Source organism: Sminthopsis crassicaudata, chromosome 3 (genome assembly GCF_048593235.1).
Source record: "Sminthopsis crassicaudata isolate SCR6 chromosome 3, ASM4859323v1, whole genome shotgun sequence".
NCBI classification, from domain to species: domain Eukaryota; kingdom Metazoa; phylum Chordata; class Mammalia; order Dasyuromorphia; family Dasyuridae; genus Sminthopsis; species Sminthopsis crassicaudata.
In genome coordinates, this window is record NC_133619.1 from 302,881,800 (window position 1) to 303,025,978 (window position 144,179).

At 35.7% G+C, this 144,179-nt stretch overlaps 3 protein-coding genes and 1 pseudogene across 10 annotated transcripts in view; 3 read left to right on the forward strand and 1 right to left on the reverse strand.

Moving 5' to 3' along the window:
• Positions 1–3,300, forward strand: part of LNP1 (leukemia NUP98 fusion partner 1) — a 23,527-nt gene extending 20,227 nt beyond the window's left edge. Inside the window, exons 2-3 of the mRNA XM_074297371.1 lie at positions 397–651; positions 2,850–3,300. Coding sequence (XP_074153472.1) covers positions 397–651; positions 2,850–3,029 — 435 coding nt within the window. The 3' untranslated portion in view covers positions 3,030–3,300. The remainder of the gene's footprint in view (positions 1–396; positions 652–2,849) is intronic.
• Positions 3,301–5,581: 2,281 nt separating this feature from the next.
• LOC141562044 (ADP-ribosylation factor 1 pseudogene) lies at positions 5,582–6,137 on the reverse strand (annotated as a pseudogene).
• A 20,152-nt stretch (positions 6,138–26,289) lies between these two features.
• On the forward strand, positions 26,290–109,201 carry TMEM45A (transmembrane protein 45A). 5 transcript variants are annotated; one of them, XM_074301020.1, is made up of 8 exons: positions 26,388–26,751; positions 39,643–39,738; positions 41,990–42,167; positions 80,958–81,168; positions 86,890–87,102; positions 90,780–90,964; positions 105,595–105,740; positions 107,566–108,594. In XM_074301020.1, exons 4-8 carry the CDS (start codon positions 80,979–80,981, stop codon positions 107,657–107,659), a joined length of 828 nt encoding a protein of 275 aa, XP_074157121.1. In that variant the 5' UTR covers positions 26,388–26,751; positions 39,643–39,738; positions 41,990–42,167; positions 80,958–80,978; the 3' UTR covers positions 107,660–108,594. The 5 variants fall into 5 exon arrangements, with proteins under 5 accessions (XP_074157119.1, XP_074157121.1, XP_074157116.1 ...); XM_074301015.1 differs by lacking the exons at positions 39,643–39,738; positions 41,990–42,167 and adding an exon at positions 108,897–109,201 and having other exon boundaries at positions 107,566–107,668; XM_074301016.1 differs by lacking the exon at positions 39,643–39,738.
• Positions 109,202–129,157: 19,956 nt separating this feature from the next.
• The window catches only part of LOC141561445 (uncharacterized), a 31,002-nt gene continuing 15,980 nt past the window's right edge, over positions 129,158–144,179 (forward strand). For 2 of the 4 annotated variants that reach the window (XM_074301024.1, XM_074301021.1), the window contains exons 1-2: positions 129,158–129,250; positions 130,490–130,539. Coding sequence is in view for 2 of the 4 variants with exons in the window: in XM_074301021.1 (XP_074157122.1) it covers positions 130,509–130,539 (31 nt within the window). In the remaining 2 variants the exon portion in view is untranslated. Of the gene's footprint in view, positions 129,251–129,620; positions 129,677–130,489; positions 130,540–144,179 lie in introns of all 4 variants that reach the window. The other 2 variants (XM_074301022.1, XM_074301023.1) reach the window with 2 other exon arrangements.

Consider the following 144,179-nt stretch of genomic DNA (forward strand, 5'->3'; position numbering starts at 1 on the left):
ATCAAATCTAGGGTGATATTTAATACTCATTTTTAAGTCCTTATCAAAACTCTCATTATTTAGACTTTTTATGGTGTTTATTAGGAAAATGTGCATTGGTGAACACGTAGCTTCACTCCCCAAAGCAAAAACTTGTTGGACTAGATTTTCCCTTTACCAAGGTTAATCTTGAGAAGCTGCTTATTCACATTCTACTAGTAAAGAAGAATAAAGGCTGAATGACAACTCTTGGATATCCAGCCTAATTCCTGAAACAACTTACCTATGCTTCCTCACTGTGGAATGAAATTCTTACTGAAATGTAAAATTGTTTCAGAGTGAATTTTGTTGAGCTGAAAGCCATTATAAATATTTTGCTTCTGTATTAATATAGGAAATTCTCTCTCCTTTCTTTAGACACAGATTGCTTCCCTTCCCATGTCCAGTGTTCATGGACCCTCCACAGTTCCAGTTTCTGTCCAACCCAGAAGGCATTCTCATGAGGACCATGGATTCCGAGGCCATCATCACATGAGGGCAGGCAAAATGTGCTCTCAGAGCAGTGCATTCCAGGGGCAAATGAAACCCAAAGGCAGATCACATTCCATCCAAGAATTTTCAGAACACTTTGAGCAGCAACTCTGCATTAGAACCAAAAGATCAGTGTCCTTAGTAAGTAAACAGGCATTATTTGATATTATTTGATAAGTGAACCTTATTCACTGAAAACTAGATCTAAGATCAACTTATTTCTGTTTACCATTGATTAGTAATGAGATTCTGAAAGAATGAATGAGAAAGCATTTATTAACTGCCACCTCTGTCTAAATATTAAATATTTATAGTAATTGATTATCTTGATGATTACAGGTTTTTAACAGTTGGATAGAAATTTAAGAATATCTTGAAAGACCAAACTTTGTCAACTAATGTCAGTCATTTTTAAAAAAAAAAATACACATAAGGCAAAGAAAATATAGATAGGATGAAAATTTTCATGTCAAGATAAAGTTATATAAAATTTTATATCACACGCCTAGTTCTTCTACTGTTAAGCGATTCCTTGGAAAATAATGATTGCTGGAATAAATAGCAATATTTTAGGCATTTTTTTGGCCCATTATCATCACACATAGTAAGCCTTCCACTAAGTATCTACTGGGTACTCCTCTACTATAATTGATTTGCTCATTTCTACTTTTTACAACATGAGCAGAGAAGAAAATTTGTTCCTCTCTGGGATTCAGTCCTAATAGTTAGCAGTCCATGTTAGATTTTGGCTGTTAATCCTTTTCTCTGTGTTTCTAAAATATTGATGCACAAAGTATTTAGGAACCATTGATTGGAGACTATTTAGGGAACAGCAGCAGTTCTAAGATGTTCCTGAATTACTTGAAGGAGATTAAAGAAATACAGAGGAGAGAAGATATAGGAGATAAGACATTCCCTTTGTGCATTTGCATGAATCTAAATTAATAATAATGTCAACAATTAATTATAATAATTAACTTATATTATTAATCAATAAAATTAACAAGAATGTCGATAATTAACTTTAATAATTAACAATAATGTTACTAATTACTCCATTACTCTTTTAACATTTCCTCAATGATGCAGGTTGCAATTGTTCATTCCTGCTAGTTCTGTGTAACTCTCATTCATCTCTTCTCAGAAGTTCACCTTAGGAAAATCTACTGAATATGCTGAAGGTGTTCTTTTAAATTATTTTTTGAACTACATAAATATCAGTGGAACACATTTTTCCCCCTAACAACATGACAACTTATAATTATTTTACATTTTTCCCCCTCATGAACTTGACAAACATTAAAGAACATAGATAATATCTTATACAATAAAGAATGGGAAAGAGGACTATATATAAAGAATGTGGCACATTTTAAGGTGTTTTGTTATTTCTATATGTTGAGATTGCACAAGAAAGAGAGCCTTGGGGGAATCGTTATATTGCTCCATAGTACTGACATTCAGAGGTTCACATTTCCTTATCAGAGAGGGGCCCAATCTTCTCTCTGCCATAACCTTCTCTCATGGATTCCCACCAATTATATTTTCACATAAGTGGATTGGTAGTTCTGCTACTATGGTACATTTCTCCTACCCCCAAGTTTCCTTTTATAATAATAATAGATATTATCAATATGTTGATTTAAAATTTGCAAGTCACTTTATAAGTATTATCTCATGTCTTTCTCCCAATAACCCAGGGAGGTAGGAACTATCTGTAAAATGGAGAAACTGAAGCATGTAGAAGGTAAAAGACTTGCCTAGAATCACACAGTTAGAAGGCATCTGAGAATAGATATAAACTCCAGGAATAGTAGTTTCTCCACTGCATCACCTAGTTGCCTGCATAATCTCTTTGGATCAGGCTACCCCCTCTCATGATATAACTGCATTGTCATCAGACTGTCCTTTGTACCTCACCTCTCTCTACTTGTCTGAATTTGTCCTAGGTGTCAGGATTGCTAAGTTCTAGTCAGAAAGAAAAGTAGGGTGAATTAGGTCGCATATGCACTGGGCTGACACATAACAAGCTCCCTTTCATTGCTTTAAGATATTTAATCATTGTTTTTTTCATATGTACCTAAATAACTATTATATAAATATGTAAATATATTTATATTATTTATATGTTGTGCAAATATATTATAAATAAATATTATAGAATAACTTTTATCTTAGTTTTAGGATGATTTATTATGAGAGCATTCAGATTTGGAGCCTGCTGAATAAGGGATGTTTTGTTTATTTTTTTTACCACGTCTGGTTGCAATGACAGGAGAAATGCCAAACATTGTCAGCTGTTGTGGTGACTTTATACCTCTCTGATCCTTCTTTTTCAGGAATCTGAGGATAGAAAGGAAAGAAAAGATAGAGAAAGCCTGAGAAGCAGGACAGAAGCCCATCAGAAAGCAAGGGAAAGGAGGAGATCAAAGGAAAAGGAAGAGGAAGAAACTAGCATGGCAACCCTGAGCAAAAAGATCCAGAGTAGTTCATTGTTTTCACATGATAACTATAAGTAAAGTAGATGAACCTTGTTTGATGAATATTTTGATTGAGGCTGGAGAGTAGTAGTATCTATAAAAGAAGGTAATTACATGGCATTCAGAGTTAGAGCCTGGAATAAAAACACAATAAACTAAAATCCTAGATGATTTTGTCCACATTTGTCATTCAACATGTTTTCCCTTTGATTTGTTAGTAATCTCCTTTGTTTCTCTTTCAGGAAGAAGGGTACCAATGTAATTTTAATAGAGTGGATTAATTCTTGAAAATAGAAATAAAGATATTTAAAGAACTACCAATACCATCTCCATTTAATTGTCTCTCTCGCTTCCTCTAATCCTAAATGAGAATCATGTGTATGATTTTAAAGCTGTATGCTTATTGCCTTATTTTTGCTTTAAAGATTAAATCCTGACATTTTTGGACTGTTCCTGGGTAAAATGAATACAGGATTGCAAATTTTAATCATGTTACAGGATGTGGGTTTGTGGGTCAAAAAATACACAACTGAAGGTATTTGGTGACATGGGAATGGTCTTGGAGAGTGTTTCTACTACCTGAGAAGAGAAAAGAGGAGTGATATTCAGTTTTCCTAAACTGAAAAGGAAGGATAAGCTGTTCTATAGAGAAGCCTGCTTAATCACTCAAGTGTCCCTTTGGTGTTTAGGGCAAACTTGATTAACTGATTAGCAAAATACATGGAAATAAATATATTTACTATCCCAAGGTCATATTGATCCCTGGCTTTCTCATTTAAGAGTGTAAATACTTCTTGGAAAAGACATAGCTGTAGGAGAAGGATGTCAGTTGCAGAGATCATCCAATGGAGGAGGAGAAGCAGTTATAGATGGAAAGGACAAATGCCAGGTGGAGTAGCATTGGTAGTGTGGTAAGGGGTCCCTAGTCAAAGCATAAGAGTTCATAATTCAAGCCAGTCCCTGCTACCCATTTTCCCATTATCTTCAAAGATAGAATGGCTGATGTCTCAGAACCCCTTCCAGACACTCAACTTTGTCCTGTGCTGACATGTATCAAACCCATTTTGTTTAGTCACCTTGAACCCACTTGTGTATCCACTGCCAACTTCCTAGTTGGCAAAAAATAAACATCATAAACTTTCAAGCTCTCTACCTCTACCCCTGAGGCTATGTGGAGGCAAGGTTTCACTGTTACCAATTCAAAAATTCAAAACCAACCAAAAAATCAACCAAATCAAAAGCAGAAAGTCTTCCTACAACACCAAACAAACCAGCTCTGAATTTTTCCTTGGAGATAAAGTTTAACAGCTCTGGCTTCTTCAGTGTTAATCAAATTACAAAAGAAAAAAAGTATAGGTTTTTTTAAATGGCAAATCTGACTCTTGTATTATGACAGGTACTAAAGAACATTTCATACAAATACAGTTAGAGACTAAGTATTCTAGAAGGGAATAATTCCCCTAACTCTCAATTTCAATATATTTTCTTTCAAATGTATCTTTGAAATATCTCCAACCAGGCCTTGGGGCTCACATAGGTTATGCTTATTGTAGAGAGGCTTCTGGAGTGGCTTCAAACAGAAGCACCACAACCAAAATTCAAAGATGTTTTTTGTTTTCAAAATATGTCAAAAAGCTCTTTTTAATGTTTATAACTGTATCCTTCTTAATAGCTACTTAAGTGTAATGGAGAAATAAGCACAGCCTGGCCTGAACTGCAGTATACTTTTAAACAGTTTATAATTGAACATCGAATCATCTCAATGTACAGCATGTTCTGAATTATAATATCAAGTTGTCTTTTTTTTTTAGAAGCATCCATATGAGTACAAATGCACTATAAAATACTTAAAGATCCAAAGGCATAGTATTTCTTGGATCTCTATTTTAATCATGCAAAATTTATCACTTGTTTTATTTTTATCATCATTTTATTTATCATCAAGTTTCAAAAGAGAAATTACAGTTAAAATGATCTGTTTTCAAGTTGTGACTACAAAACCTACACTAAGCATATTTTTAACTATTAAAAATACACTAAGTTCAGAATAAAAACCAACCACCAAAATGGATATTAAGGTAGATATCATAAGTTAGTAGGAATAGCATTTGGTTCTGCTATTCCATGTTAATTCCCAGTAGCCCGAGTGTCACTATATATAAAATACTTTTCTAGTACTAAACAGTAAGTCAATTTTTTTAAACAATAAAAAAAGCCAAATGATATTGCAGAGGAGTGCCAGAAGAGGATGAGAAAGAAAAGAGGGAGGAGTGTAAAGGGCTAGAACTGAGCAATGCACTTGGATGGTGAAGCACGTGAGACTAATTGCCAATTGGACGGTTCCCTATTAACTTGTTTAAGGTTGACCCTCCCCAGCTGTTCTGTGCTGACTTGATTGGTGGGACAAAGAGGGGGAAGTGACGTGTGTGGGAGGAGCAAGAGAAACTTGGGTGGTGGAACTCACGCTCACTTGCACTCGTGACCTGGCGTTGGAGGCGACGGTAAAGATCTAGAATAAAGACGTTTAGTGATCCTGACTCTTGCTGATTTCTGGAAAGATAGAGTTCCAGCAGAGGAGGAACATTTGTTTTTCATTTCTGGTTTTGGCATTGGTTGGACAACTAGAGTTCATAGAGCCCATCTCTACTATGGTGAGATGGGTGGCTTGAATGGATCAGTTTCTGTGATGAAGAGAATGCAGTCTACATTATCTGGGATTTCAACTGCATTCCGGCATAGAAAATATCTTGTTTGGAAGCAAACACTAATAAAATGGTATCTTTAAGCTCAACTTCTGCCAAAATTCTCATTAGTTCTTCTAGGGTCTCATTCATTCATTCTTTGTCTTTAGTCAACCATTAAAAATATTAACCCTTGTGTATTCTGGAAATAATGGTGCCATGGTGGTCCTGGCCACCTAAATGCCCCACTATGAAGCTAATGTTTTTTGTATTCTGTGGTTTCTACATTGAAACCTATAGTGGGAATAGTAGTTACTATTTCACCCAGCTTTAGTTTGTATAAGAGAGTTGTTTTTCCTGCAGGATTCAGACCAACAATTAGAATCTACATTTCTGTTTGGTTGAAGAATCCTTTGAAAAGGTAGCAAATATATTTCTCTTCTTCCAAGTGTGATGTGTTGAACATTAGTGAAAGAAACCTCCTCATTCATGTACTTCAGGCTTCAGCTCCTGACAGCAGCTATATCATTGCCAGGGCACTGATGCACGTACTGTCAATCTCATCCTTCCTGTCCTCTCCAGGAGATTGTGACCTCTATCACCTCTACTCTTTCTAATTTTCAATCTTTATCTAATGGCTCCTTCCTTGCTTCTTATTAACTTACCCATTTCTTCACAACTTAACAAATTCTCACTTTATCCTACTATCCTTGTAAACTATCATCATCTATCTTTCCTATCCTCAGCTAAAATTGTTGAAAAAGCTGTCTATACTCACAGCATGTCCACTTCTTTCATGTTTTTCTAAACTCTTTATAATCTGGTTAACATTAAATTCAAATTTCTCTCTAAAGTTACCAATGACTTAAGGATAAGATAAGGTTTTTGTTAAAATGCCATCACATTTTTCAATTAACACTAAAAGAATCAAAATTTTTAAATGTCTTGAAGGACCAAGCTGCTGTCAAATTTATGGAGTGCATTTTTTGGGCAGCAGTGAAATTCCCTTTTAGACCAAGATCTGAACTCTCTTCTCTCTGAGTCTTGAAATGTAACTCCTTCCTGGTTCTTCTTCTCTCTGGATGACCACCCTTTCTCCATCTCTTTGCTTTTTCTTCATCTGTATCATGCTACTGTTGATGTTCCCAAAACTCTGTCCTGGATCCTCATTTTATGATCATCAGCAGCAGCTATGGGCTTAGCATCTCTTAGGAATCTTAGGAATCACTCTCTCATCACATACTTCAAATGAGATCATAAGAAAAATTAAACCTATTAAAAACATATTAAATCAAAACAACTTTTCACATTGGCCAAGTCAAGAAAATATTTTCTCATTCTGCACTCTGAGTTCTGCTTCCCTCTACTGGGAGATGTGTGACATGTTACATTATCACTTCTCTGAAATTGTGTTTAGTCATCAAATTTGTCAGAGTTTAACAAATCATATTCCATAATGTTTTATGAATTATGAATTGTTTATCAAGTCTCCAATTTATAGGCAATTCCTTAGATCCCCATTTTTCCTAACTTAAAAAAGAGCTATAAAAATATTTTTATCCATCATTAGAGTTTGCTTAGGACTAATCCCTTCCTTAATCTATCTCCTTCTAATCTTCCCCAAGTATCCTCTTTCCCTCTTATCCTGATTGAGTGAAATATATTTTTGTACCCAATATTTCTCTCTCTCTTTGTCTCTCTATTTCCTATGTATGTTCTTCCTTCCTTTGACCAGGTCAGATGAGAGTGAAGTTCAAATATCAACCACTCATCCTTTTCTCATATGCACACTCTAATTATGTGAGTTCATTTCCCCTAACCTCTCTTTCCCTTCTATTCTAGTGCAATCCTTTTCCTCTTATACTTGCTCATTTTTAAAAATCATGTCTGACTTTTTGTGATTCTTGGATATTGGAGTCATTTGCCATTTCTTTTTCCAGCTCATTTTATAGATGATTAATTTGAGGCAAACAAGTTAAGTGATTTGCCCAGGATTGAACAACTAGTAAGTGCCTCACTAGTAAGAACTCACTAAGAAAAGTCTTCTTGGCTCTATGCCTGCCACTTTATCCATTGTATCACTTTATTGCCCTTTATAAAGAAGACATGTGCAGGATAAATGCAAAGTACTCTCAGAGAGAAGACCTTAAAATTAAAGAAGATGGGGAAGGGCTTCTTGTAGAAGGGAAGACCTTAGCTGAGATTTGAAGGAAGCTAGAGAAGCCAGGAGGCAGGAGATGAAACAGGAGAGAATTTCAGGCATGGGGTCAATTATTTGGAGTCTGAAGGTGGAATGTCTCATTCAAGGAACAGCATGGAGTCCAATGTGTTCTGGTTTATTTTCTGGAGGTCTCTGGGGCAGCCTTCTTTCAGTAGAATAATAACCTCGAGAATAGCCAAGTGTTAAAATTCAAATTCTTTATTGTCTCCTTGCCTGGGGCCTGGGCTAGCTTGGTAGGACAGGCCAGCCAGCACAGTGGTGTGAGATGGAGTGAATCTCTCTCCTTGGCTCCCTCCTCCAGTCCTCTGTCTTCTCTGAGTCTGATCCTGGTTGAATTTGTCTCAGCTTATATGCTCTGTTATAATTAGATCATTTTCAGTATACTGAGTATCAACCAATCATTATATCACTAGAGAACCATATTTGTTGTAAGATTAAATCAATGATACTGAACTAGAGAGCTCACATGCTAAACTAGATTACCATTGTATTATCAATTCCACTGAATTAGCACCTTGTAAGAATCCTTGTTTCAAGTACAGAGTTCTGGCCCATACTACTTCTTTAAGTGTCAAAGAATGGGAATTTGAGCTGGTGCCTCTGCAGAATGCAGAATGGCTAAACAAGTGAATGAAAATGGTGTGTTATTTTGTTGTAGGAAGTGATCAAGAGAATAGTTTCAGAGAGATCAGGGAAGACTTCCATGACCTGAAGCAAAGAAAGGTAAATAGAATTAGGAAAATATACAATAACAACAACATTAGAAAAGACAAACAACTTTTGAAAGACTTTGAGATTTTTAACAGTGTAATGACCAGGATCTCAGAGGACTAATGATGACATATACTACCCACCTCCTGATAGAGAAATAAAGGCTCAAAATACTGAATTCATCATACAAACTATACATTTGTACATTCACTATATGATTATGTATATATATATATATATTTATATATTTGTATTAAGAGTTTTATTTTTCTTTTATTCTCAATTGAGGGTAGTCATAGGAGGAGAGGAGGAAAGAAAGAAGGTGGATTTTTGCTGATAAAAATTGCAAAATATAATTAGAAAAAAAAAAGAATCTCATTAAGGCTAAAACAATTTGCCTTCACCAAGAAGGATATATTTTTGATACTTAAAAAAAAAAAAAAAGCTCCAGTATCTGCAAATAGAACTTCATTGGTATTACTTGCCCATCTGGTAATCTGCTTATATGTTGTCTGTCAAATTCAGTTCTGTCCCAGCAACCTAGCTTTGCAACTCTTGATGCCAACTTCTGAATCATCTGTTTATTATGACCATGCCTGCTCCATGACTTAGAGTGGAATTGCATCCAATATGGTGGTTAGATTCTAAAATTAGCTTCCAAGGTAAAAATTGTGCCACCCCAATCAGGACCATTTAGTTAGGGGGAGATCAGACCGCCCATAATTTCACAAGTTGAGATCAAGGCAGAATTGTCTTTTGGAGAGAGGCTAGCCTAACCTGATTTTTGTTTACAAGCAACAAAACGGATCTCCCAAGTTAAATTGATTAGTAAGGAAATATCCCAAGGGGTGGTTGAAAGGGAAGGATTTATCATACTATCATGTTGTGGATATAATATGTTATAATAACATGATAGCATCCTTCCCTTTCAAGCAAGTGTTTCAACCAATACTGAGTGGGAGAGACCACAATCTTGAGCAAATCAGTTCAGGCAGAAACTGACCATTATAAAAAGCAATATAGAATAAAGCCAGTTACATTCTAAAATCAGTAGAGTAGACAGCAAAAGTAATGTTAACCTTTATTTCTCACAGTAGGTAAAAGAAAGTTGGCAAGGCAGATCTGTAATTTCTGGATAAGGATTGGCTTTAAGGGGTGAGTCAGTAGGACTGGGATGCAAAATGATACTGAGTATGTGCTTTGGCCAGAAAAGGCTCCACTACCCAGTGCTTCAATGCTCCTTGTTGCCAGCAGTCTGCTGGAGAGTGGAGGAAGCATGACAAATTAGGGTGTGGGGTGCTAGATTCTCATCTCTCACCTTGAGCTTACTTGAAACAATATTTTCACTGGGTAGAAAGGTGACTAGACTTGCCCATACTATTTAATGTTTTATTTCTATGTATCTTATTAATCTCTCTCTCCCTTTCTGTCTTTGTCTCTCCCTCCTCCTCTTTCTTTCTTTCTTTTTTGCCTCTCTCCTCTGTCTTTCTTTTTGTATCTGTCTTTGTTGCACACCTATGAAATCTAGAGGACACTGACAATACTATTCTTTATCAGAAAAAATGAACTTGGCATCTAATTAGCAAGAATTATTAATTAAAATAAGAAGCTCTAGTAGTTTTCTCTAGATTGACCACATGATGCACAAACCAATACAATAAGCCAAACAATGGCCTTTTCTATATCCTAGGATTTCTGCCCCCCTAAGCACAAAAACTCATAGTTACAGTCTGGCCACTTAGTATTACTATTTTGGATTTTGGTCTACTTGGGAGCTGTCCATTTGTATAAGCAGTGGGAAAGGGTGGGTGATATGTCAGCCCCACCTACTGGCTGACCTCTGAATAGCTGCTATGCTCTCTTTTACTTCTCAGTACTAAATTATAGTTGCAAAGAAATTTATTCTGACAGTGGTGGGGCCTAGCAATAGGGCTATGACTCAGTCAGGCAATCTAGCCCAGGGCAACAATCTGGGTTGGAAGACAAAGGCTCATTGCTATTCTTATTAAGATAGAAATCTGCCTTACGTGCAGGAAAACTTGTTGCTTTTTGGTGATTTCTTTAGTCAACATTTATTAAGTACTGAATGTGTAATAAGCATTGTGCTAAGCTCTTTATCATCAAGACTGTGACTGATGTTTTTTAAAATTGATTTGTACAAGCATGATAAATGTGGAAATATGTTGAGAAGAATTACTCATGTTAAACCAATATATTGGATTAGTTGCTGTCTATGGAAGGGAGTGGGAGAGAGGGAAAAATATTTGGGACACAAAGTTTTGCAAGGGTGAATGTTGGAAACTATCTTTGCATATATTTTGAAAATAAAATGCTATTTAAAGCTTTTAAAAATTGATTTGTTTAAAAACATTATGCAAAGGAGAAGATACAGGCTTGGGATGGGGAGGAAAGACAGGTACAAAGTGTGATTATTATCACTCTCTACCTTGAAAATAAGGCATGGTTTTTATTGTGCTTGAAGAGCTTACTATATCATGAGTGAAATAAGATTTTTAACCACAATTACAGAGCAAGATAATATGAAATAACAAAGTGCTAAACTGTGAAGGAAGCACAGACAGCAAATGCAATAGAAGTAGTCATAAACTACAAGTGTTATATAAATAAATAAATCCAACAAAAATATTAAGCATCTAATATGTTCAAGATATTGTATCAGGTACAAGGGATGTAAGAGACAAAATATCTTATCAAGAACTCCACTGACTCACTGATGAATGCAGGAAAGATTTATTTTAAGATGAGTAGACCTACCTTTTTTTTTTATTATAACTTTTTATTGACAGAATATATATCTGGGTAATTTTTTTACATTATCCCTTGCACTCACTTCTGTTCCGACTTTTTCCTTCCACCCCCTTCCCTAAATGGCAAACAGTCTTTTACATGTTAAATATATTATAGTATATTCTAGATACAATATATGTGTGCAGAACTGAACAATTGTCTTGTTGCACAGAGAGAATTGGATCTAGGAGGTAGAAAATAACCTAGGAAGAAAAACAAAAATGCAAACAGTTTACACTCATTTCCCAGTGTCCCTTTTCTGGGTATGGCTGATTCTGTCCATCACTGATCAATTGGAACTGAATTAGATCTTCTCTTTGTTGAAGATATCCACTTCCATCAGAATACATCCTCATACAGCATTGTTGTTGAAATGTATAGTGATCTCCTGGTTCTGCTCATTTCACTTAGCATCAATTCATGTAAGTCTCTCCAGGCCTCTCTGTATTCATCCTGTTGGTCATTTCTTACAGAACAATAATATTCCATAACATTCATATATCATCATTTACTCAACCAGTCTCCAATTGATGGACATCCATTCATTTTCCAGCTTCTAGCCACTACAAAGAGGGGCTGCCACAAACATTCATGCACATACAGATCCCTTTCCCTTCTTTAAGATCTCTTTGGGATATAAGCCCAGTAGTAGCACTGCTGGATCAGTTTGATAACTTTTTGGGCATAATTCCAGATTGCTCTCCAGAATGGCTGGATTCTTTCACAACTCCACCAACAATGCATCAGTGTCCTAGTTTTCCCTCATCCCCTCCAACATTCATCATTATTTGTTCCTGTCATCTTAGCCAATCTGACAGGTGTGTAGTGGTATCTCAGAGTTGTCTTAATTTGCATTTCTCTGATCAGTAGTGATTTGGAACACTCTTTCATATGAGTGGAAATAGATTCAATTTCATCATCTGAAAATTGTTCATATCCTTTGACCATTATCAATTGGAGAATTGTTTGATTTCTTATAAATTAGAGTCAGTTCTCTATAAATTTTGGAAATGAGTAGATACCTTTGAAATTCCAAAGGCAGCATTTTATTTCCTATTACAAAGCACAAGTTCCTCCCTAGTTTCCCATTAATTGCATATTATAGAAGTTACAAACATGAATCTTCACCCCTCATGACATAGCTAGTCCCTGTCCCAAAGGAGCTTAGATTCTAAAAAGAAAAGGTAATAGAGGAGGGCTGGAGCAAAGAACAAAAGATTCTTTTCAAATCTCAGGTCACCACCCCTAATACAAAAATCAGTCTCTTCCCCCAAGGAGCTTACATTCTTTTTGGAGGAAGATAATTGACTCTTGATTATTCTTTGATATCCTTGTGGGTTTCTATTTTATAATTTGTTTAATTCCCCCCCCCCCTAGAGGCTGGGTTAAGTGACTTGCCCAGGGTCACACAGCTAGGAAGTGTTAAGTGTCTGAGATCAGATTTGAACTCAGGTCTTCCTGAATTCAAAGCTGGTGATCTATTCACTGCGCCACCTAGCTGCTCCTGTTTCACTTTTCAATTTAATTTTCCTAACTGTGAAAACCAAATATATGCCCATCCATTTTTCACAGGAATATAAAGATAAGATTCCTCCTCTCAAGGACTTTCCATTCTATTGGTAAATATTACATATAAGAAGATAAGTAAATATGATACTATGTGTGAGTTATTATTATTCAATATTTTGGATGCATAATATATGTATACATAGGAGAATACAACAATACCTTTTGTTGTAAGGAGGTCCTAGCATTTGGGAAGGCTATGTTTATGTGCATATGCTGTAGGTAATTCCTTTCTTCCTATATTATGCTCCATAAAGGCAGAGTGGGGCAGCTAGGGTGGTGCAATGGGTAGAGTGCTGGATCTGGAGGCAGGAAGACTTATTTTCCTAAGTTTAAATCTGCCCTCAAACACTTACTCTCTGTGTCATTTAAACCTATTTGTCTCAATTTCCTCATCTATAAAATGAGCTGAAGAAGGAAATGGTAAATCACTCCAGTATCTTTGCCAAGAAAATCCCAAATGGGTTCATGAAGATTTGGACACAACTGAGAAACAAAAGCATAACATTTTAGAGCTTGATGAAATCTTATAGATCATCTCTATTGTGATTTCATAATTGGAATACAAGTTCAAATTTTATACACTGGAATATATTTGACTCACAGTTTCTATTATTTAAAATGCTCTTTGAACAAGATGCTACTAGTATGTTGATAGTATGATTGACTCAGATTTGCATAAACTCTGATACCTTCTCAGATACCTTTGAAAGGGAATTGTTTGCATAAGACAATGATTATGAGATTTTCCAAGTTTAAACTGGGCAGTGGGTTCTAAATAGTTAATGTAATCAACAATTCTACTTTTCTGAGTGTCAGGTTTCAGAAAAATTATTGCAGACATCATTTCATGCACATCTACAGATTTTTTCTTTTCACTGTGTAGATCAGCTAGGTAGCACAGTCACATGTCACACCTGGAGTTAGGAAGACTTGAATTCAAATTCTACTTCAGATACTTTTGATTGCTACTCACTGTAATTAAGGGGAAATTGCTTAATTTCTCAGTTTCAGTTTCCTGGTTTGTAAAATGGGGATAATAATAGCACCTATTTCATAGGTTTGTTATGAGGATCTACTAAGATAATGTATAAAAAGCATTTTGAACATATTAAATAATCATAAAACATGGAAAAATCTCATAATCATTTTATACAAAATAGTCTTTTTCAAAATTCTCTAAATCACTAATGATCAGAGAAATGCAAATTAAGATGACTTTGAGGTACCGCTACACACCTCTCAGATTGGCTAAGATGACAGGAAAAGATGATGAATGTTGGAGGGGATTCGGGAAAAGTGGGACATTGATGCATTGTTGGTGGAGTTGTGAACTGATCCATCCATTCTGGAGAACAGTTTGGAAACATGCCCAAAGGGCTATAAAATTGTGCATACCCTTTGATCCAGCAGAGTCACTACAGGGCCTGTATCCCAAAGAGGTCATAAAAAAGGAAAAAGACCCATATGTGCAAAATTGTTTGTAACAGCCCTTTTTGTAGTGACAAGGAACTGGAAATGTGAGTGGATGCAGGATGATTACAGGGAGGTCTGGTGAGTCTTACATGAACTGATGCTAAGTGAAGTAAGTAGAACCAAGAAAACATTGTGCACAACAACCGCAAGATTATGTGATGATCAGTTCTGATGGACGTGGCTTTTTTCAGTGGTGAAGGGATTCAATGAAGTGAAGTTCCAATGGTCTTATGATGGAGAGAGCCATCTGCAACTGGAGAGAGGATTGTGAGGACTGAATGTGGATCACAAGAATAGTGTTTTCACCTTTTATGGTATTGTTTGCTTGATATTTTTCTTTTTTCTTTTTCATCTGCTTTTTTTTTTTTTTGTGTGTGCAACATGATAAATGGAAAATGTGTGGAAGAATTGTATATGCTTGACATATACTGGATTGCTCGCTGTCTGGGGGAAAGAATGGGGGAAAATGGGAGAAGAATTTGGAAAACCAGGTTTTGCAAGGGTGAATGTTTAAAGCTATCTTTGCTTGTCTTTTTGGGGAAAAAAAAAAGCTATTATTAAAAAAACCCCCACAAAATTTTCCTTTTCAGAGGTGTTTGAGAAGGTATCAGAGTTTATGCAAGTTTATGCAAATCGATCATTCTATCAATATACTAGTGGCATCTTGTTTAAAGGGCACTTTAAATAATAGAAACAGTGAGTCAATTATATTCCAGTGTGTACACGTATGACCTATATCAGATTGCTTGCTGTCTTGGGAAGAGGGGGGGTAAAGGAGTAGGGGAAGAAAAATTTGGAGTACAAAATCTTATAAAAATGAATTCTGGAAAGTATCTTTACATGTATTTGGAACAATAAAATACTATTGACAAATATATTATAATACATAAAATTTGAATTTCTATACCAGTAATGAGATTATAATTGATCTGTAAGGTTCCATCAAACTCTAAAATTCTATGTTTTTGTTGTTCAGTTATGTCCAACTTTTCATAACTATTTGGGGTTGTCTTGGCAATGAATTAAATAATTTTTACAAAAGAAACTGCAAACATCAAAGTGTTACATAAATGCCAGTTATTATTATGATTTTCTTCCACCACTAAGTTCTCCAAACATTATTTTGATTATGTCTTGAGTGAAAGAGAGAGGTTTCAGAGGGCCCCTATCAAGTCCACAGCAGGAACTGATTCTCAGTCACCATTTAATTCCCTGTAGCATTTTCTAGTCTCAGGTGCTCTAACAGCTAATGGGAATGGACTTCATCCTTCGGGGAATACATAAACACAGGATGTTTATTGCCTTCTGGTTGTCTTCTCCAGATGGGACTATACCTTCCGGACACAAGGAAGAGGAGGCACTTGTGGGTCCCAGCACACGGGGACCATGGGGTTTGACCATGTAATCGGTCTGTCTGCCTTCTTTCTTTGCTCCCATTCATTCTAAAGTGGCAGATTCATGAAGGCCCGATGGTGTCTCTGCTCCTATCTGATTTAACAGCTTAATTGAAACTCCAGGCAGTATGTAAACAGTGAGATTTCCCCCCTCAGTTCTAGCAGGTGCAGTTGCTCCCTCTCCTACCCCCACCCAATTAAATACTACTGCTGCTTTATGTTGGTAACACCCTCTGCAGAGGCATGTCTAGTCCATAACCTATCCTGTGTCTTGGTTCATGATCCAGTTTGCCCCTCTCAAATGAAGGGAAACACTGATGGATATGTTGAATTCACTTTATCAAGGAGAGGCAGTGTGTCACAGTGGAAAATGTGCTGGAGGGGAGTCAAATAACCCAAGTTTAAATACCTCCTCTGCTATGGTGATGGGCAGGTTTTCTGCCTCAATTTCTTCTTTTGTGAAAAAAAGGATTTGGAGTGAAGATTCTCAGGAAGCTGGTTCAAACCCAAACAGTCTTTCATTATCACTCTCCCCATACTCTGACACCCCACACCACCACCACCATTATCATCACTTACTTATTAAATATTTAGTATGTTCCAGGCATAGTTAAGGACTGAAGATATAAAGAAAGAAAAACATATTTACTTCTCTCATTTCCATTTTGGAGGAAGAGGAGGAGGAGGAGGAGGAGGAGGAGGAGGAGGCGGCGGCGGCAGTTGTGGTCTCTGATCTCTCTCTTTTCTTCCCTCTGCCTTCAATTTATCTCATTTCTAATGTTGAGGATTGACCTGCCCCTTCACCCAGATGTAGTCCCTAATACCTTTACATTGTGTATCTCACATGCATGCAAAAGACTCCCTCTGTCTCATAGAATGTCACTCTTCTTTAGAGATATAGTTGCTGCAGCAATGGCAAGATTGTGTAATGATCAATTCTGATGGGCATGTCTGTTTTTAACTTCAAGGTGATTCAGCCTTGTGGTGGAATCATTTGCATTGTGGGGATGTGAGTATGGATCATAACATAGTTTTTTTCTTTTAAAAAATTGTTTTGCTTGCATTTTGTTTTCTTTCTCATTTTTTCCCCCCTTTTTGATCTGATTTTTCTTATGCAGCATGACAGTTGTGAAGGTAGGTGTAGAGGAATTGCAGACTTTTGACATGTATTGGTTTGCTTGCCATCTGGGGCAGGGGGTGGAGGGAGAGTTAGGGAAAAACATTTGGACTATGGGGTTTTCCAAGGGTGGATAGCAAGAAGATAGGAGGGGGTGTGGTGCTTTCATCAGTATTGCTGATTGATGATAGAGGATTCATAAAAGAAAAGCAGATCTTAAAAGAATATAAGGCTAAGAAGATATTTGAGAAAGAGATCTGGACTTCTGGACTATGGGTTAAAATATAGGAATAATGGACTCATGGCCAGATTTGGAATGCATCCAACATGAGATGATAAAAATATTTCCCTAGGGTCTTATGAATTTTATTTAGGGCTTTAAACTGAAAGAAAGCAGGCAGGTCTAGTTATTATTATAATTAAAACTGACAAGTCTGGTAACAAAGGGAATACCAGGTACAATGTAAAAAAAACCCTAAAAAACGTAAATCACCAAAAGCAGTATCCAAGAACAGATATAATTGCTCACATGTGATCTACATCCCTAATTAGAAATTCTGATGTTCTCTTATCTGACTGATACTTTTAATCATTCTATCTGTTCTTATGTCCCACCCTTCCTAAACCTGTTTTTTGTGCACTTGAGCACCTCAGTGCCTTCATCATGGAGTATTTTCCCAGGTATTCATTACCCTAATTCTTATTTCACTATCCTCTTTCTCAAATCTCAACCCAACAGTTTTTTTTTTTCAACTTTACACAGTCCTCTGCCCTTGAATCCCTTGCCCCTCTGCACTGCTGTTCCTTTTCTCTTATCAAACATTAGCCTTAAATTACTTCTACTCTCCATCTCTTCTTTTCCTACTCGAAAGTCACTGAGTATAGCCGGAGGAAGTCTCGCAACCCTGCTAATTGGTCATCCATTTGAGTGTCCAATCTCAGCTGGGTTCTCTTTGTAGCAAGGCAGATTTTTTTGTCCCCTCTAATTGAATTTCTAACTCACTCCCCACAGTAGCTATTATAAACCTTGTCTTTCCTCCTCAAATTCTCTATCCAACTATGCCCTCCTCTGCCCACCCTTTCTCCCATTCTGCTGCCCTGGTGCACTCCTATATTACCTCAGGACTTTGTTTTTTAATTTACTGAAAAAAAATTGGGACCATTTGATATCAGTTTCTTCTTCCATTCTCCTCATCACAAAACCTTTTGCCATAATCCCTCATCATCTCTTCTTTTTCTTCAATCTGTAACAATGGAATGGTCCTTTTCTATGTCAAGACCACCTCTGCTGTACTTGATTCCATCACTTCCCATATTTTCTTGCATATTGCATACTGAATCATATCCCTTCTAGCTTATCTTTAACTTCTCATCAGCCAGTTCCTTCCCTACTACCTCCAAATATTGCCAAATGTCTTGATCTTTATAAAACCTTCTCTTAGAGCTCACCCTCTCCTCAATATCTCTCCTCCATCTCTCAGCCAAATTTCTTGAAAAATTTAGTTATTCTTAGTTACTGTCTTTACTTTCTTTCTCTTCATTCATTTATTCTTCAACTGTTTTCATTCTAGCTTCTAATTTCATTACTCAATTGAAATTGCTCTCTCCAAAGTTATCAGTGATACCTTAATTTCCAAATTGATGGTCTTTTTTCAGTCCTAATCCTTCTTGATGCATATGCTACATTTGACAATATTGACCATTCTCCTTTTGGATACTTTATCCACTCTTAGTTTCTGGTGATACTCCACTCTCCCAGTTTGCTTCCTTTCCATCTGACCACTCCTCACTTTATTTTGCTGGCTCATCATTTACATCATTTCCTATAATTTTGGATACTCCTCAAAGTTCTATCCTAGTTTTTTTTCCCTTTCTTCCTCTATATTTTCTTTTGGTAACGTCATCAGTTTCCATGGGTTTAACTCTCATTTCTACATAGGAAACCTCTAATTTTACATATAAAACATCAATATTTCCTCTGAGTTTCAGTGCCACATTAAACATTTCAAACTGGATATCCTGGAGATATTTTGAACTCAACAGTTTAAAATTAAACTCATCATTCTTCTTAACTTTCCTTTTTTCTTAATTTTTCTTTTTTTCTATCAAAATTATCACAGTACTTCCACTCTCACAGGTTTGTAATCTCAGTATAATTCTTGACTAATCAGTTGCCAAATTTTACTATTTCTACCTTCAAATCATTTCCTTTGTTGAACTTCTCTCTACCCACATAACTAACTTTTTGTTAGTTCTTATAGGTTATTGCAATAGCTTTATAATGGCAGTCCCTGCCTCAGTTCTCTTTTTTGCACCAGCCCATCCTATATACTATTATCAAAATTATTTTCCTTAAGCTCACTTAGCTGATCATGTGATTATGCTACTTAAATAAGTTTCTATGGTGACCTATTGCCTCTAGGAGCAAATATAATCTCTGTTCAACCTTTAAAGTCATATTCAACCTGGCTCCAACCTATCATTCCAGCTTCATTTCCTCCCACACTCTGTGATCCAGCCAATCTAGCCTTTTCTCTGTTTCTCCTTCTTGAAACTTCATCTCTAATCTCTAGGATCTTTGGTACCAGCAGACCCCCATGCTTGGAATTTATTGCCTCCTTAACTACTTTATCTCTGAACCAATAGAATCCTTCTTCCTTTGTAATGCAGCTTAAGCAGCATCTTCTGCATGAAGCTTTTCCTAACCTCAATAAATAATGCCCTTCTTCTCTAATTACCTTTTATTTAGCTATTTTTCATATATTTGTATTTATTCACTTCATAGTTCTCTTATGTATATTTTATAAATGTACTTGTGTCTCTCCTCCTTCCTCCATTAGCAGTAAAATTTATTTTTTTGAAGGTACAGATTATTTCACTCTTTGTACTTATCTTTGTATTTATATCAAACAGTTTAGAGAAGAGAAAGGGAGGATAGAATGCCTTATTATTTTGTAGGAATCAGTCTAAAAAGGGAGAATCTGAAAAATGAAAGACATGACATCAAAGAAATGATTCAATGAGGAAGAAAAAAGGGAATTTTCTAAAGAGAATGATGTGGATTTGAAGTGTTCTGACAGACCCTATGGAAGTCTGTAAATCCTAAAATATTTGTTAATTGCTGATGGTTGAAAATAGTCACTAATAAAACCCATGATTTCATATTTCAACATAAAATATATAAATGTGAATAATAAGCATAGTGACCTAGAGATACTAACATAAAGGAAAATCTGGCCTTGTATTGTTCATTGAGATTTTGTGGGATGAAATTCATTTTTTTATTAAAGCTTTTTATTTTCAAAACATATGCATAGATAATTTTCCACATTCACTCTTTAAAAACCTTGTGTTCCATTTTTTCTCCTTCCCTCCCTAGATATCAAGTCATTTATCAAACATGCACAATTCTTCTATATATATTTCTACAATGATCATGCTACACAAGAAAAATCAGATTAAAAAAGAAAAAAAAATGAGAAAGAAAACAAAATGTGAGCAAACTACAACAAAAATGTGAAAACACTATGTTGTGATCCACATTCAGTCCCCATAGACCTCTCTCTGGATGCAGGTGGCTTTCTCCAACATAAGACATTGGAACTGGTCTGAATCACCTTGCTGTTGAAGAGCCACTTCCATTAGAATTTATCATTGTATAATCTTGTTGCCATGTATAATGATCTCTTGGTTCTACTCACTTCACTCAGCATCAGTTCATGTAAGTCTCTCCAGGGCTTTCTGAAATTATTTTGTTTATTGTTTCTTATAGAACAATAATATTCCATTACATTAATATATCATGATTTATTTAGCCATTCCCCAAATAATGCGCATCCACTTAGTTTCCAGGTCCTTGCCACTACAAAAAAGGGCTTTTATAAACATTTTTGCACATTGTCCTTCTTCCCTTTTTATAATTTCTTTGGGATACAGGTCCTGGAGAGACACTGCTGGATCAAAGGGTATGCACAGTTTGATGACCCCTTGGGCATAGTTGGGATGAAACTCATTACTGATATTTGGGATAAAAAAATTAATTCCAATACTTCCTAGCTACATGATCTTGAGCAAATCATGTAACCTCTGCCTCAGTTTTTCTGTTCCTTTCATAGAACATTCCTTCTCACATCTCCATGTTTGTATTGACTGTTCTCCATGATGGAATTCTCTCCCTCTTTATTTTTTGCCTCTGGTTTCTTGGCTTTCTTTACAACTTCAGTTCAGATCCCATCTTCTATAAGAAGCCTTTCCTGGAAGACTTGCATGAACTGATGCTAAGTGAAGTGAGCAGAACCAAGAGAACATTGTACATAGCAACAAGAAAATTATGCGATGATCAAATGTGATGGATTTGTCTCTGTTCAACAATGAGATGATTCAATGCAATTCTAATAGACTTGTAATTGAAAGTGCCATCCACACCCATAGAATTATGAAGATTGAATGTGAATCAAAGCATAGTATTCTCACCTTTTGTTGTTGTTGTGGTTTATCAGTTTACTTTTTTCTTGTGGTTTTTTTTCCACCTTTTATTCTGATTTTTCCTATGCAGCATAATAAATATGGAAATATATTTAGAAGAATGGTACATTTTAACTAAAATTCTATTACTTGCTATCTATAGAAAGGGATGGGGAAGAGAGGGAGAAAAATTTGGAACACAAGGTTTTGCAAAGGTAGATGTTGAAAACTATCTTTGCATGTATTTGGGGAAAAAACCCATCAAATTAAAAAAAGAAAGAAATTTTAAAAATCTCTTTCCTGACTCCCTCAGTTTTCTAATGCCATTTCCTCTGAGATTAACTTCTATGTGCTCTGCACAGATTTTGTATGTATTTAGTTATTTATATGCTATCTGTGCATTAAAGGGGCAGCCCCTTTAGAGGAGGGCTTGTTTTGTTTTTCTTGCATTTATTAGTAGTGTCTAATTCTTGCTTGGCAGAGTTACTCTAGTGGTTTGACATTTCTTTCTCCAGGTCATTTTATAGATGAGGAAACTGAGGTTTCCTCAAATAGGGTTAAGTGACTTGCTTAGTGTCACACAGCTAGTAAGTGTCTGAGATCACATCTGAGTTCAGGGAGATCAGTCCTGACTCCAGTCTCCACACCATAGTAGGAAAAGTGGAGCTAACTGGAAATAGTTCTAAGTATATGTGTCAAATATTACCATGGAAGAAGTAATTAGAAAAGATTACTAAAGAATTGTGAAGAGACATTGGGAATTAGAGTTGCCTCTGAGTTCAAATGTTATCTTATTACCTGCATGAAGGGGCTAGTGAAAGGAAAAAGCATTTTAAAAGTATATACTATGTTTCAGACAAAGGGGGGGGGAGAGAGGAAGAGGAGGAAGAAGAGGAGGAGGAGGAGGAGGGAAGGAGGGAAAGAAGAAGGGATGGAGAGAGGGAGAGAGAGAGAGACAGACAGACACAAAAAGAAAAAAAGCAAGAGAGAGAGAAAGAGACACACAGAGAGTGACAAAGAGAGACAGATTGACACAGAGACAGAGACAGAGACACATAGAGAGAGAGAACACCCTTGAAGGAGAAAGTGGAAAATTTCTGGTCATCTATTTGGTCAAACATCTGGTCAACTATTTAGTCAACAGAGATGCAAGTTGGATCAAACACCAAATAGAAAACCAATTGTTCATCTTATGAACAATACAAAGGTTACATGAAAAGGAGACAGGCAACTTAAGCTTTGGGATCTGCAAAATTGGAAAGTAGGAGGTCTAGATAAGATGTGTAATTCTTGTCTTCAACAGTTTATAACAGTTTATAAAGGCATATGAATTATGAGAAGAACACTTTGCCATCTTCCTTTCTTATAGAAGTCTGATGCTATCCTTCTAAAAAAGAATTACAAATTTATTTAAAAATAAGTTTTTTTATTATTTACAAAAAATTTCCTAACATTTCTCCTTTTCCCCCTCTCAGAAAGCATTTCTATATAACAGATAATATTTTTATTTAATATTTTTTTTCTGATTACATACAAAAACAATTTTAACATTCTTTTTTTTTTTTTTTCCAAATTTTGAGTTCCAAATTTTCTTCCTCCCCCAATTGAGAAAGCAGGCGAACACATAATATTTTTAAAGACACTCTTTCCATCCAAAAGAAAGAAGATGAGAAAAAAGCCCTAGAAAAATTGATCAATACATTCTGGTACATAATAACTTTGAACATGGGTAAGTCATAACCTCTCATAGCCCCAAGCAGTTTTCTAATACAATAAGTTACAAATAGTGTTCAATTTGCAATAATAGAAAGAGTTTCTACATCAGAAGCTTCCAATATTAATGAAATCAAATACCAATGAATACCAATGCTGATATTAATAACTCATATGTGTATAGTGCTTCTATTCTTTTTCTTTTTTTACATGAAAAAATTTTAATGCAAAACATTTCCATAAAAATCATGTAGTGAAATAAAATATAGATCTCCCACCATAATAAAAAAAGCTTCAAGTCAAATAAAATTTAAAAAAATAGAAAAAGTATGATTAAATTTTATTCAAATACAATCATTTCTTCTCTGGGTAAGGATAGGATTTTTCATCATATGTCTTTCATAGTCGTTGTTGGTCATTGTATTGCTGAGAATAGCAAAGTCATTTACAACTGATCATCCCAGAACATTGATATTACTTTATACACAGTACATTTCACTTTGCTTGAGTTCATAGAGGACTTTCCAGGTTTTTTTTTTCTTTTTCCTGAGAGCATTTTGCTCATCACTTCCCACAGAATAATAATATTCTACCATAATCACATACTACAATTTCTTCAGCCATTTTTCAATTGATGGACATCCCCTCAATTTCCAATTCTGTGTCTTGAGAAGAAAGCTGCTACAAATATTTTTGTACTTATAGTTCCTTTCCCCTCTTTTAAAAATTGCTTTTGATATTTATGCCTAGTAGTGGCATTGTTAGGTCAAAGGATATGCATGAATTTATAGCCCCTTGGAAATAGATCATATCTTTTTATTTTTTTTTTTTTTATCAATTAGAGCATGGCTCTTACTTTTTGTAAATTTGACTCAGTTCTCTCTATGTTTGAGAAATAATACATGACATTTTCTTACCTATTATTCTAGCAACTGTATAAAAAAATCTTTGAAAGATAGCTAGAATTTGAATAAATAGGAGGAAAAAATCAACTCCAAGCAGAATGAATAGATTCATCAAAGATGGGAATGGTCATATAGTTCATTGAGCCAAATATTTTTATATGCATTTCCCATAATTCACATTCATTAATCCATTTGATGTTCAAAATATTCCTTTGGGATGCACAAGACAGCTATAATTATCTTGGTTTTCTAAATGAGGAAACTGAGTCTCAGAGACTTTTTGAAATTGTTAGGATCACAGGCTAATTAGAGCGGAGACTAAAACCTAGGTTTAGAATCAGGGAGTCCATTTTATAGGAACAATACTATAATTTGTGTGGGGCAACTGGCCAAATTATTTATGAAGGAATTTTGAGATATTATTATTGGTGGTGTTCGGTTATGATACATTGGTGTTACTGGAAAATTATGTTGGTTGGGACAATGTTGTATAGGGTATATTTGAATGATAATTAAACACAGATTTGTAAAAATAGTTCAGAGCTGCTAAAGTTGTAAACTCCTTTTGGGTGAGGCCTATATAAATTGTATACTTCTCAAGTGCAGTGTGCTACTTTTTGGTATCCTCCACAATGTTTCTAGCAAACTGCTATATTAAATAAGGCACTTAATAAATTTTGGCTCACCCTAAAGCTTACTTTTTAAAATTAAATCTTTTTATTTTCAAAATATATACATGGAGCAGCTAGGTGGCGCAGTGGATGGAGAACCAGCCTTGAATTCAGGAGGACCTGAGTTCAAATGTGATCTCAGACACTTAACACTGCCTATCTGTGTGACCCTGGACAAGTCACTTAACCCCAGCCTCAGGGAAAAAAGAAAAAAAATATACATGGATAATTTTCAACATTCACCCCTACAAAACCCTGTCTTCTCATTTTTCCCTTCCTTTCCCCCACCTCTTCCCCTAGATGGCAAATAATCATTTCCCCCCCATCATTCTATTTATCCATTATGCTTCTAATTTCTTATAGAACAACAATAACCAATTACTCTCAATTACTCTCATAATTAAAAATACATTTTATGGAAATTACTATGGCATTTGTGCCAGTGGGTAAGATCTTTATGATTATGGGTGAGTCCATGTCTTGGTCACAGCAGGAGAGATAGGGTGATTCTATGTGGTATGAATCTGAGCAGCAGAAAAACCAATCATCCAGATGTGAGATCATAGGACCTCAGCAGGGCGGTGACAGTGTCACATGAAGGAAGTAGTGAAGAGGAGATGCTTTGAAGGCAGAATAGACAGGACTTGGCAAGAGTTGGGACTGATTCTGGAGAGGGGAGGGAAGAGTTTAGTTTTGGGCGTGTTGTTTGATATCTACAGGACATCTAGTTAGGGATTCCATTAGGCAGTTGCGAGTGAGTTAGAAGGTAGTTCAGGGGTGTATAAGGAAGGGGTCGTTAAGTGGTTCAATGGATAGAGCGTTGGGCTAGGAATACCCATCTTCCTGAGTTCAAATCTGGCTTCGGACACTTACTAGTTGTGTGACTGGGAAAACAATTGTTTGCTTCAGTTTCCCATTCTATAAAACGAGCTGAACACGAAATAAGCGAAATAATACAGAGGGATAAGAGTCTCACTTCACCCACGTTAGCTTGGGAGCAAGATTCAGGAAAGGAGAGAAACCTTTAAGACGAACCATTCTTTAACTCCACCGAATTTCTCTCCTTGCGCCCCTTCCCCATAAACTTGGCCCCTCCAACCCGAAGGGCTGTGAGAAACGGGGTTCCCTGAGCACGTGGGCCCCAGCACTCTCCGTGCTAAGGACCCGGAGGACTTCTCCGTCTATGACTTACGCAGGAAAGCGGCCGGGGCCTTGGGTGAGAGGTGTTAGGGCTGCCTTGGGTGGTAAAGAGTGGAGAGATGGATGGCGGGGGTGCCGGCTATCCGCCTCTCGTCTCTGCCCAGGGGTGGTACTGAAAACATCCCGCCCCAACAAACTGGTTTGCAAACTTCCAAAGCTGCCTAACAGGATGTGTGAAGAAGTATCGGAGAGGGAGAAGCGTTTAAAGACTGGCGAGGTCTCACTTTCACCTCCGGCCGCTCCCCACCCGGGGCTGTCCCCCAGCCACATCCCCTCACCAGGGTCTCGGCGCCGCTTTCCCATTCCCATCCCGGCCCCGCCCCCCGCCCTGCTGTTCTGTGCCACATCACTGGTCTCTGTCTGTAGAGGGAGGCAGGAAAGACTGGGTCTAGCTGAGGGATGGAGACGGAGTGACGGGGGGAGTAGCCAATCAGAAAGCAGAGAACAGCGTAGCCACCAATGAGCTTGGGCCGCTGCCAGCCGCGGCAGCCCGAGTCCTGTCCAGGGGTGCGGGCAAATGAAGCACATCTGGACAGTTGCGCGACTCTGCTTGAGGCTTGTTCATTTCCCCTTAGTTAGTTTCCGACTTATTCAGCTTTCTCTCCTTCTGGCCGTTTAGTGGCGTTTTGACTTCCCCAAAGAAGAAACCCGAAGACCCAGATTCAAAACTTTTCCCAGAGAAATGGGACCAAGTACCTAAGCTAATTTTCTTGAGGTTTTTAGAGCAACCGGAACAAACAGCCCCATCAACCAAAGCCCACCTCTGGTCTGGTTTTAAATTGTCTATTGCAACCAAGTAGCGAAGACTGAGTCGTAAAGTAACTGACAAGCTAGGTAAGTTTTTTGGGGTGGGGTGGGGGGTGGGAGTTGTGTACTTTGGATACATTTTACGTCTAATGCTACATTTTAGTTATAAGTAGTGGCCGCTATATTCTCACTAGCGCTTTCCCTGGTTGATAAAGGGATGAAAAACTCTGCTTTGTGCCAGAAACTGCACAAACTTTCCCTTCTTCTTTCTGTTTCTTCTTATTTGCTTAGTATCCTTTCCCTGTCCCCCACTTCTACCCCAATCTACTCGGTACCCCCCCTCCATAATGAGAAGAAAAACCGACGTCTGACTAGTATTTTGCAGTAAATCAGTACTTTAAAAAAAACAAAAAACAGAGGATGGAGTTTTTTTCCACTTAATTCTACTTCTGTTTTCTTTTCTTTTCTTTTTTCTTTCTTTCTTTCTTTTTTTTTTTTTTTTTTTTTTTTTTTTTTTTTTTTTTTTTTTTTAAGGCTGTAATTTCCAGTACTTAGTGCAGTGCCTGCCCCATAGAAGGAACTTGGTAAATGTTTGTTGACTGACTCATTGATGTATTTCTTCTTGGAGAATTGAGGCAATTATATAAATAGCAGAATAGACAAGTTTTTTTGCTTTAATTATCTGGATAATCCCTGTTAAAGTGCTTTTAACTTTAATCATCTAAATAATTGCTGTGATTTCCTATTACATTTCAGTGTAGATACAACCTGAAGATTCCCCCTAGCTTGATGTTTCTTTTTGAATACATTCATACATTTAACAGAAGAAAGCACATACTATTCATCAATATCCTTTAAAAGGAAGTTTAAAGATGGGATGCTATAAGAATAATGATTAAACTTTACTTATAAATACTTATGGTTGCACATAACTCATAGTGAGCTATTTAGTATTTTCCTAATACTACATTTCCTGTCTGATTTGAACAAACTGAGGCCTACTCTCTTTAAGACACTTAGAATGATAGCTTTTTCTTTTCTTTTCTTTTTTTTGTTTGTAATATTCAGTTTCTTATATGGGATAGTTTTTGTTTAATAAGCTTAGAAGTCTGATTTGTAATTCCCGAGTGTAAATAAAGTAGGAAGGGATTTTTATATCTTGACAGCAAGTGTGTTTTTGTTAACCCTTCTCCCCCCAAAAAAGGTAGATTAAAAAAGAATGAATAACTGAGGTGAACATCATTGTCAGTTCAAGGAAGAGATGTCACTCATGATCCCTCCTCATCTGTCATTGTCACCTCGATATCCTTCCTGCCATTATATAATCATCACTGAAACCACCCTTTCCTTCCTTAGATTGCTGGATCCTTCTACTTTCTATTCTGTTTATTTGTCTGTTTATTTGTTTTCCCTCCTTTCCATCCTTAAATGAATTCAAGGCAGGGCTAGAAAGGAAAGGCTAGGCACTGATTCAGGCCATTGTACTATTTGTACTTTCTCCTGGAAGCTCCACCTAGTGACCTGTTCTCAAGACAAGTTGCCCAGTGTACTTTATGGAAACCTTTCACAAAATACCAGCCCTGAAAGGAACCTTGAAGATAAACTAATGGTTCAATTCCCCATCTGTCTATCTTCTGCTCCTCCCCATGTGTGACAAATGAAGATTGTGGAGTCCAGAAATTTGAATAAGGACACACACACACATGTCTAGAACTTAATTTAGTGGTGGTAAAGAAGTAGCTCCTCTTAGCCATGTTTGAAAGATTCACCTATTGATTTAATATTGCTTTTTCAGTTGTTTTAAAATACAATGTCCTTTAAATCTTTAAAATAAGTTTTTATTTTGAATTCTCTTGTATTTTTTCTAGTTGAGCTCATGGGGGAAGCTCCTTTTCTCCAACTTTCCCTACTTCTCATCAATCATTTAATAGAATTAATTAGCAAAGATATTTAGCATATCCAGCTTTTAAGAATGTTTTGGAAGCCCATTTTCTTTTATTTTTTCCCCCTCCTTCCCTTCCACCCCCTTCCCTAGATGGCAAGCAGTCTTTTATATGTTAAATATATTATAGTATATCCTAGATACAATATATGTGTGCAGAACTGAACAATTGTCTTATTGCACAGAGAATTGGATTTAGGAGGTAGAAAATAACCTGAGAAGAAAAACAAAAATGCAAACAGCTTACACTCATTTCCCAGTGTTCCTTCTCTGGATGTAGCTGATTCTGTCCATCATTGATCAATTGGAACTGAATTAGATCTTCTCTTTGTTGAAGATATCCACTTCCATCAGAATACATCCTCATACAGCATTGTTGTTGAAGTGTATAATGATCTCCTGGTTCTGCCCATTTTACTCAGCATCAGTTCATGTAAGTCTCTCTGGGCCTCTCTGTATTCATCCTGCTGGTCATTTCTTACAGAACAATAATATTCCATAATATTCACATACCACAATTTACTCAACCATTCTCCAATTGATGGGCATCTATTCATTTTCCAGTTTCTAGCCATTACAAAAAGGGCTGCCACAAACATTCCCTTTAGAAGCCCATTTTAGCTGGAGCACAGGATCTGTGGAAGGTAGTAATAGGAAACAAGATGGAACAGATAGGGTGGTGCCAGATTGTGGAAAACCTTGAAGATCAGGTAAAAGATTTTCAATTTAGCAAATTGTAGAGAGCCACTAAAGAGTTCTGAGTAGATGAATAATATGTGAAAAGGGGGATAATTATAATAACAATATTAATAGATAATAGCTAATATTTTTGTACTATCTACTATGTGCTAAACACTGTAACTAAGCACTTTACAACTATTATCTCATTTGATCCTTGAAACCACCTTGGGAGGTAGGTATTATTATTAACTCCCTTTTGCAGATAAACTGAGGTAAATAGAGGTTAAATGATTTGCCCATGGTAGTACAGCTAATAAGTATCTGAGGCTACATTTGAACTCAGGTCTTTCTGACTCCAGAATGCTCTATCCACTGAGCATTCCTCTCAATGCACAAAGAAGAATAATTTGGAAGAGGTTTGAAGGATAGATTGGAAGGGAAGAAAGCAAAGATTTTTATAATAGGCCAAACAGGCAATAATGAGATTCTGTACTAAGGTGATGGCAATGGTAACAGATCACAGGATGTATGTGAGAAGTAGAACTTGTAGGATGTGGTAAGTGGCTTTGTGAGGTGAGGAAAAAGGAAGATCTGGAACACTAGAGATAGTAAATAATGGTGCATAGACAGAAAAGAGTGAAATCAGGAGATTCAGATTCAGAGGGAAAGATAATGAGCCCATTCTTGGAGTTTTTGCTGAGCTTGAGGTACTAGGGCACTTAAGTAGCATTGTCCTATAGACCTTGAAGATTACAAGCTTGTAGATTTTAGAGCTAGACTAGAAATCCAAACCTAGGTTTCCAGTCTCTTAAGTCCAGCTCTCTTTCCTCAGTGCCAGATGTAGATCTAGAATTCAAAAGAGAGGTCAGAAGTGAGAGACTGATTTGGAAGCCAGCAGCAGTGACTCATTTTGTGGTTAACAACAGAATCAGTGGTCGTTTAATTAATTATTAGGTACTTACAGTGCAGTAGGCATGTAAATACATTTGTTTAGATAACTTTCTCTCTTATTTGGCACTCTCAGCTCATATCAAGGCTTTCCTTGTACACAGAAGCTGGTGGAGATAAGTTTTCCCCACCATCCTCTCTACCACCATCACTTCTCAGGCTTAGGCTCTTGAGTGATAGAGACCATTCTGGGTGATAACGTTTGGAAAATGAGCCTTCTTGGCTTCCTTGGAACAGTTATCTGCTCTTCTCATTAGCTTGATTGATTTCACCCTTCTGGCTAAATAGTAACTACAAGAAACCAAGTGGAACTCTTTGGGGAGGCAAGAAAATGAATAATCTACTTATTTCTGGTTTATAGGATCAAAGATTTAGAATTGGAAAGGACCTCAGAAATCATCTATTTCAATCCTCCACTCTCCCCTGTTACATATGAGGAGAAATGAAATGATTTGAGGAAAGCTGTTCAAAGCTAGGACCTCTTATTATAAATATGCATTTTTCTCTCTACCCACCCATTCATCATTTATTCAATAAATTAAACATCTGTTATGTTCAAGGGACTAATAATAAAAAGAAAAAAAAATAAACAGCCCTTACTCTCTAGGAGCTCACATTCTACTTTTGCAACTGATAATGTGAGGGAAAAATATGTGTGTGTATATATCCATAGCTCTACCAACAGTGTATTAATGTGCCTTTTTCTCTCTACAGCCTCTCTAATGTTTATTATTTTTCTTTTTATCAGCTTTGTCATTATGATGACTATGAAGTGATACCTCAGTGTAGTTGCTTTTCTTTCATATATGCAAAGTGGTAGAAGAATAGGAGAGAACCAGCAAGTTCATCAATTATGGTGAATCTTACAATTACAATTACAGTGAACCTTACAAGTATATAAGAAGCTGTATTCTTGGTTCTCAAAGAGCTTATCGTCAAGTATGATTTTACTTTATTATAACACTGAGTTTTCCTTCCTCCCAGTATTCAGATTTGACTCAACTTCTAGTGTTTATTTTGTGATTTAAATTTTTAATAATATCCTTTTATTTTCAAAATACTAACAAAGATAGTTTTCAGCATTGATCGTTGCAGAACCTTGTATTCCAGATTTTTCTCCCTCTCTTCCCCCCATCCTCCTCCCATAGACAACAAGTAGTATATAACAATATAGGTTAAATATGTGCAATTCTTTTAAACATATTCCTACATTTATCATGCTGCACAAGAAAAATCAAATCAAAGAGGGAAAAAATGAGAAAATAAAGCAAGCAAACAACAACAAAAAAGGTGAAAATATCATGTTGTGATCCACATTCAGTCCCCATAGTCCTCTATTTGCATGCGGATGGCTCTCTCCATCCCAAGTCTATTGTTTTGAATCACCTCATTCAAAAGAGCCATGTCCATTAGAATTGATCATCATATAATCTTCTTGTCACTGTGTACAATGTTCTTTTGGCTCTACTCATTTCACTCAGCATCAGTTCATGTAAGTCTTTTCAGGCTTTTATGAAATCATCATTTCTTATAAGAACAATAATATTCCGTAACATTCATATCCCATAATTTATTTAGCCCTTCCCCAACTGATGAGCATCCTCTCAGTTTCCAGTTCCTTGCCACTACAAAAAGGGCTGCCACAAACATTTTTGCACATGCGGGATACAGACTCAATAGAAACACTGTTGGACCAAAGGGTGTGTACAGTTTGATAGCCATTTGTTAAAAAAATCAAATTTTTTTTTGGGGGGGGTTAGGGTTATAAGTACAATAATGAATGAATTGGATGAGTAGATATCTTCTTCTCTTAGTATTTACATGATTCCCATAGTAGTATGAGATGAAATAACCAGGCTAACTTTAATGCTGAGTAATATTCTTGTAGAATGTATGGATCTAAGGCCAGCATTTATACTACTCCTTAATGGCCTGGAAGAATTAATTAGGCCACTGGAAACTGAGAGGTCACAAATCTGTGCATAGAAACCTGAGTGTGAGAAAATTTGGCTCCTCTTCTCTTTTAGGATTGAGCTACTAGATGGTGTCAGTGCACAGAGCGCCAGGCTTGGAGTCAGTAAAACTCATCTTTCTGAGTTCAAATGTTGACCTCCTCAGATACTTAGTAGTTGTATGACTCTGGGCAAGTCACTTAACTTTGACTGCCTCAGTTTCCTCATCTGTAAAATAAACTAGAGAAGGAAATGGCAAACCACTACAATATCACTGCCAAGAAAACCCCAAATGGGGTCATGAAATTGGATGCAACTGAACATCAACCCCTATAGGATTAAACAGTGGAGACATTTCTACCGGCCACATTGAAGAAGGTTCTATATTCCCCAAGACTATGATATTAACAGCCAGAGTGTTAAATGGGGGGACATCAAAACTCAAAGTTGATGAGCGGATAAGAGAGAATTCTGCCTAGGTATTTTGCATATTTTATTTAGTAATAAGTTTAAAAAAAAAGAAAATGGTATAAAACTGATCAGGATGAAAACTGATATATTTTTAAAAATTATTTATTTAATTATTTTTTTCAAAAATTTTATGCATAGGTGACTTTTCAGCATTGACAGTTGCAAAACCTTTTGTTTCAACTTTTCCCCTTTTTCCCCCTACCCCTTCCCCAGATGGCAGGTTGACCAATACATGTTAAATATGATGAAAACTGATATGACAAGTAATAGCTTAAAAGAATTCATAGGATCATAGAACCAGAGGTAAAAGGCATTTCAGATGCCATCTAGTTCAAACAAATAGGGAAACTGAGGTCCGTGGAGGTTATGTCACTGTTAGGAGCAGGATTTGAACTAATTTCTTCTTGTTACAGAGCCAGTGTTCCTTCTCCTGTACTAGATATTATGTTAATTTATATATATATGCATATATATATATATATATACATATACATTTTTAATTTTGGATGTGGGAAAATGGAGGGCAGTAGAAGAAAAAAAGATTTTCCAGAGCCAGTTGAGAGGATTGAGATCAATGTTTCTGGATAACTGCCTAACTTATAAGCCAACTTTTAGAAGGGGTCCTTTTGTTGCACCAGCTTTGATTTTTTTTTTTTAACCTCTTTGCAGTACTCGTCTTATGTGAAGCCATTTTAAGAGGCACTCTAGGTTCAGTGGCATAGAGGACAGATCTGGGAAGTGTAGAGATAATTTCTATTTATGGAATATTTTAATGGTTACAAAGTATTTTCCTCACAACACTTTGAAGTAGGCACTATAAGTGTCATTATCCCCAGTGTCTAGATGAGGAAGCTGAAGCCAATTGGGGTGAGAAATGACTAAATATTTGTTTTTGTCTCAGTCAAATTTCTTATCTTTTTGGCCAGGTTTGTTTCAGGCAGAGTGAGCCCTGTAGTATAGTCATTGGGTCAGTTGAGCTAGTTAATTTTTTAAAAATACAATTTTATTTTATTTTATTTTCAGTTCTGAATTCTCTTTCACTTTTCTCAAGAGATATTAATAGTAAGTTTATATTCCAAAGAGATTTTAAAAAAGATATACAAATATTTATAGCAGTTCTTTTCATCATTGCAAACACTTATAAAGTGTCTGCTATTACTGATAGTAAGCATTTATTGGGTGCCTGCTGCAACCAGTAGCAAGAATTTATTGAATGCCTGAAGCAATCAGCAGCAAGCATTTATTGGTGCCTGCTGTAATCATCATCAGCAAGCTTTTCTTGTGTTACTGGTGTAGGCTGCTGTGTTAGGAAGTAAAATGACTGATATGGCTTGACATTTGATGTTCTTCCAATTTGCCAGGTTGGGAACACATTTTGAATAATAGAGATGTTTCCCCAAATACATGTTGTTCTTTTAATAAGACAGTGCCCTTCCTTTGTCCCAATTCTATTCCTGTGATTTTTGTTAAGTACTTTGGGCCAAGGTCAGTAGCACTAGTACAGAGTGATTATCAGTATAAGAAGCTGCCCAAAGATCAATGAGAATGAGCACTGAGAAAAGATGGTTTGGGTTTGGCAACTAAGAGATCATTAGCAACTTTAAAGAAAGCAGTTTTGGTGGAATGATGATGTTGGAAGCCAGAATGTAAGAGGAAAAACAGTGGAGGCACTTTTGAGGAGTTTAACTCCAAAGGAGTAGAAAAGAAATAGGATGATGACAGGGATGGAAGGATCAAATAAGAAAGCTTTTTTTTTTTTTTTTTTCCCCCCTCCAGAATGGGGAAGACATTAGCATGTTTGTAAGCAGTAGGAAATGAGTCAATAGGCAAAGATTGAAAACTAGAGAAAAGGTGGGGATGACCGAGGAAGCAATATATTGGAGAAAATAGGGTGGAATGGGGTTTGAACAAGTAGAGAGATTAGCTTTGGTTAAGAGTAGAACTAGATCATCAAGTAAGCCCTGGGTGAAGGAGGAGATAGTGGCAGAAAGCATCTGAGGGATAAGACATGAGGAAGAGGGGAGAAGAGGGAATTCATGGTGAATAACTTTATTTTTTTCCCTGTGACATATGAGGTAAGGTTCTCCACTAAGAGAAAGCAAATAAAACATGGTTGGAATTTGTGTAAAACTGGGAATAAATGAAAATCATTGGAATAAGTATTTTAAGTATGAAATCTATTCTAAACTTTCTTTCTGTAATAAGATCAGGGTTGAAAACATGGTTGCCATATCTTTCTAATGCACTGATATTTCCTGTAGAGAATATTATTACTATTGTTTCCAATTGACCTGAGTATATGTTTCTTCTCCATCACTTTGTTTGCATTAGGAATGTGAGTGTGACTTGAAATGATCTAATATGGCATCTTTGCCTGTTTACTGTTGAATTCCATCCCTGGTCCATTCTATCACTCATTTTTGGCTTTGGGGCCCTCATGTGTCATGATTCTCTGACATTGCAGTTTAAATACTTTCCATGAAGCCATATATATACACCATATATATACATATATATACACCATCCTGAACAGGGGAGGACTGGGAGAAGGAGTTATGTCCTATCCTTAGACTGGAAACACAAGCTATGTCACTGCCTCTAATCTCTAAAAACACTCATGCATGGACTATCCTTATAGAATGTTACTTTTTGGAGAATGAAATTTTTATGAATTAAAAGTGTGGCTATTCATTCTCAGTTTGGATTGGAATACTCATTTCTGAATGCTTCAATTTGGTTTCCTGTATTTTTTTTTTTTTTTTTCTTCTTCTGAGGCGGGGGTTAAGTGACTTGCCCAGGGTCACACAGCTAGGAAGTGTTAAGTGTCAGATCAGATTTGAACTCGGGTCCTCCTGAATTCAGGGCTGGTGCTCTATCCACTGCGCCACCTAGCTGCCCCCTGGTTCCCTGTATTTTTATATATTCATCTGTAGCTATTGTGAATCCAGATTCTAGAATCAGGATTTCAAACTGGAAGAGATATTAAAGAAATCCCTTCATTTTATAGAGGAGAAAACTAAGATCCCAAAGGAAATATTCTAGTAGCCTTCAGACTTTTGGAATCACTTTGCAATTCATATTGTGAAGATGTGAAACAACTTGGAACATTTAGAAATCCTATGATTTAAAAAATGGATAGAGAGCAGCTCATGGAAGAAGGAATATTTTAGAGGAAGTGAAAACAGGCTACCTAGGAAGGGACAGGAAATGGTTTTTCCTCTTGTCACAGCCTCAGACTGCCCCATGACCACACTGTTGTGGTTAACAGAGGAATGTTCTCTCTCCTTCCCTCTCCCTCTCCCTCTCTTCCTTCTCTCTCTTTCTGTCTCTCTGTTTCTCTGTCTCTCTGTCTCTGTCTCTGTCTCTGTCTCTCTCTCTCTCTGTCTTTCTCTTTCTTTATCTCTCTCTCTCTCTCTGTCTCTTTGTCTCTCTGTGTTTCTCTCTCTTTCTCTCTATCTCGCTCTCTCTCCCTCTGGGTCTCTCTGTTTCTCTGTCTTTCTGTCTGTCTTTGTCTCTCTCTGTGTCTGTCTCTCTCTGTCTGTCTCTCTCTGTTTCTCTCTTTCTTTGTCTGTCTGTCTCTCTCTGTCTCTCCTCTCTCTCACTCTTTCTCTCTATCTCTCTCTTTTTCTCCTGTGTCTCTCTCTGTCTTTCTGTCTATCTCTGTCTCTCTGTGTCTCTCTGTTTCTGTTTCTCTGTCTGTCTCTCTCTGTCTCTGTCTCTCTTTTTCTCCTTTCTTCTTCCCTCCTCTTCCCACCTTTCTCCTTGTTTATGTCTCTCTCCTCCCAATTGTTCATCTATCTGTTGTAAATCTTAATCAAGGAAATTCTAAATTCCTCTAGCTATCAATAATTCCCCCCCCATCTCCCAACAATTTCTTAGGGAATGAAGAGCAGTTTAAAAGATAGTAATGGGATAGATGATCAAATGAGATGGATGTCACAAATTGTAATTTGGAAAGGTCACTCCTTTGGAATGAAATTGATGTTTGTGAAAACAGAAATATGTATAACAGTTTTTTTAATGCTTCAATTTGTATTCAGACAGCATCAGTTCTTTCTGTGGGGATGGATAACATTTTTCATTAGAAGTCCTTCAGCATTGTCGTAAATGATTGTATTGCTGTGAATAGCTGTCATTTGCAACTGATCATCTTGCAATGTTGCTGTTACTTTGTATACAGTACATGTCACTTTGCATCAGCTCATGCAAGTCTTTCCAGGTTTTTCTGAGAGCATCCTGTTCATGCTTTCTTATAGCACAACGATATTCTATTACAATTACATATCACAATTTGTTTATCCATTCCTCAATTGATGGGCATCCCCTCGATTTCCAATTCTTTGTCACCAGAAAAGAGTTGCTATAAATATTTTTGTATATATAGGTTCTTTTCCATTTTGTGTTTTATTTCTTTTGGGATGCAGGCCTAATAGTGGTGTTGCTAGGTCAAAGCATATATTCATAAAAATTATTAGGCACTTCCTCCCAGGGGTGTATGATATCTCTCAAAGTGTTTGCTTCTCGTTCTGAACCGTGCTGGCTTTTACTTTACCTCAATAGTTGGTTGTAATTTAGATCTGCATGTGCTTTTAAATACAGCTTGAGTAGATGATGGCAATTTATTTTAGAAGATATGGCAAACCTGAAAGATAGAACTGACTCATAAGAGATCTTGCAGAAACAAAAAGAAAGGGAATCTGAAAAGTTTCATAACTTTAATGAGGTATTTTGCTTTTAAAAGTCATAGACGATAATAACAACTTGCATTTATAGAGCACTTTAAGGTTTACAAAGCAATTTCCTATTTTATATATGAGGAAACTGAGAATAAGAGAAGTTGTTTGACTTGTCTAGAGTTGTCAGAGCCAGGATACATGTCTAAGTTTCTCCTAACTCCAAGTCTAACATCCTTTTTTGGGGGGAGGGTGGGAGAGAATTAGGGGTGTGTGTGTATATATATGTATATACATATACACATATATATTTATATATATGTGTATATGTATATACATATATATATGTATATATATATATACATATATATATTTTACCAAATACATGTAAAACAATTTTTAGTATTCACTTTAAATTTGTTTGATTTCCAAATTCTCTCCCCCTTTCTCTCCCCACTCCTCTATGTGATGGTATGTAATTTGATATGTTATATATGTACAATCATGTAAAACATTTATATTTTAGTCATATCATGAAAGAGAACACAGACTTCCACTAAAAATAAAGTGAAAAATTTGTGCTTTGATCTGCATTAAGACTACCTCTCTTCTTTCCCTGGAGGTGGATATAGCATTTTTCATCATGAGTCCTTTGTGATTGTCTTGGATTACCATTGTAGTTCTGAAAATATCTAAGTTATTCATAATTCTTCGTCATATAATATTGCTATTCTCCTTTCACTTTGTATCATTTCCTGCAACTCTTTCCAAGTTTTTCTGAAATCATCCTGTTCATCATTTCTTATAGTACAATAGTATTCCATCACAATCATATACTATAACTTGTTGAGCCATGCCCTAATTGATGGGCATTCTCTCAATTTCTAATTCTTTGCCACCATGAAAATAGATGCTATAAATACTTTTGTATAAATAGGTCCTTCCTTCTCCTCACTTTTAAAAAATCTCTTTAAGGATACAGATTTAGTAGTGGTATTGTTTGGTCAAAGAATATGCACAGATTTATAGCCTTTTGGACATAGTTCCAAATTGCTCTCCAGAATAGTTGGATCAATTCCAATTCCTTCAACAATGCATTATTATCCTAATTTTCCTACATCCCCTCCAACATTTATCTTTTCCCATTTCTGCAAGTATAACATTCTTGTAATTACACCATTCTGCCTTTCTAACAGAAATCATTATAGTATTCAGACTGGCCATTAAATTGAGGTTTCAGAAAAGGGGGACAAGAGAATTAGATAAGACCTTTTTCTGGAAAGAGAAATACTGTCCTGGGATCTAGATTGGACCCCAGTTATGTTCCCCTATGTGTCTGTGCTTTCTTTTAACATGTGTATAGAATCATTTCTTGTTCACTGGGCTATGCCGTAAGCTGCCTGAGGATATGGGTCATGGGATTGTGACTGTCTCACACAACAAGGTCAGAGACAGCTGTACTAGTTATTTCTCTTACAATACTTTATTGATGCTTTATTAAAAAAAATCCCAATGATTTTTCTAACCTTAGTAAAGCTCTCCCTTATAACAAAAAAGTACAAACAGACAGAATGTTATGTTCTTGACAATACCTTTTTGAGTCCATGTCCTCTTGGGAGTATGTATCAAAAACCATTAGACACTAGTATGACATGATTTTGACTTTTCCAAAAGAAACATCACTTTAGAAGGTATTATAATAATGGTGTAAAGCTTGGTGCAACAACTATAGCAAGTCAGCACTGAGAGGAATGGAGGGAATACCCTGGGCATTGCTTATAGCCCATCCCATATCTTCTCTTGCCAGGTTATGGCCTGAGCCCCTTTCCTATTTTGGAGATGACAGGAGAAAGAGACATTAGCCTTCCTTGAGAAGTGCCAGTTTGTCTTTTTGATTCAGCTTCCTACATTTACATCAGATTAGACTTTGGTGCTATTTAACATATGGAAATAGAAGAAGATTTTTAAAAGAAAAAAAAGGTTTAAATGAAGAGTTGCCAGATTGCTTGGCAAGGGCATTTTGAGCCCTAGTTAGGCCACAAGCATTCAAGAGGCTATGAAAGACCAGGCATGTCCTAAACACTGAGGACTATAAAACAAAACAAAAACCATTCCCTACCTCCAAGAATCTCATTGTTTATCAGGAGAGATAACAAGCTAACAACTATGTACAAGCAAAATACACAGAAGATAAAATTGAAGATGAGCTCAGAAGAAAGGCATTAGCATTAAGGCTTCTTGTAGAAGACAGGATTTTCACAGGAACTTGAAGAAATTTCTAGACTTTTTTCCTTTTTTTGAGAATCCATAGGCAGAGAAAATGCCTACTCTGGGGATGGAGCGTCGGATTTGAGGAATAGCAAGGAAGCTAGTACTATTGGATCTCAGACTACATGGGAATAATAAGGTAAAGAAGATTGGAAAAGTGGTTGTATGTGGGGCAGGTTATAAAGGGTCTTAAGTGCACCAAAAAGGATTTTATATTTAATCTGAGACATGATAGGGAGACAATGGAGTTTATGGAGTTAGTGTTGAAGAGGGGAAGTGACATGGTCAAACTTATGTTTTAGGAAAACCATTTTGGCAGCTGAATGGAGGATGATCTGAAATGGGGAGCAACTTGTAGCAGATAGACCAATTAGGTGGCTATTGAAGTAGACGAGGTTAATGGATAGATTGATATAGCTTAATGTTCAACTAAAAGAACAGAAAAGGAAGTGAATTCAGTCCAGAGAAAAACATTTTTGGGGTGATCTTGAGATAGTAAGATAGCACTGAGCCAGTGGAATGGTGAATTAGCTAACAATGTTAAGATGCTTATGGACAGCAATCCTAGGCTCCTGATGGCCCATGACACCCTTGGCCATTAATGGGTCTGGTTTTGGGATAATAAAAGGGAGTTCTACAGAATGTAGGAGTGAGTTAAAACTAATCTCAAGTGAGTGAGTCAGAGATGCTTAGTCCTCCAAGCTGTGGCTGTGTGAGGCTTTTGTGTAACTCTGTTTTCAGTAGGGTAGTCCTGGTCACTAGCTTGTTGCTTCAGGCTACAGGATCTCCATCTTTTTTTTTTTTTTTTTTAATAGTATTTTTTCCAATTACATATAAAGACAATTTTAAACATTCATTTAAAAAATTTTGAATTGGGAGCAGCTAGGTGGCACAGTGGATAGAGCACCAGCCTTGAATTCAGGAGGACCCGAGTTCAAATCTGGTCTCAGACACTTAACACTTCCTAGTTGTGTGACCCTGGGCAAGTCACTTAACCCCAGCCTCAAAAAAAAAAAAAATTTTTTTTGAATTCCAAATTTTCAATTTTCTGCCTTCTCTCCCTCTCCCCTCTCTAAGCAATTTGATATAGATTATATATGTGCAATGATGCAAAATATTTCCATATATTGTGTTATGTTGTGAAAGAAGCAGACCAAAAGGAAAAAAAATCACAAAAAGATAAAGAAAGTAAAAATAATGTGCTTTGATCTTCATTCAGACACCATCAATTGTTTTTCTGATTACAAATAGCATTTTTTCATTAAGAGCACTTTGGAATTGTCTTGGATCATTGTATTGCTAAGAGTTAAGACATTCATAATTGATCATTGCACAATGTTACTATTACTGTGTACTGTGTTCCTGTTTTTGCCCTCTTCACTTTGTATCAGTTCATATAAGTCTTTCTAGGTTTTTCTGAATTCACCTACTTGTCATTTCTTATGGCACAATAGTATTTTATCCATTTCATTCATATACCATAACTTGTTCAGTCATTCCCCAATCGATATACATCCTTTAATTTCCAGTTCTTTGCCACCACAAAGTGAGTGCTCTAAATATTTTTTTTTTTTTTTATAAATAGGTCCTTCTCTTTTTTAGGCTCTTCGAGATGATCTACTACTGACTTAGTAGTGGTAATGCTGGATCAGAGGGTATATAGAACCTCCATTTTGGCTATGTATCAGAGAAGTGAACTTCCTTAAGATGAGTCTATTTCCTTCCTTCTCTACCCCTCTACTAGCCTCTACTATCAAAAAAGAACCTTATTCCATAATCACCTCATTGACAGGAGTTGGAAGTTATCAAAATTCAGAGGAAGAGCTGGAATAAATCAGAACCAGCTTTTCTCATGACCCCAAGAATATTTACCCAAGAGACTTTGAAGAGATATGCTTTCTACCTCCAGGCAGAGATTATAGAAAAAGAAGGCAGCAGCAAAAGAACCAAGAATTTACTCATTTTTATAGTACCATGAAAATACAAAAGGGGTTTAATTTAAATAGCCCTTAGGGGAAGGGCAGGATAGAAGACTGGCCAAAACAAAAGTCATTGCAGAGCAGAGTTACTTCGAGCTAGATCTTACAGGTCTTTATATATGGAGAGGCAGTAGAGGCAGCAGTTTCAGAGCTTCTTGTACGGAGAATCCTTTACGGCACTGCATGTTTCCCTATCCCCAGGGGCAAGAGGCTCTAGGCCATGGGAGGAGGATATTGTTATCACTATCTTTTGAGGAAAGGTAGCTGATCTGTGGGGAGAGTAAGGCTACTGGTGCTACTAATAACCCTAATGAGGACCTAACTTTCTACCTATTGTTGTTCAATTCCTTATGACCATTATTTGTTTTTTTTTTTTTTTTTTTTTTTTTTTTTTTTTTTTTTTTTTTTTAGCAAAGACACTGGAGTGGTTTGCTATTTTCTTCTCCAGTTCATGGATGATGAGGAAATTGAGACAAACAGAATTAAGTAACTTGCCCAGGGTCACACAGTTGATAACTGCCCAAGATAAATCTTCCTGATTCCAGAGCTATCATTTTATCCACTGCCACCTAAGTGCTTGCTTCTACTTGTAAGTAGTTTGTAAAAGTATATTGAGCTAGAAACCTGCTTCTGATTATTCAGGCTCACCATTTTTCCTCAGTGGCAGAGCAAAGTGTGTTGGATGGAGGAAGAACAAGACAGTCAGATGAGATAATTACACAGGATCATGAATGTTAGGTCTATAAGAGATCCTAATAGTCATCTAATCTAAATCTCTTATTTTAGTAAAAGAAAGCAAAACAAAAAAAACCTCTATAAAAAATTTAATAACCAGCAAACAGAGCCCTGTTCTTTAGTATCACACCACTCTAGTAGTTTTGTATATATTAAAACTTTTCTCTTGCTTTGATCTTCTTGTGATAGATGTATAACACAAAATGATATTTCAGTAATTTCTTGCACTTATTTCATAGTAATGCATGTCTTTTCCAAATTTAAACTGATATGAATAATTTATACATATATGCATTTGTATGTATTACTGGTTGGTTGATAAGTTATCCTTTATTCTGGAAAAAGAACTAAATGACATCACTGTTAGAGTCAAATCATACTGTATCCAACTGTGGCTGATCAGACCAGTGTGAGTCTGTATGCTCTGCCATAGGTTGGGCACAAATGGTTCTCATAAACATTTGGGGTGTGTTGTTTGCTTGAGCATCTCACATTTCTTCTGAACTAATTCAGTTGTGTTTTGTTTATAGAACACGGCATCCTTTCTGATGAGGGCACATTATGCTGGGTGGTCTTGTGCCAGTGTCTCTCATGTTGTACAGTCAATTTTAAAGTTCTAAAGAGAAACCTTGAAAATGACTTTGTATCACCTTTTCTGCCCACCTTATGAGCACTTCCCCTCTGTGAGATCTTCATAAAACAATCTTTTTGGCAAGTGTTTTAGAACAATGGCATTAGAGCAATGATATATGCATGCATATATATATATATATAAATTTTTTTTAGTGGCCCTGTGATTTCACTGGTGTAGTTTCTGGGGAGGAACTCCTTCTATCAATATAGATTGGTACTTTACAATTTATTGTCTTAGAGAGTTACCTAGAACCCTGAAGAGGTTATTTTCTCAATTAAATGACTTGCTAAAGGTTACACAGCCAGTTACTGGCATTCCAGGACTTGAATTTAGGTCTTTCTGATTCACAGGTCAATATGGAGTTCCTTTCCTCTATATTAAAAAAAAATATCAACATCACCAATCCAATTAGAGTTTATTGTAATGTGTGATATGATATATGGCTCCAAACTCCCTTTTTTGTTGTTTATTCTCCACCTATCCAGTTTTCCCAATGTGATCCATTCCTTAGCATTCTTTAGAACAGCATATCTTTTCATTTTGCATATGAGGGAACTAAAGAAGCTGAGGTAGCCCAAAATTACCCTGCAAATTAATGGAAGAACTAGAAACCATATGTAAGTTTTCTTCATATTCTCCCACTCCCATTCTTCTCCTCACTCCTGCAGCTCCTAGGAGAGCATTTCGGGTCCAAGGGTCTGGTGACTTCCTTTGGATACTGTATTATGTTATGTATGTTCTAGAGGAAATATTTTTGCTTTGAAGTATCTGAGGGCACAGAAAACATTGAAGGGACAGGAATGATTAATAGGATAAATCCCTGACAATATCTTCTGAGCTCTTGCCTTTTCTCTTTTTTAAGAAATTAAAAAAAATGCTTTTCAATCAATCGACATTTCTTTTTTCCTTTTTAATTTAGTATTTTATTTATTTAAAAACAATTTTTAATATTCATTTTTATAAATTTGGTTCCAGATCCTCTCCCCTTCTTCCTCTCACCCTTCACCACCTATTGAAAATGTAAGCAATTCAATATATGTTATACATGTGTAGTCATGCAAAACATTTCCATAATAATCAAATCAACATTTATTAAAAAAATTGATTCTTCCACTTAAAAATTATTTTTAACATTCTTTCCTTTTTAAATTGTGAGCTTCAGATTCTCTCCCTTTATTCTACTCTGTCCTTTACTTACAGGAAAGGCAAGCAATATGATATCAGTTATACTTGTGAAATAATGTAAAACTTATTTCCATGTTAGCCACATTTAAAAAAATAAAGAGAAAAAATTATACTTTGATTTGAACTCAGATTCAACAGTTCTTTCTGTGGAGGTGGATAGCATTTTTTTCTTTATCATGACCCTTTGGACTTGTCTTGGATCATTGCATTGCTTAGAGTAGCCAAGTCTTTCACAGTTGATCATTATAATATTCTGTTTTTGTTGCTGTTTTGCCAGTCAGTCCTGTCCAACTCTTCATGATCCTTGTGGACCAACTGACAATAGGTTGTTTTCTTTTGCAAAGATACTGGAGTAGTTTGCCATTTCTTTCTCTGATCTACTAGATCCTTTTTTCAGGCAATCAGAGATTAAGTGACTTACCCAGGGTCATACAGCTAGTAAGTATTTAAGGCTCAATTTGAACTCACATCTTCCTGACTTCAGATGTGGTATTCTATTCACGGAACCATCAGCTGCTTCACAGACATTTCTGTTATTGTGAATAATGATCTTCCAGTTCTTTGCATCTCAGCTTGCATCAATTCATATAGGTCTTGCAATGTTTTTCTGAAATCACCCCGTGTGTCAATTTTTATAGAACAATTGTAATTCATCACAATCATATGCCACAACTTGTTTAGCTATGCCCCAAATGATGAGCATCACTTTGATTTTGAATTCTTTACCAGCATAAACATAGCTGCTATAAATATATTTGTATGTATATTTCCTTTTCCTTATTTTTTGGTCTCTTTGGGATAGAGACCTAGGAGTGGTATTGTTGGGTCACAGAGTATGCAGTTTTTCAAGTTGTTTTCCAGAATGGTTGGATGAGTTTGCATCTTTACTAACAGTTCATTAGAGTACCTAATTTTTTCCTTATTCCTTCCCTCCAGCATTGGTAACTTTTGATAAGTGTGAGGTGGTAAGTCAGAGTTGTTTTCATTTGCATTTCTCTGATCAGTAATGATTTAGAGCATTTTTTTCATGACTATAGACAGCTTTGATTTCTTCTGAAAATTGCCTGTTCATATCCTTTGACCATTTATCAATTGGGAATTGGCTTTTATTTCTATAAATTTAACTCAGTTCTGTAAGTAGTATATATTTGAGAAATGAAATCTTTGTCAGAGAAACTTGCTGTGATTTTTAAAAATATTACTCCCCTATCTATGGTACCTTTTAGCAACATGTAATTTCCTTAATTATTTCTTTTACTTTGGTCTATTTTTGTTTTTGCATTGTCTGAAATCGTGATTGCTACCTTTACCTTTTTAACTTAAGCTGAAATATATTAGATTCTGTTCTAGTCCTTTATTTTAACTGTATGTGTGTCTTTTTGTTTCAAGTGTGTCTCTTATAAACAATATATTTGTTGGATTCTGATTTCTTCTCCACTGTGCTATTTGCTTCTATTTTTTGGGTGAGCTTATCCCATTGTTATTCACAATTTCCATTCCTATTTACTTTCCCAAATAGGAATGTAAACACTTTAACTTTTTGGAGGGTTTTTTTTTTTTATTATTATTACTCTTTCATGTTTATCTTTTTATGCTTCTTTTGAGTTTTGTATTTGAATGCCATATTTTGTATGCAATTCTAGGCTTTTTATCAGGATTGCTTAAAAGTTCTCTACAACTAATTATGTATTTTTCTCTATTCTATTGCCTTCTGTTTCTTCTGGTCTTATTCTTATCTTATTTCTTGTCTTATTTCTTCTTATTTTTATTCTGTTTTTCCTCAAAAATCTATTTTTTTAAACTATTGCCTCCCTTAGCTTCTCTCCCTTCCCTTTATCATCCCTGGCTCTGCTTATTTCCTTGCTATTTACCTATTGGATAAGTTACATTTCTATACACAACTGAATATGCATATTTATTCTTTCTTCTTTGAAACAATTTAGATGACAGTGAGTTTCAAGTATTGCCTACCTTGCCTCCCCATTTTCTTCTCCACTCTAAAAGCTCTTCAAGTGTGCTTTTTTCATGTGAGAAAAAAAAAAATTTCCATTGTACTTCTCCCTTTCCCTTTTCTCAGTGCATCTCCCCCCCCTTTTTTTTGGGGGGGGAGTTTATTTCAGCATAATTCATTCATATTCATGCCCTCTATGTAAACTTCTTTTAACTACTCCCCAAATGATAAAATTCTTAGAAGTTACATGTATTATCTTCCATATAGGGATGTAAACAACATTTTTGCTTTTAACAGTTGATCAATACATAATCTTATTGCTATGTAAATGTTTTCTTGGTTTTGTTCATTTCACTTAGCATCAATTCTTGTAAGTCTTTCCAGGCTTTTCTGAAATCAGCCTGCTCAGCATTTCTTATAGAACAATAATATTCCATTATATTAATTTCAGGTATGTATTAATATACCATAACTTATTTAGCCATTCCCCAATGATGGGGATTCATTCAATTTCCAGTTCCTTGCCATTACAAAAAATGCTGCTGCAAATAGTTTTTGCACACATATGTCTTTTCTCCTCTTTTGTGATATCTTTGAAATATAGACCCAGTAGGGATATTGCTGAATCAAAGGGTATGCAGTTTGATAGCTCTTTGTGCATAGTTCCATATTGCTCTCCAGAATGGTTGGATCATTTAAAAACTTTACCAACAATGCATTAGTGTCCCAGTTTTCCTACATCCCCTTCAACAGTAATCATTATTTTTTCCTGTTAGCCAATCTGAGAGGTGTGAAGTGATACCTTAGAGATGTCTTAATTTGCATTTTTCTAATCAAAAGTGATTTAGAAGATTTTTTCATATGATTAAAAATGGCTTTAATTTCTTCATCTGAAAAATTTTCATATCCTTTGACCATTTATCAATTGGGGAATTAGTCCAATAATTCTTAAATTAGTTTTCCTGGATCTAGTTTCCAGATTAGTTGTTTTTCTGGTGAGATATTTCATTTTTCTTTCCATTTTATTACCTTTTTATATTGTTCTTGAGTCTTGCGTATGAGTCATATTTTCTATTCAGCTTTGTTCTTTTCATTCCACACTCCATTTTGTTGAATAGGTGATTCTTGTTTGTAATCCTAGCTCTTTTGCTCTCCAGAATATATATGCCAAGTCCTTCTAATCCTTTAATGTAGTGTTATCCTGACTGTGGGTCCATACTTGAAATGCTTCTTGGAGTATTTGCTCCTTACTTGGGAACTCTGGAATTTAACTATAGTATTCTTGGGGTTTTCATTTTGGGATCTCTTTCAGGAGCTGATTGGTAGATTCTTTCTGTTTCTGTTTTATCCTTTGGTTCTAGAATATTAAGGCAGTTTCCTCAATAATTTCTTGAAACATGATGCCTAAGTGCTCTCTTTGATCATGACTTTCAGATTGTCCAATTCTTAAATTATTTTTTCTAGGTCCGTTGATTTTTTGATGAGATATTTCACATTTTCTTCTACTTTTTAAATTCTTTTGACTTTGCTTTATTTTTTCTTGATGTCTCATGGAGTCATTAGCTTCCTCTTGTCCAATTCTAGTTTTTAAGGAATTATTTTCTTCATGGAACTTTATATCTGCTTTTCTTTTTGGCCTCTTCTTGTTTTTAAGGAGTCTTTTCTTCAGTGAATTTTTGTGCCTCCCTCCTTTTTTTTTTTTTTTAAACCATTAGGTAAATTATATTTTTAAAAGATTTTTCTTTATTATTTTTTGTGCCTCTTTTTTCTTTACTTATTAACTTTTTTTTCAATTACATATAAAGATAATTTTCAGTGTCCATCTTTGCATGATTTTGAGCTCCAACTTTTTCTTCCTTCTTTCCTTCCCTTTGCCCTCCTTAAGGCAGAAAGCAATCTAATATACATTATGTATATACATATTTCCACATAAGTTATGTTATGAAATAAGATTCAGAACAAAAAGGAAAAAACACAAGAAAGAAAAAACAAAAAACAACAAAAAAGAAAATGTTATGCTTCCATTTACATTCAGAGTTTATAGTTCTTTTTCTGGATATATTCAGCATTTTCTATCACAAGTTCATTTTGTTGCTGAGAAGATTTGTGACTCTTTTACCAAACTCTTAATTCCCTTTTGAAAATTTTCTTTAATCACTCATTTTTTTCCCCTTTTTCTCCTTTTATCACTCTTGTCTCCTTTAACTCTTGAAGGAATTCTTGTTTGGTTTGTGCCTAATTAGTATTTTTTCTTCTTTTTTTGAGGCTTTCATTGCAGCTGTTTTCATTCCCCCCTCCCCCCCCCCCCGAATTTATGTCTTGGTCTTCCCTGTAGTTTTATATGATCAGATTTTTTTTTCAATTGTTGTTTATTTTCCCAATCTATATTTTTAGCTTTTCTAAGTAATTATCTACCCCCTTTACTGTCTTAAACTGAAAGCTCCTGAAGTAATTGCTGCTTCATCAGCCTCTGTTGCTGCCAAGGCATGTGAAGGCTCCAAACATACCTCCATCAGGCCTTCTCTTACCTACCTCTTATATTTTCTTAGGTTGGAAAATTATCTCACCCTGACTTCTTGTTGGCTCTGCCACTCTAAAATTTAATTTGAGGCATTTTAAAGGTGTTTAAAGGGGAAAGTTCCCCTCTCTTTTCTTTTGAGTGTATCTTTGCCAGAGTCCTTTAGACATGAGGGAAGGGTCTTAAAGCACAGGACCTTCCATTCATTTCCAGTTGGGACTTTTTAATTTGGGCTCTGTGAATTTAATTTTTTTTAAATAATTATTTCAATATAATTGTTTTCTTTATAAAAATCTTTAAATTAAAAAAATACCTTTGTATTTAAAATATTATTCTGAGATAAGGTTCATACATTTTATCAGATTGCCAAAAGGATCTGTGACATAAAAAAGGTTAAATTAGAAGGTAGTCAGTGAGCTGACATGCATTTATTAAATATTTGCTATGTCCTAGGCACTGAGGATGCAAACAGAAGCAAAAAAAATCATGATCCCTGATCTTAAGGAGCTCACAGTCTAAGGGAAGGGACATCATGCAACAACTATATACAAACAAAATATATACAGGGTAAGTCAGAATGAAGGTCTCAACAGTGAGAAAAACCCAGAAAGGCTATTGCCGAAGGTGAGATTAGAGCTCAGTTGGTCTTATGGGTTTTGGGGGAAGGTAGATGGTGAAGCTGGAGAACTAACAATTAAAGGAAGTTATAGAAAAGCCAAATGGGAAATGAAAGAGGGGTATATCTTACAAGATTCACTAATTTTCCAAGGGAAACAAATTTATTTATTTTGCTTCATTTATACAAATGTTCTCTATGTTTTATGCTTAGTTTTAAGCTATATTCCTAGGCTGGTGAGTAGGAAGGCCCTATAAAAGTAGGCGGGGGGAGTCCATTCAGTCAATTTAAACTGGCAGTAGGTGGTTATGACAAAGCTACTGTTCTTTAACTTTTGAAACTCTAGCTAATTTAGCCCTTGGATCCCCACCCAGCAAGGCAAGACTGGGCTCAGTGAACTTTATACAAACTTTGTATAGAGACATATGATTTGTGTAAACATTGTACAGTGTTATGCAAGATAGGAAAAACCCATCCTTTTCTCTCCATCTGTACCTGGGCTAAGAATCAATAAGAGCTCTTTTCTTGTGCATTTAGAGGCTATAAGAGGTATGACCAGGCTTGAGAAATAGGACAGGGAGATGTAAAGGAGCATCACTCATATTGTGTAACAGCTTTCAGTTCCTTCAAGGACTAAATTTCAAATGAGTTGAACTTCAGGTGCCCTTTTTAGCCACCTCCTTATAGAGCTCCATCTTTGATTCTACATATGGCTGAGGAGGATGAAAATGTTTCAGGGCAACAGTACAGTCATGTGTTCACATGATCTGGGTGAACAGCCAAGGCTAAATTGCAGAAACTTCCAAAATGAAAGGCAGTTGAGGATCAAGGGGGCAGTTATGCACAATAAAATGAGGGGCAAAAACCATGTACTCCTTTCTTCCTTTATCTTTCCACTAACTGTAGAAGATGCAAGTCTTTTAAGTCAGTTGACTATCTGATAAAATAGTCTTTTCTTAACCCTGGAGAAGAATAAAAAAAAATACTTCCTTCACTTCTTAGCAGAGATGGAGGGCTTATATAGACAGATTATTTATTGCATGTACTGTAAGACACCATCAGTGATTAGTTTGCAGAACTGTTTCTCCTGCCCCATTTTTATTTTATTTTTTTTTTCTAAGGGAGAGCTTGTTGTATAGGGTAGGAAGGAGGGATTTATTTGGAAATGAAGGTAATGTAACAAAAGACATAGATAAAATTTTTTATAAAAAGGTCTTTCCATCTTCCTTTTTTCCAGTGTACTCAATTAACATGTAATCTTTTAAGGTAATTCTTAATGGCTTTTTTTTTTTCAAAGCAGTTCCTAAACTGGTTCATGATCCACATTTAAATCAGTGAGTCAGCCATGAGCTAATAATCATTGTAAAATAAACTGTTTCTTGAATGTAATATTTTCTTTTTTTCTACAATAATGAGGCATATTTTCATGTACTTAAAAGTATGCCCCATACCTGGTCAGATCTTGGTTCTTGCTTAAGAAATAATAGAAAACAATCCTTGATGGTAGAGTGAAAACAATTCAAGCAAAGTGTTAAGAGTTCTGTAACCTTTTATTGCATGCAAATATCTCTGTGACAGCCACACCTGAAAGGCTTAGAGGATGTCATTAAAAGATGCAATTTTTATTGTCTTTTTGATGCAATCATTATCACTCAGCCCTTGATGTTTTCCAATTTTTTGATGCCTCATACTATAGATATCCCAATATACAAGATTTTCCATACAACATGGGAGAGTACAGATTCACCAAGAAAAAGGTTCTCTCAGGTTACCCAACCTTCATACTATATTGCAATTTTGTAAAGAGATCTTTTCCTGGTTCTTATTCTCTAGCAAGTATGGCTCAATGCAGTGTATAGTTCTTTATTTGTAATATTTATTTAATATTTTATTTTTCCCAATTACATATAAAACCAATTTTTAACATGTACTTTCTAAATTTTTGATTTCCAAATTTTCTCCTTCCCTCTACTCCCCCCTCATTGAGAATACAAGCAATTTGATATAGATTATAAATATGGAATCATGCAAAACATATTTCCATATTAGTCATGTTGTGAAAAAAATAGGCCAATTTAAAACTCAAACAAACCAAATCCAGCAAAAAGAGAAAAAGAAAATATTAGAAAGTATGCTGAGATCTGCATTTAGACTCCAGTTTTTTCTCTGAACATGGATAACATTTTTCATTATACATACTTTGGAATTATCTTGGATCTTTGTATTCCTAAAAATAGCTAAGTCATTCATAGCTGATCAGTGTATAATATTGCTGTTAATTTGTACAATGTCCTCTTGGTTCTCCTCACTTCACTTTGCATCAACTTGTATGTGTCTTTCTGGGTTTTCCTGAAATCATCCTGCCCTTCATTTCTTATAGTACAAAAGTATATCATTATAATCATATACCATAACTTATTCAGCCATTCTTCAATCGATGGGCATACCCTCAATTTCCAACTCTTTGCTACCACAAAAAGAGCTGCTATAAATATTTCTATGTAAATAGGCCCTCTCCCTGCCTTTAAAAAAAATTCTCTTTGGTATATGAACTTAGTAGTAGTATTACCAGATCATTGGGAATACATGGTTTTATGTCCTTTTGGGCATAGTTCCAAATAGCTTTCTAGAATGTTTGAATCACCTCCTAACTCTACCAATGGTGTATTTGTGTCTCAATTTTTCCAGCTCCTCTCCAATGTTTGTCATTTTCCTTGTCTGTCATATTAACCAATCTGATAGGTGTGGGGGTGATATCTCAGAGTTATTTTAATTTATAATTTTCTAACCAATAATGATTTAGAGCATTTTTCATGATTATATGACTGTAGATATATTTGATTACTTCATTTGAAAACTCCCTTTTCATATCTTTTGACCATTTATCAATAGAGGAATGGCTCTTTTTAAAATAAATCTAACTCACTTCTCTATATATTTGAGAAGTGAGACCTTTATCTGAGAAGCTTGTTGTAAAAGTTATTATAACTATGTATTTTCCTTTATCATATTTCCCTCATTTATTCTTTTCTCTTTCTCCTTTTATCTTGTCCATATTCAAAAGTGTTTTGTTTTTGATTGTAACCTCTCCAAATCTGCCCTTCCTTTTATTAGTTTACATCCATCTCCTATTCCCTTCCTTTCCTACTTTCCTGTAGAGTAATATATTTTTATAACCAAATGATTGTGGATATTATAACTCTTTGAGCCAATTTCCCTGTTTGCAGCCCACCAGAAAGAGCACTGATGGTGGACTCTTGACTTGAACTCTGAATTCACTTTCTACCTTGAATATTTATTAGCTATATGAGCCTGAGAAAGTCATTTAACTGGCACCAGCCTCAGTTTTCTTACCTATAAAATAAGAATAATTTTATCTATTGCTCTTATTTCACTGGGCTGTTGTGAGGATCAAGTAAAAAAATGTCTGTTAAGTGCTTTGCAAACTATAAATAGTACCATAAATGCCATGTTATTATAATAATTGTTCTAATTGTACTAATAATACTTTTTTGGGTGGTGGTAGTAGTAGTAATCTCATTGGTATACCAGAGGCAAATCTTTCCATACACTTGAATAAACAACTGTGCTGCAATTTATATATAGTCCTAAAGAGTTATTAGAGGGAAGGCACTGACAGGTTGAGTCAATTGCCCAGGGGTATACAACCAGTCTATGTAATAAGGCAGATTTAAGGTCATACCTTACTGATTTTTGGCTGCCTTTCTTTTGTTATTTTTGTATTACCATTGTTTCTTGTGGTGGTTGTTATTTTTATTTATTTATTTATTTTGGTTTGGACTCTAATCCACATCTTCTGACTACATATTACATTCTCTTTCTTCTGTATCTTGCTTCCTGGTCCCAACCCTGTCCCTTCTTGCTATCTTCTGGATGGTCATTCAATGAAACGGTCAAATCAATTATACTTGCAAGATGCCCAGGCTTAGGATGATAATCAAATTAACATTATTTTGGCCACAATAGAGGGTGTGATAGTCTGCTGTCCTGTGGCTTTGGGTTAGATCCCTGTGATTCTGAGACCCAAGCTGTATGGGCTGCAGGCTCCTTTCTCTGCCTGCCTCTGCCCCCTATTAGTCCCCATCCTTCCCTAAGCCCATCTCTCTCTACGTTACCCTTCCATTGTTCTCTTTGATACTTCCATTCTGTTATTAATTCTTCTTCACATTAGTTCAGTGTCTTCCCGTTCTAGAAATTACTTTGTATATATTTTATATTTAAATATGTACCTATGTAGTTATGGAGGTTGGATAGAGGAACCAGAATTCCCTAAGACAATGTAGTTAGTGGCCTCTTAAATTTATGCAGCTTGGGAAAATTCATAGTTGCCCTGATCTAGTTATGGCTTTGCCTTCTAGTTTTGTGGCTTAGTCTTAAAATGCAGCCCACAATGGATTAAGAAGGATTCATTCTTATTGCTTCTGGAAGGGGAGGAAGGGGAAGTGGAGAAACAATGATTGGCTCAGCACTGCTGAAAGGGGCATTGCTGGTAGAGTTACCTTGGTCCCCTGTCTGGGACTTTTTTGCTATATGGCAATCTTGGTAAGCAGCTGCTTGCAATTGAAGAGTAGATACTTTAGCCTTGTATTGCCTTTATCAAGCCTGCTAGTTTATAGAAGGAGCAGTGCTGGATCTAGAGCCAGGAAGGCTTACTTTTGTGAGCTCAAATCTGACCTCAGACACTTACTTACTAACTGTGTGACCCTGGGCAAGTCACTTAATCTCAGTCTCCTCTTCTGTAAAATGAGCTGAAGAAGGAAATGGCAAACACTTCAGTATCTTTGCTAAGAAAATCTCTCCTCCTTTCCTCCCCAAATCCCAAAAGCCTGACACAAGGCACATTCCCAGGAGAATTGGGAATGGCTCAAGAATTGTTATCAAGGGATCAGCTGTTTTTAAGCATCAGACAAAGTCCTTGTTTGTGCCTAAGGACCTTAACAAGCCTATGGCTTTGTCTCTGCACCAAATGCAGGATCATATACAACACAGAGGGATACAGTCACATAAGAACATAGGAATAACAGACTTCTTAGGAATAACAGACTCACCCCAGAGCCATGAAGATGTGTCATCTACTTTTCTTACTCTTAATCTTTCTATTAATCTATTCCTTCCTTCCTTCCTTCCTTCCTTCCTTCCTTCCTTCCTTCCTTCCTTCCTTCCTTCCTTCCTTCCTTCCTTCCTTCCTTCCTTCCTTCCTTCCTTCCTTCCTTCCTATCCTTCCTTCCTATCCTTCCTTCCTTCCTTCCTTCCTTCCTTCCTTCCTTCCTTCCTTCCTTCCTTCCTTCCTTCCTTCCTTCCTTCCTTCCTTCCTTCCTATCCTTCCTTCCTTCCTTCCTTCCTTCCTTCCTTCCTTCCTTCCTTCCTTCCTATCCTTCCTTCCTTCCTTCCTTCCTTCCTTCCTTCCTTCCTTCCTTCCTTCCTTCCTTCCTTCCTTCCTTCCTTCCTTCCTTCCTTCCTTCCTTCCTTCCTTCCTTCCTATCCTTCCTTCCTTCCTTCCTTCCTATCCTTCCTTCCTATCCTTCCTTCCTTCCTTCCTTCCTTCCTTCCTTCCTATCCTTCCTTCCTATCCTTCCTTCCTATCCTTCCTTCCTTCCTTCCTTCCTTCTTTCTTTCCTTCCTTCCTTCCTTCCTTCCTTCCTTCCTTCCTTCCTTCCTTCCTTCCTTCCTTCCTTCCTTCCTTCCTTCCTTCCTTCCTTCCTTCCTTCCTTCCTTCCTTCCTTCCTTCCTTCCTTCCTTCCTTCCTTCCTTCCTTCCTTCCTTCCGTCTCTGTCTCTCTCCCACTCCCCTTTCCATTTCTCCCTCCTTCTTTCTTCTTCTTGCTCTTTCCCTCCTCCTCCTCATGCTCCTCCTTTCTCCTCTTCTTCTTCCTCCTTCTCTCTCCTCCTCCTCCTCCTCCTCCTCCTCTTCCTCCTCCTCCTCCTCCTCCTCCTCCTCCTCCTCTTAATTCTCCTTCCTTCTCCTCCTCCTCCTCTTCATTCTCCTTCTTTTCCTCCTCCTCTTCATTCTCCTCCTTTCCCTCCTCCTCTTCCTCCTCCTTCTTCTCCTTTTCCTTCTCCTCCTCCTCCTTCTCTTCCTTCTCCTCCTTCTCTTTCTCTTGCTTCTCCTCCTCCTCTTCCTTCTCCTCCTTCTCTTTCTCTTGCTTCTCCTCCTCCTCCTCCTCCTCCTCCAACTTTTAGTCCTCCTTCTCTTCCTCCTCCTCCTTTTCTTCTTCCTTTTCCTCCTCCTCCTCCTTCCCTTCCTTCTCCTTTTCCTTCTCCTTTTCCTCCTGTTTCTCCTCCTCCTCCTTTCTCCTCTTCTCTCCTCCTCCATCTCCTCCTTTTCTATCTCTTCTATTTTTTCTTTACAAATTCTAAGAACACAACTTAGTACTTCATCCTGAGAAGGCTTACTAGTCACTTGCTAAATGGAATCTGTATTGACTTCCTTACAATGAAGTTTGGCATAAATGAGCTCTCTGTGTGTCTATGAAATTCTTTTACATGTTAAAGTTCCATATCAATCAATCAATGAACTAGTATTTATTTAACTGTGTCAGATATTCTGCTAGGTACTGGGAAATACAAAGTACAAAGAATGAAACCACCCCTACTCACAATGAACTTGTGTTCTAATGGAGGAGAGAACAAGTATATATTAAAACATATACGACATAAATATGAAGTGAGCAAATATAAATATGTAAAAATTAGTTAATAACACAAGATAGTCTCTGGTAATTGGGGAAGATCAGGAAAGACTTCATGAAAACATAGGTGATGTTTGAGCTGCATCTTAAAAGTTATTTAATGTAAATATGTCATATTCATGAGACTCTATCCCTTCTTCAGGCACAGTCTTTAATCAGTTTTATAGATGTGTACCAGTAAACTCAAGGTGGATACAGAGAGAAAGTGTGTGAAGGTGGCAGGATAAATGGATTAGGCAATATCTACCATCCCAAAGGAGAAACTGTACCAGGAATGGCTAGTCAATAATATCTACTTTGTATGCAAAGGACAGTAAATGCTGATAAGCTGGAGGCATGATTCCAACAAAGCTAATTAATTGAATGCCAGATTAGTAGAGTCTTATGACAATAATTGGTGGGGTGCCTATTAGATGAGATACTATAAGTTGGGTGGAGACTGCTAGAAGTGATTGCAGCCCCTAGGGGGAAGAGAAGTGAGTGGGAAGGTGAAAAGTGATTTCTTTGGTGTTGTTACAAGACTGATGTTGTAATATGCTGGTCTTTCCAGATGATCTAGCAAGATTTGCCAGGAGTAGGAGCTACTCTCAGGCTCGTCTTCTATGACTGATGACTAATTTGTGGTGAATTTTGGCCAAAATCATATCTTGTGATGATGATAAAAAGCCTAGTTGGGTGTTGAATTTTTAATATGGTACATTTCTTCTCAGAGGTGCTTGTATGGGATGAGATTTCATCTAATGAATTTACCACATTTGAGGAAAGTTTTAAACATGCAACTAGAGACTAAGACTTAGTTTCAACCCCCTTCTCCGATATTCCTCTTGTTCTGTTCTGTACATTCTTTTCTCATAGAAGTCAAGAAGAGGTGAAGGTGTAGATAGGAGAGGAGTGGTCAGCAGGTTTGGATTACCTTGACAGTAATATGGCATTTCTAAGACAAATCTGCAGCTGTCAGACTGGTCCAGTAGAAGGAGGGGATAGCAGAGGCTTCTCATCCTCAGATACTGAGGCTCTTTGTCCATTGTACTTTTAGCATGTCACCCAATACTGGATAAAAGCTGAAATATTTTAGATTACTTTGATTCTAAGTTGGAGTGATAATCACTCCTTCCCAATGGCCATTTTAAATATACCATATTGACCTAGAAATGACTGTGACAAGATGGAACTTTGATGGATGATGGATACAGGTAAATAGACAAATGTGTATTTCTTAAATAATAAAATTTCGTTTAAACCTCTGTAGGTGCCTTTTGATGGGAGAAGGAAGGTGAAGATATGTCCATGCCTTCTTGGCTGAAACTACAATATGTTCAGCTGTTTACTGTTCCTGTCCAACACAGGTCCAGAAGGAAACAATGGAAAAGTTCTGTAGGGACAATGTATTGTAGGAATCCTCAAAAAATTGAAGGAAGATCTTTGTCTCCAACCTCCCTGGCTTAGAAATCCATTTTGTTTCCCAGACTGGAGTTATGAAGATAGATACTCAGGTGAACGTGTGAGATGTACTGAAGTAAGGAGGGGGTTGACTTGGATTCATAAAACTTGAATCCAAACTTTGAATCTATCACTTATTACCTTTGTTATCTTGCACAAGTCTACTCTTTCTTAGCCTTAATTTTTTTCAACTCTTCAGATAATGAAGTTGAACCAAATCAATTTGAAAATCCCTTGCATCTCCAAATCTATAGTTATAGGTTTTAAACATTTGTATCTTATGTTTTTATATATTTTTCCCATGTATCCTTCTTCCTAAGAATTAAAAAAAAAAAAAAAAGAAAAAAAGGCAATAACTTCATATGAACAGTCTCTGAGTGTTCTATTCTTTCTTGGAGTGTTGATATAGTGTATTTTTTTCTGACCTTCAAAGATGGGAAGGAGTTATATCTTCTCCCTTATTTAGCACAAAGATTCATGGGCATCATAATCATAACACTCATCTTTTTTGTTCTTTATTCATATTGTGACCATTGCTTATATTGTTTTCATATTTCTTTCTGCTTTATTCTGTATCAATTCATATAAATCTCTTTTTGAGCTCCATGATCACTGATATCTCCTCCAGTTCTACTATTCCATGATCTGTGTAGTCACTGGAGGGCCATTGTGAAAGAAGTTTCAATAAAAGATATGCCAAGATCAACCCTGATAGCTCTTTCACACAGGTCTAAAAAAACTCCAGACTGAGTTTTCAGAAAATCCAAGATAAAAAATCACTCTGAGTTATTTTTCCAACCCTGGTCAACAATGGAAGAGAGAGATAAGGATAGTGCATAAAGTTAAGAAGAAGTCTCAGATCCAACACCTGGGGGCCTGAATTATACCTGATGCAGGAATAGATTCCTACTGGCAGTTTTGTCATTCACGACCCAGTTCCAGGCTCAAGTCCAGAATCAGCTGAGGAGGGTACCTAGGCTAAGGGTGATTTTTTCAGGATGAGGAACAATTATATTCTTGAAACTGTGTACCAAGCAGAAAGCAAGTTCAGAAGTGAGGTAAGTATACGGCTCTGATTCCAGGAAAAAAGTAAGAGACTCAGTCCTAGCCTCCAACACAATTTGAAGTGTGCATTGAAATAGTGGGAGCAGGAATCATACCAAAGGAGAACCTGGAATTCTATCATTCTAAACTAGCAGAACTTTGTAGCTGATTAATAGTGACTGAATCCAGTAGCAGTCTTCTGAAACTCCAACTAGGGGCAAGCCCACAAGTGTATTGCTCAAATCCAAATCCACATCAGAAACTTGTAGAACTCAGAGAAGGGGGAGAATAATCAGACTTTTTACCCTAAATCAGACCACTTTGTGAGTACTTTAGGCTCCCAGTCTGATCTATCCTTGACATCCTGAAATAACGCAATATAATACTGCAATAAAACAGCAGCAGGACCTAATAGGACAAAACTTTTACCCAGAAATTCTCTCCAGCAGAGAGAGCTCTGCCATAATATCAAATCCAAAGTCAGGAAGTAGTTTGGAATAATGAACAAATAACCAAAAAAAAAAAAAAAAAAAATTCCACCATAAAAACTATTATGATGACAAGAAAGCTTAAAAAGCTAGAAGAAAAGATGGCTCCAAAGCATCTACAAGCAAAGCCTCAAAGGATTTCAGCAATAGATTAGACTGGGGGCCCAGAGCTTTCAGATCAAAGAAAAATATTGCCAGCAGTCAGAAGGAAAGAATTTGATACCAAAGAGCCATAATCAAGATCATTACTGATTTAGCAGCCATCCCTATAAAGGAGATGAGAGCTTGGAATACAGTATTTCAGAAGGCAAAGGATATGAATTTACAATCAAGAATAATTTACCCAGAAAAACTGAATATAATCCTAGGGGAGGATCCCTATAAAGGAGATGAGAGCTTGGAATACAGTATTTTAGAAGGCAAAGGATATGAATTTACAATCAAGAATAATTTACCCAGAAAAACTGAATATAATCCTAGGGGAGGAAAGGGATTTTGAATTAAATAGAGAAGAACTACGCATTCCTAATGAGAAGACCAGAACCTCATAGGAAATTTGAATTACAAATACAGGAAGCATGAGAAACAAAAAGGTAAACACAAGGACACAATCATAAGGGACTAAACAAGGATGAACTGTTTACATGCTAATATGAGGAGATGATGCTGGTATCTTCTCAGAACCCTATCATCATCTGGAGTAATAGAAGAAATTTAATTAGACAGAGAGCCTGGGAGTGGTTTTATTATGTTTTGATGAAGTTAAAGAAAGAATGTAAAGGGAAGGGAAGAAGAACACATTGGAGGGAAGGGAGTAAGAATGAGGAAGGATGGAAAAAATTATTTCACTTAATTGTAGTGAGCTAGTAGAATTCTATACAAACAAGGAAGAAGAGATGGGGAGAGCAGGCAACAATTGAACCCCACTTTCTATTTAGTTAGTCAAAGGAAGGAAGAATACATATAGTTGAATATAGAAATACATTACATCAAACAGGGAGTAGGGTTAAATGGGGAAGGATGATATCAATTAAAATAGATACATATTACATATATCACATAATACATGTATATATTATATAATATATGTATAGAGTTATGTTATGAAATATATACACATGATATAAATGTATATGTTATTATAAGTGTTACATAATATATATAGATATGTTCACATATACATGTATCTGTATATATACACAATACATACATGTATCTATGTGTATATTTGGACATGATCAGTGCAACAAATTATTTTATTTGACTATACATGCTTGTTACAGGGGTTTCATCTTTTTTGATTGAGCAGAGGAAGTAGAAAAGTAAAAAGATATTTTCATTGATTTAAGAAAATAATAAAATAATGAAGGAGTAGGGAGAAAGTGAGGAAGAGAGGGGGAGAGAGGAAAAGAAGGACATATATGGGAAGAGAATGGGGAAGGGAGAAAAAGAATGTTTATGAGTTAGAAAGTAATTAGAGGTATGATTAATTATGGTTAATCTCAGGATTAATACTGGTTTTGTGTTTCTGGGCAAGTTATTTAATCTTTCAATATTCTAGACAACTCTAATACTTGCAGTTATAGAACAGGTACTTATTTGCATTGGTTTGGAGTGAGTTTCCTCATCTGGGAGTTCCCTACATAAATTGAATCATAGATCTACTGCTAGTTACATATTTCCTAGTGTGGTAATATGTAGGATGGATAATGTAAGATAGGAGAAGTACCTGGAAGTGGGTAGAAAAATTAAGAGATGAGGTCATTCAGAAAACATTGCTGGTTTTCTAGGACTATATTTGCTTGTGGCAGCCTAGCTGTTCCATTTTCTCCTGCCTAGCACTCTAACTTGCTCCTCTTTCTATAATTTTCTGTGCCTAGAACTTTTAATGCCCTGTAAAATTTTGTAATTATCTCCTCTTGTAGAGGGTCACAGACAGTGGGGGGACTCTGGGTGAGATATAAGGCCCTTCAGCCCAGAGGGAACTTGCTGACAATGTCTGGTTTGGCTCCCCACCTGCCTTTGGTGTTCTCACCCTTCCTGAGAAGTCAGGGAGGGTGTAACCATCTGTGTTCTACTTGAAGCAAGGGATACTTAGAGTAAAAATCAATAGAAGGGTGCTTATAATTAGCATTGGCTCAGTGTGATGTGATGATATTATGTTTCTCTAGTTGGCACATGCTCAGTATGCTGTAATGATGTAATCATACCAAGGTATTTAAGGGCTGAGAGGACTTGAAATAAGAACTCCATCTTTGACCAGCCTAGTGGGTCTCCTGCCTTCTTCACTCCTCCACTAATGATGAGAACTAGATAACGGGTACCTAAATGAAATTAGGTTTAATTGAGGTGTGCAACCCCTTTGGATTCGGCGCAAGGATACAGAGTTAAGGGAGGTCTAGTAGCGGCGCAAGAGTCCTCTGTAAAGGAATTTACAGACCCGACAACCTAGATTGATAAAAGAGGTTTATTGTGGGGTTTGGAAGTAAGGGTAAAAGGTGTTAGGTAAAGAGAGGAAGACACCAGAGCCAGAGTGGTTCCAGTGGACAGAAATCCTTTGACATAGCAGACGTAAGGATGCCATGTTTGGGACCTCTGCAAAGAGAGGATTTCAGCTTGACTCTTTTATAATAAGGGGTTTTGGCTGCAAGCTGAAGGGGCTTGTGGGTCGAGTTCCAGGTTGGCTCTGGGCTGGGTTTCAGCTAGGATTAGAATTTGAATTGAATTCAATGGGTTTCTGGACTGAGCCAGATAACAAAGATGAAAACTGTTTGTATTTAGGGTGGAGTCCCCCTCCCTGAGGCAGAGTCCTAGGAGGTTTTCTTTTTTTTAAGAGTTTTGGGGTTTCCTCCTCAGTAAGATGAATGACTCGGCTGGTCCCGAGATCTTCCAGAGAGCTAGTCCAGATGGTATATTTTGGTGCCCCAGCATGGAGGCTCCAGAAAGCATAGTATATTTTGGCACCCTGATTTGGGGGCTTTAGAAAGCACACTCTTTTAATGATATCAGAGATGGAGTGTTTCTGGATCAGAGACAGAGTTTGCAGATAATTAATAATCAATTTATTGATTAGGCTGACCTATAGTCAATACATTGATGGTGAGTGATTTCTCTCAGTAATCAAAGATGACAAAGGAGTATCTGGAAGGTCTTAAATCCTCTTTCTTTCTTTCTTTTTTTTTTTTTGGCAAGGCATTTCAGGTCTAGTGACTTGCCCAGGGTCATGCTGCTATTAAATGTCAACTATTTCAGATCCTCCTGATTCCAGGGCTGGTGCTCTATACACTCCACCACCTAGCTATCCCTCTTAAATCTCTCCTGAAAGAGTACTCCCTCTAAGAAATGAAACTCAATCCTGATTGGTGAACATTTAATGATGAAGAGGACTAAAAGTGTTCATCTTTTCCTGCTGAGAATATGGTTTGATTATGAGACTCGGCCTAGACAGGGGAAGTCATTCCCATCTGGACTTCTCTAGTTTTTTCCTTCATGAGTTGGAGTTGCCCTAAACCCTGAAAGGGGATCAAGGACAGGGGCTTCCTCCCCCAGTAAATTCTTACCCCAGAAATTAGGTTGAGTTGAGTGAGATCTTGCCCAACCTGTTAATTAGCATGTGCCTGGGAACTAGTAATCTCATCACTCAGGCATGTTTGTCAGACTTAGGTTTTAACAGAAATAAAAGGGAAAGGGTGAATCATTCATTGATAATTAGTTATTTATATTATATAATTATAATTAATATATTAACAACTAACATAATGGCATAATAATTTCTTCATTTTGTTTTTGGACTCCATGATCAGTTTGGGGGAATCCTTTGCAGAATAATGTAATTGAAGGAAAGACTTAATTTCAGTCATAGGTTAAAGAAAACAAAAGATATATTTCTTTCTCATTCAAGTTCCCAAGGCCCTCTTAATCTTCTTCGCTGAGCTGCTCTAATGCTTAGAGTGACATGAGACACTGTCATTCTATTTGTTGAACTTCAAAGAGTTTGTGGAGGTTTAGTTGCTTGGAAATGCCAAGCTCAGAGAATGACCTCGTAAAGATCTATGCACTTCCTTCACTTGCCTTGGCCTGTAGACCATTTTGCTCAATACCTTAATAGCATCTCTGATTGTATCCCTGCTCCTCTGTTCTTTCCCACTCTGCTTTGGAAATGACAGGTGCTGCCTTAGGGTTTGTGTGTGTGTGTGGGAGAGGTACCGTCCTAGCTGTATTCTTCCCTTGTTATACCTGCTTCCCCTATCTGTGTGCCCACTGCTGACTTTCCCCCATCTCTTCTCTTAAATCTCAAGTTTTTCCTTGTGTGAATTAAAGTATTTCTAATAAGGGTCTTTTGCTTTTAGCCAGACTAATCATTCTATTAAATTCTTTTTAAACTTCAGGGAAACTGTAATGGACTGAGGGACTAGGCTATTATAGGAGTCCAGAAGGGAGATAACAAGGCTTTCATTGGGATGGTAGTAATAAGAATGGAAAGAAAAAAATGGAATCCACAGTGATCATAGCCCAGGTCCCACCTGAAGCAGCAAGGCAAAGTAGGTGGGGCTGCCCTTCTGCTTTCTGTGCATATCTCCCACCTTATATGTTGCCCTTTTTAATTTTGGAGTCTATTGTGAGATATGGGAGACACTGGCACAGGATCTCCCAGAATGGCATGTCCACATCAAATTGCAGAATTTCAGTCAAAGGAAATGTGAGATGCACAAATTTAGAAACTCTTCACTCTAAATGTTTATATGGACTATTCTGTACCTGAGATGTGATAGAACCTTCTGAGGTAATTTGGGTCTGATCAGACATAGACAAAAACACTGCACTTCCCTGATATAATGATGTCTTCAAGCACAAACCAACCATTTTGCCCTTATTACTTTTTGTCTTCACTGTTCTTTGAGTCTTAGGGTCTCCAGAGTTGGGATGTCCTTTGGAGAATTTCTAGTCCCCTCCTTTTGCTTAGCAGCAAAACATCTCTATCCAGCAAACATCAAGCCAACCTCCAGTTCTTTGTTCATATATTTTTAGCTTCAAGGAATGCTGTCTCATAAAGCAGTCCATTCTTTTTCTTGATAGTTCTTATTGTCAGACTTTTTTATTATACTGAGCTGAAATCTGTTTCTCGGCAACTTCATTGGTTCTGCTTCCTTTTGGGGGAAGAAAAACCCTCAAATTCTTGAAAACTGCAGTCGTCATTCAACCCAGTACTCAACACATTGTGCTTAAAAAAAGCTGTTTCATTCATTCATGATATTTCCCCTGAGTAGTTTCTTCTTCATATTAAACATCCCCACTCTTTTTTTTTTAAGTTTTATTTGACATGATTTCAAGCCTTTCCACATCTTCGTCTCTTACTCTGTCTGCTTTCTCACTGACACGTCTTAAAATGAACATACTGTTATAGTAGAACTGAATCTCTTATGTGATCCAACTAGCACAGGGAACAGTGGAACAGTGACATAGCTAGCTATGGGCAAATGCACGTTTCTGTGGGAGTTATGACATAGTTCCACTGTCTTTATTTTTTCTACAGTACATTACACTCACAGTTCTATTGCATTCCTGGAAGTTCCCAGGGGACTGGCTAGCATTTCAGAAGGTTAGTGTGGAATCTGGCAAGTGTTTAAATAAAAGCTTTCTTTATTAGACTCAGGGCCAATACGTGATTCACTCTGCTATGGTTGGCTTCAGTTAGAACATCATGGGTTGTTCCCCTGAAGCGTGCTGGATAGAATTTGCAGAATGTTTGAGTAGCCTGTAATTGGTTACCACACCAGCCATTCCTTGGTCTTTCTCTGCTATAGTTTGTTGGGGATGACTGAATACAAAATCTTACTGGAAAAAAAAAATTACTCTTGCTCTTATTAGGTCTTTCAGATGAGATAAATCATGATTTTTCTCTCATTAATAATCAATTATTGAATTAGAACCAGGATTTTTTCTCAGGAGCTGTAAGTTGTTCAGTCTCCGAAGGACATTGCTAATAATAAGACTGAATTAACTTTATCCTTAATTAAGTTCAGAGCCCTCCCAGGAAGGGACAGACCGTTATGCTCTACATAGGTATGGGTGGAAATAAATTCTTTGATTATATTGCTCAAGGCTGAGCAGTTTAGAAGTCAATGACATTATTGGCTACATTCTCCCAGCCTCTCATTAAAATAGATCTTCTCTCATTGTAATATTCATTCTCTCATTATTTGTTAACCAATCAGAGTTGATTGCCAACCTCAGGAATATCCACTCTTTGAGGGGCATATAAAACTTCGGGCCCATTACCATGATTCATCCTTGAAATTCCAGAGTGTCATTGATTCATTTTATTGATAATATGCTAGTACAGTAACAAAGTGATTAATTACCTAAAATTATGTCTTTCAAATTTTTTCAACATCACATGGGGAATATTTGCCATAGCCAGAGCTGTGAAACTAAACTGAGGAGTGCAAGACCAAGAATACATTTAAAAAGAAAACTCCTTTTTTGTTTTCCATTGTTGAATTCTGGTTACTGGTATCTTTCTTTCTTTCTTTTTTTTCTGGGGAGGGGGCAGTTTACTGGTATCTTTGGTTCAATGATCTGTATGATCTTGGATATCAGGAAATTCATTTAGTGTGCATACATTCCTAACACTTTGTGATGCAATGGGTAGAGTGAAGGAAGTTCTGGTTTCAGTTCTTACCTCTGGGCTTCACTAGTAGTGTGATCATAGGCAAATTACTTATCTACTAACAACCTTAGTCTCCTTAGTTTTTGGATCATCCATTCATCTTGGGCAGAAGTATATAGGAGGAGAAAGTTAAATTTACTTTGGATATCATTAAGAGTCCTTGACTTTCAACTTCTTTAAAAATTTTTTTTCTCCCCAATTATTTGTAAAAACAATTTTAAACATTAAAAAATAAAGTTTTGAGCTCCAAATTATGTTTTCTTCTCTTCCCTGAGATGGTAAGCAATCTGATCTGTTATACATGTGCAATCATGTAAAATATTTCCATATTAGTCATTTTTGTGAGAAAACTTGAACAAAAAAAGAAAGAAAATGAAAAATAGTATAATGTAGTCTGTATTCAAACAATATTAATTATTTCTCTGAAAGCAGATGTACACTTTATCATGAGTCCTTTGGGATTGTCTTGCATCCTTGGATTGTTGAAATGAGCTAAGTTGTTCACAATTCTTCATCATACAGTATTATTGTTGCTATATATGATATTCTCCTAGGTCTTCTCTACTTCACTTAGTATCAATTCATGTAAGTCTGTACAGGTTTTTCTGAAATTATCTTGCTTATCATTTCTTTCTTTTCCCCTTGAGGCAATTGGGGTTAAGTGACTTGCCCAGGGTCACACAGCTAAGAAGTGTTAAGTTTCTGAGACCAGATTTGAACTCGGGTCCTCCTGAATTCAAGGCTGGTGCTCTATCCACTGCACCACCTAGCACCGACTCTCTCTCTCTCTCTCTCTCTCTCTCTCTGTCTCTTTCTGTCTCTCTCTGTCTCTGTCTCTGTCTCTGTCTCTCTCTCTCTCCTCTCTCTCTCATTTCTTATTTCTTTCTTATTTCTGCAGAATATAACCAGCAGTAGTACTGCTGGAACAAAGGGTATGAATTATTTAAAAGCCCTTTGGTCATAGTTCCAAATTCTTCTCCAGAATAGCTGGATCAGTTCACAGCTCCATCAACAAAGAATTAGTGTCCCAGTTTTCCCACATCTCCAAGTTTTATCATTTTTCTTTTCTATCATATTAACCAATCTGATAGGTATGAGGTAGTATCTTGGAGTTGTTTCAATTTGCATTTTTCTAATCAATAATTATTTAGAGCATTTTTTTCATATGTCTATAGATAGCTATAGATTAGCTATAGATGTCTATAGATTTGGGAGATTTCTTAGCATCAGAGGAATGGAAGGAACATTTGAGATAAAAGTTTAGCAAGAGAACAAACGTTTTTAGTGAATGTGCTGCCCTGTAAAGATGGGATGCCTCAACCACTTATTACTGATAGGTAAGTTAGTTATAAACTCCACATGGGGGAGATTGAGATGAATATTGTTCTTGGAGGACTCTAAACCAAAGAGACCACTTGTGGCTCATATAAAGTCTGACTGACTCAAACAGTTCAGAAGCAAATATATCCAAGGAAGAAGACTTTGCATATTGCATCTCAAGAACTAAATATAGTCGTAGGTTGTCTGAATCATTCATAATCTCAGATTTTAAATGTCAGGACTATAAATCAGGACACTGAGGATCTGCTAGCACTGGAAGGTGCTGGTACCTAGCACTTAGTACAGGGTAGGTAGGTTAGTAGATCACAAAAAAAGCCAAGAGCATCTGGATGGGTGAGCAGCCAAACTGTATGATGTCCTAGAGAAAACTGGGAAACAGTTACTCCTTTGCTACCCATATTGCTTTTATTATTTTTCTCTCTTATACCTTCATTTGGCTTGTATCAGCATCATGCATGTGTTGTATAATTTGTTAACTATGCTTAAATTGCTGTGAGGAAACTAATATGGCCATTTTGCATTGCCTACCAATGGGCCTATGGGCCAAGATGAAGAAGATGATATGAAGAAGAACTAGGTTGAAGGAAGTCCCAAGTAAAGGTCATCTGTCTCCCTGACTTCCCCTTCTGTCCATCTGTCTATCCCTAAACACTATAATGTAATCTGCTATTTTGTTACCTAAGTGTTTAAAAAAAATGAATTTTGACCCAATCTCAGAGACCAGTGATAACCTAAAAGATAGAAACTTTAGGCAGAGAATCAAATCTCTGTCTAAGTGTTAGGAATTTTTCCTGAGGCTTTGGAATGATTGTAACTGAACTAAAAACTTTTCATTTAAAATAAACTTCCTGAAGCTGAATAGAAGGAAATGAAGTGGACCCCAGGGACCATCATATTATCTCCTACATGTAAAAAGAGCTAGTTATTATAATATGATGTTATACTTCAAACATGCATCTCATCTCTTACTGGTGAAGCCTTTCCATCTCACTTTCTTTGAGGAGCCTGGTCTCAGATACACCTAGACTGGATCTAGAAGTCACTCCTTGATCCTCTGACCATTGATGCTGGCTAGCCTGTAAAGCTGAGCAGGGTCTAAATTTTTGGTTTCTTGGATTTTGGTTTCCTGTCTGAGGGAGGAGTCATACCTGGTTGGCTCCTGATCTTTTAAACACCCAAGGTTGTTACCTCTAACATCTTTAGTTCAGCACAAAAGAACTCTAAAGCCAAAAAAGCCAGAGCCCATGGTCTCATGTTGGACTTGGGTGGAAAGAGTTACTGTATCTCTCCTTATAGCATTATTTTGAAAAATTCTATTCTGGAGAAGAGCTCTAGCCAAAAGAGAGAGGAAGAGGTGGAGGGATACTAAGATCTTTTGAAGATACTTCGATTTCCAGATCTGCAACTGCAGCCAGTTTAAGGAGCTATTGTCTACTCTGTAGTTATCAGACCAGAAGCCAGATACAGAATGTCTACACATGTTCAAAAGTCTTTCTAGAAGTACAGGAACTTCACGATTTATCTAGACATAATCTCCTCAACATCTCCCATTTGGGAAGTTGTATCAATGGCATTTTGGGCATGCTTATAGAGACTAAATTTATTGATTAATCCCATTAATTATACATTTTTAAAAAGGAAAAATTCATATTCTGAGTAACACTATCATTCCTTAGCCTTGAATGCAGTCACTAATATTAGTGTGATATCAATATTAATTATCTTAGGAGGTTTTGAAACCTTTTATGTTTGCAACTTTGGGTGCGTCATTTAAACTCACGGTCTTCAGTTTCCTCAGTAGTAAAATAACAGGTTTAGACTAGATGAACTCCAAGATCTTGTATAGCTTTAAATCTACCATCCTATGATAATACCTGAATCAATACTTTTCTTTACAACTTTCTTTACAGCAAGAAAATTGCATCACTGTATTGTCTTTCAGCAATTTCACATTATTATCTTTGCCTGGTGAATAACAGCCACTCATTCCTATGCCCATAAACACAACAGTAGCTTGTTTCATCAAGTTGTCTATATATATAATATTATTGTTATTATTCATATTTATAAAATTGTAATTGTTCTCTTGGTTCTGCTCACTTAGTTTACACAAGTCATCTTAGGTTGTTCTTATATCATCACCTTCATCATTTCTTACAGCACAATAGTGTTGTATCACTTTCATATATTATAATTTGTCCAGCCATTCTCTAGTTGATGGGTATTCTCTAAGTTTCCAATTCTTTTCCACCATGAAAAGAGTTGTTATAAATCTTTTTGTACACATAGAACCTTTTTTTCTTTCTTTGGTTGCTTTGTGGGCAAAGACCTTATAAGGGCCAGAAAGTATGCACATAAATAGTCTTTGGATCACAGTTCCAACTTGTTTTCTTGCTTGGCTAGGTCAGTTCATAATTCCTCCAATAGTGCATTAATATATTTGCTTACTCACATTTTCTCTAGCATTTAACATATTTCTTTTGAGGTCAGTTTTGCCAATTTCATAAGTTCCTCACTAAATTAGAAAAATGATGAACCATTGCACTTGCAAATATGTTCATACATTTCAGTGGCTCTGTCTTCTAACTTATATTGTAAGGTTCTGGAAAGCAGGTGCTATTCAATCTCTGGTATCCTCAAAAACCTAGATTTGTTTTTTCTGGGTAGTATCTATATCATTACTCACAGCAACAGACATCTTGGAGTAGGTCGGTCTGATTGATGGATCCACTGCTGAATGTTTTGCCTCCAGAAACTCCTTTACATCCTATCCCCAAGTTAGGGAAACTAGGTGTTACACTGGATAGAGCAGTAGGTCTGGAGTGAGGAAACCTTCAGTTCAAATCCTACCTTAGAGACTTAAGAGCTCTGTGACTCTGGCCAAATCACTTACTCTGTTTGTCTCAGTTTCCTTATTCATAAAATGAACCAGAGAAGAAATGGCAACCTACTCCATTATCTTTGCCAAGAAAACCTCAAATAAGGTCACGAAGAGGCAGACATGACTGAAACAACTTATCTATTATCTATTATCCATTAAACCAGGATAGTTTAGCCCTTTATGTAAAGCTGGATTCCCTCTTAGGAAAGAATTTTTTAAAAAATCATAATATCATTTATAATTATTTTGTTTTGTTATTTTTATTACCTCTACTCATCAATATTTGTGCAATCAGTCATCTGGCAGAGACACTTTCCAGGTCAGTCTGTGCTCTCGGCTTAATTTTCGGGATTAATGATTGTTGCTCAGAGTCTTACAGGGCTGAGTATGATTTATGATTTAAAGCTGAGTTTTGGCGCAGATAGTTTAGTCATAAATGGAACATGTTTCAAGGGTTGTGCTCTTAAGCACAACACTGGGACACATTCTGAAGAGTTATCTGTTAACTTCCTGTTTGAAAGATAGACTTCATTTCAGCCAAAGAGAAATCAGAGTTGATTATTTCAGAATTAGTGTTGGTTGTCTTTTGTTTTCGCTCCTTATCACTGGTGCTATTTCCAGCTCTTAGGAGGAGAAAAGCAGCAAGTTGAAGTGCACTTGGCAGGAAAAGTGAAGGTAAGATTTGACAAAGGAATTCTAACCTTTAAAAATGGTGAGGGCATAAATGATAAAATGGCCAGGGGCAGTAAGTGTAGAAAAATGAAGTAAGTGAAGGAGAAACCCCCTCCCTGAAAAAAACCCCAAATCCCAACCTCCTCCCCAAAAGATACTTATTTAAAATTGCATGTGCTTGTCTCATTTTGGTTTTGGATTGTATGCTAATAGAATAATGAATTACAAGGAACTGTCCAAAGTGTTTTGTTGTAGCAAGTGTTCATTGAATGAATACTACTTGTTGATAAAGTTCTATTTTTTTTTTTTTTCATTGTGAAGTTGTGGGGAGAGAGAAGAGGTTGAAGGTGGAGAGAAGGAACTTGTATCACTTAGCATTTGTCATAATGGAATTTGTTTTGTAATACAACTTGTGGTTGAGAGATTTGAATTTGTTACCAAGGGAGATAGTGTTGAAAGCAATGGGTATAAATTGTGGAGAGGAACATTTTGGCCTAGTCTAAGAGAATATTTTTGAACAATGAGAGCTGTCTAAAAGCAGAGTAGACTGCTTATAAAGGTAGTGGATTTTCTCCTAGAGGAAGTTTTTATGTGGAGATTGAATGACTAATTTTTAGATGATCTAGAATCTAGACCTTTTTTCTGCCAAGAGCCGTTTGAATAGTTATAACATCATTTGTGGGCCATACAAAATTGTCAGCTTATAAAACTCAATCAATGGGAGGTTGAAATACCTAGCTTTCAGTCCATCATGGCTTATAATTGCCTTAGCAAATGACCTTATAAATCTCCATTTCTGGTCTAGAGGGTAATTCTGTTAAATGAGAGAATAGATAAGTTAATTTTTTGGATCCTTTTTAACTCTGAAATTCTGTGAATCTCTTTTTTTCTAGAGATGGGACCTGAAACATTGAGATGGTTTAAATTCATCCCTGCCTTGTTAAGTGCTTGGCACATATTAGGTACTTAAAAGCTTGTCTCTTTCCATTGAAACGGGGATGGATTAAATGATCTATGGTTATGCAGAAGGGGCAATATTCAAAATCAGGTATTATCTATGCATTTACTAGTAAGAGGTAAAAAAAATCAATTCTCTTACTTGAATTAGAATTTATGGTTTTCTCCAAGATCTTGTTTAATTAATATAGATTTTTAAGTTATATTCCTTTAGACAATTCATATCAATGAGTGTGAAAGCTGAAACAAAGAATTGGTAGAAATCTCTAACTCTTAACTTACCTTTTCTCATTTTTTATTTTTGCAAAGCAGGTTAAGTGACTTGGCCAGGGTCACACATATAGGAAATGTTAAGTGTCTGAGATCATATTTGAACTCAGGTCCTTCTGACTTCAGGGCCAATACCCTACCTACTTCTCCATCTAGCTGCCCCTTTTTACTGATCATTAACCTCACTCCCAATATATTGTCTTTAACCAAAGTATCTCCATATGGTTCTAGTTTTTTTTTTTGTTTTTTTTTTTTAAACAATTAAAAAAAGCTACTGTGTGGGTGAACTAATTGCTGTTATTTTTAATTACTTGAAGTCAAGGTACAATATATTCTATTCAGTTCCTCTTAATTGTTGGCATTTTAACATACTTGCCCCTAGGAATGTATACTTATATAGATGTATGTGTATATGTATATGTACATGTCTATATTCTGGTTTATAAAGTTTGTATCTTTTGACTATCAGTCATTTGTGGGCCATACAAAATTGTCAGCTTATAAAACTCAATCAATGGGAGATTGAAATACCTAGCTTTCAGCCCATCATGGCTTATAATTGCCTTAGCAATTGGTCAATGGTTCTTATTCTTATAATCTTATAACTTTATATCAGTTCTTTATAGAGCTTGTAAATGAGACTTTTTATATTAAAAAAAAAACTAAAAAAACAAAAAAACCTCATTCTAAAGTTTTTTTTTTTTTCCCTGTTACCTGCTTGCTTTCCACTTCAGCTGACTTACCCTTTTTTACACACAAATTTCATCTGTCTTTCCTGTGCCTTTGTGTAGAAGTTGGAAATGTGCCACCTTTTCACAGCAGGCAAAACTCCCCAGTGTTATCAGAATCAAAATGGAGTTAGTCATATTAATATTGTTTTAGATGCATGTTTACATATATGTGTGTGTGTTTGTCTATGTCTGGGTATATGTGGTATATATACGTGTAAGTATATGTATATATATAGATATATGAATATACATGGGTATGTGGATATGCATGAATATATATAAAGGTATATATGTGTATATATACATATATCTGTGCTTTACTGTAGCCTGCTTGGGGAAAGTGGGGAGGAAATGAAAGGGGAGAAAAGAATAAAGTAAAAATTGCACAGCAGAGAAAAAAAAAAAGAATAACCTACAAATAAGCAAAGAAAAGATGGATACTTATGAATATATTTTTTCTATGATTATTTATGGTTTCTTGAAATGGAAATAAATTATTATATATTTTGAATTCTCCCTGATGTTTGGCTGGGAACATGACAATGTTTTGTTTTGTTTTTACTTTCCTTTTTTTTTTTTTTCTTTTTCTATTCTGTTTTTTCTTATTTTGTATTTAATTTAAAAATAATGTAAAAAAATGTTGAATTGGGTAATATTTAACAAAACAAACACACAATACAACTTTGACAAGTTTGACACAGCTGACTAGCCCAATTCTCTTATTTTAAGATGAAGAAGCTGAGGAAAGACTGTGAAGGGACCTGCCCAGACAAGAATAGGGTTTAAGAAGAGATTTTAGAAACTTAAATATTGTACAAATTATAGTAGCTTAAATTATATCTATGACCAAAGTAAAAAAAAAAATCCAAAAGAACATAATGATGATGATGATAGCTGCTATTTATATGGTCCTTTAAGGCTTGCATTTGTAATGATTTTTAAATTTTGTATTTTTATTTACATTTTTAAGTTCTGATGGTTATTAGATGTGGTGGCTCACCCTCTGCATTTAGTATGTTTCTTTTTCCACTCTTCTTTCAAAATAGCCTCTCTAAATACTTTCTTTATGGACAAAAATGCAAATAAAATGTGGAGAAAACAGTTTGGACATGGCTTTAGAAACTGTTGTCATCAAGAAAAAGGAGGTAAAAAAATCTCCCATTCTAAGGAAGCTGTTTTCAACTTTTTTTGGGGGGGGGCAAATAAAGTTTTGAGAATAGATTTGACTATGAGGCATCTGGGTAGAGCTCTGGAGTTGGAGGGAGGAAGACATTATATTCAAAATCATCTACAGGTACTAGCTTTATGATCTTGATTGAGCCAATTAATCTCTTGCAGCCACAGTTTTCTCATTTGTGAAATGGGGATGATAGACCTTCCAAATTTTTGTGTGTGTGTGTGTGAAAATCAAATGAAATAATTTGGCAAAACCTTAAAGTACCATATAAATCCTAGCTGCTACTATTATTATCAGTAAGAATGATATCTTGAGGGAAAAATTAAATGATATCAAACTTTCTAGGCAAGTGAAATCAATGGGCATTATTCTGAGGGTTTGATTATAGCTGAAATATTGTAAATAATTATATATGCCATAGATTCATAGATCTCCAGTGGAATAGGTTAAATTCACAAGATACAATAGTCAACGACTAGAGTATTCTAGAGCTTGATAAACCCAAAGATCCCAGTTTCTGGGAAAAAAACTCACTTTTTGACAAAAATTTCTGGGAAAATTGGAAATTAGTATGGTAGAAACTAGGCATTGACCTACACCTAATACCCTATACCAAGAAAGGATTGAAATGGGCTCATGATTTAGACATGTTTATTATCAATATCATTAGTAAATAAATAATATATGTTTAGTAATTCTAATATTTATTTAAATATAGATATAAGATATTATTGGGAAAGAGGAGGTATCGCTAGTTTGTTAATCTATTAACATTTAATGAACTGGAATGGAAACTTGAGCTGAATAATTACCTATTAACTTGTTAGTTCAAAATTATCAGAACATATCCCTAGATCACTACAGTGCTCAGAGGAAAAATTAAATATAGAAACCAGTCAAGTGGCAAGCTGGTTGATGTACAGTGTGAAGTGGAATTTCAGATCCCACATTACATTGCTACATGTAAATGTGTTTGGGGAGGGATCCTTTTAATTATGTTACACATTCATCTTAGTCATCAATAAAAATATGAAACAGAATAGGATCCCAGAACAAAACTCCATGGCACTCTATTAGAAATATATACCTAGATTGGGGCAAATCTATTCATTAATAGCCATATTTGGGTTCTCATTATTCAATAGGTGCTGGTTCTTTTTAGTCCATATCATTTTTATTTTGTATATAAGAAAAATGAAAAATTTTAGCAAAAGATTTGTTAAAGATAATCTATGTGTGGATTTTCCCTGATCTTGTAAACCTGTCAAAAAAAAAAAAAAAAAAAAGAAATGAAGGTATCATAAACCATTCTTTTAATATAGGTTTTAGCAGTTCAGAACTGTAGGCTATAAAATGTGAGAAAATCATGAATGATTATGAAATGAATCTTGTCAGTATGTAATTGCTTGTAGATACTCAGCAGGTATGCTGATGAGTCAGATAACATCTTAAGAAGGTGTATATATAAACAATCACCTACTCTTCTGTATGTTCCCTCTTTTTGTCCAGCTCGCTAACTTTATCAAGTTCTTTGTCACCCCTGGCCTGATTTATTGCAATAGGATCTTATGATTTCTCCTCTGTACCAGTCTATCTTTACATCCTGCTGAAAGATGTTATCTTCTTAATACATGGATCTGATAATCTTATATCACTTTTCAAAAACTGTCTATGGATTTCTAGTGTTTAAAAAGTGGATAAAGTTTAAATCCTTTAGGTTAGCATTCAGACCTTGTTACAATCTTGTTCTAACCTCTTTCCAACCTTATTTTTCAAGAGACTAATTTCAAATATTCCCTCAGATATTCACTACCTGACAGACATTGGAAAAGTTATTTACTCTCTTTGCCTTCATAACTCTGCCAAATTCACGGGATTGTTGGGGAGTGATCAAATTAGGTAATATATGCATAATGTTTTGCAAACCTTTTTTTTACTAACACTTCATATAATTAGTACTTCAGTCAAAAATAGACTACTCAACTGAACATGTCCTACATTTTCCCATTTCCAAGCTTTTATTAACTCCTTTGTCTCTATGGAAAGACACCTTTCAAAAAACAGCTCAAATCTCATCTTCTAATAAAGCCTTACCTGATCAATGCCATTGCAAGTTATCCTTCCCTTCTTGTTAACTCTGATGCAAACTCAAAGGCAATTCAACTCAGCAACTTTTATTAATTGTCTGTGGTAGACCAGATGGCTATCTGAATGGAAGCAAATTGATCAGCTCTTCCTTATGTCTATTATTTACTACTGTAAGTGCACGTTGGAGATATTGACAACCTCCAACCACCAGCAATCAGTGCATGAGGGATACTAATTTGGGCAAGATTCAGAACAGGGCTTCAAGGTCCCAAGCACTCTGTACTGGGAAGCTAGAATGGGCCCTGAAGACCATTCACTACCAGACTCAAAAATCCTGTAGACGTAGGTGTGAGTGTGAGGCTAATGCAGTAGGTAATTCTGGGTGAACTAGATAGAAATCAAGCAGGACCAACCATCTTACTCAAAGACATATAATAAGGTGGGACTTGGCCCTGGCATAAAGTATCAATTAGGGAACCAAAGGTAGAGAGATAAGTAAACTAAAGAAGATCTCAAGTAGTATAAGAAATTATTAAAGATCCAGAGCTCCTTCCCAAAACAGCTTTGAAGAAGAGTAATTATATAATTCTCTCTCTCTTTCTCTCTCTCTCTCTTTCTCTCTCTCTCTCTTTCTCTCTCTCTCTCTCTTTCTCTCTCTCTCTCTTTCTCTCTCTCTCTTTCTCTCTCCCTCTCTCTCTCTCTCTCTTTCTCTCTCTGTCTTTCTCTGTCTTTCTCTCTTCTCTCTCTCTCTCTCTCTCTCTCTCTCTCTCTCTCTCTCTCTCTCTCTCTCTCTGTCTCTCTCTTTCTCTATAGCAGAGACTCAAAAGAAATAAGTGGATTTTTTTTACAAGGACTTTATAAATACCTAGAAGATAAGAAGCAGCAGGGGGAAAATGAAATTAAAGCTTTTGAGAAGAGACTTGAAAGATGAATAAAGAGAAGAAAAAGTGGCAGACCTTACCCACTCTGAAAAGTAGAAAAGACAAAAAAGAAATCAATGACTCAATGAAACAGCAAGAAATACTACAACAAAATCAAAACATTAAAAAAAAAAGAAAGAACCCTAAAATAATCTGATTTTTTAAAAATGACCTGGAAAACATGTCAAGGAGAGATTATCTAAGCATCATTGCACTACTTGAAAACCACAATTAAAAAAGCCTGCAAAATATATTTCAAGAATTTCTAAATGAATACTTTTCCAACTCTTTTTGAACCAGAGGACAAAGTGACAAGAAAAAGAACCCACCAAACATCTTTTAACAGGAATCTTAAAAGTCCCAGGAACCCCTTAGCCAAAATCCAGACTTTCTACATCAAAGAAAAAAATAGTCTTAGTATCTAGAAAGGAGTTCATATACTAACAAACTCTAACCAGGATCATACAACATAGGGAAGTTTCTACCAAAAAAGAGATGTAGCAATATTGTACTCCATAGCACAAAAAAGATATAGGTTTGTAGTGCAATTTTACTTGCTTTTTCAAGTGGAGTAAAATCCTGTAGGAAAAAAAAAATGTGGACTTTTAATGGAGAGAGAACATTCAAGGATTTCTAAGGAAAAGACCAGATTTAAGTAGAAACTTTGAAATGCAAACACAGGAGTCAAGAAAAAATTAGAAAGGTAAATTTTTTGAGCATTTGGAAAATGTATGACAATGCCATTTTAGCATTGTAATAAGATAAAAAAGTGTTTCTTTAGAACCTTAATATCTATCAGATATGGTGGGAATTAAATAAGATAAAGGGCAGAGGAATCATTATGTTATAAAGGTCTTAAGAGAAAAGAAAGTAAAAAAAGAAATCATATATAGAAAGGAGAGATAAGGAGATGAAACTTGATATTTCTCATGATTATAGGGTATGATAAGAAGAATGTACAAATATGTAGAAAAGGATATAGGGAAAGGAATCAGATGAACTTCATTCTTATCTAAACTGGATAAAAGATAATTGACCACATACACATTTTAGTGTAGAAATACATCATATTCAACAGGGAAACAAATGGAAATAGGGAAGAGGAGGTTAAAAGGGAAAATAATATTGGGGAGAGAAGGGTCAGATGCAAAACAAACTTTCTGATTCTGAAGGGGGAAAAACAAGCAAGAAACTGGAATAAAGAGGGAGGTTCATTAGTTGTGGAATGACTAAATAAATTATAGTATAAGAATGGTATGGAATGCTGTGATACCACATGAAATCAGGATAGTGACAATTTTAAACAATCCTGAGAACCATGAACTGATGCAGAGTGAAATGAGCAGAACCAGAAGAACAATTCACACTAGCATAACATTGCAATGAAAAATAACTCTGAAAGACTTAGGACTGAATTGGTCAGTGCAATGGTTCAGAGGATTCCAGAAGATCTACCATGAAGCATGTTACCCACTTCGTAGGAGAGAAATGATGGACTCAAGGTTCAGAAAGAGACTTACATTTTTGGACATGGCCATTTCATAGATTCATTTTATTTGGTTATGTTTATTTTTAATGAGTTTTTTTTCTCTTAAGTTTTTTTTTTTTTTTATTAAGGAGTTTCAGAGGAAGAGTAAGGCAAACATTAGCAAAAGTGATGTAAAAAAAGAGGATCATTGAAACATTTCTAGAAATAAGCAAGACAACAGAAAGCAACTCAGAAAGATGTACAGGCAAGCCAAACAATTTTGAAGATAATGCATGAAGTTATGGACTTAAAAATTAGTAGTATGAAATGAAGGGTAATAGTTTCATGTGTAATTCTCTTTTTGTGATTTTATATATCATATACATATGTATATGTTATATACTCTTTTTGCTGTTTATTTTGGTATATATATTTTTAAAATATAGTTTATAAAGTATTGGGCATACAAAGATGAAAAATGAGCCTTCCTTTGCAGAACTTATAATTTAATTGTGGGGATGCAGCTTTTCCATAGATTTATTATGATACAAGTTAGAAATGGTAAACTATTCCAAAATCTTTACCAAGAAAACCCAAGAAGTTCATCTGACGTCCCCTTTCTTACCCTTTTCAGACACATCTGTACACTCTTCTTGTCATATCCTACAATTATGAGAAATATCAAGTTTCAACTTCTTATCTCTCCTTTCTATATGTGGGAGATTTTTACTTTCTTTTCTCTTAAAAAAATGAAGATTCAAATACAACTTTGACAATTGAACAACAACACACATAAATTGAAATCAGATACTTTCCAATGGAGGAAGAAGGAATTATGTATATATAACTGTGTGTGTGTGTGTGTATATATATATATATATATATATATATATATATATATATATATATGAAAATCTTCATGTCAAGCATGTATCAGAACTAAAAAAGAAAAGAATGAATCCAACAAAGATGTGAAAGAGTTCATTCCAAAATTGAGAAATGATGTCCACAAAAGCTAGGAGTAGAAAAGGACTGAATGAGATGAAAGAACATCTGATGATCTGATTTGGATAGAAATTCTTAGAATTTCTTTGAAAGAACACAGAATTTGGAATCAGATGGTCTGGATTTGAATTCTGTTTCTGCCACTTAAAACCTTTATCACTTTTTGCAAATCACATCCTTTTGGACCTCAATTTACTCATCTTATGGAAAGTTACTGAAGGTTTTTGAGGAGGAAAGTAACATGATAATAGTAATTATATTTCTTATATTTATTTTTCATTCTAATTTGAAGTCTAGAATTTTTGTCCTTAGCTTATCTTTTATTAGGTTATTAATATCTTGAGAATAAGGACAATGTTTTTGTGCCTAGCTTCTTGTTGTTGTTTTACATTTGCTAGCTAGGTGTTTAATGGATATTGTTACATAAATGAATAAAAAAATAATTTTCTTTGGTGGGTGTGGGAGAGAAATCACTATATGCAGAACACTTTGCAAAGTATGCAGGTGATGCAAGTGGAATAGAAAAATAGAATACAAATAGAATAGAAAAAGAAGGTAGTATTTTAGTTAAGAAGCTTTTGTCCTAATGTTGGGAGGATATTGGAATAGATAGGGATAGAACACCTGATCTCGAGTCAGGAAGACTCATCTTCTTGAGTTCAATTCTGATCTCAGACACTTACAAATTGTATGACCTTGAGCAAGTCATTTAACCCAGTTTGCCTCAGTTTCCTCATCTGTAAAATGTGTTGGAGAAGGAAATGGCAAACCACTTCAGTGTCTTTGCCAAGAAAACCCCAAACGGAGACACAAAGAGTTGGAAACACCTTAGACAACTGAACAATAGCACACATAAGAAGTTTCAGCTGTAAATCAGATGGAAAATCACAGTGGTTCCTGATAACATTACAATGATGAAAATTTATTATTGATCTTTGTTGCCTTCAAATGTTCAATGTCTTAATATAAAAGAAAAAACAATTATATTTCTGAAGAGTTTTTTCAAGGATTTATTAAATTTTTAAGTTAGGTATTTTGAGGAAAGGTTTTAGTATCAGAGGATGTGAGAGCTTAAAGGAACCTAAAGTCTTCTTGTCTGGTGGTGTCAAGCTCAAGTAGAAATGGGGACCATAAAACCATATATAAGGCTCCCCATGTACCTCATAGTGGCTCTTTGTTGTTTAGTCATTTCAGTTATATCTGACTCTGTGACCCCATTTGGAGTTTTCACGGCAAAGATAATAGAGTGGTTTGCCATTTCTGGGACTCCTAGAAGCAGCATATTTGACATTGTGGATCTAGTCTATACTCTTCATTTTATAGATGAGGAAACAGACTTCCAGAAATGTTAAAGATTTGAATCTATGTCTTCTGACCCCAAATCCAGTGCTTGACTTTGATCATATTTTACCTCAACGGGTTGTGATGAACAAAGTGTTTTGTTAATTGTAATGTACTATATAAATATGAGGTGATTTTCCCCTCCTCTTGAATGACCCAGTATGGTTTAGTTCCACCCAGAGTAAGAGTTACAAAATTCCTATGACACAATTTCAAAGCTCATTGGTCAGAGTAGGTGGCTTACTCAATCAACAAATGTTTATTAAGCATCCATTCTGTTAGGCATTGTGTTAAGTGCCATGACCCTTGAACTGTAGGTGATGTAGTCACAAAAAGTATTAATAAAAATGTGTACTTAAATCTTAAAAACAACAATAACTAATGGCTCACAAGAGTTCCATGGTAGTAAAATATTCTTCTGACAGGGAAACTCCCTGATTTTTATGAGCCACATGACCCAATTCACTCATCTTTTACAGTAATGGTTGATATCTGAAATCCTTCTAGAAATGTCTTATTGTTTTTCTTTTTCTCCTAGGTTCTGCTGTGCTAAAATACAATGGGAAGTTTCAGAGGTCATGCCCTCCCTGGGAGCTTTTTCCTTTTCTTTGGCTTTTGGTGGAGTGTGAAATACATAATGAAATATGTCTGCAAAAAAACCAAGAGGACCTGTTTCCTTGGATCCAGAGCAGGATTTCAACGTTTGGAAATTATTGAGGGCCTCATCAAAATCTCCATGTCTTTAATTGGTAAATTGATTATTTCTCCGATTCCCATTTTTTTCTAGATGTCCAGATTATGGATTGGATTCAAGAGAATGTGGATATGTTATTATTATTATTATTGTAAAAGGATTAGCATTTTCTCTTAATTGCTCATTCTTGGCATTGTGAAAACAAACTTTGAATGGCAAATTATAGTTTTTACTTGTTGCAGTTGAGTATGAAAGTTCAGATCATCCCTTCAGCTGTGAGATCTTCCACACCATCCCCCTTCCCTTCTCTTCCTCCCACTCTGTTCCCTCCACTCCCATAACTGATACATTCACAAACTAGACAAGTCAACTTATAAATTAAAGAACAGGGGCTGATTTGTATTGGAGGATGAATTGTCCTTATGTTAGAACTCCCTACACTGAAATTTGTAGTTAGGTGTAGCGACAAGCAGGAGACTTCTGATACTGATAGTTTCATCTATTTTCTGTTGATTGTTGTTTAATTCTAATTGTAATGCTGGAGAAACTGAGGCAAGATAGAGATTAGAGATTTTTTAATATTTTATTTGGATTTCTGAGAGGGAGAGATTTTCTGGGACCATAAGGATCCATTTTTGGTCCCAGGGCTGAATCAGGCTTTTGTCTCAAAGAATCCAGCAAGCAGCCAAGGTGAAGTTTCCATGAAATATATATACAAGTAGCTCTAAGCTTGGATAGACAAAGGCGGAGGGGGGTGGGGTGAGGGAGAGTGGGGGGGGGTCCAAACTCTGGTGAGTGGGAATTTCCAAGAAGGGGACCACCAATCTAGTTCTGACAAGTTGGGGGGTAGGACTATAAATTCTTGATAACTTAGGAGGAGTTAAGAGCTAGGAAGTCTGAACTCCCCCTTATCTTTGAGTTTATTTAGAGTAATCTTGAGTAACTTAGAGTAGCCAGCTCTAAGTTCTATCAGGCCTAATGATCAAGAGGATTACAACCAGGGGGATTGAGGCAAAACAATTCAAGGAACTGAGGCAGAACAATTTAGGGAAACTGAGTCAGGACAACAAAAGGGAAATGTGACACAACATAATGAGTTTAGTGGGTGACATTTTTAATATACAAATTCTCTGATACTCTTTTTTTTGGGACCTCACATTACTTTTCCATCAACTCATTGCGCTCTAACTGAAGTACCATCTGATGTATCACAGCAATATTATGAGAGAGGCAGAGCGGATTTTATTTACTGTATTTAGTTTGAAGATGAAGAAGCTAAATCCTAGAGAAGTGATCTGATCAATTTTGTAATATTACCTCTTTTTAATCCCATAAGAAAGCAAAAAAAAAAAAAAAAAAAAGCAAACCAAACCTCAAAACAAATTGTTAAAATGATCCACAAAATTAGGAGCTTTGTTTTTTAAAAAAAAAACAAAAAACAAACAAACCAATAACATAGATTAGACCATTAGTTAATTTGATTTTTTTAAAGAATGAAAAACCAGATTGCTGATATCATAAATGAAAAGGGTAAATTCATGAATGAAAAGAAAGTAAAAAAATCATTAGAAATCCTTTTGCTCAATTATTTGTTACAAAATTGATAAATGAAATTAATGACTACCTACAAATATAAAATACTCAGATACACAAAACAAGAGAGAGAAATTTTATTAAACGAATCTCAAAAAAAAAGAAAGAAGAATAAAAAGTCCTAAAGAAACTTTCAAAGGGAAAAACTCTAGGACTGGAAACATTTGCAGGTTATTTTATCAAATATTCATCAACCATAATTCTAATGTTACATATATTATTTATAAAAATGGGGGGAAGATTTTGTCAAACTTATTCTTTAAAACAAGTGTGGTCTTGATACCTAAACCAAGGAGAGAGAAATCAGAGAAAGAAAATACAATATTCAATACAATATTAACAAAGAAGTTGTAGCAATATATTAAAAATATTAAACACTGTGACCCATTTGGATTTATTCCAGGAATGCAAAGTTGGTTTAAAAAAAACTATAAACATGAAAATGAAAGACAAAATGGCCTTGAAGCTAGAAAAATCTGGTTAAGTCATATGTTCTCTTTACTGCTTTGGGTAATTCCTTAAGATTATAAATTGCAGGAAATGCGTTGACTTATATTAGTAGAAGCAATTTCCTTACCTACAATGAAATCAACAGGATTACTTAATACCCAAGTCCATATAAACATCATAGACCATATTAATAATAAAAATAAATTACATGATTATATCAATAGATTCAAGGCTTTTGATATAATGTAATATGTTGATTTATGCTTTAAAAAGCATTAAAAATTGAAATAAAATAACCATTTTAAAACAGTAAATATTATCTGCCTAAAACAAGGAACAAATTATTTGTAACAGAAAAATATTAAAACACATTATAAAAATGAAATTATGGATTTTCTTTCAACAAACACAAATCTTTTTTTCTATCTTTATCTTTTGTCTTATCTTTCATCTTTGTCCCCATTGAAAAAAAAGGAAAACAAAATTCTTATAGCAGATATGCATAGTCAAGTAAAATAAATTCCCATATCAGCCATATCCAAAAGATATTTCTTATTCTACACCCCAACTCCTTCATTTCTTGGTTAGGAAGTCCTTAGCAAGCTGCTTACTTAGTCATTGTGTTGATCAGGGTTCTTAAGTCTTTTAAAGTTATTTAACTTTACAATTATTATTATTATATAAAAACTGTTCTCCCAGCTCTTCTCATTTCACTCTATCAGTTCATACAAGTTTTCACGAGTTTCTACTAGAAGCTTTTCCTGTCAAATCAGAGTAAAGCCATGATTTTTTTATAATTATAATAATTTTTTGACAGTACATATGCATGGGTAATTTTTTTTTACAGCATTATCCCTTGTACTCACTTCTTTTCCGAATTTTCCCCACCCTCCCTCTACCCCCTCCCCTAGATGACAGGCAATCCCATACATGCTAAATGTGTTACAGTATATTCTAGATACAATATATGTGTGTAAAACCGAATTTCTTGTTGCATGGTAAGAATTGGATTCATAAGGTAAAAGTAACCTGGGTAGATAGACAATAGTTCAAACAGTTTATACTCAATTCCCAGTGTTCCTTCTCTGGGTGTAGCTGATTCTGTCCATCATTGATCAATTGGAGTTGAATTAGATCTTCTCTATGTTGAAGATATCCACTTCCATCAGAATACATCTTCATACAGTATCATTGTTGAAGTGTACAATGAATGATGTCTATTATTAACAATATTATTTGGTAAAGTTCTAGAAATGCAAATTATATGAATAAGACAAAAAAAAAAAGAAAATTGAGATAATAAAAATAGATCAGAAGAAACAAAATGATTACTTTTTATAGATGACTTGTTTATTTACTTAGAAAACCATAGAAATTCAACTAAAATTAATTGAAACAATTAATACTTTTAGATAAGTATAGGATATAAAATAAACCCTATCAGCTTTTCTCTATATTACCAGCATAACTCAAAATAAAGATAAAAAAAATCTGTATAATATAGTATAAAATACCTTTGAGTACACATACAAAGATTCTCATGGGAATCATATGAGTTCTAATTATATAATTCTTTTTAATAGAAAATATATATCTAAATTATGAGAGAGATATTAATTTTTCTCCATAGTTGAGGGCATATTAATATAATAAAAATGATAGTATCTAAATTAATTTATAGATTCATTGCTACATCAAACAATCAAAAGGTTATTTTTATAGTAGTAGAAAATATGCCAAAATTCATTTGGAGAAACAAAAGATTAATACTCTTCAGAGGAATAATGAAAAAATGTGAGAAGGAAGTGCCTACCAGTGCCAGATTTCAAGCTATGAGCTGACTATTTGATGACTAAATTTGTAGTCATCAAAACTGTTTGGAACTGCTTAGAAAATAGAGCTTTTTATCAGAGGAATAGGTACACATACTGAAGCAAACAAAATCCATTGGTTCAGAATTAAATAAACCCAAAGATACAAGTCACACACCCCCTTTGATCAAAACTGTTGGAAAGTAGTCCAGAAGTGATCTGGCAGATATTAGTTTTCAATCAACATTTCACATAATATATTAAGATAAGCTCCAAATAGATATATAATCTAGATGCAAAGATCAGATCATAAATAAATTAGAAGATCAAGGAGAAAAAAAAAACACTATTTTTTATATCAGTAAGGAGAGAGAACATAGGATGGAAAAAAGAAAAAAATTGCTTATTAAATGAAAAAAATTAACAACAAAAAGGGACATTTTCATATCTGGCCAAGAAATAGTCTAGTTTTGTGTGACTATACTTCTTGTGAAGAAGGACTTTTTGTGGGAGAGAGTTAGGATGCAGTAAAGGTCAGTGATAGTAATGCTAAAAAAGAAAGGAAGGAAAGAAAGCCTATGGATGAATTATTTTAAAAAACTAGAGAAAAGCTGAAGAAAATTCAGATGGGATACTGGACAGTGTTTGAATTATGTTAAATTTGGAATCTACACTAAATGCCAAAGTGTATATAGTGGAAATTAATAATTCCCTTTTCTGCTTTTTTCTGTGTGGAGAAATATTCAAATTTGTTGCTATTGATCAAATTCATAATCATAAACAAGGATTTTTTTTCAAAAAATATAAAAGCATTCTTGAGTTCTATATGCTTATCAGACTCAATAGCATCCAAGAGGAAAACATCTTTTATTTGCATTCATATAACTGATTGAGTCATCCCTGTTCTTTTATAGCTATCTTAGCTGAAGAAAACAAAACTCTCTGACCCATGCATCTGTAATGTGATTTCACCTTTTCCTCAGTAAAAGTTACCTTAAAGAAAAGTGCCCAGGAAAACAAAGTCAACCTCTATAGGGTTAATTTGGCAGAACAAAACTTATTTAGAGATGTCCAATACCATATTGTAATGATTAATTAACCTCTCAGGTTCCTTTCATATCTAAATCTATGCTTCTATAATGACTGATATTTATATTTGCAAAGTCCTAATGCATATAGGAATGGAGGAATTCCTTCTACCAATGCAGAATCCAACTGTCTTTAACTTAATGGAGCACATAAGTTTGAATCCCAGCTCTTCCATTACTTTTGTACCCCACTGCCTTGAGACTTGGAACCAAATCTTAAATGTGGACCTTAGTAATCATCCATCCAGTGACAAACTCAAATAGAAATGAAGCACACATTCTAAGGGTTCCTATAGGTCACATACTGACTTAGAAAACCACATATTAACATTATCTATGTCCTACTGTACTTTTATTTTGTTAAATATTTCCCAATTAATATTTTATTCTAGATAGCACTCTGAGCTGGTTGTGACTTCAATGACAGAGTCTGCTTATTTGACACTTCTAGTTTAGCATTGTAAAGATGAGGAAACTGTGAGAGACTAAATGCCTTATCCAAAGTCAGCAAGGTATATTCTCTTTCATCTTGGAACATTATTATTTGCTGGATGAAAAAGGAAACGTGGAGTCATCCTCATCATAACTTTGTAATCAAAAGAGCATGGATCCACACTCTTGGTTTTTAGAAATCAATTTAAAAGCTTTTCCTTCCTTTAATGGCAATGAGATGCCTAGAAGGGGAAATGCCAGTGAAGAACTATTGCCTTGTCCATCCCAAAGGGAAGAATTGATAAAGACAAGGTGTAGGACTTATGAATTGGTATCGCTTTATTATAGGCAAGGTCAAAGAAAGGACCTTTAATTTTTGTTTGTTTGTTTGCTCCCATGTAGGCATGACAGCAGAACAGTTTGTTACTGATGGACCCCACCTGAGCTTATACAATTATGAAGAGAAACACTGGAATCAACTCATGAGTTGGCAACACTCAACCATGTATTTCTTCTTTGGACTCTCTGGATTGGTCGACATCTTGTGCTTTACCACCCATGCACTGCCTGTTTCCTTAAGCAAGATGATGCTCTCAAATGCCTTCTTTGTGGAAGGTAAGCCTGAGAGGGTATTTTCCTTCATCCACCACTCATTATTAGGAATTATATACATATACATATGTGTATGTGTATGTGTGTGTGTGTGTATATGTGTGTGTGTGTATAGGTACCCATATGTATATGTGAGTATATACACTTATATGCAATCATACTTTAAAGATGGAAGAGCTCTCCAACTTCTTAATTTTATAGATAAGGAAATACTTTGCCCTCAAGGAGAGTTATAGTTGATTTCTCAGTGCATTCCTCAGTGCAGTCCTATAAGACAGGATGGCATTATTCAGTTCTACCTTTAGAGTTGGAGAGGGACCATATTTTTGTCTAATTCTCTCTTTTTATTTATGAGAAAATTGGCTCAGAGGTTACTTGTCCAAGGGCACATAGGGAGGAAGTAATCAAACCAGGATTTGAACTCATGTGTCCTGATTCCACATTTAACCTTCTTTTAATTGCTATTGGTTCTTAATAATAGCTTTTGATTTTCAAAATATATGCAAAGATAGTTTTCAATATTCACCCCTGAAAAACCTTGTGTTCCAAATTTTTTCCCTTCCTTCCCTTTACCCCTTCCCTAGACCACAAGTAATCCAATATATGTTAAACATGTGCAATTCTTTTTTTTTATTTTATTTATACATTTTGGACATTATATATGCATGAGTAATTTTTTATAACATTATCCCTTGTATTCATTTTTCCAAATTTTCCCCTCCCTCCCTCTACTCCCTCCCCTTGTGACAGGCAATCCCATATATTTTACATGTGTTACAATATAACCTAGATACAATATATGTGTGCAAATACCATTTTCTTGTTGCACGTTAAGTATTAGATTCCGAAGGTGTAAGTAACCTGGGTAGATAGACATTAGTTCTAACAGTTTACATTCACTTCCCAGTGTTCCTTCTCTGGATGTAGTAAACATGTGCAATTCTTCTATACATATTTCCATATTAATTGCTATTGCTTCTTTTTCGTTTTTTATTATTTTTTTGAAGTGCTGATGTTATCTTTTTTGTATCAATTTTTCCTGAAAGGCACATACCTATTCAATCATCCACCGGCAAACATCTATTAAACAACAACTTTGTGCTGTACAAAAAAAGATTAAAAATCAAACTTTTCTAATCCTGGGAGTTTCTGTTATATTAGGGTGAAGAAAACATGTACACATATAAGTGAACAAGAAATATTTATACACTGAACACATTTTGGGCAAGGAGGAGGAGGAGGAGGAATGTAAATGAAGGAAAATTAGGAAAATGCTTCATATACTAGGCAGCCCTTGAGCTTACCCCCTTGGCTGGGAGTTAGGGATTCTAAGAAATCCAGGTTAGGAAGGAGGTTTATACAAGCTTGAAGGGAAGGTGGAGAGCAGGCAGTCTGAACCAAGAATGCTGTATGTGCAATAGAAGTACAGTGTCAGTACCCATAGAACTCCTACTTTCTACAAAGGGGAGAAAAGTGGTTTTTTAAAAAATTACATGTTATCCTACACTACTATTGGAATATTGAAGTTCATCAGCAGATGCCTTTCTCAGTAATGTTTTCATTTACATTATTGCCATTGTTACATTACATTATTGCATTATTCTTTAGACTGCTCTACTTGATGTTCAAAGCCCTTCATAACCCAGCATCCTTCTATCTTTCCAGTCTTCTTACACTTTTTTCCCCAATCATGATCTCTGATCCAGTGGAATTGACCTCTTGGTTGTTTCGATTGCCTTAAATGCTCACTCTCCTCTTTATCTACTAGCTTTCCTGGCTTCCTTTAAGCTAAAATCCCATCTTCTTTAGGAAACCTTCCTCAAGTCCTTTTAATTCCAGTTCCTTCAGTCTGTTTCATTACTTTCTATTTATCCTAAATGGTCAGTTGGTAGTACCAGTGGCTAGAGTAATGAGCCTGGAATTAGAAAGACTCATCTTTGTGAGTTCCAATCCCCCCTCAGGTATTTGCTCCCTGTGTGATTCTGGGCAAGTCACTTAACCCTGCTTACCTCAGTTTCTTTTCTATAAAATGAGCTGAAGAAGGTAAACTGTTTTAGTATTTTTGCCAAGAAAGTCCCACATGGGGTCACAAAGAATTGGACATAACTGATATGACTAGACAACAACAATGTTTATCCTGGATTTAGCTTGCTTTGCATATATTTGTTTGCATGTTTTCTCCCCATCACATTGTAAACTCTTGGAGGGCAGGGACTATCTTTTTTCTATTCTTTTTTTTTATTTTTTTAAATTTTTTTATGAACTCAGTACCACTGTTTTCACTGAATTATGCTACCTTTCAGATTTATGCAAGCCTTCCCAGGTTCTCCTCAATTCATTATTGTCTATGAGACAAAAATATTCCCTTGCATTCATGTCATTTTTTTTTTTGCCATTTCCTTGTTGACATATACTCACTTTATCTCCAATTCTGGATACATTAAAAAACAAACAAAAACACAAAAACCCCACAAAAAACTCAAAGCCAAAACACAAAACCAAAAAATTAAACAAAAATAAAAACACTGAGAATAGTTTTGTACATATAGCATCTTTCTTCTTCCTCCTCTTTTCCCTCCTCTTTCTCCTCTTCTTCCTCCTCTTTTTCTTTTTCCTTCTCCTCTTCCTCTTTTCCCACCTCACTGAAAGTAATGAATCATGCATTTTTTCCATTTCTTTGAGAAACACCTGAAATTAATGTATCTGGAAGGTGGGGAAACTAATCTCATTTACCTTGGAATCTCCCCCAATCACCAAGCTTAGTTCTTTGCATGTGCTTGTGACTGGTTTGCTAACTATAGCACTTTAGTTTTGCCCTGATATTATTATTATTATTATGTCCATTTTTGGAGATGAATATGAAGATGAAAAAGACCTAATCAATAGTTATTACTCATAGCATCAAAGCTACAAGAGACCTTTTACTGGTGTGGGTATCAGTCTCTGTTAGTCTACTGAGCCTTGGAGGTTTTCTTTGATCTTGAATTTTAGAATTATAATTTTCTTCCATTATATAATTGAAAAGGGAAAGAATTTTCTTTTCTAGGTAAGATTTTTTTTTAAAATATAGGGAGTCAGAGTCAGCATTATGTGAAATCAAAGTGTGGTCAATGAACAATTTCTTGATGAGACAACATGGAAAAAAGAAAGAAAAAAAAAGCACCATTAGATTTTAAAAATCCAGTATGAATGATGTAGCAGTGGACTGGAAATATAACACACCAAGGTTGGATGGTGCATATGCGATGTCAAGCCTCAAAAATACTTAGGGATTACCTCTGGCAACTCCTAGTTCAGGTTCAACATATTTCAGGGCTGTTCTGTTTCTGTCATCTGACAATATCCAAAACTGGTTAAATGTGTATAAATTTACATGAGGTTGTGTATGTGTATATGAGAGTATCTGTAAGAGAGAGAAAGATACAGACATACATAATAGTAGCAAGAATGATAATGATGGTAATAATAACTGTCATTTATATTGTACTTTGAGGTCTGCAAAATGCTTTACACATGAGACTTAATTATCACAACAATCCTGTGAGATAAGCTCTCTGTCTCTCTATTTTTCTTTCTTTGTCTCTGTCTCTGTCACACACAACTAACTCCCTTGGTAGTAAAGCATTAACATGAGCTTTGGCTTCAATTCAAATGAGAAACATCTTTTTTTCATCCATCAGGTTTTATCTTTTATTTCCACACGCATGGCCGGGCAATGCTAGACATATACATCCATCAGCTGCTTTTCCTGTCCGTCATTGGTGCAGCAATCTGTATATTCATGGAATTCTTCTTCCGGAGCAACATAGTTCTAGAGCTCCTCCGATCAAGCTTTGTCTTGCTTCAAGGAAGCTGGTTTTGGCAGGTAAGCCAGTGCTTTTATTTACCAGAGGCAGTATTTGCATGTGGAAAAGGACGTCCTTAATGCACAGAGAAACAAACCCCTTGGGGAACCTTGCCAGGTCAAGAAGGAACCGCTTCCTGGGGATTTACAGAATTTCAGTTGGTATGTCCAAAGGGCTATAAAACTGTGCATACTCTTTGAACCAATAATGTCACTACTGGATCTGTGTCCCAAAAAGAGCATAAGAGAGGGAAAAACACCCTCATGTACAAAAATATTTGTAGCATATCTTTTGGTGGCAAGGAATTGGTGAGTGAATGGATATACATCAATTGAGGAATGACTGAATAAGTTAAGCTATTTGAATATAATGGAATGTTATTGTTCTATAAAAATGATGAGCAGGCTGAATTCCGAAAAGCCTGGAAAGACTTACATGAATTGATGCTGAGTGAAGTGAGCAGAACCAAGAGAACTTTGTACTCTGTAACAGCAAGATTATGTGATGAAAAACAGATTAGAGAAAAGAAAAACAGAAAAGGAAAACAAAACAAAGTAAAACATTGTTATATGCCTAGCAAAACATCAGGGAGGATTCAAAAGATATAACGATAAATTATCCATTCAAGAAAGGATATATAATGGTAGAAAAAATTATATTCATGAGCATCCATCTCTTCTTTACTTCTTTATCTCTGCTCTGAACTTTTCTTACTTTATTCTTTTTTTCCCTGTCATTTCCCTCTCCCAAGCAGGCTAGAGTTAAGTACAAATATATTTATATATACATATATAGATACATATACACATATACATACACATACACATTTTACACCCATCCACAGGCCTACACACATATAAAACATATCTATTTATAAACATACATACATAGAATAACATGCATACATATGACTCTATATATGTATATATACATTTACCCATATGTAAATATGTACCTAAAATAATGTTAGTATGACTGACATATAATGTAGATTTCTCTCTGTAATGACAGAGAAACTGAGGGAAGATTAGAGAGTTTTTAATATTTTATTTGAGAGGAAGAGATTGTGCTGGGGGCATGCTGCTACCAGGGCTGATGTCCAAAGCATCCAGCAGCTAATGGGTGCTTCCCATGAAGTATATATGCACGGGGCTCCAAGCTAACAGAGCATAGATTGAGGCAGAGTCAGAGTCAGAGCACTGAGAGCAGGAACAGACTATCAATCCTCTTCTGACGAGGTGGGGGGTAAGACCATAAATTCTTGATGACTTAGGAGGAGTTAGGAGCCAGGAAGTCTGAACTCCCCTTTATCTTGAGTTTACACATTGACAATTTATAACCTTAGAGTAAGTAGCCCTGAATTATATCAATCTTAATAAGCCAGAGGAATGGGGTTTGCAACTAAGGGGATTGAGGCAGAACAATTCAGGGAAACTGAGTCAGGACAATAAAAGGGAACTGAGGCACAACATCTCTTGATTGAATCTTTAAGTTTGACTTTAAGATCAATGATTACTAAATATAATTTTTTTCCTAATAAATTCTTTAAGATCAATGATTACTAAATATATATATTTTTTCTAATAAATTCTACTCCTGATTTCTGTTATGTTTGTGTGTATCTCTTCTTTCCTATCCCTGCTAACTCTTCTGCTTTAATTCTGTTCCTTAACTTGCCTTGCTGTTACTTAACCTTCCCCTACCAGGAATCCCCTCCTTGTCTTCTTCCTCCAATTTCTGCTTCCCCCTCCATCCATCCCTTTTCCCTTATTTATGAATTTTGGGGGGTGCTATATCCTTCATGGTATATATGTAGTATTGCCTATTTAATCTATTCTTGATCTGAGTGGCTTTTCAGAACCATGAGTCCTCTTCCCCCCAATTAGTGCCTCTGTGTCTATTCTTCCTCTTCATCTTATTTGTATAACATGATTCCTTTTTTACTAGGTAGTTTTGCTTTTTAGAGTCAGATCATACTTAACTCTGCCCCAATCTTTCTTTTAAGCTACCTAGTTGTTCCTGTCAATCTTAAACATTTCCATTTCCATGTTAAAAAAACATAATTTGTTTTAAGTTTCTTGAAATTCATATTGGCCCTTATATATTAAATTTTCTATTGAGTTCAAATTTTGTTGAATGTCCTGAAATCTGCAAGTTTATTGGATTCCATTTTTTTTTCATTCAATATTGTGGATAATTTTGTTGGATATAATATTTTTGGTTGCAGGCCTAGTTCTTTTGCTTACTGGTATATATGATTTACAGGTATATATGATGATTACTGCTATATATGATTTAGCTTCTGCTAAATAGTGTATAATTCTAATTGTAGCTCCAGCATATTTGAATTTTTTTTCCTAGTTAATTTCAAAATTTTCTCTTTGATCTGGAAGATTTTAAATTTGGCAATAGTATTCCTATGTGTTTTCCACAAAGGATTTCTTTGAGGTGGTGATTGCTGGATTTTTTCTATTTCTGCTTTTCCCTCATGATCCAGGACAGGTTTTTTGGATTATTTCTTGCATTACTGTGTCAAGGTTCTTTTTTTGGTCACAACTTTCAGACAGTTTATTATTCTTATATTTTCTTTCCTTGATCTGTTCTCCATATCTGTTGTTTTTCTTATAAAATGTTTCACATTCTGTTTTATTTTTTCATTTTTTATAATCTGTTTTGTTATTTGTCTTTTATAGCTTCACTGGCTTTTCCTTGCCCAATTCTAATTTTTAAAGAGTTATTTTCATCTTTAAGACTTTGTATCTCCTTTTCTAGTTGTTAACTCCCCCCCACCCCATAACTTTGTTTTTATTGGATGGTTTTTATTTTTTTATTTCTTTTTAGTTTTTCATTAATGACTCTCATTTGATTTTTATTTTTATTTTTTTTATTATATATATATATATATATATATATATATATATATATATATTTATAATATCCCTTGTATTCATTTTTCCAAATTACCCCCCCTCCCTCTATTCCCTCCCCCTGATGACAGGCAATCCCATACATTTTACATGTGTTACAATATAGTCTAGGTACAATACATGTGTGTGAATATAATTTTCTTGTTGCACAATAAACATTAGAATCCGAAGGTACATGCAACCTGGGCAGACAGATATTAGTGCTAACAATTTACATTCACTTCCCAGTGTTTCTTCTCTGGGTGTAGCTACCTCTGTCCATCATTGATCAACTGGAAGTGAGTTGGATCTTCTTTATGTTGAAGATTTCCACTTCCATCAGAATACATCCTCATACAGTATTGTTGTTGAAGTGTACAGCGATCTTCTGGTTCTGCTCATTTCACTCAGCATCAGTTGATTTAAGTCTCTCCAGGCCTCTCTGTATTCCTCCTGCTGGTCATTTCTTACAGAGCAATAATATTCCATAACCTTCATATACCACAATTTACCCAACCATTCTCCAACTGATGGACATCCATTCATCTTCCAGTTTCTAGCTACTACAAAAAGAGCTGCCACAAACATTTTGGCACATATATGTCTCTTTCCGCTCTTTAGTATTTCTTTGGGATATAATCCCAGTAGTAGCGCTGCTGGGTCAAAGGGTATGCACAGTTTGATAACTTTTTGGGCATAATTCCAGATTGCTCTCCAGAATGGCTGGATTCTTTCGCAACTCCACCAGCAATGTATTAGTGTCCCAATTTCCCCACATCCCCTCCAACATTTATCATTATTTGTACCTGTCATCTTAGCCAATCTGACAGGTGTGTAGTGGTATCTCAGAGTGGTCTTAATTTGCATTTCTCTGATCAGTAGTGATTTGGAACACTCTTTCATGTGAGTGGATATAGTTTCAATTTCTTCCTCTGAGAATTGTCTGTTCATATCCTTTGACCATTTATCAATTGGAGAATGGTTCGGTTTCTTATAAATTATGGTCAGTTCTCTATATATTTTGGAAATGAGACCTTTGTCAGAACCTTTGTTTTTAAAAATATTTTCCCAATTTGTTACTTCCCTTCTAATCTTGTTTGCATTAGTATTATTTGTACAGAAACTTTTTAGTTTGATGTAATCAAAATCTTCTATTTTGTGATCAATAATGATCTCTAGTTCTCCTCTGGTCATAAATTCCTTCCTCCTCCACAAGTCTGAGAGGTAGATTATCCTCTGTTCCTCTAATCTATTTATTATCTCCCTCTTTATGCCTAAATCATGGACCCATTTTGATCTTATCTTGGTATATGGTGTTAAGTGTGGATCCATATCTAATTTCTGCCATACTAATTTCCAGTTTTCCCAACAGTTTTTTCCGAATAATGAATTTTTATCCCTAATGTTGGTATCTTTGGGTTTGTCAAAGATTAGATTGCTATAGATGTACCCTTTTTTGTCCTTTGTATCTAATCTGTTCCACTGATCTACCGGTCTATTTCTTAGCCAATACCAAATGGTTTTGGTGACTGCTGCTATATAATATAGCTTTAGATCAGGTACACTTAGACCACCTTCCTCTGAGTTTTTTTTCATTAGTTCCCTTGCAATTCTTGACCTTTTATTCTTCCATATGAATTTTGTTGTTATTTTTTCTAGGTCATTAAAATAGTTTCTTGGGAGTCTGATTGGTATAGCACTAAATAAATAGATTAGTTTGGGGAGTTCATTTGATTTTTAAATTCTTTTTTGAATTCTATAAATTCTCTCTGGGTAGGGAGCCATTTCACATTACTTTTTTTTTCCCCCCCTGAGGCAATTGGGGTTAAGTGACTTGCCTAGGTCACACAGCTAGGAAGTGTTAAGTATCTGAGATCAAATTTGAACTCAGGTCCTCCTGACTTCAGGGCTGATGCTCTATCCACTGCATCATCTAGCTGCCCTGCCAGTTCATTTTTTTAAAATAAGAAGTATTAGAGTAAACTTCTCTAATTGTGGAGTGGGAGGATAGTGCCTCTAGCTTCATTTCAGCTCTCCCCTCTGTCTTGGGAACCGCAAACAAAGATCTTCCTCCTCCTGCAAATACTTCATTTTCCTTCTGCTTCTACACGCACCAAATGTGCTGATGCCTTCTTGTCCAGGGCCACATCTCAGTAGCACAGCTGGGTCTGACATTTCTAATCAGCAGATTCCCTCAGGTTTCCAAGACCCCTAACTCTGTCGGGAGTCTCATAGAGGTGAAAGTTTCTGTGATTCCTGCTGAGGCTTCAGCCAAACCCAGCTATCCCCGGAGGTTCTCACTTGGTGTTTGTGTGGAGCTAGCCTGAAATTTTTGCACTTTATACTGTTGAATGCCTGGCCTGGAGATTTTCTTGGGAAAGGTTGTGTCTGGAGGACTCTGTTCTGCCCAAAGTCTTTGATTTTCACCAGTTTGCATTCTTCCTGAGGCACAAATTTGTTCTGTTTGTGGGGGAAATATGGAGAGCTTGAAGTTTGCTGCTTTTACTCTGCCATCTTCCTAGAAATCTCCAATCCAAAACAATTCTAATAGACTTGGGGTAGAAAATGCCATCCATACCCAGAATTATGGAGACTGAATGCCGATGGAAGCATACTATTTTCACCTTTTTTTTTTGTTTGTTTGTTTGCATTTTCTTTCTCATGGTTTTTCCCTTTTGTCTGATTTTTCTTTCACAATATGACTGATATGGAAAATGAATTATACATATATAACTTAATTCAGACTGCTTACTGTCTTGGGGAGGAGAAAAAAAATTTGGAACCCAAAATCTTACAAAAGTGAATGTTGAAAACTATCAATATGTGTAATTGGAAAAGTAAAATTCTGTTGAAATTTTAAAAATAAAGTAGTTCCTATTTATAAGGAATCTTACAATCTAATAAAAGGATGAAAAAGTCCAGGTGATTATTTCTTTGTAATCTGAAAACCAATTTAGCTAACTTCAGAAAAGGTTTCTCATCGGACTGATCATTAGGTGACAAACTTTTCAAGTAGACAAACTTTTAAAAAGATTATTGATTTCTGTTGTTTTCATGTCATCTTCGTTTCAGAATACTGTTATTCTGTTATTCAGCGAAAACATTCTTATAACAAATATTTTTAAAAGCAATTGAGTCCTCATTATATAGTGAGGAGAGGTGAGCTCCTCACCTCTGTAAAGAGGTCTCTTGAAGACAATCTACTAAGTTGGAACAGAATTGAGATTTGTATAGAGTAAGTACTCATAATGACAAAATTAGAAACGATATAGATATGTGTATATAATAAAGAACACATTAATGATTAACATACCTACACATAAATACAGGGAGGTGGAAAAATGATACATAAATCTGAACTAATTATGGGAAGGGTTCCTGGAGTACATTCAATTTACAGAAATTACTGATATGGGCAGAAAGATGCTAACAAAAGTCAATTCACTGAAAACTTTATGGTTGAATTTCAGTTTGATGAGTGATAAAATAATAATTTCATAAGTAATAAGCAAGTGTGGGAGACTTTGGGAGCAGGTAGATATTACTGTTAAGTCAACAAGAAGAATGTGACAATTTGGACAGAAAAGTCTGTTATTGAGAGGCGGAGGAAGTAGAGACTGGGAAGAAAAATACTAGAGTTAGAGTTATTCTGAAGAAGAAAATCAGTCATTCAAATCTGTCACTAGTAAGCATTTATTAATTAAAACCAACAAAAAACCATCCCTGCCCTGAAGGAGTTTACATTCTTCTCAGTGGAGAAATGTACATGTATAATTACATATAAATTATATACAAAATAAATATGAGATAATTTTGGGGGGTGTGGGAGGTAGCAATAGAGCTGGACTTTGGAGGAAGTTAGAGAGAAAAAGATAAGAAGGCAGGAATGAATTGCTGTCCCAACTGGATAGTGTAGTAGATAGAGCACCAGTTCTATTTGGGAGATCCTAATTCAAATCAAGCCTCAGACACTTACAAGCTGTGTCACCTTGGGCAAGTAAATTTTAAGTCTTGCCTACCTCAATTTTTTCAACTGTAAAATGGGGATCATAATATCACCTATGTCCCAGAGTTGATATGAAGATCAAATGAAATAATAATTATAAAGCACTTATCATAGAACCAAGTATATGGTAAGCATTATATAAAGGTTAGCTATAATAATTATAGGAGGAGGAGGAAGAGAATTATTATTATTATTATAGGGGTTAGTAATAGCACCTACCTCCCTGTGAGGATCAAATGAAACAATATTTGTAAAGAGTTTAGCATAACACCTCGTACATACTAGGTGCTTAATAAATGCATATTCCCTTCCTTCCTCAGATAATTGAGTGTTGGTGAATTTTTTTCAGCTTAATTGGCAATGTGTCTTCATCAGGAAACAAGTACAGGAAATTTAGAGATGGAATATAATGTAAACAAATGTTGTACCAACTAAATGATTAAGTTTAGAAAAGAGTGAATACTGGACTAATTTAAGGCTTCTGCCAAAAAACAAAGGCAGAGTGAATCCTTTTGATGTTTATTATTAGTAAAAAGTAGTTTGACTTTAGATGCAACAGGAAAAATTTTCAGGCCTATTATGGATGTATTCACTTTTCTTATGCCATTCTTCATTCCTTTAAGTGATTTTTATTAACTTTAAAAGCAAATATTTTTATTGAGCCATAGTCTCATCTTCTTGCCAAAATGGATATAAACACTGTCCTGTTGTTCCTCTGCCCAATCCAAAAGTGTCCTGTAGTCCTGCCCCTCTCAGGCATGTGGTAGAAAAATTTATTGGCTATAAATAGTAATGCCAGTGTATTCTCTATTGGTAGAGGGAGTTTTTTCATCCAGTATTCCCTCTGCCAGTGAAGCCACAGGGCTGCCCTTTCCTCTCCCACATATGGATTACAGAAATTTTGTTTTCCTTAGTAGTAAGAATATAGACATTCTCCATTACAGCATTGGTTCCCTAGAAAGGATGATTATTTTTTCTTTTTTTTTTCTCTTCTCTCCTCTCCTCCCTTCCTTCCTTTCCTTCCTTCCTTCCTTTCTTCTTCCTCCTTCCTTTCTTTTTCTCTCCCTCCCTCTCCTTTTTTCTTTTCTTCCTTTTCTTTTCCTTTTCTCTTTTCTTTTCTTTTCCTTTTCTTTTTTCTTTTCTCTCTCTCTTTCTTTTTTTCTTTCTTTTTCTTTGTCTTATTTTTAGAAGTATCAGCATTTATTACAGTATTTTTGTTACTTGTTATGCTTGTCATATTCTTGTCATACTGTTATGCTTATTAATTGATTAATATGCTTCTTCAGGATAATTCCACTTCTTTCTTCATCCTCTATTCCCTCAATTTTCCCCACATTACAAAAATAGAGACAAATTCTAATAACTTCCTTAGATATATTACATTTCAAGCATATACATTTGAAATGGTCTTTTGGAATAAGACCTCTTGAATCAAAGCAGCAGAGAATATAGTAGAAACATAGCTTATAAATCTTAGAGTGTTATATAAATGCTAGCTATTATTATTCCATTTATAAATAATTGGGAATTGATTTTGGAAAATAGATTTAGGTCTATGTTGTTTCCTTTGGCAGGAAGAATACAATTCAATTGTATTTTCCTAAAGAAAAAAAGAAAGAACTTGCAATCTGCTTTCTTATAGAGAGCATGTCATTTGAATTTTGTAGAATGGCACAGGGACAAAGATGTCAAGATACTTGCTAATCTGTACCTTATCTTTGATTATAATGACTTTGCCTCCTACAGTTCCATGATTTTAAACTTATGGACATCTTTAAAATAAAGAGAAAAGAAAAGGGAGTTCTTTTAGCTTTTTTATTGTAGCTTTGTATTAGTACTGCCAATGGGAAGGAAATATCTACAAGACCATCGGTTCTATTAGCAGACTTAGAAAAGAACAGGTGAATCATATCTTCCTTTGACATATAAAGGATGCATTTAATTTAATTCAGTGAACATTGACCATCCACGTGCCAAAATGGAATTACAAAGATGAAAATGAAAAAGCTCCTCCCTCAAAAGAGTATTAAGATTATATTTGTTGAAGAGTCCCTATTTTCTGAAACTCTGCTGTTAGACCAAAGAGGAAATCTGAGATTGTTTTCAAGCATTAATGTTGTAACTTTTAATATTTTCTTTTCCTCTACAAATGTCTAGACTGGTTTCCTTTTTTACCTGATGACCAGAACAAATAATAACTTTGAAATATTTGAGGTCTTAAAAAATGCATTGCATAACCAGAACTAAAGGAAGCATGCACATTATCAGAAAAAGAAGGCCTCAGCTGCAGCTTTTCTGAAAATCCACCTATGAAAAAAATGTTCAGTTCCTGAAAATTTATTGTTGCTTAGTTGGTACACTTCCTCTTGAAGTATATGAATACTCTGTACCAGAAGCTTTATCTTTATTATGTGCTTGCCTTAGCATCTCTATTTTTCAAGATTCTTTTTAAGATACCTCAGTGTCTAGGGAGTTCATGGCTGTACTTGCAATCTTTACAGACAGTGGTACATTCACACACATAGGATTCAGAGGTTTAGAGATTATCTAGACCAGATGTTCTTAACCTTTTTGCATGTCCCAATTCCCTGCCTCTCCTGAATCATCCCATCTACCTCTGCTCTTACTGTAAAGGTATAGTGATGGTCAGTGATCCTTTTTTCACAATAGAGTTTTAAAATCAAGTAAATATATATTATATGTATATAGGACCTCAAAGAGATTTATGAATCAGGAGCCTGGGCCTCTGGGCAGAGGTATTTTGTCTGTGTATGTTTATGTGTTTGTGTGTGTGTGTGTGTGTGTGTGTGTGAGAGAGAGAGAGAGAGAGAGAGAGAGAGAGAGAGAGAGAGAGAGAGAGAGAGAGAGAGAGAGAGAAAGAGAGAGAGAAAAAGAGAGAGAGAGAGAGAGAGAGAGAGAGAGAGAGAGAGAGAGAGAGAGAGAGAGAGAGAGAGAGAGAGAGAGATTGGGGGAAGGTGGAGAGAGATTGACAGGAGGTGAAGATTTTCTATGAGCTCTTCCTTCTCCTTTCTTCTTCCTACCATTTGATCATATCCATTACCCTCCACAAAATACTCCAATAGGTCTCCATCATACATTATATATAAGTGGATAGGTCTGGGAAAGAAGTTGGTGGCAGACTGATGTCTATCTGATTTTCTTTATAAATAAACCTGAGATGCTATATCATGTCCCTTCTTGTTGTCCTCCTTCCTCCTTTCATAGAAGGTAGTATTAGGAGGCAGATTCTCATTTTTCAGATACCAAAGACTAAAAAGTTGGTGCTTTTGAAATGGGAGATATAGATTATTGTCCATCAGATGACTTTTCTTTTTTAAAATTTTATTCATTTTCAATTATTGAATATTTATTTATTTCCCTTTCATTTTTCCCTTAACCAATGAATTAAAAAAGGAGAGAAAGGAAAAGGAATACATAACCTTTTCATCATATAGGCATATTCAGGTGAAACAAATTCCCACACTGGTCACATTCAAAAAAGTGTTTTTCATTCTGCTTATTAGTTCATCATCTCTCTGTCATAGAAACTGTGTTCTTTACCATCAGTCCTCTGAAATCAGATTTCCCAACTTCTTATATGGAGTCATGGGAATTGAAATCACTTGCCTTATGTGATTTCCTATTAAGAGACTTCCGTCTCTTTTTAAATGATGGGTGTGTTGAATCATGGGATTGAAGCCTTCCAGCTGTTCTGCTTGGTGGTACAGGTTGATGTATTGCCTCATCAGAGTTGAGTTTCTCTGCCTTTCCTAAGCAGATACTTGATGTCATCTCTGTTACTAATTGGAATTAGAAGGATGAGGCCCTTAGATCTCTGTTAACTCCCTACCTCTGACACAAAGGTCTTTTCCTTCCTAGAATTATTGAGAAACACAGTCAATGGGCATAATGTCCTCTGTAAAACTAGAAAATATTTCTGATATTTTATTCCTTTTTAAAAACGTGGTTTCTATATTATCAATTTACAAATTAAAAACTTAAATAATTTACTGATTATTTTATCTCCATGATCCCAAATAACTGTATAGTTGAGGGTTTTTTGTTTGTTTTTGGTTTTTCCCCCACTAAAGTAGAAAAAAGGCCAAAGGCTAACAGTATGACTATGTCTATTAAAAGGTCTCTGTTGTTCACCATAATTGTCACCCTCTCAGAACTGCCATACATAAACAATCTTTGAGACTGCAATCTTAAATTCTACTTACAGTTCTAAGCTCTTATGTGTGTGTATGGGGCAATTAGGATTAAGTGACTTGCTCAGGGTCACACAGCTAGTAAGTGTTAAGTATCTGAGGCTGGATTTGAACTTAGCCCTCCTGACTGGAAGGCTGGCACTCTATTCCTTGCATCATCCAGCTGCCTTACTGAGCTCTTTGGATGTCCATGTTTTCAGGTAAGTCACTGAGAAAATTGTTTAGGTAATACAAGGGAGAGCACCCTATACTCTGACTTAACCATCTTAATTAGAATTTTTGGAGAACAACTGGATGAATGAATGTAGGTAAAGAGAGCACAAATAATGGGCGCAACAGCTAACAATGTAAATGGAAACAATGACAGCAAAACTAAATTTAGTGCTATGCAGTTATAAGGACTAAGAAAGGTGGTCACAGAGAAGAGATGAGGAAAAAAGAACCTTCCTTCCTCCTTGGCAGTAATGGGTAAAGAATGCTGCATCTCCTGTCAAACTTGATCTAACAATTTAGGGGTGTTTCCTGAACTTCTCTTTTTCTCTTTCTTATTTATTCCTTGTGACATGGAATGGCTCTCTGGGTTCAGGAGGGTGGAAGGACAAGTTAGAAAAAAGGTGACATAAGCATTGATTTAAAAATTTTAAAAAATAAAGTTAAAAAAGAATAAAGGGCAAAAAAGCTCAAGTAAAGATCTGATCAGTACTCTAGGGGGGTTGCTCATTAATTATCTAGACAATGATTTTTCATGGCTGTTTATTTTTAGATCATCCAGTTTAACCCCTTCTTTTTGTTGAAGAGGATGGCTTCCTCCTTAAGAGTCCCTGGGCTCACTCTTCTCTCCATTCATTATTTCCCTTAGAAACCTCACCTGTAGTTTAGCTTGTCTGTGTGACTGAAACCCCAAATTCCCAGGTCCATCCATGCCTGTCTTCCTTCAAGTTGGTCTTGCATTTTCAGCTCTCGATAAGCCATCTTCATTTGATTTTTTTTCCCACTTTCAACTCAGACTCAGTTCAGGATCCTAGGAATATAGATCTCTTTTATGGAAGAGACATCAAAGACCATCTATATTCTCCTCTAATTTTATAGAGAAGGAAATTGAGATCTAGGGGAGTTAAATGATTATCCAGTGTCACACATCCAAGGCTTCAAGGATGTGCTTTGATTGGGTCCTTCTATTCCAGGGTAAGAGTTCTTTTTCCTCCATCATGGCTGTCTATATCACATTGTGTAAAAATGAACTTATTTCCTCCCTCAGTTGGCTCACCTTGCTAATTTCCTGTTATTTGTTAAGTAGACTTAAACTTTAAAGTCATCCTTGATTCTTCCTCCATTTTTCCTATTACAATTTCCTCAGGAGGATTTCCCAAGAGAATGAGACAAACCAGTAATATATTAAACACTAGGCTTTTATTAAACTCATTGCTATAATTTTTTTAGTTTATTTTTATAATTTACTTAGAAAAAAATAGAAAAGATATTCAGAATCATGCCTGGAAACAAATGAGATATTAAAAAAAGATTTTGTCAGATTTGTAGCCACTTTTTGTAAGATGAAATAGAAGTAACAAAACCTCACATTCAGGAACAGATTAATCATCATTCTATTCCTGATTAAGAATGTTTCAGTAAATAATCTGAGTGTTTAAAAATAAGAAAATACATTTTTGAGCTTTCTTTTTTCTTATTTTTAAAATTACTAAAATTTTATGATAATATTTTAAAGTTTCCTTCCAAACCTTTAACTTTCCTGTTACTTGACTGGAATCAGGGAAAACTGAATTCAAATGCAATCTCAGAAACTTCCTAGCTCTGTGACCATCACATAATCACTCTGCCTCAGTCTCCTCAGCTGTAAAATAGAGATAATAATGGTACTTATTTCCCAAGGTTATTGCGAGATCAAATGCAATCATATTTGTAAAGCATGGAGCACCTTGTGCCTGGCATATAGGAAGCACTTGATAAATGCTTGTTTCCTTCCTTTCTCATTTATATAGCTATCACCTAATAAAGGTCCTTATTACTCCTCACTTGGACTATTATAGCAGCCTTCTCTCTCTGCCTTAATTCTCTACCTGCTCCAAACCTTCCTCTACTCTGCTGCCAAAATGATTTTCCTAAAGCACAGATCTGATTAGTTATTGTTGTTCAGTTATTATCAGTCTTGTCTGATTTTCTATATCTCCATTTTCTTAGCAACTAGAGGAGTTTGCCATCAGATGAGGAAACTTGAGTTATTAGGGATTAAGGGTCACACAGGATTATACTGCTAGTAAGTATCTGAGGCTGGATTTGAATTTGGGATTTCCTGATTGCAGGCTCAATGCTCTATCCACTGTGTCACCTACCTACCCCCAACTATGTTACTCCTTTCCAAAACAACTCTAGTAGCTCCTTAATATATACAGAATAAAATATCTAGTCTTCCATTTGGCATTTCAAGTCCTTCTTAATCTAGTTACTTACTACTTTTCCAGGCTTATATCTCACCCCCTTCCACATACTGCACCATTTGGCTTTCTTCTTTGGCCTGACTCCATTCTTTGCATTGTCTATACTTCATGCTCCTGAATGCTTTCCCCCTCTTACCTTTTTCTCTGTTTCCCTAGCTTCCTTCAAGACTTATCTCAAATCCTGCCCTTGGCAGAAGACCTTTCTCAGGCCTTCTCCTCCCTTTTTCCCAGTGCCTTCCCTTTTTGAATGCCTTCCATATTTACTGTGGGCATCTTGTATGTACATTTTTTTGATGGTGGTTGTCTCCCTATCAAAAAAATAAGCTTCTTGAGGGCAGGGACAATGATTTTTTTTTGTATTCCCAGTACTTAGCACAGGGCCTGGAATATAGTATGTACTTATCAAGTGCTTGTTGAAGTAATATTGTAATGAGAATCAACTGTGAAAGTCTTAGCAACCCTGATCAGTGCAGTGATCCAAGAAAATTCCAAAGGACTCATTTTGAAAAATGCTATCCACCTCCAGAGAGAGAAGTGATAAATTTGGAGTACAGATTGAAGCATATTTTCTCTTTTATTTTTCTTGTCCTTTTTTTGTCAATATGGCTAATATGGAAATATGTTTCCTAGGACTCCACATGTATAATGGATGTTATATTTCTTGCCTTCTATATATGTTTGGGTCAGAGGTTGGAGAAAATAAAGAGAATATGGAACTCAAAATTTAAATAAAAATGCTTGTTGCCTGACCTACAGACTTTATGAGCTGCAGTTTCTTTATGTGTAAAAAGAAATTTGTACATGATCTCTTCTGCTTTTTAATTGTAAATTCTGGGAAGTGTGAGAGGTATTGTGGTGCTGCCCCCTTACAGCACCAGCCTTTATTTATGTGTTTTAGGAAGCTGCAGGCCAAGTTACTAGGAAGAATAAAAGGCTCATTTTTGTAAAACTGTAGCTATCAAGGCCCCTGGAATGTATGTCTTGCCTTTAAGCCTGAAACTATACTTAAAACTTCACCATCCTTATTGTGTATCTCATGGCTTCTGTGATGATTATTGTTTTCCATTACAGATTGGCTTTATTTTGTATCCTCCTAATGGAAGCCCTGAATGGAATGAAGCGGATCATGGCAATATGCTGTTTCTGACCATGTGCTTTTGCTGGCATTATGCATTCACCTTTTTCATCCTGGGTGTGAATTATGCTTTTATCACCTGGTAAGTAAATCCCTAATTGATCATTAGAGATCAATTCTATAGATTCTGAGGTATATAGAAGCTTAATGGTACTGAACTCTGATTCATTCAGAGGGCTTTTGGCATTTAAAATAAAAGTCAAGGAAGAGGAAAGCTGACCCAATAGTTTTTGCAGACAATAATATTGCTGGTTAGAAAAGATAGAGCGGACTCATGGAAGCAAGCCTCTGGATGCCATGCTAAGGAGTTAGACTTTTTGGTAGGCAATAGGGAGCTAAGAAAGACCACAGTTATATGGGACCCAGAAATATAAGGAGAAGAGTTAATCCTACTCCTTTTTTCCTCTAAATGTTATTACTTGACTGAGCTATCAGTTAACAATCAATCAATCAATAAGCTTTTATTAAGTACTGACTGTGTGCCAGGCACTGGAGATATAAAAAAAGGCAAAAGTCAATGTTTGCACAAAATTCTCTGGCACATGATTACAGTTGATCTCTACACATTTCTATGAATTAATATAAATTTTACTATTCTCATTTTATAATGGGAAAATTGAACCTCAAAGAGATTAAATAATTTGCTTATGGTCATAGGGTCTTGAAGAATTAGAGAACTTTATATTAGGTGAGATTAATTTATACTTAGTGAAGTATTTTATTAGTAAAGTGCTTAGCATATTTTTGTTTTTGTTCAGGAGTTTCAGGCATATCCTACTCTTTATAACCTCATTTGGGGTTTTCTTGGCAAAAGTACAGGAGTGATTTGCCACTTCTTTTTCCAGCTTATTTTATAGATGAGAAAACTGAGGCAAATTGAGTTGTGACTTGCTTAGGATCATACAGCTAATAAGAGTGGGATTTGAACTCAGGATTTTAGGCTAGATGCTCTGTCTGGCACATAGTAGGTACTTAATCACTTGTTTATTGAATTGAATTGAAAAATTACAAAAATAAAATATTACACAAAAATAAGGCCTTATCTCATAAAAGCTAATATATGTTTTGTGCTATTAAATTGGAAAGAAGCTATTTGTTACTATAAATGTAAATAAAAGCCAATTATAAGAATTTTAACAAAGCTACTTGTATACAAAGACAGACAATATGGTAAGGTGCAAAGAAAACTTTACTAGGTGTTAGAAAAATTGAGTTTATGGCTCAGATCTCCCACTGATGACATCTTCCATCTTCACAATTACTGTATGACCTTAAGAGCACCATATTATATTTGGATCACCATCTAATGTCTCTGAGCCTCATTTTCTTGATATTGTAATAGGAGGAGGCTGGGCATAATGATGCCCAAAGTCTGTTCTAGCTCTACCAATCTTTCTGTATCCGTATGTATCTGTATCTGTATGTTATTTATATGTTTGTACTTATTCAGGAGATCAGGAAAGGAAAAAGGCTTGAAGTGGTCCCAAGGAATAGCTCCTACCTAGAGAGGCCAGGTTAGGCATTTAGGTAGAAATAATAATCGAAGTCATGGGAAAAGATGTGATCACCTGAGGAGGCAGGCAGCACAGAGAGACAAGAGGATCAATTAGAGACCACTTTAATGAAAGGGGGAAGAGAAGGAGGAGTAAGCCAGGAAGACCCAGAATTAGGTTAGAAAGACGGGTAATGAAATATGACCAGAAAGGCCAGGGAGCAAAAAGCTATCACAAAGGAGGAGGTGGAAAAATAAAAATGATTTTTCAACTGCATGCTATTTTGGATTCAGTTTGCAAAGTTAAGATTTTACTGTGTATTTAATTATCATTTTCCTTGATATATGATTCATAATTCCCCTAATTCAAACTTGTTTAGCTATGTCTAATAATGAACTATTTTTTTCTTCTCAGGTTAATTAGATCAAAAATTAAGAAGACCTTTCCTTCTGACATGAGATTGCTGAAAAATGTTGAAAGAGACCAAGAATCAGAAGAAGAAATATAATTTTATTAGGTATCCCTACTTTTACAGGTAGACTTCTTATCCTTAGGCTGATACCCACAGACATAGTTTATCTATGTTTGTGCTATTTTTCTTGTTCTTCCTTATGTGACTAGCCTTGTAAAGGGCAACCTCCAAGATAGTTTATCTTGTCCTTTTATACCACTGATCCTGTAAGGATCAGTCTCCTCATCATCATCTTCATCCATCATACTATATTCTCTCACCTTGCTAAAGAATCTACATGTGGTATTTTTTAGGCCCAGGTGTATATTTGGAGAATGGTTCACTTTGCACTTTAATCATGGAATTAGAGGATTGAGTGGGTTTCTCTGACAATTTAGTAGATCCTCCTAATGTTTGATGATGTACGTGAAAAAAGATGCAAGTTATTTTTCCTTGACATGGGCTTAGATTATCTGAGTTATAACTTTTAAATATTTCTAACTTATTAAACATAAGATTTAGAGGAAGCATGGTATAGTGGATTGTGCACTGACCTTGAAGCTGAGAAGATCTGGTTTTCTGTACCACCTTTTGCATATACTGGCAGTGTGACCTCGAACAAAGTCACTTAATCCCTAGGTGCCATAGGAAATTCTCTAAGGTTGTGATAGATAGTGCTTGGTAGAGAAGGAGCTTCCTTACCTGATAGTGTCCTATGCCAGTGAAATTACAGGTGGTCCAGGCACAATATGCTGTCTTAAACTCACAATTAACATGCCTTCATGCTAATGGGTAAATAAATGTGTTTCAGAGCAGAGGCTTTGCATCTTTCTTGCTATTGATCCTCCCAATTTCTTATCTGCCATAGCACTTGATCTGGATGTCTGTTGGTGGCAGACTGGACTCAACAGAGATAATATGACATTTCCAAATAACAACTGTACAGGCCGATATGTTTAAATTTATATATGTGATTAAAAATATTTAACCTACATGGTCTCTATTTTTATTTCTTTTCTTAAAGGTAGTCTTTATCTTTAAGCCAGTTGCATCAGAAAAGTGATCTGAAAGCAATCTGAGGGTGGATAAACCTTCCTTAGTCTGGTGCTAGAGCTGGACTGTATAAACTTGTGAAGGGTTAGGTAAGCAAGTTAATGAAGGAGAGATTTTACTTTTATTTAATCTTCACATTGCCATGATATTCAAGAAATGGAACCTTCACACCTCACGCCACTCCCCAAAGCATCACCTTGCCACGGAGATATTCTCTAATTCAGGTTTTCTTTCTGGTTAGATTGACCATAGGCTCAGAAATCCATTATGGTCAAGAGGAAAAATCTCATGGAGCACCTTGAAGATGTGAGCCCGGACCTAGAACCAACCTGGAAGGAGGGTTGATGATCAGAATGAGCAATGACTTCAGGGTCTTGGATTCTGATCCCAGCTGTGGTGCCATAGTTGGGTGATTCCTTTCTGAGCCTCAAGTCTCTGCTCCAGTGAATGGAGGGTGAACAGACCAGGGGTGGCCACTAGACCATACATAAGGATTCCTGTGGACTACATGTTGATTTAGAATGCCACGTATTAGCATTATGTTCTATTACATTTTTATTTATTTTTGTGAAATATTTCCCAGTTAGATTTTAATCTGATTCAACCTGTGCTCTTCATTTTTTGATACCTTAGGACTAATGCTCTCTAAGCTTCCTTCCAGCTTTGGAACTGATTGAAGCATGTGGTGTTCTCAGGAATTATTCCTGATTATTCTGTAGTGTTCTCTATTTGAGTCAATCAATCAATCAACATTTATTAAGTGTTTACTATATTCTAGGCACTGTGCTAAGTGCTGGGGATACAAAGGTAAAAGACAGTCCTTGTTCTCAAGGAATTCACAATTGAATAGGGAAGACAACATGTAAACAACTATGTACAAATAAGGTATATACAAAATAAATAGAAAAGAATGAGCAGGTAAGAAGGCCCTTGTGACTTAGGAGGGATTCAGAAAGAATACCAACAGAAGGTGGGATTTCAGCTGGGACCTAAAGAAAGTCAAGGAAGCCAGGAGGCAGTGATGAGGAAGGAGAACATTCCAGGCCTGGGTGGCAGCTGTGCCCCTGGATCTCAGAGAGTGTTGAGAGATGGGGAAGCATGCAAGGTATAAGGAGACTAGAGAGGTGTAGGTAATCAGGGTTGGGGTAGGCTGCACAGTTATGGGGGTTCTTAGCTTTACTTGAAGAACTCTAGTGAACAAGACTGGGGATGAGAGATTTAGGGATCAATCCAGCATATTGTGGAGAAAAGAAAGGAAAATTTCCTGGCAGAGGGAGCTGAGATGTACTTCTGAAGCCCAGGACTAGGAGGGATCCTTGTGCTGTGGACTCTTAAGTTCTGAATCAAATAATAAATTCAAACTCTGCTGCAGTAGTGATACTTGGTTAGCTTTTCAAAGAGAATATTTAATGAAATAATGATGAAAATTTTTTTCCAAATATATGCAAAGTCTTCAACATTAACCTTTGTAAAATCTTGTGTTTCAAACTTTTCTCCTTCCCCCTCCAGAGACAGCAAGCTATACAATATAGGTTAAACATGTATTATTAAGAGGTCGTTTCTGATGGTCCTTTGATCATCATAAGATGATAAGATTCAGGTAAGATCTGAAAGGATTTCTAAGAGTTGGAGGTCCACTCCCCTTCATTTATTGGTGAAGACATTGTTTTGCCATCTATTTACATTTTAGCTTTTTTTTTTTTTTTTTTTTAAATTTTTTTTTTATTTTATATATATATATATATATTTTATAATATTATCCCTTGTATTCATTTTTCCAAATTACCCCCCCTCCCTCTATTCCCTCCCCCCGACGACAGGCAATACCATACATTTTACATGTGTTACAATATAGTCTAGGTACAATACATGTGTGCGAATATCATTTTCTTGTTGCACAATAAACATTAGAATCCGAAGGTACATGCAACCTGGGCAGACAGATATTAGTGCTAACAATTTTCATTCCCCTCCCAGTGTTTTTTCTCTGGGTGCAGCTACCCCTGTCCATCATTGATCAACTGGAAGTGAGTTGGATCTTCTTTATGTTGAAGATTTCCACTTCCATCAGAATACATCCCCATACAGTATTGTTGTTGAAGTATACAGTGATCTTCTGGTTCTGCTCATTTCACTCAGCATCAGTTGATTTAAGTCTCTCCAGGCCTCTCTATATTCCTCCTGCTGGTCATTTCTTACCGAGCAATAATATTCCATAACCTTCATATACCACAATTTACCCAACCATTCTCCAACTGATGGACATCCATTCATCTTCCAGTTTCTAGCTACAACAAAAAGAGCTGCCACAAACATTTTGGCACATATATGTCTCTTTCCGCTCTTTAGTATTTCTTTGGGATATAATCCCAGTAGTAGCGCTGCTGGGTCAAAGGGTATGCACAGTTTGATAACTTTTTGGGCATAATTCCAGATTGCTCTCCAGAATGGCTGGATTCTTTCACAACTCCACCAGCAATGTATTAGTGTCCCAATTTCCCCACATCCCCTCCAACATTTGTCATTATTTGTTCCTGTCATCTTAGCCAATCTGACAGGTGTGTAGTGGTATCTCAGAGTGGTCTTAATTTGCATTTCTCTGATCAGTAGTGATTTGGAACACTCTTTCATGTGAGTGGATATAGTTTCAATTTCTTCCTCTGAGAATTGTCTGTTCATATCCTTTGACCATTTATCAATAGGAGAATGGTTCGGTTTCTTATAAATTAGGGTCAGTTCTCTATATATTTTGGAAATGAGACCTTTGTCAGAACCTTTGTTTTTAAAAATATTTTCCCAATTTGTTACTTCCCTTCTAATCTTGTTTGCATTAGTATTATTTGTACAGAAACTTTTTAGTTTGATGTAATCATAATCTTCTATTTTGTGATCAATAATGATCTCTAGTTCTCCTCTGGTCATAAATTCCTTCCTCCTCCACAAGTCTGAGAGGTAGATTATCCTCTGTTCCTCTAATCTATTTATTATCTCCCTCTTTATGCCTAAATCATGGACCCATTTTGATCTTATCTTGGTATATGGTGTTAAGTGTGGATCCATATCTAATTTCTGCCATACTAATTTCCAGTTTTCCCAACAGTTTTTTCCGAATAATGAATTTTTATCCCTAATGTTGGAATCTTTGGGTTTGTCAAAGATTAGATTGCTATAGATGTACCCTTTTTTGTCCTTTGTATCTAATCTGTTCCACTGATCTACCGGTCTATTTCTTAGCCAATACCAAATGGTTTTGGTGACTGCTGCTATATAATATAGCTTTAGATCAGGTACACTTAGACCACCTTCCTCTGAGTTTTTTTTCATTAGTTCCCTTGCAATTCTTGACCTTTTATTCTTCCATATGAATTTTTTTGTTATTTTTTCTAGGTCATTAAAATAGTTTCTTGGGAGTCTGATTGGTATAGCACTAAATAAATAGATTAGTTTGGGGAGTATTGTCATCTTTATTATATTCGTTCGGCCTATCCAAGAGCACTGAATGTCTTTCCAATTATTTAAATCTGATTTTATTTTTGTGGCAAGTGTTTTGTAATTTTTCTCATATAATTCCTGACTTTTCTTTGGTAGATGGATTCCCAAATATTTTATACTCTCAACATTTGTTTGGAATGGAATTTCTCTTTGTATCTCTTGCTGTTGCATTTTGTTAGTGATATATAAAAATGCCGAGGATTTATGTGGATTTATTTTGTATCCTGCCACTTTGCTGAAATTTTGAATTATTTCTAGTAGCTTTTTAGCAGAGTCTTTGGGGTTCTCTAAGTATACCATCATGTCATCTGCAAAAAGTGATAGTTTAATTTCCTCATTTCCTACTCTAATTCCTTGAATCTCTTTCTCGGCTCTTATTGCCGAGGCTAGCGTTTCTAGTACTATATTGAATAGTAATGGTGATAGTGGGCAACCTTGTTTCACTCCTGATCTTACTGGGAAAGGTTGCAGTTTATTTCTATTGCATATTATGCTTACTGACGGTCTTAAATATATACTCCTGATTATTCTAAGGAATAATCCATTTATTCCTATACTCTCAAGAGTTTTTAGTAGGAATGGATGTTGGATTTTGTCAACATTTTAGCTTTTTAAACGTAGTGACCGTAATCTTTATATGGACCATATTTATATGGTGCTCTGAGTGCTATATATTTCAATGATCTCATTTTAGCCTCACTAGCAGCAAAGGGTGAAAAACAGACTGGTACTATTCCTATTTTACAGATGAGGAAACTGAGTATCTGTGTCATACTTAAATTCACATAAGTAGTAAATGGTAGATCTGGGTTATGGACCAAGATCATTTGATTTTAAATCTGGTGTTCTTTCATCATCATCTGGTGAGAAAAGTATCTGAAGTTCCTGTGTGCCCCAAATGTTTGCTAATGGATTTATTGAGCATGCCATTACTCACTCAGTTTTTTGAAATGAATAAGATACAGATTGTCCTCACCTTTAGAGCAGACACTAATTTTTTAAATAGATTAAACATGTGTAATTCTTTTAAACATATTTCCATATTCATCATGCTCTGCAAGAAAAATCAGATCAAAATAAAAACCTTAAGAAAGAAAAAACAAATAGCAACAAAGGTGAAAATACTATGCTTTGATCTACATTCAGTCTCCATTCTCTCTTTGGATGCAGATGGCACTTTCCATCACAAGTCTATTGGAATTGGAGCAGGTTTTATTTGGAAAGCTCATTCAGACGTCTGTTGTTTAAAACTCAATGCCTTTTGTCTAAAAATGCCATAAATGATAGTAATATGGATAACATATTGTTGCTAAAATATTATAATTTTGAATGAAAAACAATAAGAAATAATGTTAAAAGTAATTGAACAAAATAGAAAAACAATAAAATTGTGTTAGAAAATGGTATATTATCTTGAATGCTAATGCTTGAGGATTTATCAGTGATAATGGTAACTTATTGATTCTTTAAGTTTTATGAAATGCTTTTCTTTTATAAAACCTTGTGAGGTAGATGATAGAGAAAGGGACTAAACTTGTGATTTCATTTTCTTAGGAAATTTCCAGATGAAGACTTTCCTTTACCTGTAAAAGTTTGTATCTTCTCTTCAACTTGAAAGTCTTAAGAACCTAGAGGCTAGAGCCTCTTCCCTTGAATTATGATGAAAAAGTCAGGGAGATGATATAGATTGTAAAGTTCAGTGAAGACATTTTTACTCGTTTTTGTATCTTCAATGATTGGATCATTGGGGGAACATAATAAGAGTTTAATAAATGATTATTGGCAGATTGACTGACCTTATTGGGAAAAGAAAGAAAAAAATTTATTTTCTCATTCTCCACCTCCCCCCCCAATTTGGTAGTCATGTCAGTAGGCATCTATCTGCTATGAACTAGGCTATATACTAAGCTCTGGGCATCCAAAGAAAGTCTAAAACAAAATAAAATCTCACTTACTCCCCCCCTTATTCTTAGGAGGTTCACAGTCTAGTGGGAGTGGGGCACAATGATTGCAACCAACTATATACAAACATAATATATACAGGATAAAGTGGAAATGATATTAGAGGGATATTCTTCCTCTTAATCATTTTCTTTTTTTTTTCATTGTGGGAGTGAGAATGGGAGAGGGCAGGGAACTTGTTCTAATGTAAGATGTATAAAAGTAACCACTTCTATTTAACTCTTTTCCAAAGCCTTGTTGTAAAATTGATTTCCTTTGTAACTTGGATCATTATAGAACATGACAAGTATCTCCCATCCCTAGCTTCACACAGCTCCTTTATATGTTTATTAAGTCACTCAAAGATCTCAAGCTAGAGACTCTGGTATGATGACAGTTCAAAATTCCATACCATAACTCAGACAAAGGTTTGGAGAATTCTAGCAACAGTAGCTGAAGAAAGAAGAAATCCCTTTTGAAGAAGCTAATTTTCAGTTGAAGATAGGAAGATGATAGCACAATGCAGTGGCAGCAGCAGTACATATTGGAAATGCCTATAAGGAAAGAGCCACACAATGTCACCAGAAGACACCGATGGCTTTGGGGCTTTGGAAGCATAACTTACTTTGGTGATATGTATTTCCTGGATACATATATTCCCTATTTATATTCCCTTCCCTATATTCCTCTGCTCATATTCCTTATGACTCTTTCACTGGTGGTGTGGTTCCTTGTGGCAGACTATGTTTGTGGGAAAGAGGGAAGATACTTTTTTTTTGTTTCTTATTTTGCAATGCTGTTTCATTAAACTTCCTTTAATCTGAATTAATGTGTCTTTTGATTGACCAGGAAAAAACAAATGCCTTGGTGGGGGTGAGTGAGCTATGCTTTTGAGTGAGTGTTCTTCCCTGTAATGTCCTGGTCTTACAGTGTGCCCATGTTTGGCAAGGAAAGAGGGATGCTGCATATTCATCAATATCCCTATTGCATCATTTTTACTTGTTACAGACATCTGTAGAATGGGGTTCATGAGGACTAGACGTTTCCAAACATTAGCTTTAGTCATTGATTTACATGGAGTTGTGGGAAGTTACGGGCTACCAATGCTGCTTTGGAGTAGAAGCTTTTGATGGACTGTTGGCTGTTTTAGTGTAAACAAAATATATGTTTGTTCATAGTAGAAAAGTGAAGAGGGAGAAAGAAGAAATCCAAAGGAGTGTTGAGTAATAAGTGCAAAGAAAAAAAAAAGTTTTATAAAAGTAAAGTTCTATATGAATATCTATCAAATATAATAAAGAATTTTGTAATCTTAAAGTGCTACATAAATGCTTTATTATTATTATCTGAGATAGCTTTCAATAAATGGGAAGCTGTTATTCTGCTCAGACAGGCTAAATAATGTTTTATTCATAACTAAAAGCCTAAAGCTTTTAATTTACAAAGAAATCAATTAGCAGCTAGGAAAAGAGACCCTACTTCACTGTTCTGACCTTTGAAGAATAAGGATAAATTTAAAAATGAATGTGATATAAAGACAAAAGAAATTTTAAAAAATAAGAATATAGATAAAATGAAATCGAAGCTACCCTATCCGGAGCTCCTTTGCCTTTCTTCCATGCCCAAGATGATCCCAGCGTCTTTCACCAAAGACTTCCCTCCTGCATTAAGTATTGTATCCTTGTCCAAAAGAGTGCTCCTGCCAGTGTCTTGAATTCTGTTCCTTCCCACTGCATAGATTCAGAGAATTAGAGATGGAAGACTTCAGAGGTCATTAAATCCAACTTCATATTTCCCAGATGAGGAAACTGAGGCCTGGGGAGGCTAATAACTTGCCCAAAGTCACACAATTTGTGTCTGAAGTAGGATTGGAATCTTAGGTCTCCTTGACTCCCACTCTAGTAACCTTGTCCTACTGATCATTGTCTCTCATGGCTTTTTCCCACTTCCTTACAGACATCCTCAGTTTTCCCCGATTCTAAAAAAGCTTTTCTCTAATCCTCCTCCATTAAGTCAATTTCTCATTTTTTGGGAGTAGTTATAAATTTTATTGGGATTGCCTTGGATCACTGAACCACTGAGAAAAAACAAGTCTGTCATAGTTGATCATTGTACAGCCTTGTTGTTGTCATGTGTATTTAATCTATTCCACTGTTCTGCCACTCTGTTTCTTATCTAGTACCATATGGTTTTGATGATTGCTGCTTTATAATAGAGTTTTGGTCTGGTACTGCTAGGCTTCCATCCTTTATATTCCCCCTCCCCCCATTAATTTCCTTGATATTCTTGATTTTTTGTTCTTCCAGATGAATTTTGTTGCTTTTTTCTAACTCTATAAAACATTTTTTCACAGTTTGATTGGTATGGCACCAGCCAAATAGACTAATTTAAGTAGAATTTTCATTTTAATTATATTTGTTCAGCCTATCCATGAGCAATTGATATTTTTTCCAGTTGTTTAGAACTGATTTTGTGTGAAAAGTGTTTTGTAATTGTGTTTATATAGTTCCTGGGTTTGTCTTGGCAGATAAAACACCCAAGTATTTTTATCATTGAAAAAGTAGTTCACAGTAAATATCTTTGACCTTTTCTTATCAGTCCTTCATTCCTTGATACCTTCCAATTTAATTTTTATCTCTTCTACTCTATTGAAACAGTGTAAGAATCATGAATGCCTTCTTTTTTGCCAAGCCCATTTTTCAGGTTCCACATCCTCCTCTTTGCAGCTTCTGTCACTATGGTCTCACTTCTTTTCTTCAATGCTTCTCTTTTCTTCACCCCCCCCTCCCCATTTTAATAGTATTTTATTTTTTCAAATAGATGAAAAGATAGTTTTCAACATTCACCTTTGCAAAACCTTGTATTCCAAATTTTTTTTCCCTTTCCTCTCCCCTTCCCCCTACTCAAGACAGCAAGTAATCCAATCTAGGTTAAACATTTCTTCTGAACATATTTCCATATTTGCCATGTTATGAAAAAAAATAGATCAAAAGGGTATAGAACACAAGGAAAAAAAAAACCAAGCAAACAACAACAAAGGTGAAAATGCTATTCTTTGATCCACCTTCAGTCTTCACAGTTCTCTCTCTGGATGGCACTTTCCAGCACAAATCCATTGAAATTGTTTTGAATCACCTCATTGTTGAAAAGAGCCAAATCCATCACAGTTGGTCATCACATATTCTTGTTACTGTGAGCATAATAATGGAAGGCTTGTGCTATTTAGGGGAGCTTCTTTGGTGGTGGTCTGCAGTAAGTAGTTGGAGGCCCCTGCTGATATTCATATTATGATCTGTTCCTACCATTATGCTCCCTTAGGGCAGCAAAACATGGAAAGGTATAAATACTGGTTACATGGGGAAGCTGCATTGCTCGCATTGCATGGGTAGTTATCTCCCCCTTGTGGGCTTGAGAGGAACTTTGTGAAGATAGAGATTTTTATCCCATTAAGATGTGGGCTCCTGAGTGGCAGGGATTTAAATTTTTTTTTTTTTTTTTTTTTGTAATGGGGAAGATATTTGTCTTTTCACTATAAGCTTTTTTATTTAAGCATAGAATTGAGTTACTTTCTATAATTTCTTTGTAAACTTTAAGACTAAATACAAAATAAGAGAGACAGAAAAGGAAAACAAAACAAAAATATTCAAAATTTGTAACAACAAATTTCCATTTCAAGAAAACATATATAATAATATATAATGATAGACATTATAGTCATGACTTTCCATCTTTTCTTTGCTTCTTTGTAGGTTATTCTGTATGTACACACACACACACACACAGACATAAATATATCTAGATACACACATATACCTACATGTGCACACACATGCACACACATTTCCACATATGTTGATATGCATCTAAAACAATATTAATATGGCTGACATGTCAATTTCTCTCTTGATTGAATCTTTGTTTTACTTAATCTGAGATCATTGATTACTAGACATATTTTTCCCCTAATAAATTCTACTCCAGATCCTTATTGTATTTGTGTAGATCTCTTTATTTCCTATCCCTGCTAACTCTTCTCCTTTAGTTCTACTCCTTTACTTATGTTGCTATTATTTAACCTCTCCTCACCCATGAATTCCTCTCTCATCTTCTCTCCCCCAACTTTTCCCTTTTTAGCGCTTTCCCATTAATTCATACATCTACATATCCTTTTATATCCCAATCCCCTTATTTTTTTAAAATAGATTTTAGAGGGTACTATACTCTTCAGAAGAGTATTATCTTTCAATCTATCTAACCCATCCCTGATTTAAGTATTCAGAACCATCAATCCTTTCCCCTCTCTAATGCTTCTGTGTTAGTTCTTCCTCGACACCTCATTTATATAGCATAATTTCTATTTTTACCTTTTCTTTGACAGTTTTGCTTTTTAAAGACAGATCATGCTCTGCCCCAATCTTTTTCTTTTCTTTTCTTTTTGTTGATAGGGAAGATATTTGTCTTTTCAAGAACCTTACACCATAAGCATTTGTTATTTAACTATTTGTAGAAATGAGTTATTTTCCATAATTTCTTACATCTCTTTGAGTCTGATAGACATTGGTGAGATATGTCAAGGGTACTAGTTAGTCAATAAACATTAATTAAGGGCCTTCTATGAGTCAGATACTGTGCTAAGTACTGAGGATACAATGATTCTGAAATCTATCTGTACTTTTGTGTCTGTCTCTCAAACAGAAGAATATATATACTGTGTGTCAGATACTTGCTTAGTACTGAGGATACAAAGAAAACTAAAAGTTAGTCCCTGCCCATGAGAAGATCACAAGTTAATGGCAAGAGACAACATGCAAACAATTACTATGTGCAAACAAGCTATCCACAGAATAAAATGGAAACAATTAACAAAGAGAACATACTAGCATTAAGAGGGATCAGGAAAGACTTACTAAAAGGTAGGATTTTAGACAGGTTTGAAAGAAGCCATGGAAACCAGGAGGCAGAGATGAAGAGGGAGAACATTTCAGGTATAGGGAGAACATTCCAGTGAAAGTGGCTCAGGAGATGGAGTAGTTTATCTGAGGAACAGTCGGGCCATTGGATATCAGAGTACCTGGTAGAATGTAGAGTAGAAAATGTAAGAAGACTGGAAAGACAGGGATGTGACCACGTTAGGATGCTAAACAGAGGCTTTTTTTTTTTTTTTTTTTTTTTTTTTTTTTGGATTCAGGATGTGATAGAGCGCCACAGGAGTTTATTGAGTGAGTAGGAGGGTAACATTACAGACCTTTGATTGTGACCCATATGTTGTCATCTGCCATTCACTATCCCTCCCTCCCTCCCTTCCTTCCTTCCTTCCTTCCTTCCTTCCTTCCTTCCTTCCTTCCTTCCTTCCTTCCTTCCTTCCTTCCTTCCTTCCTTCCTTCCTTTCCTTCCTTTCCCTTCTTCCTTTCCTTCCTTCCTTCCTTCCTTTTTCTTTCTTTGTTCTTTTTCTTTTCTTCTTGTTCTTGCTTTTGTTCTTGTTCTTGTTCTCGTTCTTCCTCCTCCTTTCTTCTCTTCTTCCTCCTTCTTTTCTTCCCCCTCCTCTTCTTTCTCTTCCTCCTCCTCTTCTTTCTCTTCTTCCTCCTCCTTCTCTTCTTCCTCTTCCTCTTCCCCATCCTCATTCTCTTCTTCCTCCTCCTTCTCTTCCTCCTCCTCTTCCTCTTATTCCTCCTCCTCTTTTTCCTCTTCTCTTCTTTTTACTCTTCCTCTTTTTACTTCACTTCCTCTTCCTCTGTCCCTCTCCCTCTCTCCCCCCTTCATGTATTGATTTCATCAATAGACAACAGCATTTCTTCAAAGACAAAGGTGAAGTAGGAAAAATGCTACATCTGAATTTAAAGGACTTTTGAGTTTAAATTCTGGGTCTTCCAGTTACAATTTATTGTGACCTTGGGAAAGTCACTTAGCTTTACCAGGCCTCAATTTTTTCAACTATAAAATGAGGGTGTTGGATAGGATGACTATGTGGTGGCCTTCTGTCTCCAAATCTATGAACTTCTGTGTTGAAACCACTGTGCTAAGTGAGTGATACAAAGACCAGAAAAAGAAACAGTCCCCATCTTGTGGAACTTAACATTTTACTTATGTTCATTACTTACATGCACATGCTTTGTGTATTCCCCTAATTACAATAGCTGTAAACCATAATTAACCTACATCTTTCCATCCTGTAAAGTACTTTTTGTAACCCATCTCCTCTCCCCCCCCCCCCAGGGGACCTGTGAATCTTCTCAGGGTCTTGCATGGATACTTGATTTTACATGAATACTAATGAGGCACTGGAGCTGTCTATTCCTTCCTACATAACAAGGAAAGACAATGGAACAAGCATTTTTTAGAGGCCCTACTTATGGGACCTACTTATGCTAGGTACAGTGTTAAGTGTTTTAAATATTATCTAATTTGATCCTCACAACAATCCTTCATATTCAGACTATCTGACTTTTTCTTCTTATTCTCAACTAGAAAGAGAATACATTGAGTCAAATCATCCCTTGAAGTATTTAAGGATGAAACCAGCAGGGTAACACTGGTTGAATACTAGAAAATGTTAATTAAACAGTTATTTTAGAAACATTTATTAAGTGTCGTATATGTAGCACTTGGTGCTAGGGATACAAATAAAAAGAAAAAAAAACAATTATTAAAAATGAAAAAAAAACCCAACTTTCATAAGGAATTTGTCAAAGTCTTTTTGCCATTCATAATAATGGGCCCCTGACATTAGAACCTAAAGATTACATTCTGCTTGAAAAGATTTTAAAATGGTGCTAAAGAAAACAAAGATGAAATTCTGAGAAGCCAAGTGAGCTGAGAGTCCACTTTATGGTTATTTGATCAAATTGGACTCCTTGGATCATCAAGTGAAAACTTGTGGCATTTTATCACAAGTCCTTAGGAATTATCATTGGCTATTGTGTTGGAGTTTTCAAGTTTTTTTATGGGCACGTGTGTACAGTGTGTAAATACATGCACATATACGTACATACAGATTATATATATATATATATATATATATATATATATATATATATATATATATATATTATAGACATTTTTAAAAAATCAATTAAGGTCTGCTTTCTGTCCCTCCCACTCTACTCTCCCTTTTCTTACTGAGAATTCACACATAAAAAACCCCCAAAGCCCGTCATACACATGTACGGTCAGTCAAAACAATTTCCACATCATTTATAATAATTGTTTTCGTTCTGCATTCCGAGAACTTTCCCTCTGTATCTGGAAATAGATGATGAGTTTCATCATTAGTCTTTTGGTATCCTGAAGAGTCATCATACTGGTAAGAGTTCAAATATTCCTACATATCTATATACCATAACTTGTTAATCCATTCTCCAATTTATGGGCATCTTCTCATATTTCAGTTCTTTAGGCATTATTACTTGTAATCTTTTGATACCTCCTCCATAATATTTTGGGCTAGGCTAATTAAATTACCCATTATCTGAGGAAGTATACCTTATGGACAAGGGGCTAACCACATCTACCAACTGCCACCAACTGTCACCTGAAGACAGATAAGTGAGTGACAAGATTGCTGAGAGAGAGGGGGTAACATTGCCAGCCAAGTCAAGGCAGCACCAACTCCCTTCAGACCTCAATGAAGATGAAAGACCTTAAGCCCAGGTGCTCTGGAACAGTTGTTTTTCTTCCTTCCCCCAAGAGAATCAGCTCTGCTTTCAGCCTGGGCCTCATGGCTATCTTGGAGGGATTCAATCACTTTAGGCAAGGGGCCTACGTTCCCCACCAACACCAATAACCATTAGCTAACTGCCACCAACTGCCAGGTAAGCCTTAATGTCCTGCCAAGGGTCACCCTCCAGGCCAACAACATCAGAAATAAATGAGATTTCCTTTCCACCCCCAGTAGAAATGGCATTACAGAAGAAGTATCACCATTTCCTTTGGTACAGCATCTTTCTATTTTCCAACTAAAATTTTCTATACATGTTCTCTTCCCAGTTTCTTGAAAACAGGGAGTGTCTTTTCTATTTGTATCCGCAGTGCTTGGCACAGAGTTTTGTGCTAAGAATTAAAGAAATGCCTTTGTATTCATTTCTTTCTTTCTTTCTTTCTTTCTTCCTTCCTTCCTTCCTTCCCTTTTCTTCTCTTTCCTTCTCTCTCCTTCCTTCTCTCTCCTTCCTTCCTTCCTTCCTTCTTTCCTTCCTTCCTTCCTTCCTTCCTTCCTTCCTTCCTTCCTTCCTTCCTTCCTTCCTTCCTTCCTTCCTTCCTTCCTTCCTTCCTGCCTTCCTGCCTTCCTTCCTTCCTTCCTTCCCTTTCCTTCCCTTTCCTTCCTTCTCTCTCCTTCCTTCCTTCCTTCCTTCCTTCCTTCCTTCCTTCCTTCCTTCCTTCCTTCCTTCCTTCCTTCCTTCCTTCCTTCCTTCCTTCTCTTTCCTTCTCTTTCCTTCCTTCTCTCTCCTTCCTTCCTTCCTTCCTTCCTTCCTTCCTTCCTTCCTTCCTTATCTCCTATTTCTCTCCCTTCCTCCTCTTAAATCTCTCCATCCTTTCCCCTTTCCTCCCCTCTCCTCTCCTTTCCTTCCTTCCATTTCTTCCTTTCCCAACCTAGATTTTCAGCATTCAAAGATGTTCTATGTCTGTTTACCATAGATTTAATGCTCTAAAAGCCCTTAATTAGCTGCAGAGATGGACTTGATTTGACATACAAAATAATTTAGTAGAAAAAAATTTTTTTTTTCCTTTCTCCCATAGGACTCAAGATGATCCTACAAGTATGGGGATTGTCTAATGTGCCCCAGTGAACCTAAGATATACCTCGGATTATTTAACCTCTTTGTGTTGTTATTTTATGCTCTCAGGTGAATTAGGATTGAGACAAGACAGACTAGGATGTGACTCTGGAAGACTCAGAGAGATGGAAGAATTGTCAGAGGTGCTGACACTGAGCCAGCCCAAAGGAGAGATCTCTTGGATCCATTTCAGCAGTGGAGACTGAAGTTGTGCCCTGAGGCAAAGGATTGATTGACTGTTCCATCAGCTGTAGAGAACCTTTGGAATGAATTCTTTGCAAATGAATAACTGAAGAAACAAATGAATGAATGGAATGTCTAGAAGCAGGTGGAATCATGTGTTGGCAAGGTTTCCTTCATGGATGCATGCTGCATATATATATATATATTCCAAGAGTCTCATGAATTTGGAATCTTTTAGCTTTGACAGTTAAATGTTCTGGCAGATCATATCTCATTCTGCATACTCACACTTTTTATTTTTTTTTAATAGAAGTATATGTGTTTTTTTTTATTAACAGTAAACATTTATTTAGCATGTAGAATCATATGTTGATTTTTTTTTTTTTTTGGACCTCTGATTTCATTGGCTTAGAGTGGGCTTTCCAATGGAAGGACCATCTTAACCAAAGTAATTCAGCACTTGCTTTGTAATTTAGAGTCTTAGTAAGTTTCTTGGGACACTGAGGTGTTTAAATGGCTTGCTTGGGGGGAAAGTGGGTTTCAGAAGCATGACTTCAAGTTCTCATCCTGACTCCAAAGCTGACTCTATTATGCTGCCTTTGGCTGCCTCTGATTGGGGAAATTGTAGCTCAAAGACAAATATTTGTATTTTTAATCAGAAGGGAATTAGCATAATCAGATATCTGCTTGGCAATAACAATTTAGCTTTAATAATTTCTAACATTAAGTCATACATACTATAGTTGAATGGAGAATACTTATGCAGAAGGGAGAGGAACAAGGCTAAGGTTCATGAGAGGAAGGAGACACACCCACAAATAGAATGTTGGTGTCATGTTTTGGGGGTAGTTTGTAGGGAAAGTACTTCTGGGAAGATGGGACAGAGGAATAAGAAAATCATGCCATGGGTCTATTCCGACTCCATTATGTTCAGAGCATTCCTAGTGAGAAGGAAAGAAATAAGAAAGTTTCTGAGTATCTCAGCACTCAGAAGAAAAAATGAAATTCCTCCAGGCACTCAAGGAGCATGGATTAAGTATTTTTTTAATTCCTCTCTAAGGAGAGGAAAGGAAAAATGACATATTAAATTGCCTTTAAGAAAGAAAGAAGCAGCAATAGCTAGGGAGAGAAAATGGGAAAAACCCCACATTCATAAAACCATTTTTCTCAAAACAGGATGCAATAATATCAAGGGAGTTAACAGAATTTACTTCTCTTTTATAGGTGTGTATATGAATATTCACTCACACACATATGTATATATAAAAGAAAAGGAGACATTATATATGTATATGTATATATATATATATATACATATACATATATAATGTCTCCTTTTCTTTTTTTAAACTTAACCAGTATTCTTTCATATCACTTTTAAAAATGAGGGGGGAAAATAACCCTTGCAACAAATAGGCTTCATTAAGCAAAACAAATTCCCTCAATGGCTTTGTGTTAAAATGTGTATACCTAATTTGCATTTTGAGTCTATATCCCTCTGTTAGGAAATGGGTAGAAGACTCCATCATTAGTCTTCTGGAATCTCTGTTTCTGAAATGGAAGAACATATATATTTCACCATCACTACTTAATCTGCAATGGAAGGAATTTATATAGTATTATTCTTTCCTCCAGCATGGGATAGAGACTGGACTTGTGATTTCATTGGTGTAGGGAACTTTCCATGAAGAAACTTCCCTTGGAGTAGCTGGATGGTAACGACAGAGAACTGGGCCTGGAATCAGGAAAACCTGAGTTCAAATCTTACTTCAGACACTCAATACTTCCTCTTCAAGGACCAGTATCATTCACTATAGAAGGTCAGGGGGTAGGATGGTACCTTAGGAAATTGATTTATTATAGATTGTATTCTGCTGAGTTTTGGCCTGTGAATCACAGAATCATTCTGCATTGCTTTTTTTTTTTTTTTTTTTTTGGAACTACTCTTAATATTTCTTTAATGCTGGATAAAGCTTGGTTCAAGAATTGTCAATTCATATACTATATCTTTATCCTAATCAAGCAGAGCCATGCATAGCTTAATGATTAGTCAAGTTGGTGTTGGGGTAATGGTGGGTACTACTCCTTCCTTTCAAAAGAAGAAAAACTTTTATTTTGGTTGTTTTTTCCCCTCCATAAAAGCTTGACCATATCTTTTTGTGGAGTAGTACTTCTCTATTACTTCCTATTTATCTACTTTAGACAGATTTACTATTCAGATATGGCAACAGAATCATTATTATAACTTCCATATGTCTTTTTTGTTTTCTAACCTAAGAAAGGAGAGATGATTAGCTATATACACAGCCACCAAGAAATGGTAAATATATAATGTCAAGAGAGGCCTATGAGACGTAAGTGTAATTATATGGATTAATTTCAAGCAAGTAGAGCTTTCCTTAATAGATGGAATATCATCCTTTATCAGGAAAGATTCAAAAGATGGTGATAAACCCTTATCAGATGCTGGAAATCCAAGATCTGGGTAAAGTGATAACTAAATAAGGTGACATTCCCCAAGCATTTATCTGGGCAGTCATTAGTTACCTGGGCCTCTGACAGTCTATATCTCTGCTGCTGTGGTCTCTGTAGTTAGCACAGTCAGGCTACTTGAATTTCTCCTTCATCTTTGTCCTCTCTCCACATTCCTTTCTTATTCCACTTGTTTTTTATGGAGTAGAAATTAACAAGATGCCATTTAGACTAAGAGTTTTAGGGTGTCTTTGAGGAGCACTCCAGTCAAACAACCTGATGGACTCCCAATGGGCTCAAATTCCTTAGTGTCACACAGAGAAGGCATGTTTGGGAGGGTATTGTTATGTGGAAGCCTGAAGTCCTAATGGCTTTGTGAGTTGCTTCTAGAATCTGTGAATTACATCATAACAGATTTAGACTCAGAAGGGATTTTAGAGGTGATCATTTTAGGTCAGCCTCACTTTGTACAAACACATGACTCAGAGAGGTTAAATGACTCTCCCAACCATAAGCTTGCCAAAGAAAAGGCAAAAAAAAAAAAAAAAGACAAAAGAAAGGAAAAGAGTTATTGAAGCATTTTTTAAATGCATAGAAAAAAAGGGAAAGTCAGAATGAAACAAACAGGACAGCTTTGAAATTTGCATGTGAGTTTGTTTTTACACTCAATCATATATAATGTATTTTTTTTAACAAGGAAAAGTACATTAGAAAAGTAGAAAAGTACATAATAGAAATTTACAGTTTCATGTAAAAACAAATACTGAACTTTCTATAGAAAGAGTTTATGGTAGAATCTAATGAGTGGAAAAGTAACCGGGAACAAATAGCATTTGATATAGCTTAAAAAGAGACTGTTGCTTAAAATTAACAGTCTCGGAAGCTATCTTTTATCTCTGAGTTTCTCGGTGCTGCCCTAGAGACAAGTTGTATGGTTCTGAATGTAAGAAGACAAAGATCAACTGGTGCTTTATGATGTCAGGGCATCCCCAGATTCTCTTTCAGGGACAGAAAAATCCAGTTCTTCTATAGCCATCTATAGAAGCTTATCTGTTTTCTCTTATTGTAAGACATAGTTCTCTGAGGAGAGAGTCTTTCTCTGTACTATATTACTCCTGATTATTTCGGGGTTTTTTTGAGACTTGGTCTCATAGTCTTCTACTAATGGGGGAATTTATAGTCATTCAGACCACAAGTTGGAATTGAACAGTCTGTTTCTTGATCTTAGGAGCATTTGAAAGATTTTTTTTTTATCTTCTCAGGGTTCTTATTGGTGAGTGGGCTAGTATGGGGCATGGTAGCATCTCTCTGACATGTGGGAAAAATCAGGATAGCCAGGGACAGTTAAGGGGATAAGACTGGGAAAGGCAAAGAGCTGAAAACATGTGCTCAGTCCTGAGAAAGCCTTTGAGTGCCAGTTCTTAGAGCTGCAAATCAGATCCTTTCTGATTTCTTCCTCAAGTCAGGCTCAGGGAGTCTCTAAATTGGATCTCTTCATTGGCAGGAAAGTGGAAAGAAAGCTTGGGAGGGTTTACAGAGAAAAAGGGCTATGTGCTTTAGATCAATGATTGCACGATATTATTAAGTGGCTTCAGTTTAACTTGAGAGGCTGCCCAAAACATTTTAAACAACTCATTAAAAAGCACATGTAGCTTTATGTACCTTGAGGATTTGAGGAATTGACTCAGACTGGATCACAAAATGAAACACGGATAAAGCAATCCATATTAGAGTTGTCCCTTACTGCTGTTCTCCATTACAATTTGTAATTGTAATTCATTTACAATTCATAAGTATTATAATTTCAATACTTATGGTAAATTCATAAAGTTTGACAAACATTTCTTGAAAACGACAAAGCAGAAAGTATATGAAAAATTGCTTTTGGAGCCTGTTTGATTTTCATAATCTTGGTTATTAGCTACATTATCCAGGAACTGTATCTTTGATTACTGCTAAGCAGCAGCAGAAGTAGCAGAACCCATTTTTGTCACATTTCATTCATAGAGGACTTTCTATTAGAACAGGGGTTTATAACCTATGGTGCATGGACTTATTTTATGAAATATTTTGATAACTATTTCAATACACTTGATTTCCTTCCTATGTATTTCATACTTTGAAAAACATTATTCTTGCACATGTTTAACTTAGATCACTTACTGTCTAGGAAGGGATAGGGAGAAACATTTGGAACACAAGGTTTGCAAAAGTGAATGTTGAAAACTATCTTTGCATGAATTTGGAAAAATAAAATACTATGAAAGTTTTCAATTCTAAAAATAGAAACATTGTTTTGAAAAAGAGTCTTAATATTTCACAGAATGACAAAGGAGTTCATGACACATGCAAAATTATGAAGCCCTTATTGCAAGTATTTAGACTAAAGAGAGTTGGTGGAAGACTTTTTCTTTTTACTTTGTCCTTTTACCCTGTATGTTTCTTGTATATAACCTAATTATTTACATGCTTTATTCCCAATTGGTGTGTAAGATTCTTGAGGGATAATTTTTCTTTTTTTTGTCTGTCTTTTGTATCCTCAATGCTCAGTATAGTGCCTGGCACTTTGTAAACATTTAATAAACACTTAATAAATGCTTGGTGATTGATTGACTCTTGGTCCCACAAACTCTCACAAATACAGGATGAATATAGGATAGGATCATCCATCAGTGTCATTATGGCTTTCCTATTGCTTTCTAAGCATTTAAAATTTTTTAATTGATGTCTTTTGTTTTTTATAGCATCATAGTTTCCCCCAATATTTCTTCTCCTCTCCTTCCCAGTAAGTCATTCTATATAAAAACAATGTTTTTAATATAAGAAAAAGAGGGAAAGAATCATAACAAATGGCCACCATTTGTGGCCATTTGAAGAAGTGATTTGGGCTTATCCTCTCATCTCTTTTTATTTATCATGTTTTTTTAATCAAAATTTTGATAGTCTATTTTTAGGGGGGGTATTAGTTGTTCTTTTGCATTGTTGTAGTCATTTTGTGTATTGTTTCTTTCTTGAAACACTTTTATAATTATAATCTGTGTTCCAGCTGGGTAAATTTTATATATTGATTCTTGAGTACTTTCCAGACAAGATCGTAATGGGGAAATTTCATTTTGGGCTGTTCCTACAGAATTTATTTTTCTGCAGACCTGTAAGTGCTATAGCATCTTTTCCTTATTCACAGGGAAATTTGGTTATAAGTTTGTCTATTTGTATAAAAATTAATTATTGAGTACCTACTTCTAGTTTTTCTAAACTTTTTTCTAAAACTTTTTCTTTTAAAAAATATGACAAGAGTAAGTTGTTTGGTTCTGTAGCAGATAAATTCTAAAAAAAAAAAGAGTGCTTTGACAAAGATTATAATGTAGAAACAATTTCAAGTAACAAGATGTCATGTTTTGTGATTGTCAAAAGAAATAAGTCATGTTGAAATGAATATAAGGTGATATAATTATTTGGAAAGGATAAAAAGGGTCATGTTTAATTAGATTCAGATTCATGTATTTTTTGTGATTCTAAAAGGAGAAAAAAAATAAGATAAAGGATAATTTTTAAACTTTTTTCCTTACCAAGTTGCTTCAAGTGTATAATAGACATTTGGTGCTCTGTGATGTCAAGATGACTTCAGTGCTCGTGGTTCTATTCAAGCAGTCATATGGTTGAAATGTCCTTGGGATGTAGTCCTCTAAGGGAGAGCCATTTTTAGAAGAGATTGATTTGTTAATTTTTTTTTTTAAATTTGGTTAGTTTCTACTGTGAACTTAATCTCTTGTCTCCACTAGTCAGAGAAATTTCTAAGCCACCAAGATCATTGGAAATTAGACTAAAACCATGTCCTGACTTTGGGACATTTGAAATCCCTTTGTTCTGTTCTTAGAATTCCTATCAGTGAGACACACTTTGCTGTGGGGTAAACTGTGAAATTATGGGATCATCAATATGACCCTGTAGAGAGGATAGATAGGGAGAAAAAAGCAGGATTTAGAGAAGTGAATTAGGGTAGCTAGGTGAACTAGTGAATAGAATATGAGTTTGGAGTCAAGAGGACCTGAGTTCAAATCTGACTTCAAGACATTTGACACTGACTAGCTATGTGACCCTGGGCAAGTCAGTTAACCCTGACTGCCTTGCCAAAAAAAAAAAAAAAAAAAAAGAAAGAAAAAAAAAAGTGTGGGCTGGATGATATAAATTATCATTTCTCTGCCCAAGTTTATGATAGTCCAGTTTGTTTCCAATTTCTTTAGTATCACAAAATATTCCATTCAGAATATTTTGAATTAGCTATTAAAATTCAAAAGCATATTAGAAGACTCTTTTAGGAGGAGGGAAGGTATACCTATTGGTGTGTATAACAAGTTTGTAGGAGAATTTGGCAAAGTTGAGTTTTAGACCTGGTCTTGGGCAACTTGTAAGTTATGGAAGCTGAGGAAAAAATGTTTTGTCAAGGAAATTTCACTGAAATCAATGAATGATTGTTGAAATTTCACCCCTATAGAATTTAATTCTTTTATATTTTTAGGCTTCAATTGGGATAAGGTAGTTCTTTATATTCTCATTTTATATCTTCATTGAAATGAGTTTGTCAGTACCTTTGACTGAGGTTTAATAAAGGCATTGAGGAGACTATGAGTAAGATGGATGCTGTAACCAAAACTGGAAAGGAAAGGAATAATTTGCTCCCATTTATTGATCAGATTCTATTGAGGCTAGTCCTGGGTTAAGGATATACTATATGTGCATACATACATACATATGTGTGTGTGTGTGTGTGTATATATATATATATATATATATATACATATATATATATATATGTGCATGTGTATTACATAACAATGATTCAGAATGAGGATAATAAGAAATGATTAAAAAGATAAGGAAGCTAAAAGAGCATTTAATTATTGATTAATAACATATATGGGAATAACTGGAACCAGACTTCCTCATTTTTTTTTGTGTGTTAATATATCATTTTATCAAGGAAATCCTTCAGTGGAAGAATGGTGAGAAAATACAAGATATTTCCAGAAGGTGAGAACTTTGGTTTTCTTAAATGGACCCCCCATCACCTGTTTCTTGGTTAGTGGTTCTCATTCCAGTCTGAGAATTTGCAAAACTGATATAGTTTAATGGAAAATCCTGGGTTCAAATTTGGCTTTTGACCCACCTGCATGATCTCAGCAATCACTGAATCTCCTTCCATGGCCTCAGTTTTGTCATGTGTAAGATGAGAGGAGTTGGACTAGATGGCCTCTGAACTACTTTTCAGCTTCACATCTCTGAACATTGATCTGAGAATCGGGACACCTGGGTTCTAGTCTTGTCCACTTTGGCCTTGGGCAAGCCATTTCTCTTTCCTTTTGCCTCAGCTTTCATCATTTATAAAATGGCAATATTTGCTGTTCTGCACTGTCTGGTGCTTGGCAAAATGTCAAACAGCACCATAATATAAATGTGTCCTATTTCCTTATTTATCCATTAGGGATGATAATAACTAAATGAGTTTACTAAGGAGACTAAATGAGGCAATATATGTAAAAACATTTTGAATACTTGTAAAGTCTGAAGGATCTACTGTCCTGACCATCCCTCTTCCTTCTGTCCCCTATTCCACAGTTCCCTTCCCATACTTACAACATACGTGTATTTTCTTAACCTCACTCACATGGTCTCTTTTTTATCAGCATCCCTGGTCCAGTTGCCTCCAAAAGATTTTTGTCAACAATCCAAGTTTGTGCTGTTACCATGTCCTCCTCATAGGATAGCACCATTGTGGGATCGAGGTCACCCATCCAGGGCTGAGCAGGGATCACTCAAACAGCAGGCCCTAACCACCAGATCATCACCCCTACCTTATCGGAGAGCTGCATCTGCACAGTTACCCTGCCCCAGTGAACACCAGTACCACCTCCATCACCACCTTCACCACAGATCAACAGAAATTCCATTATCTGATTTAAAGAATTACAAACCATCTTCATCCCCTAAACAAAATTCTAGTGCCTCAGTGTCACATATACCTTGCTCTTATTTCAAGGCAAGGTCAGATGCCATAATTGCTGAATCTCCTGATTCTGAAACTCTTCTGGACCCTGAACCCGATCCTGAAGATTCACTGAACCCTTGTTTTTGGGCACAGACTCCTTCAGTCATTGGCTACATTCCCAAGATTTTAAAGAGCCATGGCCATTCAGGGCTACCATATTTCAGCCATCAGCTTCCACCTTCATTTCTGTCTCTCCCTTTCCACCTATCTCCATCACCATCACCATCACCTATGTCTTCACTACCTCAGTCTTCTCCACCACTACAATCGTCACCCCCCCCAAAGCAGCCTCAGTCTCGGCTTCAGCCCCAACCTCAGTCTCCACCTTTATGTTTTCATTTACCTTTGCCTCGACCTGTACCTCCAAAGCCACTTCCATCTTTCACTGATCGGAGGGTCAAGAAACAGGCTAAGCTTCCTGCTCATGTAGAACGTAGGGCCAAGACAGCATCTATAATAACCTCATTGCACCCAATTTGTCCCCAAAGTGCCTCAGTTGTGCGAGGAAGATACCCTAATTACCAAGCTAAAGCCCCACCACTTCAAGGGCATCAAACGAAGACTTCTGCCCTTGTAGGATGTCTCCACCTACAACATAAAGGCAGGATTTTGTCACCTTCACCTGAACATCATTCTAGGCTCACAGCTTTGAAAACAACCAACTTGTCCAAGAACAAAACTTCCAAGGCATAAAATCCTGACCCTTTTCCTGAGGTTACAGCTACAATATTAGGATTCTTAGACCATGCTCACGGGATTCCAAATCAGACACAAGTGACAAAGATGCATAGAAGAGCAATCACTTCATGCTTCATCACTGCATCTTCGTTACTTCACAAATATTATATCAGGATCACAAATGCAGGTGTAGCATACTCCATCTACTGTGTTGTAGATAGGCACAGGTCATCTAATCATCTTGCCACCAGGCTAGAGCAGCAGCTATACCATCACCAGATTGAACCATGGAACCTTTAATTATTAGTATCCATGCCTGGACTACTGGGCCAAGGTTAACTTGACACTTTTCATAGTTTCAACTCGTAATGGGTAAGGCTCTGATTATAATGCCAACTATAAAACTGAGCCATAACAATACCCTGATTACCAAGTTGTACCTCAACTGACCATTGAACTGAAGTTTTCATGGAGTTCAACCACCAAGCCCTAATAACATCAATAGACTCGGGCATTTGGCTTGAAGCAGTTGCTATCCCAAAAGCTCAAGCCATAACATTAACTTGAGTCTGAATAGGGTTTTGAACAATGCAAGACTTTACTGAGTCTAGATAATGGGGCAAGGGACCCGATATTTTGATATCATCCTATTTTTTAATCTTATCACAACTCATTTGGACATAGGCCTGAGCTTGCTCTGGACACTAAAAATTGAGGCCATATAAACAATGGGGCTGGGAAATTGGGCAAAGAATTCCTTTTGTTTTGGTGACTGGAACAGTACTTTCACTGAGTCTCCCACATTAGATTCAGACTGGTTGGGACAATGACTCAGGTCATATCTCTATGAGGCTTGGATGGATTGGAGAGGCTATAGAGTCCCAATTGCCAGGGTACAGTGATACAGTGCCAGGACTACCCTGCCACACCTTTACTAGGTCCTAAACATTTGGACAAATTGCCACCAGAATTAGGCCAGCAAGCTGAGAGTATTCAGGATTCTGTCTCTGGATGTTGCCTCCACTAGATCCTGAGCATCAAGTTAAAGAGTCCTTTGAACTACCAATTCCCAGAAGACAGATTCACTGGATTACTGGAACAAGGCTGCATAGGGTCATTCCGGCCACAAAGCTCTGCCCTTCCCAGGTCAAGATTTAAATAAAGACCATGCCTAACACAAAATTTTCTGCACAGCAGACAAATATTTCTTCAGGCTTAAATGTACTCTAGTTCACATTTCCTCTGAATCATCAAGATATTTAATGGGTCTTGAGTATGAGGTTGGGTTGTATTGATATCAACAGACAAGATATACCTTTTATGGTCCTAAACTATTTAGTGCATTATATATATATGTATATAATTTGCTGAGGTGATTGGGGTTAAGTGACTTGCCTAGGGTCACACAGCTAGGAAGTGTTAAGTGTCTGAGACTAGATTTGAACCCAGGTCCTCCTGACTTCAGGGCTGGTGCTCTATCCACTGCGCCACCTAGCTGCCCCCTTAGTTTAACTTTTCTTGAGGGTTTTTATTTTTATTAGGGTGGGAGATCTTGATGTTGTTTTTTTTTTTGCTGAGACTGTTGGAGTTAAGTGACTTACCCAGGGTCACATAGCTAGGAAGTATTAAGTATCTGAGACAAGATTTGAATTCAGGGCTGGTACTACACCAAGTAACTGCCCCTAGTGCATGATTTTAATTTTTCTAGACCATTGGGAGAAATTGCCACCAAACCCAAAATTTCTTGATCTGTGTCCAACCCAGATACTAGAATATCTTGATCCTGCCCTGATAAGTGTTTTAATGCCTAGGCCACACTTCTAACATGTCTATGTGACTGGGAAGTAACCAGTTCTACATGATACCACAACATTCAACTCTATTCCCTGCCATTCTGTCTCTTCAAATTCTTGTCCCCTTATATCATATCCAAACAACCCATTGAAGAGACCCAATTCCTAAGTGTGAATCATCAAGTGACACTTCAGGTCTACCATGTTCCTTCTCATTCCATGCATTCACCTAGTCTTGATCATCAGACTATGGATATTTTGGAATCTTAATTGGCTAGATCACATTTTAGCCAGTTCTAAACCACTAAGATATATAATAATGTTCAGACTTAGACCCACAAGCTCCCAAAATCACTAGATAGTGCTACTTTGGTTTAGAGATCATCAGATTACATGACTTTACCCAGTCCTGAGATGCTATATTAGTTTTTAGTGTTCAGACCACACTTCTAATCTGAAATAGATGATTGGAAATGCATTTCAATGGGTCCTAGGATCAGATTCCTCAATACTTTATCCAAACCCCAAAAGACATATTGGATCAAAGTCAATTGACCACAATAGGTTTTGATGATTGGGCAAAAGCTTTGGAGGGCCAAACTTTTAACATGTTCAGCCATCAGATTGAAGTTCTAACAGATTGTTACAACCAAGCTGAGTCTTCATTGAATTCTTACCACTGAGATGAAGTTTTATCTTAATTTTTGACACTGGACTTATATTTTTGGAATTGCATTTATATCTCATATATCAGGGAGAGGGGTAGTGTGGTGTTGAAGTATTTCACTGTAACTCTATACTCTAGGAAAGGGAAAAAAATCTTAAGCAAATTCTCTTATGTCAAGATGAGGGAATGTAATACTCATCAGTCTAGTTAATGCATAGAATTGATTTTGATAGCCTGTTTAGGTTGTGTGTTTCTATGTTCAGGTAATGAAATGTCCTTGTAAAGAATAATTACTGCCATACTAATCCCTTTGCCCATCTCCGAGGAAGATATAGGGATAGAGTTTTCTCCAAACTTCCCAGATAAAGACCTTCATTTTTAGCTACCCAACCACCTATTAATAGTATGCTCAAATCTTCCCACCAATCTCTAATCTATCCTCCTTGAACTCAGATATCATGTACTCTGTGTCTGTAAGAGTTACTTGAATGGATATCACACGAAAGTACAGGGATAACTGTTAGTCATGGAGAGAAAAGATCTAAACATTACCAGCCACAGGCAAAAGACCCACAAAAAACAAAAGAATGGAAGCCCTCAGGAAGTATATATGTTTGGGGGTGGTACAAAAGAGTATGAAATGGGATTCCATATTTCAGATCTCTCCTAGAGAAATAGAAATTAAATGATGACCATCTTTTATCATTATTTGCATATTTCTTGTTATTTTATGTAGTTAAATAAGGATACATGGAACCTACTCATTCAATTCAGTTCAGAAATATTAAACACCTGCTATGTGCCAGGCACTGTGCTATGTGTTAGGGATACAATAAGAAAAAAGACAGTCCCTCACTAATATATTGCTTATGGAATTGTGAACTAACTAACCATTCTGGAGAGCAATTTGGAACAATGCTCAAAGGGTTATCAAATTGTGCATGCCTTTTGATCCAGCAGTGTTTCTACTGGGTTTATATCTCAAAGAGATCTTAAAGGAGGGAAAGGGACCCACATGTGCAAAAATGTTTATGGCAGCTCTTTTTGTAGGGGCAAGAAACTGGAAACTGAGTGGATGCCCATCAACTGGAGAATGGCTGAATAAGTTATGGAACAGGAATGTTATGGAATGTTATTGTTCTGTAAGAAATGATCAGCAGGATGATTTCAGAGGGACTTAAAGAGACTTACATGATGCTAAGTGAAATGAGTATAATCAGATCATTGTACATGGCAACAGCAAGATTATAGGATGATGAATTCTGGCTCTTTTTAACAATGAGATGATTCAGGCCAGTTCCAAAGATCTTGTGATGAGAGCCATCTACACATAGAGAGAGGACTGTGGGAACTGAGCATGGATGACAACATGGCATTTTCACTTCTTTTTTTGTTGTTTGCTTGAATTTTATTTTCTCATTTTTTTTCCTTTTTGATCTGATTTTTCTTGTGCAGCAAGATAATTGTATAAATATATATGCCTATATTAGATTTACACATTGTTTTTAACCAGTTTTAACATATATTGGATTACTTGCCATTGAGGAGAGGGGATGGAGGGAAGGAGGGAAAAAATGAGAACACAAGGTTTTGCAAGGATCAATATCGAAAAATTATCTTTGCATATATTTTGAAAATAAAAAGCTACAATAAAAATAATCAAAAGAAAAGAAAAAGAAAAAAGAAAAAGACAGTCCCTATGCTCAAGGAGATTCCAATCTAAAGGATGATGGCAATACACAAAAGGAAGCAGAAAAGAGAATAGTCAAGTTGGAATCAAGCAGAGTCTCTGATGGAAGAGGAGTTATCAAGAAAATTCTAAGTCCTCTGTATAGGAAAGTTTTTGGAAGAATATATTTTTCCACCACTCCCACTCTCCTATTAGAAGAAACTAAAGGGAGGAGAGGTGGCTAAGTAATAGCCAATTATGAATCAGTCATATGATTTATGTGATAAGGGAGAAAAATCTGCATGTTCTCCTCTTCTTATCTCATATTCATATAAATTACAGATTTTACTCAGACCTTAGTTTTAATAAAAGTCATAAATGTCTTATTAAATTTGCCAATGACACAAAGTGGGAGGGAATAACTGACACATAAAATGACACATAAAAATGACTAAAAACTATATTGAAAATCAAGAATATTTCACCAGAGCTAATAAGGTGAAATTAAATTGAGATAAGCATAAATCTAGGAAAAGAATGTGAATTCAAGTTCTGACTGAGTTATATGCTAGTTGTATGGCCATGAGCAGATCATTTAATCTCACAGTGTCTCAGGAAAACCAAAGACTAATTCACAGATGAGTTGCTGGTCTTTATCAATGAAGAAATTTCTACACCCAGAATATCTTTTTTTCTTCATTTAAAATTATTTTATTTTATTTTCAAATCATATACATAGATAGCTTTCAACATTTAGCCCTGCAAAACCCTGTGTTCCACACTTTTCTTTCTCTCTTCTTTCTCCCCAATTCCTCCCCCAGATGGCAAGTAATCCAATACATGTCAAACAGGTACAATTTCTTCACACATATTTCCACAATTATCATGCTACACAAGAAAAATCAGACCAAAAAAGGGAAAAAAGTGAGAAAACAAAATACAAGCAAAAAAATAACAAAAAGTGAAAATACTATATTGTGATCCTATAGTCCTATAGTCCTCTTTCTGGGTGAAATGGCTCTCCCCATCCCAAGACCATTGGAACTGGCCTGAATCACCTCACTGCTGAAAAGAGCCACGTTCATCAGTTGATCATTGTATAATCTTCTTGTTGCTGTGTACAATGTTCTTCTGGTTCAACTCACTTCACATTGCTTCAGTTCATATAAGTCTCTCCAGGCCTTTCTGAAACCATCCAACTGATTATTTCTTATAGAACAATAATATTCCATAACATTCATATATCACAACTTATTCAGCCATTCCCCAACTAATGAGCATTCACTCAATTTCCAATTCCTTGCCACTACAAAAAGGCTGTTATAAACATTTTTGCACATGTGGGTCCTTTTCCCTTTTTTTATGATCTTTTTGGAATACAATCCCAGTAGGGACACTGTTGGGTCAAAATACACCTAGAATTTCTAACACCATTGGAATCCCCTTCACTTTTCCTCTTGCAGCAGTGTTTGTAGTGATAGTAGAATCACAGTACTAGTCCTGTGATTCTGGGCCAGTAATTTAACCTTTTGTCTGCTTCACGTTCATCATCTGTAAAGTAGGGATAATAGCATCTATCTTCCAGGTTTGCTGTGAAGATCAAAGGAGATAATATTTATAAAGTGGATAGAGCATCAGCCCTGAATTCAGGAGGACTCCAGTTCAAATCTGGTCTCAGACACTTAACACTTCCTAGTTGTGTGACCCTGGGCAAGTCACTTAACCCCAGCCTCAGGGGGAAAAAAATTATTGTGGTAACAGAGATGGATACAACCAGATAATGCAGTGGTTGGAGTGCTGGACCTGGAATCAAGAAGACTCTTCTTCCTGGGTTCAAATCCAACCTCAGATACTTCTTAGCTATTTGACTCAGGGCAAGCCACTTCATCCTCTTTACCTCCATTCTTCCTCTGTAAAATGAGCTGGAGTAGTAAATGACACACCTCTCTAGTATCTTTGCCAAGAAAATCCCAAATGGAGTTACAAATAGTCAGGCATGACTTTTAAAAAAATGACTGAAGAACCACAAAGCAAAAATAGGAACCTCGAAAAAATGTATTAGAATTGGGCAGAGATCATACCTTGGCCCTTTCTTCCCTCAAATTTCAAACCACCCTGGATTTAATATATAATATGTAGTCGAATATATAACTATTGGAAGGCATTATCATAGTTATCTTCATTTATATTTACTTAAGAGATTAGCTTAATATTTCACACAGGAAAAAGAAAATTTAAAAATTGATGAATAATATCTACTGACAATGATATGCCCTGTTGTCAGATAGGCAGCCCATTATGCATATCAGTGTACAGTCAGAACAAATATTGAAAAGTGTCTTAGGTATATATGCCATATATATGTCATGATGGAACCTTTGCAAATTGACTTGGAATCAGGGAAGCAGGTATATTAGGAGAAATTCCTAGAGCTGCTCTAAGAATGAGATCTATTTCCAAGTGAGAATGTTTCTAAGGACCAGAGAGCTCTATGGGACAGCTAAGACCCAAGAAGAAATATGCTAAATAAATAGACATTGGAAATTGCTCACTGAGAACGAGCTGAATCAAAGAGCTTTGTTATTTGATATTGATGATAGTTTTCACTTAGTTCCCAGTCTCTTTTAAATGATCATTATCTTTCCCCCACTCGAATGCATGGATGTACCTCAGGTCTCTGTCCTAGACTCTTTTTTGTCTTGTCTTTACACTATCTCTTAGTGCTCTCATTAGCTCATTAGCTTAGTGCTTCTCATTAGTGTGTTCATCCATCACTTCTATGTAGATAACTATCATATCTCTAAAATCAGCCTCAATATTTCTTCTCAACTACATTCCTACATCACCAACTATCTATAAGCATTTTGAACTAGATGTCCTAGGCAACTCAAACAACAGAATTCATTAATCTTTTCCTTCAAAATTTCCCTTCTTCAGGGAAGTAACAAATTGGGAAAATATTTTTAAAAACAAAGGTTCTGACAAAGGTCTCATTTCCAAAATATATAGAGAACTGACCATAATTTATAAGAAACCAAACCATTCTCCAATTGATAAATGGTCAAAGGATATGAACAGACAATTCTCAGAGGAAGAAATTGAAACTATATCCACTCACATGAAAGAGTGTTCCAAATCACTACTGATCAGAGAAATGCAAATTAAGACCACTCTGAGATACCACTACACACCTGTCAGATTGGCTAAGATGACAGGAACAAATAATGACAAATGTTGGAGGGGATGTGGGGAAATTGGGACACTAATACATTGCTGGTGGAGTTGTGAAAGAATCCAGCCATTCTGGAGAGCAATCTGGAATTATGCCCAAAAAGTTATCAAACTGTGCATACCCTTTGACCCAGCAGCGCTACTACTGGGATTATATTCCAAAGAAATACTAAAGAGCGGAAAGAGACATATATGTGCCAAAATGTTTGTGGCAGCTCTTTTTGTTGTAGCTAGAAACTGGAAGATGAATGGATGTCCATCAGTTGGAGAATGGTTGGGTAAATTGTGGTATATGAAAGTTATGGAATATTATTGCTCAGTAAGAAATGACCAGCAGGAGGAATACAGAGAGGGTTGGAGAGACTTAAATCAACTGATGCTGAGTGAAATGAGCAGAACCAGAAGATCACTGTACACTTCAACAACAATACTGTATGGGGATGTATTCTGATGGAAGTGGAAATCTTCAACATAAAGAAGATCCAACTCACTTCCAGTTGATCAATGATGGACAGAGGTAGATACACCCAGAGAAGAAACACTGGGAGGGGAATGTAAATTGTTAGCACTAATATCTGTCTGCCCAGGTTGCATGTACCTTCGGATTTATTTTTTGTGCAACAAGAAAATGATTTCACACACATGTATTGTACTTGACTATATTGTAACACATGTAAAATGTATGGTATTGCCTGTCGTCGGGGGGAGGGAATAAGGGAGGGGGGGTAATTTGGAAAAATGAATACAAGGGATAATATTATAAAATATATATATATATATATAATAAAAAAAATAAAAAAAAATTAAAAAAAAAAAAAAATTTTATAATTATATTTTAATTTTTAATTTTTAAAATTAATTTTATAATTATAATTTTTTTGACAGTACATATGCATGGGTAATTTTTTTTTACCACATTATCCCTTGTACTCACTTCTGTTCCGAATTTTCCCCTTCTTCCCTCTATCCCCCTCCCCTAGATGACAGGCAATCCCATACATGTTAAATGTGTTATAATATATCCTAGATATAATATATGTGTGCAGAACCGAACATTTTGGCACATACAGGTCCCTTTCCCTTCTTTAGTATTTCTTTGGGATATAAGCCCAGTAGTACACTGCTGGGTCAAAGGGTATGTACAGTTTGATAACTTTTTGGGCATAGTTGCAAATTGCTCTCCAGAATGGTTGGATTCTTTCACAACTCTGCCAACAATGCATCAGGGTCCTAATTTTCCCACAGCCCCTCCAACATTCATCATTATTTTTTCCTGTTATCTTAGCTAATCTGACAGGCATGTAGTGGAATCTCAGAGTTGTCTTAATTTGCATTTCTCTGATCAATAGTGACTTGGAACACTTTCATATGAATGGAAATAGTTTCAATTTCATCATCTGAAAATTGTTTGTTCATATCCTTTGACCATTTATCAATTGGAGAATTGTTTGATTTCTTATAAATAAGAGTCAGTTCTCTATATATTTTGGAAATGAGGCCTTTATCAGAATCTTTAACTGTAAAAATATTTTCCCAATTTGTTACTTCCCTTCTAATCTTGTTTGCATTAGTTTAGTTTGTACAAAAGCTTTTTAATTTGATGTAATCAAAATTTTCTATTTTGTGATCAATAATGATCTCTAATTCTCCTTTGGTCACAAATTCCTTCCTCCTCCACAGGTCTGAGAGGTAGACTATTCTATGTTCCTCTAATCTATGATCTCATACTTTATGCCTAAATCATGGACCCATTTTGATCTTATCTTGGTATATGGTGTTAAGTGTGGGTCCATATCATAATTTCTGCCATACTAATTTCCAGTTTTCCCAGCAGTTTTTGTCAAATAATGAATTCTTATCCCAAAAGTTGGGCTCTTTGGGTTTGTCAAACACTAAATTGCTATAGTTGTATACTATTTTGTTCTGTGAACCTAACCTATTCCACTGATCAACTAGTCTATTTCTTAGCCAATACCAAATGGTTTTGGTGACTGCTGCTTTATAATATAGTTTTAGATCAGGTACAGCTAGGCCACCTTCATTTGATTTTTTTTTTCATTAATTCCCTTGAAATTCTCGACCTTTTTGTTCTTCCATATGAATTTTGTTATTTTTTCTAGGTCATTAAAATAGTTTCTTGGGAGTCTAATTGGTATAGCACTAAATAAATAGATTAGTTTAGGGAGTATTGGCATCTTTTTTATATTCGCTCGGCCTATCCAAGAGCACTTAATGTCTTTCCAATTATTTAAATGTGACTTTATTTTTGTGGCAAGTGTTTTGTAATTTTGCTCATGTAATTCCTGACTTTTCTTTGGTAGATAGTTTCCCAAATATTTTATACTCTCGACAGTTGTTTTGAATGGAATTTCTCTTTGTATCTCTTGCTGTTGGATTTTGTTGGTGATGTATAAAAATACTGAAGATTTATGTGGATTTATTTTGTATCTAGCAACTTTGCTAAAGTTGTGAATTATTTCTAATAACTTTTTATTAAAATCTCTGGGGTTCTCTAAGTATACCATCATATCATCTGCAAGGAGTGATAGTTTGATTTCCTCATTACCTACTCTAATTCCTTTAATCTCTTTCTTGACTCTTATTGCCAAGGCTAGCATTTCTAATACAATATTGAATAGTAATGGTGATAGTGGGCAACCTTGTTTCACTCCTGATCTTACTGGGAAAGGTTCCCATTTATTCCCATTACATATGATGCTTACTGATGGTTTTAAATATATGCTCCTGACTATTTTAAGGAATAGTTCATTTATTCCTATACTCTCAAGTGTTTTTAATAGGAATGGATGTTGGATTTTTATCAAATGCTTTTTCTGCATCTATTGAGATGATCATATAGTTTTTGTTAATTTGATTATTAATATGGTCAATTATACTAATAGTTTTCCTAATATTAAACTAGCCCTGCATTCCTGGTATAAATCCTACTTGATAATTGTGTATTATCCTGGGGATGATTTTCTGTAGTCTTTTTGCTAATATCTTGTTTAAAATTTTAGCATCAATATTCATTAAGGAGATTGGTCTGTAGTTTTCTTTCTCAGTTTTCAACCTACCTGGTTTAGGTATCAGTACCATGTCTGTGTCATAAAAGGAGTTTGAGAGGACTCCTTCATTCCCTATTTTTTATAAAACATTTTATGTAACATTGGGGCTAATTGTTCTTTAAATGTAGAATTAAATTGGTAGAATTCACATGTAAATCCATCTGGTCCTGGGGATTTTTTCTTAGGGAGTTGATTAATAGCTTGTTCTATTTCTTTTTCTGAAATGGGACTATTTAAGCAATTTACTTCCTCCTCTGTTAATCTGGGAAGCCTATATTTTGGAGGTAGTCATCCATTTCACTTAGGTTATCAAATTTATTGGCATAAAGTTGGGCAAAGCAACTCCTTATTATTGCTCTAATTTCCTCTTCTTTGGTGGAAAGTTTCCCCTTTTCATTTTTAAGACTAACAATTTGATTTTCCTTTTTACTTTTTCTGATCAGATTTACCAAAGGTTTATCTATTTTATTGGTTTTTTTCATAAAGCCAACTCTTAGTTTTATTTATTAATTCAATAGTTTTTTTTTTTAACTTTCAATAGTATTAATTTCTTCTTTTGATTTTAGAATTTCAAGTTTAGTATTTGGTTGGAGGTTTTAATTTGCCCTTTTTCTAGCTTTTTAAGTTGCAAGCCCAGTTCATTGATTTTCTCTCTCTCTATTTTATTCAAGTAAACCTCTAAAGATATATAAATTTTTCGCTTATTACCACTTAAGCTGCATCCCACAAATTTTGGTATGATGTCTCATCGTTGTCATTATCTTGAGTGAAATTATTAATCGTTTCTATAATTTGCTGTTTCACCCAATCATTCTTTAAGATGAGTTATTTAGTTTCCAATTACTTTTTGGTTTATTTACCCCTAACTTCTTGTTGAATGTAGTTAGATGCTATTCCACTTGGTGCATATATGTTTTGTATTGATATGGCTTCATTGTCTATGCTATCCTTTAGCAAGATAGTTTCCTTCCTTATCTCTTTTAATTAGATCAATTTTTACTTTTGCTTGATCTGAGATAAGGATGGCTACCCCTGTTTTTTTTTTTAACTTCACTTGAAGCATAATAGATTCTGCTCCAGCCTTTTACCTTTGCTCTCTATGTATCTCCCTACTTTAAATGTGTTTCATGTAAACAATATGTTGTAGGGTTCTGACTTTTGATCCAGTCTGTTATCTGTCTCTGCTTAATGGAAGAGTTCATCCCATTCATACTTACAGTTAAAATTACTAATTCTGTATTTCCTGCCATCATATTATGCCCAGATTATGCTTTTTTTCCCTTGCCCCCCTGAACCCTTTCCCCAGTATTAAACTTATGGGCCCCACTTGTGTCGCGCAGGCCTCCCTTTTTAGTATTCCTCCCCTCTCCTTTTAAATCCCTTCCCCTTTCTTGTATCCTTCCCTTACTACTCCTTTCCTTTTGCCTTTTCCTCTCCCCCCTTTTAATGAGGTGAAAGAGAATTCTCTGAAAAACAAATATGTCAGTTATTTTCTCTTTGAGCCAATTCTGATGAGAGT

What these genes read in the sequence shown, in the direction of transcription:
- TMEM45A (XM_074301018.1), top strand. Translation starts at nt 80,979, where the DNA reads ATGGGAAGTTTCAGAGGTCATGCCCTCCCTGGGAGCTTTTTCCTTTTC. An exon ending in AATCTCCATGTCTTTAATTG is followed by an intron (nt 81,169 to 86,889) that starts GTAAATTGATTA and finishes GCTCCCATGTAG; the next exon opens with GCATGACAGCAGAACAGTTT. An exon ending in AAGGAAGCTGGTTTTGGCAG is followed by an intron (nt 90,965 to 105,594) that starts GTAAGCCAGTGC and finishes TTTCCATTACAG; the next exon opens with ATTGGCTTTATTTTGTATCC.